The sequence below is a fragment of the Aptenodytes patagonicus genome, chromosome 1 (genome assembly GCF_965638725.1).
Source record: "Aptenodytes patagonicus chromosome 1, bAptPat1.pri.cur, whole genome shotgun sequence".
NCBI lineage: Eukaryota > Metazoa > Chordata > Aves > Sphenisciformes > Spheniscidae > Aptenodytes > Aptenodytes patagonicus.
In genome coordinates, this window is record NC_134949.1 from 126,281,864 (window position 1) to 126,425,018 (window position 143,155).

Here is a 143,155-nt window from a genome sequence, read left to right on the forward strand (position 1 = left end):
GCAGAATTTCTTTTAAGCTAGCCAAAAAGTAAAACAGAGAAGATAATTTTCAGCATTTAAAAGGAAGTAGCCCTCTCTCCTTTTTTTGTAATTTATGATAATAGCTTAAAATCAATGTACTTTAGTATAGCTGCTGTCCTACTAATTCACTGGCTGTAAATCTTCTGATTTTTCTGATTGTCTTCTGGCCCCCTGTCATGGTTTAACCCCAGCCTGCAACTAAGCACCACCCAGCCACTCGCTCACTCCCCCCACAGAGGGATGAGGGAGAGAATCGGAAGAGTAAAAGTGAGAAAACTTGTGGGTTGAGATAAAGACAGTTTAATGGGCAAAGCAAAAGCCGCGCACACAAGCAAAGCAAAACAAGGAATTCATTCACTCCTTCCCATGGGCAGGCAGCTGTTCAGCCATCTCCAGGAAAGCAGGGCTCCATCACGCGTAACGGTTACTTGGGAAAACAAACGCCATCACTCCGAACGTCCCCCCCTTCCTCCTTCTTCCCCCAGCTTTATATACTGAGCATGATGTCACATGGTGTGGAATATCCCTTTGGTCAGTTGGGGTCAGCTGTCCCAGCCGTGTCCCCTCCCAACTGCTTGTGCACCCCCAGCCTACTTGCTGGTGGGGCGGTGTGAGAAGCAGAAAAGGCCTTGACTCTGTGTAAGCGCTGCTCAGCAACAACTGAAACATCCCTGTATTATCAACACTGTTTTCAGCACAAATCCAAAACATAGCCCCATACGAGCTACTGTGAAGAAAATTAACTCTACCCCAGCCAAAACCAGCACACCCCCTCATTTCCCGCCCCCCCCCCCCAAAGAAAGTTCCTAAAAGCTGAAGACCTCTACATCCAAAATTCAGCCTTCTAACAAAAGATATGTTTTTCTTGGTGACCATTCACAGACCTGTTTTAGAGTAGTTTGTAATGCTTTAGAAATTAACTCTAGGTTGAAAATACTTGCATTAGTGTTAGGAGGAAAATTAGAGCCAAAACTTAATCTGTGTCAGTAGTCCCTGAATTTGTCTGTGTGCAAAGAACTCCTTTGTGCATTTGACTGTATTTCCTAGACCTCTTTCACTTCCCACTTGGAAATACTTAACTGCTTGGTCTTCCTCAGTGGTCCTGTACATTTTCCTTTTTCTGTGTCCTTGTGAAATACAGGGGTGGAGGGGAAGACCCCAAGGAGCTGTGAGAGTTAATGCCACTCCTTAAGCAGATGATGGCCCCTTCCTTGAAGGCCTGGCCGTTTTTTGTCCTACCACCAACTGTAGTGGACCCTTACTGTCTGTTGGCTCTTCTTGCTGACTGATACACTTCTGCTTTTTCCAGTTGAGCAACTCGGCCTGCTCTGGCTTTACAGCCATGTGTACTTAGGCAAAATACTTGAATAAACTGCATTGTTTGTAACCATCCTCTCATCACATCCCTCTTTGAAGAGGGAAATTTTCACAGAGCCATGTTAAACCTGCAAAGAGAATGTTTATTCCTGTGTCGTTAGAGAGGAATTATGTAGTTAAAAGTTTACATGGCCGTATTTGCAACATAGCTGTCCTTTGGAAAATTCTGGGGGAAAAAATGGACTTAAGCAAGTCACATTGAAGTGCTACTGAAAAGACAACTGACAAGTTCTTGATAGCACCAAGGCATGGATTACTGTGGTATGTCCTGGGAAAAATTGCTTTGCTAGCCAATACTCTGTGTGTGCATAAACTATACAAGGTTGAGTGTTTAAATAAGATTTATCTGAAACAGGCAGTTCACTTTTTTTTTTAATTGAAAATTTTATATGGAGATGCAGAAATCTTTTAAGACTTTAACACTACATCAACTGTTATTTGACAGTTCTTTAGGAAGCATGGAAAGGATTTCACCTTTAAGGAAATTATTCCATCTTGTAGAGGCACTCGTTCACCTGATTTTTTTTTTTTTTTTACTTGATGAGGTGTAACATTGACTGAAAGGAAAATGGGATCAAAACTTTGAAAAAAGGGATACAGTCTTTTTAATTCAGTCTTCAGGTGATGTTAGGATGTCTATCCCACTTACTGTCAAGCCTCATTACTGAGTTTTCCAAAAATTGATATTTTGTACTTTCAGGTCTTGCCATTTTCAGATAAACGCTATGTAAAAATCAAATTTTCTGCTGCTTAAAATAAATGATTAATTATTTCAACCTATTCAGTGTGTCTTTTTAAATCCTGTTAAGATGAACTTCCAAACTGATAAATTATACCCATCCAAATTCTTCCTAGTACTTTGGGACTTTCAATTCTAACTTCTGGCTTTAGCTCTGACAAGAAGGCAGAACTGCACTTGATCTCATCTGAACCTTGAGGGAAAGGGAGGAGGCAGGCAAGTTTAGCTCCCAGGTGATTTTTCCTGCTTACACCCAAATAACTGAGACGTTCTTGCTTCAACTTTTCGTCAGTTCATTTCCGTATCGGACAGAAATCCAGCACAGAAAACATTAACTTGAGAAGATGAAGCTTCTGATCATCTGGAATGGATTCAAGTAACATTTTGGACTGTTGCTGTCTACTGCCCTAAACTACAAAACAAGAAGGAATACACATTGAATGTCCCTGTCCCTAAGACAGCCAGCCACCCTGGGAGTGTTTGTTTCTTACCTCGGGAGAGCCCGGAGGGTGGTTACTGTGCTCTGTGTTTTGTTCCCCGGGAGGTGGCGCACATGGTTTGTTTTTCAAATAGAAGAGTTTTGAGCCCTTTCGCAGCAAATTCTGTTGTCTTGCTTGAATTCTAGTAAAAGTACTCACAATTTTTCTCTTTTTTAAATATCCTACCTAAAAAGGTCCTTAACTTGGGGTCTCCTGATCATTTGGTAATATCCCTCTTCCCTCCCCCTAAAAGCATCTTTTAAAAAGTCCATTCTTTTTAAGCCCTGAGCTTTTATCTTTAAAGGTATGCATGTTGATAAACTTCGGGGATTGGTCAAGCCAGACAGATCACCAACTGTTTAGTATGGTAGTTTTATTTCACACTTTGGAAAGCTAGCTGGTTTTGCTTATTGCTGTCCTGATATTCAGTAAAGCCTACCTATTATTACACAGCTCTGCTCACAGAGGTACTGTACAAGTTTTCAGTTTTTTTCTTGTGCTTAAACTTCTCCTATGCTTCTGAAATTGCACCTTCAGAGTGCAATTCAGAGCACCCTCTGTGCTTCAGGCTTATTGAATCCAAAACTGTAAAACTCACACTTCTCTCGCTCATCTTTTCCCATTAAAGCTGGTCCATCTAAACAAAACACCTTTTAAGTTTGTGTATGAAACACAAAAGTAAGAATTTATTGCAAGAATACAGCTTTTTTGGTAACCACAGTGCAGTATAGACAAATACCTGAAGGTTTGCAATTCAAGTGCTCGATGCAATTTTTCAGGACAACGTGTAATTCTGATGGCCACTTAAACTGTAAACATTAACTATTCTTCCCTTTCTGCACCAAAACAAATTCTTTTTAAAAATCAATGGTTTGGATTTTTTGTTTTCCTTCTAGAGGCTTACAAGTAACGTCTGCCTATACATTGACTCATCATTTGTTTTTCTAGGAAATTCAATAGCTTTTCCTAAGAAATACAGGTTATTGTAAAGACTACAAGAATCTATGCTGCCAGTGTATACATAAATATTAGCATATTGGATTTTTATAGTCGTTAGCCAGATAAAACTACTTTTTATGAGTAAACAAGGTATTGTGTTATTCAGCTTATTTATTTCCATGCACCCAGCACTGTTCTGAAGTACTATGCATGAGAATACTACTTACTTTTCCTTTGGTTGAGTTTCTTTTAATTGTAACCTTAACATTAACTTCAGCTTTCTATATTCTTACTCTGTGAGGTTTTTTTATCGTTGTACATCTTGGACATTCTCTAAGCTGGTGTTTTATACTGATTTTTAACTGCTGATGTATTTTTACATAGCTTTCTAGTTTGCTCATATATTGCCTTTCATTGACTAACTTGTACCACCTTTTTCCCACACCGTCCTGGAATATCAACCCACTGTGGCTGCCCATGTCTGTTGCCATCCTGGCCCATCTTCCCCCTCTCTAGAAGACAGGTCTGAAAGAAATCCAGCTCTCTCACTGTGTGTGCAGACTGGGCTTCAAAAGTGGATTTACTGTGTTTTTTTCTCTTTTAGAACTCCAGCATCACCTTCAGGTGACCTGAGCCCATCACAGCGGTGTCAGCCCAGGTCCCTGTTGAGTAACCTGGTGTTGGCAGAATGGATCAGGGAAGAGCTCCAGGACATACCACAGGATGTCATCTCATCAAGATACAAGTGCTTTGGGATTGCTGATAGCAGGGACCTTGTCAATCCAGCTCCTTCTGGTAAATCTCTACTTGATTGAGTGGGCTTACGGAATTGTTTACATCCAGACTTGGCTGTAGGCCATGTGGGATTGCACAGAACTGTGCTAATAGGGACCTGTAGGCCTAATGACGGTTGCTGACAGCAGCGTTTCAAGAAAATAGACAACAGAGATCCTGTAGGATTGTGCAAAGCCATATCAAAGTATCCAGCATTTAATAGAAGGATTTTCCTCTCCCTCTCATTTTGCCCTTCTCCCTGCCCTTGCCTTCTCTTCTGAAAAGTTTGGGCCGCTATGTATTAAAGGTGACTAGATTTGGGCCCATTATGTATTGGAATCATAGAATCATAGAATCATTGAGGTTGGAAAAGACCTCTAAGATCATCGAGTCCAACCGTCGACCCAACACCAACACCCACTAAACCATGTCCCTAAGTGCCTAATCTACTCGTCTTTTAAATACCTCCAGGGATGGGGACTCAACCACTTCCCTGGGCAGCCTGTTCCAATGTTTCACCACTCTTTCAGTAAAGAAATTTTTCCTTACATCCAATCTAAACCTCCCCTGGCACAACTTGAGGCCATTTCCTCTCGTCCTATCACTAGTTACTTGGGAGAAGAGACCAACACCCACCTCACTACAACCTCCTTTCAGGTAGTTGTAGAGAGCAATGAGGTCTCCCCTCAGCCTCCTTCTCTCCAGGCTAAACAGTCCCAGTTCCCTCAGCCGCTCCTCATAAGACTTGTTCTCCAGACCCCTCACCAGCCTCGTTGCCCTTCTCTGGACACGCTCCAGCACCTCAACATCCTTCTTGTAGTGAGGGGCCCAAAACTGAACACAGTATTCGAGGTGCAGCCTCACCAGTGCCGAGTACAGGGGCACCATCACTTCCCTACTCCTGCTGGCCACACTATTTCTGATACAGGCCAGGATGCCATTGGCCTTCTTGGTCCCCTGGGCACGCTGCCGGCTCATGTTCAGCCGGCTGTCGACCAACACCCCCAGGTCCTTTTCCACCAGGCAGCTTTCCAGCCACTCTTCCCCAAGCCTGTAGCGCTGCATGGGGTTGTTGTGGCCGAAGTGCAGGACCCGGCACTTGGCCTTGTTGAATCTCATACAGTTGGCCTGGGCCCATCGATCCAGCCTGTCCAGGTCCCTCTGCAGACCCTTCCTACCCTCAAGCAGATCAACACTCCTGCCCAACTTGGTGTCATCTGCAAACTTACTGAGGGTGCACTCGATCCCCTCATCCAGATCATCGATAAAGATATCAAACAAGACCGGCCCCAAAACTGAGCCCTGGGGAACACCGCTCGTGACCGGCCGCCAACTGGATGTAATTCCATTCACCACAACTCTCTGGGCCCAGCCGTCCAGCCAGTTTTTGACCCAGCGCAGAGTACACCTGTCTAAGCTGTGAGCCGCCAGCTTCTCTAGGAGAATGCTGTGGGAGACGGTGTCAAAGGCCTTAATGAAGTCCAGGTAGACCACATCCACAGCCTTTCCCTCATCCACTAGGCAGGTCACCTGGTCATAGAAGGAGATCAGGTTGTATTAAGCTATTGCTGCTAATACCGAGGAAACTTTGCCAGTCAACGTCTTCTAACTGGATGAAGTGCAATTGAAAATATATTTTCCTTGTGTATCTCTGGATTAACAAGCATAAAAAACCCACACAAATATGCCCCACCTTTGTGTTGTTTAACAGGCCAGCAACGTCCTGGGAGCTAGACTCACTAGCTTTACAAGTTTTCTTTCTAGCTTATCAGCTGCAAGTAATCATTGCTTGCTTTTTGCCTTTTTTTATATGATCCATTTTTGCATATCTGGGGAAAGGTGTTAAGATTTTAATATAACCACAAAAGAAGTATCTAAAAGCTGTCATCTTGTTCTAAGTATTTGCTCCTGGGTTTCATAAAGCCATTCAAGGTATACCAGGGAAAAAAAAAAGTCATTGTATTAAAATATACATTTAAATCCCTATTTCTCCACATTACTCTTCCTGCTACCACAATTCAGGATGCTGGGGTTCTACCTGAATTATGGGCACAGGCACACGGTGAATCATGGCTGACTTACGGCAGCTTAAAGAACTGCTCTTCCACATTGCCACCCCTATTGTCCACGTGTATGTTCTTATCTGTCCCAAGTCTTCGGTAAAATTAGTTAATTTAAACATGAGCTGCATATTTTATGTAGGCGGTCTAGTTTTTCTAGTAGCCCTTGAAGTCCTTGTGACCTCTGCAAGCAAAGATTAGGTACAATATTCTTTCTCTGCCTTACAAACTCTGCCTCCATTTTAAATCATTAAATTCTTTTAACTCAGCCTGGCAGGATTAAAAATACATTGTTGGCCATTTGTGGATGAGCAGAAAACATGTAAGTTAAATAGCTACGAGGACTGGAATGACACTTTTGCGAATTTGTTAGCCAAGTAGGGTGGATGCAGAAAATACCTCTCCAGGTACAACGGCTCAAAGGGCAAGCAGGAACTTGCTCTGTTGTAATTTTACAGTGTTAGCAAATGCCCATAAACTTTCGCTAAGGACTGTGGCTTTTGTGATGGTAAGACAAGACTAACACATAAGCACTGCATACATACATTCACCTGTTCCGTTTAGTGTCTGCAAGAGTCGTTTGTTCCCTGAGTAGATTTCCTGTGCTGCTTACCACCAAAGGGTCTTACAGCCTCACAAGCATCGAGAGTGAAGATTAATGTTCTGAAAGTTTTTTTCTAGCCTTTCAAATTACAGAATGAATGGTTACAGAATAAGGACAGAAATGATACTTCGAAAGTGTTCTGCATCCCACATCTTCGATTAATTACTAAAGAAAGAACAGTATCATGTTTCTTCTGCAGACACCAAAGTGAGATACCTGAAGTAAAACATTTTAAAGTTTCCAAGTCCTTTGGTATTTAAAACCCCCTCAGCTAGAGACCACTGGATCCCTGGGCTTTGGCAGGCAAGCAAACCAATTACTGTGTTGCCTGGTTTTGTAGCAAATCCCTGGGTGTAGGTCAACGTAGTTTAGGCAGTAATGACAACTAAGTAACCTGCTACATTTTTCTTGTGGGTAAAAGCAGGTAAATTGGTAGTTATCCAATAGACACCGATCACTAATGATGGGGTGTTTTCTCAGTAAGGTGTTGAGGTGGTGACAAAGCTCCTAGGGGCTTAAAAGTTTTATCTGTGGAGTCTGTGACCCACCAATGCTCATACAATAAATTTATTTCTAAATTAAATTATTCTGAGTCCTAGTTAGTTTTCCTTGCTTTAATAAAAGTAGCAGAATTTTTCATTTGGCTACCACAAACTGTAGCATTTTGGGTTTAAAGACACATTATTTTTACTTTAAAGGCTGGAAATGCACTCTTCAATAGTTTCAATCATTTATTAGCAGAGACATCATTTTCTGATGTGCCATCTTGCAGGATAACAGTTTCTGCAGAAATAATTGCATATTTGGAAAAGTAACCCAAGTGTTGTCCTTAACTTTCTCTTGCCCACTCATAACTCCTTTTCCTTTTTGTCCTATGCTTTTCATTTCTTAAGTTTATTTGTCCCGTGCTGCCACTTTAATTATTCACACACCTAGGTTTTATTGGATGTTGCTTTTCATTTGCAAGATCCAGTACATTTGAAAATAACCAGCAGCAATTACTCCCTCAGGTTTTACCTGCCATTTATAGGATACTATAATATCACACTCACAGACGAGGACAAGAAACACCTCTTCTCCAGGGACTGGAAACATCTATAGCTTTCATGGGTGTCCTGGGAGGAAGGCAAAAGCCCAGTCTGGCTGCAGTCCTGTATGTGCCCTCCTGCAGGATTTTATTCATCTGTTTGCTGAAGTAAAAATAATTTCTGTGCATTATTAGAGGCAGAGGGAATGAAGAAGCTTAAGGGAAACTAAATCAGAGAGTTTTAAGGGCAAATACTAATTCACAGTGTAGTTTGAGCAAGTTTCAAAATGAAATCACTAGCTTCCTTGTTTGGGTTTTGCCCAACTCAGAGGTCTTCAGCTCAGTTTCCTGAACATGTTTGAGTGGCTACTTCAGTCCTTAGAAGTTGTCTTTGATGTGAGCTGTGATTTCCTCAGTTCAGGGTCAGGGCTGACTGGTGCTGGTGGGGCTCAGCGCCCACACAGGCCTGTAAACGCCCACCAACCACAGCATATTGAAAACTGGAAAAGAGAAAAGCAAGCCCAATGTGTGGGGCTCCATTGCTTTTATCTCGCCTCATCGGCTACAGACCAGAAAGCGTGCATTGCCAGCACTGTGCTGTGGTTTCGCGCCCTTTACATCTGGCCTGGGAGGTTGGTGAGCGGGAGAGAAGCGGGTATGCTGCCCCGCATCACAAGCACAAGCAGTGCCAGGTTTTTGAGTGAGGACAAAGGGACCTGGGGACTGACCAAGCTACCCCACCAGGAAGGAAACGTCCGGGCGAGGGTGCGCGTTGCTCTGCTCGCAGCACCGTCAGGGCCCACCGCAAGAAAAGGTAAACCAAGGGCTCGGCCCGGTGGGCTGGTGCCCGTGGTAGGGCTTGTGTCATCCCGGTGCTGTGGCGGTGGGTGGAGGAAAGAGGAGGGGGCCCCAGTGGGGCCCTGCCCCATGGCCTCAACAGCTGAAACACCAGGCTGACCCTGATCATCGCCAGCAACAAGCCTGCCCTTGCTTGCCATTTGCTTTCTGGGTTGGGTTCAGCAGACTTAAAAATAACTGGTTCATTTTGAGATTTGGAGGGAAACAGCTTTTTGAAGGGGCTGCCAGATGGTGTGTGAGCCTTCCTTTCGATCCCGCCGGCCAGCTGGTTTCTTTCTGTGGAAAATAACTTTTAGCACTATCTCTTATGTCTTGGTTTTTAGGTGGCGTCTATGGTTGCGTTTCCTTGGTTCAAAAGGGGGTTAGTTTGGCAGATGAATCCTCCTTCCCCTAATCCTACATGCCCTCTCCTCCCCCAGAGCAGCCACAGCCGTTACAAGCGCCAGGCTCTTCACCGGCTTTACCAAGGAGAGCGAACGTGAGGCCTCGATGCCGCCCAGTCCTCTCGGACACCACCGAAGGGCAAAGCGGCCGGGAAGGCGAGAGGGGCGTCGCGCCTCCCCGGCCGCACCCCGCGCCGTGGCTGTGGCCGTCCCCCGACCCCTGGCTCCGCTCCCCTGAGGTGCCCCGAGGTTCCCGCACCTCGCCCGCCGAGGTGGCGGCTGCCGCCGCCGCCGCCTCCTCCGGTGGCCCTCCGTGGCCTCCCCGTCAGAGGAAATCGCCCAGGGCAGCGGGGTGCGGGGCTCGGCCGGCGGTGCCGTGCCGTGCCGTGCCGTGCCGTGCCGTCGGCGGCGCCGGGGCGGTGCGGCGCTGACAGGTGGCCGCTCCCCTTCCCGCGCCGTCCCGGTGGCTGCAGGACGAGGCGGGGGGGTCGGCCCTGCCCGTCCCGAGAGAAGGAGAGGGGGGACGACGAGGAGGAGGAGGAGGAGGAGGAGGAGGGGCGGGCAGCCCGCCGCCGTCCTGAGTAATGGAGCTGAAACGGCAACGTGAGTAGCAGCCCCGCGGCGAAGGGGGCTCGCCCCGCCGAGTGAGGAGGGAGGCGCGGAGGGCGCCGGTGCTGCCGCCCGGTGCTCCCGGCGAGGCAGCCGTCGCCTCGCTCCCGCCTTGCGCCCTCCTCAGGTGGGTGTCCCGGAGCCGCTCCCCGGCCGGCAGGGCGAGCCGAGGCCCCTCTCGCCGCGGGGAAGGGGCGGGAGGGCTGTTCCCGACGGCGTCCCCTGAGGCGAGCGGGGGCCGAGCCCTCGGCCCGGGGCGGAGGGGCCGGTGTCTGGCCTGGCGGCTGGGCCCCTGGCCAACATCTGAAAATGGCTGGACACCCAGCTTTTTAGGTTGGAGTAATTTAAGCTCGAGTTTTAAACCGATTCTTCTTTTTTTTTCCCCCCTGTTAAAGTCCTGCTGCGTACGGGTGGGTGTGTATTAGCGTGGTGTGGCAGCGTGGGGACTTTTAAGTCAGCTAAGCACAAAAAAAAGAAAAAGATTGTGCTTATATTTAGTGCTTTAGTTGCTGCCAAGGGGCATGCGAGCACCTGAGGGAGAAAGGAAATCCGGAGTTGCTGTAAGATGGGATGCTAATCGTCGTCTTTTCCTTGCGCTTCGCTGTTAATCGTCGTCTTTTCCTTGTGCTTTGCTGTCTTACACGCCCTGCCACACCGCCATTCGGGCTGTCCGCACGGTTTCTTCCTCCCTGCTCCTCTCTGCCCTTTTACCTGTCTGGCACCGTGAGTATCGCTGAGTATCTCAGACTGAGTACCTCTCTCTGGCAGAAACGGAGTGAGGGAGGTTTGTGCCACCTCTCTGAACGCAGCAAGCCCCTCTGCGGCATGCCGTCCCCATACTGCTCCTCGGTGCTGAGCCAAGTAGTGGGCTGAGGAGCCCTCAGCCTCTAAAATCAGCAAAAGCACAGTCTGGCTGTCGTGAATGTAGACCGAGCTTTGCATTTTGTAACTCCTGACTGCTGTGGATAGCAAATCTTAAGCTCTCTTAACTATCCGAAGTTTGTCTGAGCTTATGGCTTAGCTGCTATCATGTAGAGTTTTATGCATGTCTATGCAGGTACGCAAAAAAAGAGTATACACATGCAGGATACGTAACCTCAGTAGATCTAAGAGATCCAGGTGGACCCAGCAGATATCCTCAATGCGGTCCCCCAGTGCTTTCTGAATCCAAGAAAGCAAACCCAGAAGTTGGTTGACAGTGGAAACATTTTCTGACAATTTTGAGAACTAAGTACAAACTGTGCAGGAGAGTTGGTAAATGTATTCCTTAAACCTTGAAAGGCATATTTTAGAACCTTTTAAGAAGCTTGTGGTTTACGTAAAATATGGTATATAATAACAGAAGTTAGACATTCAGTACTTTCTCTTCTACTTAGGTAAAATGCTGTGCTTTTGAGCCTATTTTGCAATAGAGTTGCTCCATAGTTTTGATGAAAAACAGTGCAAAATCATTGTAAAGATAAACCTGCTAAGCCAACAACGGAAAAAGCAAAACAAAACCTGACTGATGGTCTCATAGATCTTTACAATGCATCCCCCACCCCCTGAAAAAATAATCACTGAGATCTTTAAATAAACTTGTAGTTTTTACTTAATTCTTCCTGGGTTTTGTCTTTGAAACTTGTGACTTGGTCTCCTTTACAAATTAAGTCTATTTTGTGTATAAATTGGATTTTTTTTTTAATATTCAAAAAGAGAAAAAGTGAGTAAGTTTCATTCTACATGGTTCCTGCAGCTTCCTTCTTTGTGCGTGTGAACTTTGTCAGTGTTCATGTTCACATTCACTGTATGAATTAAATGTTGGAGTAATTTTCAGTATTATTTTAGTGCAGGTTTGCACCACTATTAGTGGCAGAATGAGACAGATTTCTCTTAGACTGAGGTAATAATTGGGAAATTTGTTGTATCTCTGAAGATTCATTATATTACTTTCTCAATCTTAATCCTTTGATGAAAATATAGTAAGTTTCTCACAGTATCTTCCTTACAGTCACACAAATGCACAAACTTATGACTCCTAAATACAATGACACAGAGCATTTTAAGAGCTCAGATCAGTACCTTAAAGGGGTTTACTGTCCTCTCTTTTTTTTACCCCCCCCCCCTTTGTTCTGATGCAGGAAATGAGAAACTGGGATTATTTACAGAAGAACCCTCAATGTTCATAATGATCTGCATTCTTCCTCACTAAGGTTCAGGGGCTGGAGTACAGCTGTGCTTCAGTTGTTAAGGATGACTGGGTCAGAGAAGGCCACTTGGTACTTCTGTTGCTATTATAAAGAAGGGGGAGTTCAGGTGATAGTACTGTTCGGTGTTAGCTTTACCAATCTGCATTTTCTGCAGTGTTTTGTTAGGCTTTTTGTTTGTAAAGCTAGGTGGAATGCAGGAATAACTACATGGACAAATAAGGGATAGGGAGTAGCTAGAGAGATAAAATATTTACAGGAAAAAAGATCTGGTCTTTATGGTGGATTATAAACAGAACCTGAGTCAATAAAGTCTACGCTTAAGAAAAAAAGTCAAACTTCCTTCTGGCATGAATGGCAGAGCCTCCAGAATGTGCTAGTTGGGCTAGTGTGTCCATTCTGCAGTAAAAGATGCAGACCAGTTGGGCAGAATTCACGGGAGAGCGGTAGAACCTGCAAAACGGGACTTGAGGAGAACAAGTGAACTATTTGGCCTTATTCTAGAGAAGGGGTAGGGCAGAAATCTTAACATTTATAAAAGGCGGTTCCAAGAAGGAAAGAAATATCTTCTTGAGTGTAAACTGTTATAAGGAAGATTTAGGCTAGATAATACACAATATTTTCTAGCAGGTTGGCAAAGTGAACATACTGGATATTTTTGGACATTGTTTCTGTTGAACTTGGTTTTCAGGACTATGAAACAAAAAATTTTCTTTCACACTTTAACTGGCCATTATGTTCAAGGACATGTTTCTTTACAGATTCAGGAAGTATCTCGTGACATCAGAACATCAGTGTTTCACAGTTGCAGTGTGATATTTCCTTGTTTAGCATCATAAATTAGGTGGTGCATTTCTTCTAGATCAGGGATGCATGTTAGCATTTCTGATGAGGAGGAAGAGGAGATATCCAAAATGGAATTGATTTATATTTCTTCATAGTCAGGAAATTTGTGAATCATGTTGTTTTTGTAGTGTGTAGATGCGCTGGTAATGCAGTCCATGGAAACTGTGATACAACTGAGAGAAGGTGAAATGGTCACTCTAGTCATGTTTGAGTGCAGTCAGAGCTCATTGTGTGAATGAGATTGTTTTGGCCTTCTTCAGTTATTTCTACCCAGCGTGTCAAAAGGGTGGGTGGAGGGAGTTCCGTGTACGGTCAGCATTTTAAACCATTCCTGTAGTGTCTGCCTATCACAGAAAATCAATAGTAACTGCATACTACCTGTATAGTCATGTGTAGTATCTGATACTTACTTTTCAGAGTCAAAATCCTACTAGGATTAAGTTGAACTTTGTGTTTCTTTGGGGTATTGTGGGTGTGGATTGAGGGGAGTCTTGGGGGGGAGTCTTCTGCTTGAAGATCAAGTTTTAGAAACGAAGGGGGTTGTCAGAGATGGGAGTGGAACAAATACTCTATTGCCACATCTCTGAAGGCTGTGGTTAACACAGTATATCAGAAATAAAATAGCCAGTTTGTGCAGCAATGCCAGAGAAAATACAAGATTTTGTGTGTTGCTATGAAAACATCTTTATGTCTCTGTGGTTTTCTTTCTTTTTTTTTTTTTTTCTTTTTCCTTGGCAGATCTTGTGAAATTAGGAGGGCTCCTGTTGACATGGTTGGCTGCTTGGTACTTGGGATGCTTATTTGCTGCTTTTATGCCCAAAAAAGCAATTACAACATCTATTGCTAATCTTCAAGGCATTGGAAGGAAACCAGTGTTGAGGGGTGTGTAGGTGTATTTCTTTTTTTTTCCTTATACTATATCTAATGTTGTTTATTCACATGGTAAATGACAAATGGCTTGTGGGCTAATAAATGATTTGATATGTGCTATTGTAAGAATGAAGTTGGCTGTGTAAAGTTAATTAAGTAGTGCAAGTCTGAAATATTTCTTAGACGCTATCTTTGAAGAAACACAATGTCAGCCTATATTTGCCAGTGTGCAAATATAATTAATTGAATAGTAATGTAAGAACACCTTATTTGTTTTCTGGCATGTAAGCACAAAGCTGCAGCTGCAGCTTTGGTTCTATCACGTGTATTTTACAGTTATGGTAAACTGTTGAATCACAAACCAAACTTTGTGATTAAATTCTCATTGTTTCCTTCCTCTAATCTTAATGTGTACGTTTTTCTCATTCTACGACTATGTTATCCTGTGAAAAAGGCTTAAAATGAGAATGATAAATGTTAACTTCAAGCTATTGGTAGGAATCCTTCATCCCTCTAGCCCTTGTTTCCTGTTATATGAAATAGCACAAAATAATTACTCTAGATTCAAATCAGCTGATACTACATGGGGCATTTTTCCCTAGATATGCTTGCTCTTGGTCCCAGCAGCTGTTTGAAAGTCAATGATAACTTAAAGCCCAGGCAAATCTGTGATAATTTTGCCATGATACTGGAAAACTGGCAGGATTGGCTTTTGTGTATATATGTTTGAGCTTAGCTTGTTGACAGTAAGTGATCCTTTCCATGTAGAAATTGTTTATGCAGCATCCAAGAAAACATTTTCTCATCTTTGTTGTTGTAGCCCCTGTCCCAAAAAGGCAGAAGTGTGATCACTGGTCTCCCTGCTCACCTGGGAACTACGCCTATCGGATTCTTAGCGGTGGTGGCAAAGTAAAGCTGGCTAAAATTTGTTTTGAGGATGACCTGTGAGTACCAGTCTAACTTTAAATCTAAGCAAGTGCTTTGTAGTGTAAAGAAGGGTGCTTCATTTTGGTTCACTAGCAGCAAGTAAACTCCTACCGGGGGGTTCCTATTCTGGTGATAAACTTCAGAATATATCTGACAGTATTTAACTCTTCCCCCCCCCCCCCCCCCCCTTCCTTTTTTTTTTTTTTTAAATACCTAATCTCAGGTTATTTTCTTCATTCCTCTACATAAGCTGCATTCAACTGTTAGTTTCAAGTATGATTTTTAATTTTCATGGTGCGGGATAGCCAGTTTACAGTATGTTGAATGGTCAACACCTTCTAAAAGTCAAGTTCTTTCATGGCTTTTCAAACTGGACAGGTAGAGTGACTTCAAAACCTTGCAATGATCTTTTGTGTAGATATAATCCACAGAGAATACTGCCACAAAACCACATTTTATCTTGCTTTTTTTCTACTGTATCTTTCTGGCTGCATTTGTACGAAGTACTTTCTTGATCTGGCTCATTTTAAAAGACTCATTGTGTGTCGTTGAAGGAAACTGACTGATAAAATGTGCAAGATTTTTAAGCCATAGCTCTTGTTTACTACAAAGTCTTTAATTAAATAACTGAAGAAAACATGAACGTCAGAAAGTGACGTAGCACTGGTAAATATAACTTTGGATCAGAGCTTCTGGATGGATGCATTCTACTGATACTGTATTTATTTCGATTCCAGGCTTATAAGCGAAGAGAAGGGTAATGTTGGAAGAGGTATAAACATTGCCGTTGTGAATTGTAAGTAAAAGAAAATATGTTAGAGAGAGACATACCTTTGTACTGCAATAATTTACAAAGGTTCTTGGGGGGGTGGGGGGTTTTTTGCTTGGTTTGTGTTTTTTTTACTAGCTAGTATGGAAGGAAAGGGAAAGGCAAAAATTGCAAACTTGATTCATGTTAAGTGTAAGAAAAACAAATCTGTGTTTGAGAGAAATAGTCTTCCGGATAAACAAAAGAAACATGTTGATAATCAGTATAAGAAAATAGAAAATGTGTACATAGAAGCGGTATATGTGTACTTTATTAGATAAAAGAACTGCTTCTTATGTAACATAGCAAAAATATCCGTGATCTCCAGCATTAAGACTCAACTTTCAGGTTCAGTCCTCGATAAAAGGTATCTACTGCTCCACTGATAAGGGGCAAGCAGTAACTGAGAACTGCAGTTCTGCCCCAAGGTACAACCAAGGTACAAATTCCTTTTCCAGACTTGGTCAGTGGACCAAAAGACAAACTCAAAGCTTGATTAATACTAAACTGTCATTATATGTCTTTGCTTATAGTAGGAGCTATTGGAAAGCAGAAGGTGCAGTTTATTCTAGATCTGGAGGCACCATTTTAATTTAGATGAATGGGAATGGTGGTGAAGTGCAGTGTATTCAATAATGGATCCTGAGAAAAATGAATGCCTAAATGTTGTGGGGGAGGGAAAGAAAGGGAGTTCAGATGCACAGTCAAGTTGGCTTTGATCACAAAACACTTATGTTCCAGTTTTTTTGTCTCAGTATTGCTAAGCAAGATCTTGACCTTGTCTAAACTTGCATGATTTTATTGAAGTCACTGGGTTAAATTACCATAGACAAGAATCTGTTCCAATTTTTTTTTTTTCCCAGTGCAGGTTTTTTTACTGCATTTTTTTTTCCAATAAGGAATCATAAAAACTTTACTGGTTATAATAGGCAAACAGTTAAAAATGAGTTTTCAGCATACAGTGGTAGAGTAAGAGAGCAAATACTCATCTTGAATGCATAAGCGAGATTATAGCAAATAGGAGTAGGGAACTAGCATTGTCTTTGCATCTGAAGTTAGTGAGGAAAAAGAAGTGATATATCAAATTTTACACATTTTTAAACGGCCATTTCCTTCATCACACATATAGTCATTTTAGCTACACTTTCATCTCCATCTGCAGGTAAATCTGTCCATTATCTCGAACCACTTTGTAGTGAGACGTATTTTCTACATGTCCTCTAATTAGATCAGTCAAGCTAATGACTGTGCTCAATAAGTATCCTATGGCATCACACTTGTATTTTATTTCATAATGATAACTCTTTCTTCTCTGAAAGAATATGGTCCTTTGTAAGAAGGAAGATAGAACTATTAAGCCCAAGCTAACAACACAGAGGGAGAGAGAAAGAATTTTGTGGACTTCTGCTGTCCTCACTACAGCCTTTTCCATTTTTTTGTGACCTTGGCTCAGAAGAAGCCTAGTTCTAGAATGCTGTTGTACCACTGGTGGATTTTTGCCACCTTTTTCCCTCATCAGCGTGATAAACCTGCCATTTAGAGTCCTATGTTCAAAAGAATTTGCCTTCATGATTTTATCGTATATGGATCAGATAAGCCAGAAAGGAATCAGAAACTGCTGGATCTTCTCACTAGAGACGACCTGATGCACTCTAAATGGAAAAGACCCCCTCATGTAGCAGGGATCCAACCAGGGTCTTGGATAACGAAAATCGATTAACTCGGCATGAATTTAGAACTTTGAAAAGTATTTCCAATTGTACATGTCTTGCTTAAACAAAGATAGCCATCTAAACAGCAGCATAATTTATGATGAATATTGACCGGAATGTTTTGGAATTACTAATTGCTTGCATGCCCAGTTTCTGATACGGTAATGATGGGTGTTGAGTTTCAATCCACTGAGATTCAAATGGCATGAAAGCTTGCACATCTGAAACACTGCACGGAATAGTATTAAGCTCATTCAAATAGCCTTAGGCTTAACCAATTTTCCTATTTATGGTTGTGAGCTAGTATAGTATATATAGATATAAAAACATGGAAGCACACAGTAAACTGAATTCCTTCTCAAAATAAAAAGTAATAAAAATGTTTTAGTCACATTTGATGATTCAGAGACTACATGAAACAAAATATTCTCCCCAAATCTTAAACGTTATTCCATATTCCTTCCAATTTAAAAACTTAAACAAAAGAAAACTCAGAAGCCCAATAATAGACAAAATTAGAGATGCCTAGCTTTAGCTGAAAACGCTGTATATGCTGATTGAATTTGATCATTTTTGCTCATACTTACACAACTTTTTTTTTTTAATTACAGATAAAACAGGAAAAGTTACATCGGCAAAATATTTTGACATGTGGGAAGGAGGTAGGGAAAAGAGTGCAATAGAGCTTCTGTTAGTATTTCAGCATTAAGAAAGAACTTATATCTATATAATTATCCTGCTCTTTCATACTGCTATGATTGTCTTATCGACAGGGATTGGCTAGAAACAAACAGCTGTTGTCTTCACAAAATATGCTCTGGCCAGATCTGATGACAAAGTTTGCCTGAAAAGCTGAATTTCTCCTGTTAGTTGAGATAGTTAATTGTCTTTTTTTTTTTTTTTTTATTTTATGGCCTTTTTTTTTTTTTTTTTAATTGTCAAATTGCCATTTTTTAATTGTCTCTTTTTTTTTTCCCCCCATTATTTCAGTCTGGTAGGAATAGCACTTAACCAGGTACCACACCCAGATACTTCACTCAGCAGAATTCCTTTTCCTGACATATTTTGTTCTATTTTAGTTGTAAAATCATCATAGGAAATATGCTAGTCTGTCTTGAACATCTTTCCATGTAGCTAGAAAGATGATCTACTTTAAGAATAGCTTTTAACACGTTTTCCAAACTTTGAACGAAAACAGTTTCCTTACCTATTAGTAAGGAGAAACAGAATGCTATGAGGCACTGGAAGCTGATTCTCTGACCACTTAAGAATGCTGGTGGCTTTACGTGCATGAATAGAAATCACATTGAGACTAATCATGAGGCTACAATTTTAGATATGGTATGTAGACTGTAATGTCTCCAGGGTGCCTGTTACATTTTTCTGTATGGAAAACAAGTGTCTTGTGTATGTTTAGCAATTGCAAAACCAGTAAAAATAGCTTAGTGCTGCAAATACACTGCCACTTAATGAAAGTGGGTGTACAACAGGGTGTGTAACTCAGCTCTGAAGTTAGCATGATAGTAGGAAGCTCACAGAATAGCAATGGCTTCTTCTGGGCTATTCCGTGCTTTGCTTGTATGTATAATATTATGTGAGGTAAACATGACAAACCATCTATATCTTACCCTGGGCGAAAACGGCTTTTGTAGAAGCTCAGAAGTATCTTTGTTTACTACCAGGAAATGCAGATCAGTCCATGCTCTCCTAGTCTTCAGTGAGAACTAGCAGCTTTTTGCACCTTTCAAGATTAGGCCCTCTGCCTGTAAACAGAAAAATTGCCTAGTTAGGTCTCATTTTGAATAGACAAGGCCAAAAAGTGAAAACAAGTTGAAAGTAGGTGGAATGTGGTATGTGTGTAATGAATAATCAGTTGCGTAATTGATTCAACAGAGCACTCGGGAGAGATGGTGACTTTCATTAAAAATGCACCAGAAGGGTCCCTCCTTTTGATGGTGACTCATGATGATGGAAGCACCTGGTAAGCAAGTTATTCATGACAGGCTGAGGAACAGAGCAATTAATAGCTTGGAAATCACTATTGCATAATGGTGTAAAGGAATGGTAAATTTCACTCTATAGTGAGGGTTGTTCTCTCATTTCCTGCCTAAAAGGTTTTGATTCCATGTCCATTCAGTGCTTGCCCGTATCAGGTATGTTGATGCTTCCAAAGATGGGTAGATAGTGTTACATTTGTTTAAAAGCACCAGTGGTCCTCATAAAGGACATTGCTGTTACCTCTGGGTCACAACCTTCTATTAAGAAGGTATCCACACTTCCAATTATAATGTATCTAGTTTGCATTCCTTCCTACATCTTAACCTGATTCTTCAAGTGCTTTCAAATCTTCGGGTTGTTTTAGTTGAATTCATGATATGATAATTATACAGGGAAAGACTTAATCATTCGGTTGATAAGCATTTGATGCCCTTGTCCTTATTTAAGAAGGGTTGAAACATCAAATAGTATTTGAGATACACTTTTCTTCCTGCTATGCTGTTGCAAACAGGTTGTATTAACATCAGGAATGTAGAGAGGAGGAAGAAAAAGAATTTTGCCCTGTGAGTTTAATGGCATGCTACTAAGACAGCTCTCAGGATTTTTTTAAACTTCTCATCGTTGCTTCTGCTCACCTACTAATGTAAAGCATGAATCAGCTGTGTTCTTTTTCAGCATTTTTCCCATCCTGAATTTTTAACACTTTTTCTCACTAAATTTTCCTAGGTTGAAAAATGACGCCAAAAAACTAATAGAAGAGCTGGGAAGTAAAGAAGTATGGAACATGAAGTTCAGGTCAAGCTGGGCTTTTATAGCTGCCAAAGGCTTCAAGCTGCCAGATAATATCCAAAAAGAAAAGGTCAGGTTCATTTTATTTTCACTTTGTATTTGTCTGTATATCAGGTATAGCCTTCAGGTGCAGATTTCTTGAGTTAGCTATAATAACTGTAGTCTGTTCAGTAAGCCTCAGTCGTACAAAGCAAGTTCTCTAAGGTGTCATCATTCTTTGCTTTGGATCTGGGCCACGTACAGTACTGACTTCTACCGCACCAGCACTAAGTCATCTGTAGACAAATTTCAGAAGTGACCAGCAATTCTGGAGAGTCTCAGTTTTGAAATGTCCAACCTGATATGCTGTACAGAGACTTACATTTTCTTCTGGAAGGACAAATTCTAAGGACTTCCTAAAAATAAAGACTGTTTTTATATGAAAATTGAGCTGTCTGAAATTGGCCGTGCAAATGCAGCAATGCTTGCATCACAAAACTTTTCTGAATAACTTGCCCTCAGGCTTCAGGAGGACTAAAGATACCATTTTTGTATCAGATTTCTGTTTGCATCTGTGACCTTGTATTTGCTTTCTGTAAGCCCAGTAGTGCTCATCTGTTTGACAGAGAGGCAGACAGAAATGAGAAAAAACAATAAAGAGGTCAGTTCCCTTGGTGACACTGACTCCCTCCAAAGGCATGTGAAACTTCCATAGGTGTTTTTTTTCCCCAGAATATTGTTGCAATCTTCTTCACATTACAGAGCTTCTGCAGGAAAAAGGCATTCAATTTAGTGTATATTATGACAGTCATCTGGGAAATAAATAAAGCACTGTGTAAGAGAGAAACTGGTGGAATCTTCACCCATTATGCTGAGCAAGATGTGCAACGTGCTACTTAGCTTCCCAGTCCTACCCCATTACCCCTTCTGTTGTATGAGGTTTGACAAACTAGTTTGTAAATGGAGAACCAAATACTGTTTTTTTGTTTGTTTTAACAGATAAACCACTCTGGCAAGAGCAACAGATATGGTGGCTGGCCAGCTGAAATCCAAATAGAAGGCTGTATCCCAAGAAACCTGATCTGAACAAATGCATACCTCATTAATAAAGATGATTCTATATTTTTATATCTATGACTCCAGTAAATTGCCTCCAGAACCCGATAAGCATCTGAACACTAATTGTAAAATAAGTCATATGCACAGTTTTTAACCTTTCTTTCCTCTGTGAGGTTTTACTCTAATCTGAAAACAAATAGGTATTTTGACGACAAGTGGAAATAAAATACTCTGGTTTGGAATTACAATGTTCAGGAAGTCAGTCATAAAATACCAGGCTTTTTGAAAGTGAGTGTACGTTGTCATTAGTAATTTTAGGGTTTTGGTTTTGTTTGTTTATTTGTGTATGTGTTTTCTTTTGGTTCCCTTTAAAGACTAATATGCAAATATAACTTAGTCTAAATTGTAATATAAAATCACTGGAAATAAAGCAAATTATTTTGATGTTAGTTAATTAGTAATGTCATTTCTTTTCAGAAAAAGTACGGAAATAGCAGTTACATTTGTTGAACTGGTCTTAGTGATGTTGACAACATGGAATAGCAATGTTAACATGTAAAGATCAAGTTACTTCAATTATTTTACCAAATTTAAGCCGCAAATCTACAAGGTTTGTTTTAATTATTTTTTTCTTCCTGTAAGTTTAACTTACTTAAAAAACTGTAGTGACTTCATGCAAGGTTAAGTGTTATTCATGCTAACTGTAGAATCAAACACGATTGTAAGGAAACTGCAGAAGCCATTTATTCAATTTCCCTTTTTCTGAAGCACATCAAGTACGTCTAGACCTTTCTTAACTGGTGTTTGTCCCCCGGTTGTTCAGAAGCCTCCCATATGGCAGATTCCACAGCTTAAGTTGCTTCCTGTAGCATTTCACTGTTATTCTAGTTATTCCCCAAACGTATGGAATTAACCTAAAAGGACTGAGCCAATTACATGGAGAATAACTCATCACCATTCTTTTTATGCCAGTCTATCGTGTATCTGAAGACTGTCCTCATCAACTCTCTCATCCCTAGACTGAACCTACATGGTACATTTTAATCTTTCTTTAAATTTTTGTCGACGTTAAAGTGTTCATTTAGCAGCAACTCTCTTAACGTGCTGTGTTTCAAATGGGTCACAGCACTCTGCTGTGAGCATCCCGCACGCTAGACTTCGGGCAGGAGAAAATCAGAAGTGGTGACCTGAGAGGGTGGCTGCCAACAGCCAGATTCAGTCTGCTCTTGCTCTCCGTGTTGCCTGGTTGAAGCCCTCTCGGTGGTGCTCCAAATCTCTACCCTTGTCGCAGCTGCCACTACCTACTTGTGGTCACTGCTGTGCTCCCAGCAGCTTTCTGGTATCGCGTCCCCCACCAGTCCCCAAAGCTACATTGCCTGCTACCAGTTTGCAAACTGCTCCATAGCCCAGGGACGCTGCCAATGAAAGCAATTAAATTAGTTAGACTCAATTTGACTTTGGCAGACTCACAATGGTTGCTCCTTGTCACCTTGCTACTGATGAGGTGGTTACAAATTGAGTATGTAAATAGCTGTTTCAATATTTTTCCACATTGTCCTGGTTTCGGCAGGGATAGAGTTAATTTCCTTCCTAGTAGCTGGTACAGTGCTGTGTTTTGGATTTAGGAGGAGAACAATGTTGATAACACACCCATGTTTTAGTTGTTGCTGAGCAGTGCTTACACTACTCAAGGACTTTCCAGCTTCCCATGCTCTGCTGACTGAGAAGGCTGGAGGTGCACAAGAAGCCGGGAGGGGGCACAGCCAGGACAGCTGACCCAAACTGGCCCAAAGGACATTCCATACCATGTGACATCATGCTCTGTACATAAACTGGGGAAAGCTGGCCGGGGGGGCCGCTGCTCGGGGACTGGCTGGGCATCGGTCGGCGGGTGGTGAGCAATTGCACTGTGCATCACTTGCTTTGTGTATTATTATTATTACATTATTATTATTATATTTATTATTATTTTATTTCAATTATTAAACTGTTTTTATCTCAACCCACGAGTTTTTCTCACTTGTGCTCTTCCAATTCTCTCCCCCATCCCACCAGGGGGGTGCGGGGGAGGAGTGAGCAAGCGGCTGTGTGGTATTCGGTTGCCGACTGAGGTTAAACCACAACACACATCTAAGTGATTCTTTTGTTCTTTTTGCTTGTTCATCCTGCAAGTTGTGTAGGCCAGGGGCCTCGTTTTGGTATTTCACACATCTAATAGTAAATGCATGTGAACTGTTGTAACACATGCTGAACTTGGCCTCATTCTTGAAACCTAGGGATTTGGATGGAAGACCCAAGGCTTGCTAGCAGTTGCAGTTCACAGTTAAGAAAACTTCTCTGCATCTGCTGCTGTTCCTTACACATGTGTTTTAGCAAGAGAGGAGAGCTATCATAGGTGCCTAGCTTCCGTGTGAGCCTGTGGTGGGACAAAGCTTCTGTGAAGATACTTCAGTGCTTACTCCTTGGGAGGTTTAAAGCAGTGGGTTCCAGGTGCCTTGTATGTGCTTCCTAGGGATGTTATAGCACTGCAGCGAAATCAAACTTCTCCTGTGCTTCAGATGAAGTGACCTAACCGACTGTACGTTAGCGTTCCTGTCATCCAGATCAATGCTAAGATGTATGGCTTGTGTATGTTTATTTTCTTAAGTGTACAGCTTCATGTCACCAATAATTTATTCAGGCAGTGTTCATGTTACTGGCAGAACATTTATTCCTTTACATTGTAATCACCCTTTGCTACGTGCCTGAATTATAAAAATAACATAATTACAGTACTAACGGTTGGCAGTCCTCAGAGTGGCAAGCTCTGAGGCAGTCCTCGAACTCTGTGCAGTCTGACAGTCATTGCCTTCTACTCCAGGCTCCAATTAACCTTATGTCAATTACAATTAAATTTTATATCAGTTTCTGTTTAGCAGTTACCATGAAGTGTGCAAGTACCCCAAGTACTCCATTCTCTGCAAATACTCCATTCTTTACATTCTTTACATTTGCTCTGTTCTTCACACTCTGCAAGTACTCCCTTCTTTACAAATGGTCAACCGTAAAAGGTGCATACTCATAATCTGAACCACAGATCAGACCACTGAGAACCTTTCACAGCACAAGCCCCTGCAAAATGTTCTTTTAACTCCATCGTGTTTTCACTTTTTCAGATGCAGTTGAGTCGTCTAGACAAGTGTTAATAATCTGCAGCGTTGAGTAGCTATCATCAGCTTTGTTTTTCTTTGCTCATGCCACAGTCTTTAAATATGGTAGTCAGAGGAGCCTCAAGTACTTTGATAACTCTCTCATCTGAAGAAATCATGGCAAAGTGGTCACTTGAGCAAAAAAGGCACTACTTTTTCAATCACTTTTCAGAATAGAAGCAATCTTACAGAGAGTTGGTTTGAAAGTGGGACTTTGCACACACAGCTTGAGCACTTTTAAATGAACTGCCTTCTAAGGAGGAGTGAAAAGCTTTTCCATGGACCTGTAATTCTGAAAAATTAATCTGGGGAAATGCTGAATAGCTTTGGACTTTAAAATAATCAAAAGACCAGCAAGTTAAACACTTAATTTTATTTGGGGGTGAGGCCATGGGGTGTAGGATCCCTAATGCAGATCTCCTTCCTTACCTTCTCTGTCATGTGCTCTACACTACAGGCAAACTCGAGTGGTGGAGGTCAGTGCTGTCGATGCCAGGTGACACTGTCAACCACAAGCAGCAGGTAAGAAACAATTTGCTGTGCTCTCCTGGGCCGGGTAGGTGCTGTGGTCTTCACCGTGCCTCGTGAAATACTTCTGGGTGGTTAGTACAGCGTGCGGGATCACCACCACAAAATGAGGTTAACACCTGCAGAGCAATTCGTCTTTTTCTAAACCCTAGCAAGTAAATCCACTGGGAAAACATGAGCTTTAGGCCGTAGCATTACTTAGGGCCTGGGTTCGTGTATTTAAAAGCAAAATGGCACAGCAGGTGACAGCAGTGTCTTTCCAGAGCCTCTGCATCTGTTTGTAGGAGTACCCGACCTCCCTGCGGTTACCTGTCCTGGACAGACACTGGAAGCCACAGACACAGGTGGAGGTCACCCTGCCTTTCACTTGCGGCTGGGAGGGAAGCCAGCAGCTTTGCCTCTAACGCACCAGACTCCTTTCCTGTGCTTTGCCGGTGGCAGGCTCCCATTTCAAATATCCCCACCAGCACCAGCCTGCTGGTTGGCATTCCTCACAAGAAGTGTTCGAGTACGTCCCTCGTATCCCCTGACCATTTAGGTAGAGGTTTTAGATAGAAGTAATTAGAAAAAGTAGCTTTTGTTCCCTCTTTTCCCTCTAGCATGAATGTGACACAACCAGTCCCGTAAAGAACGAAGTACCTGGACAGAAGCCCTTTTTTATCTGTCCGTTTAAGAGAATGAAAAGCATTTCAGGGTCTTGACATGTCTCTTAAAAATCCCTGGATCCCTGACAGCCCAATTTGATGGCAGCAGTAGGAAATATTAATCAAATAATAGGTAACATTTTCAGTTTCTCAGTGGTAACTGTTTCTTTAGGTTCTTTGTGTAGTGTTGTCTACCTCAAAATGGGAAGTTTCCACTGTATTTAAAAGAAAAATACAAGAAAGGAAAAGTTCTTCAGTGAAAGATGCCCTTTCGCAGGCAAGCTGGGCTTAAAGCAAAACTCCCACTGACTGCAGTCCACTCAGAAGAGCAAAGGGAAGTTAGTGCTTTTACTTACACATAATGCCTGGTGGGAAGTAATATACGAGTGTCATATCTCTGATCTCGCCTTAGCTGCAAGTGAAATGCTGAGCGATAACTAGAATTCAGGGGATTAAGATGGGTGGTTTTAATAACGTTTGAGCGACAGCAACTCCTCATTTCCTGGGACTCTGAAGTTTTGATTTCACTTCTCTGCTGGTTTTTTTGTGGTTTTTTTTTTCTTTCCGGGACGATTTTCAGCAGCATAGAAAATGCAGATTCTCCCCATCCAAGTACAAACTTTACACTAGCAGCTCCAACATGACTTCTTCCCTCTTCCAAAGACAAGAGCATAGAGACAGATGCTTTAGGCTGGCCCAGTCTCCACTGCGGGTCTCATTAAAAATTTTGAAATACTTTTTTAATAGTTATTTTTCAGCCAAAAGCAATATGCATTTCAACCTTGTACTTCTGATATAAATCTTGTGTGGTTATGCTTTATATAGCTGCTTTCTATCTCCTGGGCATTCTCTACCAGAGTTCTCAGGAATGAGACTGAACTTCTACTTTCTCCCCCAGACCAGGAGGTCTATGACAACCTGGACTTGGAAAAGAGGAATGTGGTCATGAAGTAAGACTTTGCAAAGGGTTATTAGTGCTTTGAGGTCACATCTGACTATACGTTCCAGTTTTGCTCCCATCCTGGTCCTCTGAATGGCATTGTGCTACCTGATCAGATTTTTAGTGCCTGCAAGGACTAGAAGTGGAAGAATTAGACCTCGTGTATCTCTGGATTTTGCAGCCAGAACAGAAAACACCATGTACAGCTAGTTTCTGATTTTCCTTCTGATAACTTACAGGACAGAACTGGAGCCCAGGAGCAAAGCTCTGCTTTCTGTGAGACTTATGTCCATCACGGTGATCCACATCTCTGGATACTTAGTTACTCGCTGAAGTCTCTACTTGCCATGCTGCCACTCACCAGCTAAGCAAGCATTCCTTGCAGCAGATGAACAGGAGCTCAACAGTCCCAAATCAGCAGTCTTTTTACTGCTGATTGTTGAAAATCCCCATTGTAACAAGAATGGAAGAGATTTCTGTACAACGTGAGGTATTCCTGCCCACTGCAGGCACAAGGCAGTTTGAACTGATTTGGTCCTTCCACAAGAAACCTTCAGCCCTAAGGGGAAGTCACTTCTGCAGTGAATTATTGCCTGCTCTGCTGTGGACTCAGTAATTTCCTTGAGAGGGAAATCTAGAAACACAATCAATAGCTTTCAAGTAAAAGGAAAGGGACATATATGGTATTCTACAATTCACAAATTAATTTCCACTTAGCAACTTTTCAAGCCATTGGGTGGAGATAAAAAAGCATAGTTAACAAAGATAAAACTACTGCTCTCCATTTAGTTTCAGCTCTAAGCTAGCCGATTTGGGTAGGTCACAGAAACCAGCCGTAGCAATACGGAGCTCGACAGACTAACATAGGCAATGCTGAGCCTCACGCTGCTCCAGCTCGACTGCTGCCAAAGTTGGTTTCAAGCCAGTCCCTGAACTTTCTCATCTGCTAGTGGCTTTCTGGTGTTGTAGCACAGCAAAGCTCCCAGCAATAGCACTTACACAGCACCATGCAGTTAGCTCTGCAGTTTACTGAAGAACTTGAGCCTTAGTCAGTCCTGGAGAACACAAAAAATTACAGGCTTTTCCCTCATTTATTTTACTAGTTCTTGGTAAGCATTGTCCTGGCAGTAAATAATCTCTTCTAGTTTGAATTGTTCATTACTCCATCTGAAAAAGCATTTAAGCATAGAGAAGCACTGCTGCCCCAGCTGGTACAGGTGTTAGCCCTGACTATCATCTGCTCCAGGAAATGGTATAGTGATGTAAAAGGTAAGATTTATCTAGAAACTCTGAGATCTGAATTGTGCTATTTACTAAAGGCTATGGCATTTTATTTTATGTCTTCAGCTTTCCTGATTTTTCCTACAGCTCTTCACATGCTTCACTGTGCTCTGATTAACACAGTAATTAATTTTTTCCAGGTTACTTGCAAATAGTCGAGGTTTTAATAAAAAGTGCTGAGAATCCCACCGTTTATAACCACTACCACCACCAGCTGTACCCTCTGCTGAGCGTGCCTGGCTCCGTAGCAGAGGTGGCAAACAGGAACATGTTCCTCAGCCAACTCACTAATGGTCAGTTAAAAAAAAACCCAAACAAACAAACAAAACCCAACCTGCAGACCTGGAGCTGGACAGAACTGGTTTTGGGGGGAGCAAAGAGAGCAAGGAAATAATATCTAATGTGTAAATGGCACTGTATATAGTAAATTCAGATGTAACCTGGAGCTGCAGACCAATGAAGGAAGAGAAAGGCGTAAATATGTGTTAGCAAACATACATATGTGACCCTAAGTGGGAGGAGGAAGCGGGGGAGGGGGGGGAAAGAAAGGAAAAAGAGAGGAAGAAAAAACAACGACATGAACATTGTATTCCTCCCTGTGAAGGACTCGGGTGCTGACAGCTCACTGTAGTATCCCACCACCACCAGCATGAAACCACTAACCTTAGGACCCAGAGAAGCAGTGGAGGAGTGAGCTAAGAAGTGTGTGCTACAATTTTTATTGTGTTATTGCTATTATTGTGACTTTTTCTGTATATAAGCACACTACCTGCATTATTGTTCTTTGTTTCTCTGTAATAATTAGATCATGTAATAATGATTCTTGAGTTAGTCTGTTAAGATTTCCATTATACCAACAATCAATTGATGGCTTTACTTTATATGTATATATATATAAAAATAAGGTGTGCTTCCTTTTTGCCCATAAACAAAAGTTTGAACGTAAGAGTGCTCCAGCTCCTGCTTGCAGTGCACTTTCTCCCTGGTGACCTGGAGTGGAAATTTGTGCCTCTTCTACTACCAGCTAAGAGCTGCAAGAGACAACTTCTCAGACCCTTTTATCATGTCTCCCTTTCCACTTCCCGACTGAGGTATTCCTCCCTCCTGCTCTTTGAGTGAACCAAGCCTCTTGCCTGCAACAAAATCTTGCCTGTTCTCCAGGTAAGCTATAGGAGCAGAACATGAGAATGTACAAAATGGCCCTACAGGTTATTTGCCTTCCTTCAAAGCTGGAGCCATATAAACTGGTTTTTTACAGACTCAGAAGCACTCTATTTTATACAGGGTGTCTTGTCTGTATAAAGTTACTCTCAGGATCATGGGTGTATATGCATGCCCTGAGTATGCATCTTCTCCATGTTCAGATGGGGACATTACCCACTGATTTATTTAGAGATATGACTTGGCAAGTGCCATTGAGAGGCTGTTTGGGAATCCCTTCATTCCTCACCCTCCTCACAACCCTCTCCTTTCCTGGAGAAAATAATGACAACGAGGTTATGAGAGTAATTTTGGCAGCCCAGATGCCATCATTTTCAGTTTCCTATCTATAGCAGTCTAGACCCTTCCTCATTCCTCCCCCAAATATATAATATGGAGGGATGGTCTGTAACCCTCTTTGTCCAAGTTCTTTTGTTTTGCAAGGATAGCCAGCAACGCCAGGGGATTTTCAACATTTTCCAATGTGTGAATCATTTAGGAATAGCAAATGGGCTTACAGGGTCTCGCATACAACTAAACCTCACTGATCTACCCCATATTTGGATGAAAGAATGAGCTAATTGCCCTAGGGTTTTTCCAAGCAGCAATGTGGAAGCAATGTTGAGGAAAATGAACTCCATTGACCAGGAGACAGAGAAGTGCTAGGAGGAAAAGAAAGCAGGCTGCTGCTGAAATGGGCAGGCCTTGTGGCTTGGCCCATGTTTGCCCAGAGCTCAGCTTGGGTGTAAACTGCCACCCTCTGTCAGGGGAGCCAGGCTCCCCGCTCGCTCTGTCACACACACGCACGTGAATTCGGGACCCTCTCCGTGATCAGAGGCTTTCATCTGATGATGGCAGCATCCCTGGGATACTATAAGCAAGAAAGCAATCTCTCCTGCTCCTTCTTTCAACAGTAAGGGAGGGAAAGGGAATGAGAAAAGTTTGAGAGGTTAAATGGAGCCAAGAAAGAAAAAGCACAGAGCAAGCCCTCAAATAAGAGCCTTGTGGGGCTACAAAACCCAAGCCTGTGTTCAGAAGAAAATCCTTTCACACAATCCTAATCAAAGACTCCTTGTTCCTAGAATAACAGCCCTGTCTACAGAATTAAGTTGTTTGCCTCCACTCAGAGATGATGGCACACAGTGGTCTTTCTCCATGCTAACCTCACAGCCCTCATTTGCTCGGCTCTCCACTGTTCTCCGGGGAACAAATTGCGGCTCTGCAGGGACTGCCCCTCGTGCACAGCAAATCTCTTCAAAGACCAGGACACTTTAACTTTTACTCCTATAAATATGTCAGCTTCTCAGCTGGAGCTCTTTTTGGCGCTCTCTGGGTTCAGCATCTTGCGGCTGGTCTCCCACAGCTGATCTCACAGTCCCTGGCATCTGGGAGGCAGGGGACCTGATTTCAGTGGTTATTCACACTTGGCTAAGTACACTTCCCACTAGCAGCCATTAAATCCTGGTCTAGGGACAGGAGACCCAATACTCAGTGTATCTACAGGGGTATTTATTCAGACGAGCTAGAAACTAAAATTAGAACGGAAAATAACCTCTCATTTTGTCGCTGTAGCTGATGTGTTCAAAGCAAAACAAAAGCAACCCCCTTCTGCAGAAAGAATGCAAAGCAAATGTTCGCTTCCCCTTCGGAGGCCACTGCTGTGTGACTCCTCACGAGTCTGTCTTTTATAACCGAAGACACCACCCGTAATTGCTCTGCAGTTGCCCAGTATTAAAGATCAAGGAATCTAACATTTATTGTGGTAAGTGCTTTCTCCTGACACGGAGGATTTTCTGATCAGGCTTTTAATCCCCTTCACTTCAAATGCACAGTGCTCTTTACCACCGTATATGTGCATGTGCAAGTACATTATAGTTAGACCTGTTTTACGAACCAGTAGCTCAATTTGACAGACAGGGTTGGGGGGCAAAGCTACCCACAGGCTGGCACAGCTGAGAACCGTACTCGGGTTCGCCTGTCCCTGGGATTGCAGATACTGCCCTCATTCCCCTCCAGCTCGCTCAGGCCGTGTCTGGCTCCCTCAGCATGGACCAGCAGAGGTGGGGCAAAATACTCCCTGCCGAGGCCTCACCATACGCAGCTCCTCAGGGAGGAGGAGGTTGCTTCGGATGACATTTTGTTTGCTCTCAGGGACTGTACACCTGAGAGTGACTGAGGTGCATTAGATGCACTCCTGGCGCACACCTGCTGGCGTGCTCTCACCCATCTCGTCCATCTGTTTGGATGCACTGAGTCTCCCCTGTGACGTGAGGCAAAATGCCACAGCTGGGGACAACCCCAAGATTTGCTTCAAAAGCAAGTCAAAAGTCATGGAGCTGAGGCAAAATGCACCGTTGGACAAAACAGTGCTGCCTCTGCATGCCTCGGTACTGCAGGAGACTTGGGGTGGAAAGCTGATAAAGTGAACCCTTCCTGCAGTCTCTGGGAAAAGCAATACAGACAGGGCTTTTAGGGTCGAGCTTTTGCCCAACAACCATCTCCAGTCTGTGCAATTGCTGGCAAAGCCAGGCCCTTTTCTGCTCTGAGGGCTCTCAAGCTGTTGACGAGTTCAATGCAGGGCCAGGTCTTTTTCTCTCATTCACCGCCCAAGGTAACTTCTGCCTTCTGATATTAAAAAGAAAAATAATCCCCTATTGGTAAAAACAGGAACTTAACTGCTGCTTTTGGTAGGTAGTCTCCCTATGTGCAAGACTACCACCACAGTGCACAGTGTTGGCTGAGGAGGAGTTGTTTGGCAAACAGCTATTACAGCCCAATACAACATTTGTAATTCTGTACGAGGAGAGCATCACTTGCGTTGGCACTTGCTCTCAGGGACACTCCAGTATATCATATAGGAGAAGATCAGGATATTCAATGTACAGTGCAAATACATGATGGCTCAGATGTGTGGAAGCAGCAGATGCCTCCAGCTGGGGCAGAAAAGGATTAGACTGCAGGGCTTTTTCTGAGGGCCACTTCTCTGGGCACTGCGCATGTTTGATCTAAAATTAGGGCTAATTTATTAATCTTTCGAGTGTGTTGACAGGCTCGCTGTCACAGGAGAAGAAGGGACCTCTTGCAGGTGTCATACCTATGCTGAATGAGGAGTTCCTCCTGAGTGGTGGTTGTTAGTTACTCTTTGAGGTAGCTTTTTATATCAAGTACACAAGCTATACTGTTCTCTAGTCATCACAAGAGGGTTGCAAAGGCTCAGCTGGGCATGTGTGGTGATTTCAATGGCTGAAAAGTCCTGTAGACTCAAAGCTTCTTCCGCACAAATAAACAAGTGATGATTTTTAGAGACACGTGAAGTGTCTGGACCTCAAAATTTACCAGGACTCCACACATCCCTGTTCACTTCATCGACTACAGTGCTGGCCTGAGGGTGTGTCTGCACATACCCAGCAACTGCTTTACAGTGATCTCTTCTGCTTTACTGACAGTCCCACCTCTGACAGCTCATGTGTACAAACTGTGAAGGCTTTTTCATCCCTCTTCTCTAGGGTCCTGGGGTCCTGTTTCATGTCATTTCAGAGAAATGGGCCAGGAGCACAGAAAGCTCAGGTCCCACTGGACTTCCCTGTTGCAAAACCCATGTCCACGTACAGCTCCCATTGAAGCTGCTGAGAACCCCCTCTGGAGGAGGGGCTGAGGGCTGGTGAGACTTTGATGCAGAATAACCTTGTTCTGGGAGAGTGCACTTCCCCAAACACCTGGGGTACTTCAACAAGGAAGTGAAAGAAAATTTCCCTGCTGCTGCCCACAGCTCTCCCACTCTGATCAAAGTGTAACATTCCCCTGAGATGGGAGCCCAGCCCAGCACCACACTGCGTGCCACACTCCTCCCATCCCTTAGCTAACAATCCCGTGGATAAAAAAGGGAGGTTTTATTTTGTTGTTGTTCTCTTAACACTTTTATTGGACTGTACTAAAAACAAGGGCTCAAGGGTTTTCTATGATATAATTTCCCACAGTTATTCTTGCAGAGCACCTTGTCGGGGATGCAACACATCCCTTAGCTGTCGGGGCTGGCTCTAGCTCCATTAGGGATCCAGTAAAATTAAGGAAAGGGAGGCTTCCTCACCCTGCTCAGCAGAACGTAAGAGACTCCTTGTTCATGCATATAGTGCTACAACAGTCATTTTCTAATGCTGCTGAAACTGATGTGTAATATCCCAGGGATTTCCACAGAGGAATTTGCATTTAGAGATTTACAAGGTAAGGTATTGTTTCACGCGTATATAATTTAGCCACAAAACAACAGTGAAACATATATACACCAGTCAGGGATGACATCATTTCTTACAGAAAGGCTGTTTCTGAAGTACTGAACATGTGTAAGACACAACTGATGCAATTCAGACATGAAACTGCAGATTTCCTTACGCAATTGTCCCTGTGTTTATTCCCAAGATGTGGTGAAAGCATTCTCCTTCTTTCCCAGTCCATTGCTTGGTGTCTGCACCTCTGTTTTGCTGGAGCGAAGCTCAAACAGCTTGAGCTACAAACATATTTCATAGCGAAGAGACACCATTGATTTAGTTCATAACCTGTTTTGCTAGTATGCCATGGAAGGGGAAACTCAAATTGTAACTGCTCATCAGTGGTCATTCATGACAATGGAATGATCTGGCATGGAGGACAAGAAGAGGTTACCCTGGCTGGAAGCAGGGATGCCAGAGACAGGACTGCTCCCTGTAAGGGAGCGAAACTTTCCCTAGGTGATGAGATAAGAAATGCTGCAGCATTGTCTTGTAGTAATGGTGCACTGGGAGAGCTCAGGGAACACCTTTGGGCAGCAGAGCTGGTGCTGGGGGATGGACCATGGAGCTGAGGCGCTCCGTACTGATGCTCACACGATGGGTACAGGTGCAAGTGTGTATAAGGAATCGGCCCATGCCACATCTTTGCATAGTCCTTGTAGAACCGCTTATGGCGGTAGGACTCTGCCCAATACATTGTTCATTGAATCTTTTTGTATTTAAGCACAAACGTGTTTAATTCACCTCAAGGGGTACAATAAAAATTCCCCAACACTATTCTGCCAGATCATCTCCTACCATTTAGTTTCCTGTTGAAAGTGCTAATTTACATGAACTGAGGAGCTCATCTCAGTAATTTCTAATGTAACAAGATTAAAGGAACAGAAGTGGAGTAAGCACATGCAAAGCTAGTTCCACCTAAACAGCTCATGGGCCATCATAAACACCACATGCACTATTTTACACTTCAGACTCCCCCCTCCCCCAAATTGTAACTAAAGCGCTGAACAGCTGTGAGGAACTGTCAGGATCCGTTCGCTCCTGGCAACTGTTTAGATACCATCTTCATAATGATCATTAAGAGATTTCAATATCCCTCAAACAAATAGGTTTAATACTCTAGATAACACAGTTTCAACTCTTAGCCACACTGCCTTACATAAATTGAGAAAATGGTCCCCCTCTGCAGGCATTTACATAACCTAAAATAAGTTTCTATATGCTTGATATTAATTCCAAAGATTTGGAAGGTACACCATCCGGTCATTGCTCACGTCACCCAGTGGGGAATGACAGAGTTTTCTACTCTAGGCTGACACTGCTCGGACTAGGGATGCATTGGACACTAAACCCCAAAAACAGACCCTTCTCCCTTGACAGCACACATCTCTGCTGTGCTAAAGTCACCATTGCTGTGGATGCACAGCCAACTCATCTGCAACTACCAGAACTAGGCACTTGCAGCAGCAGAACTACAGGCAGCTACGCAGTTTTAAAGGAGTGTCGTGGTTTAACCTCAGTCGGCAACCGAGTACCACACAGCCGCTCGCTCACTCCCCCCTGCACCCCCCAGTGGGATGGGGGAGAGAATTGGAAGAGTAGAAGTGAGAAAAACTTGTGGGTTGAGATAAAAACAGTTTAATAATTGGAATAAAATAATAATAACTATAATAATAATAACAATGTAGTAGTAGTAGTAGTAGTAGTAGTAGTAGTAATAATAATAATAATAATAATAATAATAATCAAAAATGTCCCTTGGGCCAGTTTGGGTCAGCTGTCCTGGCCGTGCCCCCTCCCGGCTTCTTGTGCACCTCCAGCCTTCTCAGTTGGCAGAGCATGGGAAGCTGGAAAGTCCTTGACTAGTGTAAGCACTACTTAGCAACAACTAAAACATGGGTGTGTTATCAACATTGTTCTCCTCCTAAATCCAAAACACAGCGCTGTACCAGCTACTAGGAAGGAAATTAACTCTATCCCTGCCGAAACCAGGACAAGGAGCTACTGAGCGGGCTTGTGGGATGAAAGTGCTCACTTTCCTACCAGCTGTGTCCTACACTGAAACAACGCCCCAGTCAACTTCTCTTTTACATATAAAAATGCCATTACTACTTGCTCCACCCGGCTTCTGCATGATTGGAGCTCAAGAGACAGCTGAAGAGGAGAGACTTAAAATGAGCGCCCTTCCCTTGCCAATTTATGTTTATCCTCCTGAGTCAAACAATTTTTAAGCAGCTTAAGGGTTTGGTTTTCCTTTTCATTTTACACCAGTTTGGATATTTTTCTTCATTTTTTCGTCTTTCCCCTTATTTTTTTGTAGCTTCTATTTGTTTGGATTATTTCATTTATTTTGGCAGGATGTTTTGTTGTGTGTAGTTTTTTGGGGCGTTCTTTTTCCTAGTAGTTGTTTGTGGGATTTGTTTCATTACTGCTGGCTTCGGTTTTGTTCTGGCTTGTTTGTGGGACTTTTATTTATTTATTTATTTTGTCAGGGATTGCTTTTGTAGGGATTTTTGGCTTGGTTTTTTTCCTGGTTCTAATGAACACTGTGACTGCTGTTTGGTCGGACCCACAGACTAGGGTAAGGCAGTTTGAAACCCACCAGAACCACCAGGAACTGAAAGTGGCTGATGGAGGTAGCAGTCAAAACCAGAGGAAGTGAGAAATAAGGGCTGATCCTGTATCAGACTTGCAAAGCCCCTGACTGCACAAAACAAGGTGATTTTGCTTAACAGCTTACAGCCTATAAAAACACAAAAAATGAGGGCAGGAGAGCAAAGACAGCAGAAGAGGGAGCATCCTCACCCGGTAACGTTGAGAAAACAGCGCAAGGACCTGAGAAACAGCTCGAGACCTCGACTGCCCTGAAGCGGTGCATAACACCGATAAATCACACTGTGTGTCACTTTGCTTCCTTGTTGCCCACGTTCAGCAACCGCAGCCGTGCCCCGCAGCCTCTGACAGCAAAGGCTCAGCCCCAGGGAGCGGTGGCACGGCTTGCCACCCTGGCTGGGGCTGGAAAGTCTCGTCGCGAGGTGGGAAAAAAAAACTTCCTCTCTTTGTGGAGGGAGCCCTCACCCGCTTGCTTTTTGCATGAAGGGATGAGGAGGCTGGAAGGGTCCCCCGGCTGGCGTGGGGCCAACATCCCCGGCAGGCAGCCCCGGAGGGAGCGAGGCACAGCAGCTTGCCTGGTCTCCGCTCGACCCGGCTATTTTTGCCCCACGTGTGAGTGAACTGACTCGGTGAGCTGACTTTTGGGGGGGGGGAAAGGGGGGTTGTTGCTCACAGGCAGTATTTCCAAGTACCTCTGCCATTTGCCCCTGTCGCGGCGCAGTGCAGCCAAGCAAGGAGGCGGGCAGCTGTGCTCGTGAGGAGTTTCGTTTCTGCCCTCCGATGAACAACAGGAGGAAAGCGGGCTGGTGCATAAGGAAATTAAAAAAAAAAAAACATTGCATATTATTTCTAGAGCTATGATGAAGTCAGTACCTTTTCATGTCAGAATTGGTTTCATTTCTTCTGATTCTTGTCACAGTGTGTAGGTGGAGCCTCTAAATAAAAAAGCACCAGAAGTTGGAAAAAAGTTACTGCTTCTCCTTGCTACTGGACACTACACAGGTAGAAGTTTCTCTTTTCCTTCTTCTGAAAATAATCATGCAATTTTTGACTGTTATCTTCATTCCTTTTAATAGGTGCATGTGAGAAGGCTGCATGAGAGCCTAAAGTGTGATGAAACAAGGTTGCCAGGAGTAGGATTTGTTGTTTTCTGGGGTGGGGAAAAAGAAAAGACATTAGTATTATTTCCTCTTTAAAGGGAGATGACTGAGAGATGGCATTTACATTGGAACACAGTTTTTAAAGTATGTACTGTGGGGGGGCCATGTTCAGCAACATGGTCTAGCTGGCAGTATTCATGTGTAGCATCATAAGCTTTGCATTGCTTCATTTTTTTCTGAGAAGACAGCTAGAATTAATAAACGTACAACCCAGAGACTGTAGTTTACCCAAATAGCCTGAAGTCTCAGGATGCGTCAGGCAGAAGTCCGTGCGCTCCTCTGGCTGAACACAAGAGTGAATAAATGCAAGAGCTGTGTGGGTTCAGCACCACAGCTTTGCGCTTCGGGTTTGATAGTGGATTTTGTTATTGCCCCTCGAGATGCAAAGCCAGGATTGTTAGAGGAAAAATGAGGCAACTCTTCAGGACCGTCAGCAGGTCGGTGCTTCGTGCAGATGTGTAGCGCAGCACTTCGTGCTGTGCCGGGGGAGGTTTCCGACACACAGGCAGGCAAACATCTACAGGTAAGGTTCAAGGAAACCAATATTATCCCGATGACAGAGGCAGGGGCAGGTCTGGCGAGAGGGGTGTTATCAGACTTTCAGTATCAGCACGTCATCCAGGTGTCACATTTCGCATGTGGATTCTGGCCAGTTTTAGAAAGGCACTTAAAAATTACAGCTCTTTTTTTCCCCCTCTCCTTCTTTCTTTCTTTCATCTGATGTTGTCAAGGCTCAGTACACAAAGAAATCACTATGCCTGCATGGCACAGTGAAGGGTTGCACCAACCTATCTAACCTTTTCCAGGTCCAGGTGGAGAATAGCCGGCTAGCCCCAGAAATCCATGCATGCTGATTTACTCTGCTGCTTACTGTAGGTATCTTTGTTAGCCTGTGTATCTGTGTGCACACGCTGTGGTCTGCACTGTAGACCTAGCTAAAAAGCCTTCTAGGTATGTGGTAAGATATAGCCCTTGCACTAAAATATTTCAAAGTTGTCACTTTTTTTGTCAGACTCCTTAAGTCTCAGTTTCCCACATGTCACAAGTTTATCTTGCAAGATCTTTCTTTTTCTTTTCATTTTGTTTTTCCTGGTGGCCTTACTACACTATTTTTGCATTTCATCCTATTCATTATAAGGATGGCTAAAGCTTGCTGTAGAACCTCTTTCTGAAGGAAACACATCCATGTTTAGGAAGTCATATGCTAGAACCAGTACATGAATAACTCTGAACACGGCCAAATGAATATAAATAATAATGTAAAAGGGACGGAAAATCGTTCCTGGGTAATATTTACATTAAATTAAAAATTTACAGAAAGTGTTCATTCCACTAAATTGGAAGGCAGGTAGAGAATGGGAGAGGCAATAAAAGGGATTACTGTTAGAAACATTATCGGTAAATCATTTCCTGAAGCAACAGAAAATCACAAAAGAACCTGGTGGCCAGTGAATGGGGAATATGTGTTTGTTGCAGATAAAGCACTGAGTCCTCATTCAAGGAAGAAAAATCTTATAATTCATTAACAGAAAGAGAAAAAAGTTCATACTGAAATATTAAAGAAAGGAGATGTGTGGAGAAAGATGAGGGAACTGTAAAATGAGTACCTATAAAGAAACTAAAGTAGCTTAGTCATCTTTTATTGCTGGTCAAAGTTCAGAAGTTTCCCCATAGTCATTTATTTTTTATTTTGATAAAAGGAGACAGGAATATCTATTTAAAAAAATCATATTGCTTTATTAAAAAGGAAGAGTGAATAGCAAGTGTGGAATTAATCTTTTTTTTTTCTAACTTGCTTTACACATTGAAAGTATAACTTATGTTGTGTCTGATCATCCTGTTTTGACCTCTGCCTAAATTAGAAAACCTGTAAACTTAATTCAACCAAAAAATTAAAAGAACAGGAAGTTATTTCAAGCAAAAATGTATTTCTCCTAATTCATTTTCCCAAGTGTTTGAGTTAAACAGATCTTGTTTTTGGCAGGGGAGGAGGTTAAAAAAAATCTAGCTTTGAAAAAATACTGTTGGGGGTTTTTTCTTTAAATCATTCTCTCTGGAAATCACTTTCCCTGGAAAACGCCACATCAAAAGCCTCCAGTTTCTTCAGTCACCCATAGGAAATACCTCAACAAAACTTTTACATAAAGAAAAGCTGAACAAGAAAATAAAAAGTCTCCTAGTTTTCCCTTCTCTAACATCATGTCAAGCAAAGTCTACTTTTTAGAAAGGGTTTTAAACTATAGAGGGGGGAAATGAGATACTGAGCTTCTAAAATAGGTGTAAGACTTGCCTCTGTCAAGTGTTTCCACCCCAAGAGAGGTGAGTTGGCCGCATAGCAGACTATGGCTTGGTGTGTCCTACTCTCATTGCCGGTGGCCCACCCATGTAGACTCTCCTTGTGCAGCCACACAGCCCTGTACTCCTGACCCCAAGTGACTGGTTAAGCATTCGCACACACTCTCCAACCATGCCCAGCAGCTGCCATACTGACTGAGTTTCTCAAAACACCTTTCAGCAAAATATTTCATTGAGGAAAACTGGCTTTTTGCAAAAACTGATGTAATTCCCCCCCTGCCCCCCCAAAAAATACTCTTGTTTGCTCTGTGGCAACTTCTTTTTTTGAAAACACGAAGAAAGCGTAAAAGAGGTAGGGAGAAGTGTTTCAAGTCTATCCTCTGGAGAGCAATTTTAGTGATTTGAAAAAAGCTGTGGCACTTGATATCTACTGAGGGTTTGAATCAGTAAATAAAAGTGGTGTTTGATTTTCTCCGCTATGATCACAGTTGCAAGCTGGAGTCACTCAGTGCCCCATGTTTGATTTCAGAAGCTGTACGAAACAGTGGTTGGACCAGACAGTAATCACTATTTAGTGAAGCACTTATAGACAATCTACTTGGTAGACCAAAAAATCAACCGACCATGGATAAGAAGAATGTAGCCTCCACTAAAAGACCCAACCTTGCCCTGGAGAACAATGGGTTTGCATCACCTTCCTTACAACCATCTTCAGAAGCTTTTGCAGTACCTCTCCCACCAGACTTAGAAGATGAAGGACTTCCAATGTTGGAGAACATTGAGAGAAAGCCTAACTATGAGCAGAAGGAGTTGAAGAAACAGTATTACGGAGAACAGGACAAGGTAAGGCAGATACCAGAAGAGGGCATAGATCTTCCCCACTGTTACTCCTGTGTTTCACTTTGTGCTCCAAAATGAATTCCCTTGCCTCTTTGGGCAATCTGCACTTGTTAGGTCTAAGCAGAAGAGTACTTTTGGGATCAGGGCCAAGCAGTCATTTGTGCAGCTAGGAAGATAGGTACCTGCAATTAATCTGCAGGCATAAAAAATGCAGGTGTAAAAAAGGGGATGGCAGCAGCCTAGCAGCAACGTGTATCTGTTTCATTGGCAACAATTAGCAAATGTTGAACAGAAATCCTAAAATCTGAGATATTTTTTAGGCTCTGCTACCTTCAACAGAAATACAAAGAAAGGTTAATAATAAGCTGTGTTGAATATTTGACACTGAAAATGGATTGTTTTTAAGTCTGTGTCATAGTTAATGAAGTTCCTTGAGAACGGTTAGGACTTACTAGCTAGTAGACATCATAATGAAGATAGTGGGGAGGGGTTACCACCAATAAGATTTTAAAATACCTGCCTCCAGTAATGTGTGCTGCCTTTCTCATCTTGAAAGAAAAGTCTGCTCTGTTTGATACATCTGACTGATAGACATATTTTCAGAGGTGGCTTTCTTAGACAAAGGTGATGGTGGGAAACTTCAATTTTTCTTTTCAAAAAATCAGGTATGAATGTGCCTGGCACATTAGGGTCTGTAAAATATTGGTGTTCACAAAATTGCATTTCTAAATGCAGCAGTCAGACTGGAATGTGGAGAGAGGAACAGGGAGAAGAGACCAAGATGATCTTTATACACTTTAGCTGGGCTTATTTAACAGCAGGTGGACCAGTTTTGTAAAGGGCTGGAAATTATTCGGTTTGTTCTCATGAAAATGAAGAGCCTGTGTTAGTATCTGGCACATGTATCAAAAACAAAAAATGACAATAATCAGTCATGTAAAACAAATCACTCATATTCATCCTTTACCCTAGCCTAAAATGAGGCAAAGAAAGAAGAGCCATGATGATCTAAAAGATTTTAGCCACCTGTTAAGGACGCTACAGCAGAACACTTTTGGTGTCTGCGCACAAACTAAATCTTCAAGCTTCAAAACAAAGATTTAATAAGGTATTTTATACTAAATTCTCTTATTACTGGGACTAGTCTTCATATGCATACACATACTTCAGTACATCTGTAGATGAGTGGAAGAAAATGGCAGTTATTAAACAAAATAAATTAACAAAGCACACTTAGTAACAAGGTCTCCTTTTACTCTTTACCTTCTCAGGATAGCTTACAAAGTTTGGTATGTTTACTAAGGATGGTCACTGAGCCAACCTCAACTGATTTTGTTGTATTTACAGACACCTATTTTTAATATGGAGGTGCAAGGATGCACAGTGGTATGAAGCGCAGCTTGATGCCAGTACATAAGGTTTAGTAGAGAATGATGAGCTGGGAAAGATGCCTAAAAGGGTTTTTTTGTGGAAACAACTTATTTTAAAATTACAGAAAATTCATTGTAAGTTTAACTCCAGCAGGCAGCAGAACATACCTTGTACAACCAATATGAGGAAAAGATCCGACCCTGCATTGATCTCATCGACAGCCTAAGAGGTCTTGGAATAGAAAAAGACCTGTCTTTGCCCGCAATCGCAGTGATCGGAGACCAGAGCTCTGGGAAAAGCTCTGTCCTAGAAGCCCTGTCTGGTGTTGCTCTTCCTAGGGGCAATGGTAAGAATTCACCTTCTCAGGTTTTCACCTGAATTTCACTTTGATGAGGTGGAAGGGATTTTTTTCTTTTTTTATTTTTTTGGTCCAGGATTGGGTAACTCCATGACTGAGACTATATCTAAATTGTGAAGCTCCAGGGGCCTTCTCAGCTCTGGTTTCCAGTAGAAGAAATGGATGTGCAGGGTAACTCCAACAAGGCACATGTTCTGGGTGCTCAAGAGACCAGGAGTAAGAAGAATATAGCGTCGCGTACTTGCCCCAAACTGTGGACAGACTGAAAGGTAGCATCAGCTGACTCTGTGCATTTCCCAGCAAAGAGTAGTGCAGCAGAGTATCAGTTTCACATGGAAGACTAGTTTTGAAATTTGCTTTTTGGATTGGTTTGGGTTTTTTTAACAAGATTTTCTTACAGATACCTTTTTTTGGCAAAAAATGTACAAAGGTCTTTACTTACAAACATGTGCCTTGGATGTTATTTAAGTCAGAGAAGATTGTTGGAAGACTTTGCAGCTCAAGAAGATTCAATTTCCAGCTCTGTGTGTGTGTGTGTGTGTGTCTGTACACGCATATATAAGTTCTGCAAGTATAGGTTCTGCAAGTTCTGTATAAGTTGAGAATACCATCTAGTCTTTCAGAATGGACTTGAAGATAAGGTTTTCATAGAATGTAGGTGCAGCACTGAAACAGGTCACCCAGAGAGGTGCGAATCTCCATCCTTGGAGGTTTGCAAGACGAGATGTGGCTGGACAGAGCTATGGCTGACCTCAGCTAGTGCCGGTGACAGTCCTACTCTGAGTGGGAAGTCAGACAAGAGCCCTTTGGCAATGTCTCTTGGAACATTTCTGTGTCTCTGTGCAAGTATTAGGCAACCCTGTGTACACCACACAGTCCATGGCTGTGTATCATACATAACAACTGCTAAGAGAGTTACCTCTGTCTTTGGAACTGCTGCAGGTATTGTTACTCGATGTCCCTTGGAACTTAAACTGAAAAGAATACCTGCCACCCAGGAATGGAGAGGGAAAATTTGTTACCGCCACATCAGCACAGAGCTCCAGAATGCCTCTGAGGTGGAGAAAGCAATAAGAGAAGGTCAGTTGTAATGTGTTCCCCTCTGATATGGCTTGCTCAATCTCCTCTGAATCCTTTCTCTCCTTTTCTTAGGCTGAGCAGCAGTCCCCAGACTAGCAGTGATTATAGCCACAAGTAACACCAAGAGCTGAATTCAGAGCAGAAGAAGGTGGGGTAGCATAATATAACTCTCTCAAGACAGTTGTACTACTTACTACTTCAGTGGTGAAGATGATCCATGATGTCCGATAAAAGCTCAGGCTGTGTCCTCAGCTGGATGCTGTCTGCCTGGTTTCGGGAGGTTGTCTGTCAAATTGTAAACATGCAAAGCCCTAAATGCTTCCTGTCATCAGTCAAAAGCTCAGAGAATGCTTGAGTGTCTGTGGCTGGAAATCTTATGATTTTGGAGAATATTGCGAGAAGGCAGAGTGGAAGGCATATAGAGCTTCTGCCAGCTAGTGTGACCACAGCCTCAATCATTGCCCTTCCCATGTCACAGCTTTACTGTTATGGTATTTCATGCTGTATAAGGAAAAATTTTTCTTACTGTCCTGGTTTCGGCAGGGATAGAGTTAATTTCCTTCCTAGTAGCTGGTACAGTGCTGTGGTTTTGATTTAGTCTGAGAATAATGTTGATAACACACCCATGTTTTAGTTGTGGCTGAGCAGTGCTTACACTAGTCAAGGACTTTTCAGCTTCCCATGCTTTACCGACTGAGAAGGCTGGAGGTGCACAAGAAGCTGGGAGGGGGCACAGCCAGGACAGCTGACCCAAACTGGCCAAAGGGACATTGCATACCATGTGACGTCATGCTCAGTACATAAACTGGGGGAAGCTGGCTGGGGGGGGGGGCTGCTGCTTGGGGCCTGGCTGGGCATTGGTCAGCAGGTGGTGAGCAATTGCATTGTGCATCACTTATTTTGTATATTCTTTTATCATTAGTATTATTATTTTTATTATTTTTCCTTCCTTTTCTGTCCTATTAAACTGCCTTTATCTCAATCCATGAATTTTACTTTTTTTTCCCGTTTCTCTTCCCCATCCCACTGCGGGGTGGGGAGTGAGCAAACGGCAGCGTGGTGTTTAGCTGCCTTCCGGGTTAAACAGCAACACTTACCCAAAGGGCAGTAAGTACTTGCCCTAAATGTGAAAGTTGGATTGTCCTTATTTCCTTGACTAGCACAGCTCTGCAACATTGTTATTTGTCCTAATGTTTTTTCATTAGCTTTTCAATATATTATTTGGATATTTTTAATATATCCTTCCAAAACCGGCAAGGCAAGTGGTATGAATTGATTAAGCTAATTACAGAGCTGAAAATCTCTCATGAGAATGACTATGGGGTTTCCTTGCTCCTCTATTCTGTTCACAGTTCAAGCATTATTGCCTTATAAGATCTGAGACAAATTACTTGATCTCTCAACCTCTCTATCAAAATGAGAAGAATATAGAATAACACCTATTTACCTTTCAAGACAGCCAAGGATTAATTAATGCCTACAAAGTGTCTTGATGTTGAGGAAGCATTTCTACAACTGACCAATATTTTATCTGATCACTTTCGTTGTGGTTTATTTACATATATTTTGTCTGCATATATGAGAGTTCATAAGTATATGCTCTGTAAAATATTACAGTTCACATTCCAAAAGGACTCCATGTATCCATGTATTGCATAATAATTTCCTTAGATTTTTGCATAAATGGATTTACCTGCGTGGCTGGATCTGAAAAAAGCCAAGTCTAAAAGAGCCTTAGGTGGTAGTAGGTACTTTTCGAAGTTATTGTCTTCAGCTTCACTTTGATGCATTGTTTGACGTTTGTATTCATTGTCTTGCTCTTTTCTCCTTGCAGCCCAGGACGTTGTGGCTGGTACTAGAGGTGCCATTAGTGGAGAACTAATTTCCCTAGAAATTCAGTCCCCGGATGTCCCAGATCTGACACTAATTGATCTTCCTGGAATTGCCAGAGTGGCTGTGGGGAATCAGCCAAAAGACATTGGGGAACAGGTAAAACTCAGTCTCATAATGCCAAGCTGTGCACAGGGTCACTTCTGTAACCTTCCTCATATGCGAGCCTTTGCTGTAGGACACTGGAGTTATTATGCTGGGCTTCTAAGCCAGCAAGAGAGCTACGCTAACAAACAAACAGGCCTATTTTTCCGGCAAGGAATTGCCAATAGGAACAGTGAGGTCAAGGATCTCCTGTCTGCCCTGTCGTGCAGGAGGGAGCTGCCCACACTAGCCATGAAGGAGCCACCTCAGGTACCTTGACACAGCCTACTCATCGCAGCACAGAATAACCTGGCCATATGGACCCTGAACACAGTGCTGCCCCCGTGTCCCTTCGCTAGACTGCAGTCTGGAAGACAGATACATCCCAAAATGAGTTGTCTCTTACCAGCTCTGTGGATGTATTGGCAAAGGTGAATAGATCTGAGTTCTTGTAAGCTCTTCTGGAGCAAGGCAGCAAATTGGCCCTCTCACAGGTTTGTTGCTCTGTCATTCCTTACTTACAGAGCACATCAGAATCAGACCTGTCCTGGTTTTTCTCATCCCTTAAGGGATCCCAGCAGACCCTTTTTGAAGTAAACAGAATATGCGTTAAAGTGGAGGGGATCTCTACTCTTCCTCTGGCTGCTTTTAGAAGAAATGCTGGGGAATGCAAATAAAACTCTAGTTGGACAAGGCCAGCTGTGAGGGTGATGTGCAGGAGATGGGTGCATTGTTTCCCCTAAAATACCTTTAAATAGGAACTTGGAATAAGAGTAGCCCAAACTAAACTAGATATATCAACAAAAATGAGACAAGATTGGACTGTCTGGGCTTTACTCTCTGGGAGAAGAGTAATTTCATTTCACAATTAGATAGTAATCTTTCTATTGTATTCAGAAGAAAGCAGCAGGTGTGACATGATCCACACATTTCCATCGTCCCCAGCTGCCTGCATGCTTCAGAGATGGAGGCTATAGCATTGTAGCATGTCAGAAATTGGGATGGATGGGAAGTAGAAAAGAGAGGCACCTTTACCACAACTCAGAAAAAAGAGTTAACTTACTTCAGTATAGGCACACTAGAGCTGTGTGAACCTTTTGTAATACAACACAAAGCATGAGAAATTCTTTTAGTTTGGCATTGAAGCATAGAAACAACGCCAACCAGATGTCATGTGTGACTTGTTTTTTTTTTTTTCACAAATACTCCACTGAAGACATTTGCTCTCCTTTCAGGGATACAAATTTGAGATTTATCGGCATAATCTAGCTTGCTTTCTTTCCATAAGTGTGTACCTAGACATCAGAACTTGTTTTTCTTACATGTGATTATTTATGAGATATCTTTAATATTTCCATAATGAACGACTATATGCATGAGAAGTTAAACTTCACATAGCTTTCAGGACAGGCATAACAACAGTCTGGTCTCATTCTTGCTAGATGTTTGGATTAATCTTGACGTAGGAAAAGAGGCTCCATTCTTCTGCTGACCCATTTCCATGCCATCCTCTAGCATGTAATACTATCCTCAGTATATGTGACATTTGATGTCATCACACAGTGGCTCATATTGCTAGAAATGCTCACATCCTACATGCAAGCATCTGATTTCACTGAACGTCATTACTGCTGCTGTCTTGCATTGCAGATCAAAATGCTACTTAAAAAAATTATTGGCTGCAAAGAGACACTCAATTTGGTAGTGGTGCCATGTAATGTGGATATTGCAACAACAGAAGCACTGAAAATGGCTCAAGAGGTGGACCCCCATGGAGAAAGGACACTAGGTGAGGCAATTTTTAAGCTACAAGTTGAAGAGAAGTGCAAATATTTTTTTCCCATGAAGGTCTGATGTTCTCTATTCCACGCCAGATCTGTGAAATTAGCTACTAGAAGAAGGAAAAAAAAGAAAACAGCCTAAATAAACTATTTACAAAGCTTGAGATGATCCAGTAGCTCTAAGAATCCTTCAGTTTTGAGTCTTGCTGGCATTCATGTTATGAATAATTGGAAATTGAAAAATCTCAGCGTTAATGGCGGGAAAGCTTTGCTGCTGCCTGTTAAAAAAGGTTTGCAAGGCAAAAGGTGTGGTGGGAGGCCAACTGTAGAGCAAGTTTTACAGTGCAAAGCCCAGGAGCTGAGAGCTTTCTAGGAAAAAGAAAACAAAACAAAGAGAAGTTGCTTTATAACACATGGTACAGACCGTTCCCACTCTGGTGGCAGGGTGTCCTACTGCACCTCTCCCACCTTTAACTTCTGCACTCGACTAACTTTCTCTTTGGGTAACTTCACAGGGATCCTCACGAAACCTGACCTGGTGGACAGAGGAACGGAAGAGTCTATCATTAACATAATACGAAACATGGTCATCCCCCTCAAAAAAGGTTACATGATCGTGAAGTGTCGTGGGCAGCAGGACATCCATAACAATCTGGCCTTGGCCAGTGCAATCCAGCAGGAGAGAAAATTCTTCGAGACTCATAAACATTTCAGGTACTTATCACAGAAAGGACCTAATCGAAAACATATTAAAGTCACTTCAAAGCTTCCTGTTGACTTGCTGAGATTTAAATTAGGGTTACAAACAGGTATTAATTATACTTGCTATTTCTCATTGCTCATGTAGTGTTGCATTCCAGTAAGCCAGAAGGATTTTATATGTCAAATAAACTTTTAAAATGTATTTTGGATGCAAGTTCAATATATATCTCTCCTTAACTCTGGGAGAAGTGCGATGAACTTCAGAAGTTCAGAATAGTCCCAAAGAATTCAAGTTAAGCGCACTTCAAGTCAAGCACTGAAGTATTTCTATTCACTGGAAAACATGGTGAAACTCAGCATGACAAAGGATACTGCTTGTGCTGAGGGCACAGGTTTCCCAAGAAGATGACTCGGCAGCAAATCAACCATAATATAGAGAATGGCAGGTGAAAAGGGTTTTGAATCGGTGTACTTCACACATGCAGAAATAATACTGCAGCACATTAATCTGCTGTTAGAATTTGCTATTTTCAGATTCTTCTCTGTTTCCCTTTGCTTAGCCAGTAGCAGTAGCTGTCAAACAACTCTTGCATAAAAGCCACGGTGCCCAGAGAGTCCTGGGCAGCTGCCGCATCTGTACTAGCACTCCCCAGAGGACCCTTTCCTTACTCAATTTGTGTAGTAGAACTAGTGAAAACAGAGCAGAGCATCAGTGCTGCCTCCTTGCCTTGCACACGCAGTCTATCCAAAACCACCTTTTCCTCTTTTTTGCAGCATTCTTATGGAAGAAGGAAGGGCCACTATCCCTCATCTGGCAGAGAAGCTCACAAATGAACTTGTGAGACATATTATTGTAAGTAACAGAGGTGCCATACTAAGCTGTTTGTATCAGTTACAATCTAATAAGTTCAGCCCTTCAGCCTTGGATTGCAATTGATTGCAATTGGATTGCATCTTTATATGCATAGATAATACTTAATTATCCTTCAATCCGACCATCTGAGAACAAATTGAACTGAGAGTTAGCGGTAAAGAAACCCAGGCTCTGTCCTCAGATTTGCCTTTAAGCTGAAGATTGACAATAGGCAAATCATTTCATCTACTTGTGACTCATAACTCCTGCCTTTTCAATGGCAGCCATATTTCTTCTTGTTTGTGAAGAGTGTTGATTGGCTGGGTGACAAGTTACTGCTATGAGCTTGCTAAAACACAATAATTTCTATTTAACTGAAAATGTCTTCAAAATCTCAAGTAAGATCTAATTGTTTTATTATATTACTATACTAATATAAGTATATATTACACAAATCTGTAAGTAATATATCTTATTCCATTAAGGGGAAATGCTAAAATACAGGGAACCTCTAAATTCAGTCCTGAAGGAGAAAAAAAAAATGTATTTATATAACCTTACATAAAATAAGCAACTAAACAGCCATGTTCAATCAGGTATTTATCAAGAATGGAGGGGTCAGTACATTCCTTGCATCACCACCTCCCTGGTGCAACCTGTGGGGACATAATGTTTGGCTCACTGTAGGTGAAATGTTGCCCTAGACTACAGCTACTCTGCCCGCCTCGCAGTGAGGTCCAGCCTGATTTCTCAGGTATATCCTAGCCCCCTGCCTTCTCCCATATTTGCACTTCCATGCTATCCCACTATCACGCGTGGGATGCAAGGACAGTGAGCTCTTGGACTCCTAGGAGCAGCAAAGATCATGGGCAGGTATAGGTCACTCTTAGAGGGATTTTGTTTTCCTTCCAAGACCAGACATGTTCAACCTACCTAAACATCCTTCTTTACTGTCTACCCCCCAGAAAACTTTGCCAACACTAGAGAACCAAATACGTGAGGTGCTCCAAAAAACGTTACAGGATCTACAAAAGTATAGCAGAGGCACACCCAGAACAGAGTCTGAGAAGCTGATTTTCCTCACAGATGTAAGTATCAATATTGGTTTGGTCACAGAACAGAGCAAGGAGGTAAATGTGGGAGAAAAAGAAACCACCTAAAGTTATCAAACCGTCAGCATGGACCACCAGGAAGCTTGTGGTATCTGTCACTGAAGTGTTTTAAGAGTAACATAGACAAACCTCTGACAGAAATACATCATTCCCACAAAAATAATGGATAACAGGAGCTTGTAGCCCCTTTTAGCAATTTTTTTCCTGTGATTATGTGATAAGAGAACTGAACAACAACTCAGTTGATTAGTCAAAATCAAGCATCTCAGAGAGGGAAAACTTACACTCCTGCCTGCCTGACATTTTGAAGGGTTTCCATTGTTTTCAGCACTCATAAGATCAAATGCATTCCTGATATCAAAATATGGTGTGCAAGTCCATCTAAGTGTCTCGTCTTGGGGAGCTAATCCCTCACAGTAAGCTTTCAGCAGGCCAGCAGAGGTGCTTATGAAGGCTCACCAGCCTTCAAAGACTTCATACAAGTCTGGTCAATTAGAATTTAGTAAATGGTTGTAGGAGTCCACAGGAAAACAAAAAACCAAACCAAACAAAAACAAAAGAGTATCAAGTTCGTTTTCCTCTAGCTGCGCTGATTTTGAAAAAAAAAAAACCAGGAGCTAAGAGCATAAAAGATGTAAGGGAGGGATGTTTTCAATGAACCATGTTCCTGCTTTAAGATCAAATGACTGCAGATTGACTTAACATATGCAAGTTAGTCTGAAGAAATGAAACTTTACTATATTGCTTGCTTGTTCTTTAATTCATTACAGTTGATCAAATTCTTTAATCAAGACATCTCTCAGACAATGCGTGGAGAGGAACAGTTGTTTGGAAATGAAATCAGACTGTTTACAAAAATCCGCAGAGAGTTTCAAACATGGGAAGTGATCCTCCTAGAGTGTGCTGCAAAGGGTAAGCACAGAAAACCATCACTTGCAGCTGACCTGAGATTCCATTCCCTTGCTTTTAAATGAAGACACAGCATCATCAACAGGTTGTTTTCAAGAAAGTGATAAACAAGAAGCTAGGAGCATTGATCTGTTGTAGTGTTAGGCAAGTTATGCTTTGGTCCTTGGGGACAAAGACCCAGCTTGCGTTAAATGCTGTCATTACAGAGAGATCAGTGGAGGTCTCTCTTCTCCCTGCAAAGCGGTAAAATCAAGACTGTGGACCCTGGCACAGAACCGGTTGGTGATTCTCTGAACCATTCTTCTAAATAATAGCAACAAAACCAACACCAACGCTAATTAATAATAATAATAAGCTATTATTATTATTATTATTATTATTATTATTATTATTATTATTATTATTATTAATGTTTTGGAATTTTGGTCTTTTTTGTTCTACTTATCTTTGGTTTAAGGTGTGGAGAAAGCAATTCTGAGTCTGAAATAACCACAACCTTGTAAAGAGTACCCCTTTCTGTGCATCACTCACCTTGCTAATTGCTTAACTGAACTCAGTTCTAAACTGAGGTGTAGGGTGATACAAGCAGGCTGAACTCTGCTGTACACTCAACATCTTTTGCAGCATCTTTTTCACATCTTTCAAAGACCCCGTCATTTGCTCTTAGAGATGAAATAGCATCAGCTGCCAGTCAAGCAGTAGCTCTTGAAACAAGTTCTTTTAGTCTTTGATATACATCTATGTCAACATCACTAGTGACTCTGAGATGATAGGTACAAATAGGCTGCAAAGGTGCTGTCAGCCAGAGACAAATATATGTATATATATGCATATATGTGAAGAGAGACAGACAGACATTGGTGTATGTCAATGTCTCTTATGTCCCATCCGTGAAGTACCAAGCCAATCCATGATTTTATGGAGAGGAATAAAAGAGTAAGACAATGAAGGCATGAAGAAATAGATGTAAAAAGGGCAGAAAGCACTAACAGATGCATGCAGCTTCTTCAGAGGACAAAGAGCAACTGAGTTGCAGAAGATACGCAAGGCATCACATGGCAGCTGAACCACAGTAGGGAATCCTCTGGGCATGTTCAGGTTATCCCTGTTGATTTAAACTAATACATCCAACTTCACAATAGGATCAGGGTAGCAGCACACAGCAGCTCTTACAACAGCACAGCTCTTGCTGATAATATGCTGCCCCAACATCATGTGTACATATGCTCAGGTGAAGTATTCACACGTGCAGCAGAGTAAGTTCACTTACATTGTGTAGATGAGGCGCTTGTGTAGATGTAGACTTGTATAGATGAGGCGCTTGGGGACATGGTTTAGTGGTCATGGTGGTGTTGGGTTGATGGTTGGACTCGATGATCTTAGAGGTCTTTTCCAATCTTAATGATTTTATGATTCTATGATTCTATACATAGCTTGAAAACTAGAGGTAGCTTTAGCGAGCCCTTCCTCAATGAAAAGCATTGTTATCAGCCACTGCTAGGATTTCTGAAGGTACATTATTGCATGTCAGATGATTCTGTTTAACTTCAGCTTTCTTATGATGAATGAAATTATTAAAAATAGCAGATACTTTGGATACTTGAAGCCTTGAACTTTCTGTTGCGAAGCTGATAGATGTTCTTGTGGCTGTGTTACAGCTTTGTACTACCTTAACTATACAGGTACATTTGCAGACTCTGAACCAGATACTCCACACCTACTTCTGTCTTTTCTTTTTCTTTTTCTTTTTTTTTTGTTATTATCCAACCATGGACTCATATACCTGAATGTTAGAATTGAATGCATCCATGGCTTGACTTCTACTTCCACATGTGCACTTGATCCATGACTCACAAATTTGACCCCAAAACAGGGCAATCTCAAAACCTTTCAAAACACTTAGAAACACATCTTTGCCTGAGTATGTAAACCAATTCAAAGGGATATACTTCATTTAAGATGGCAAATTTGTATAATGACAACAAAGAAATATTGACTGTGATAGCTTAAATAAAACTAGCTAGTCAACAGTAGATTCCCTGGAATAAGACTGTTTAGTGAGTTTGGGGTTTTTTGTTCTGAGTTTTTTAAAACTCAGAAGTGACTGGTAATGCCCACTTCTGTGAGGGTAGCAATTCCAAGAAGAACCAGTATTTTTGAGCCCCATCATAATTTCTGGATTGCTTTCTGTCAGTTAGATGCTCAACCCAGTGTGTGAGATGGCTTATTCACTGAGCGATAATGTGTGTTAGCTCAGTTCTGTGGTAACAGTATTGCTTGAAAGATCATCTCAGCAGTTGTTCTTCTCAAGAGCATGTCAAAGAGGATAAATAGACTTCCTTCTTAAAACTGAAATTTATAGATTGAGTGATTTAGTAGTAAAGCAATGTTATTTTAATATTACAGTTAAAAAAACTGTACCCAGTAAAGCATGGAAATATGAAGACCAGTATCGTGGACGGGAGTTCCCAGGCTTTAGCAATTACAGGACATTTGAGGACATTATAAAAGAGCAAATCATAGAACTGGAGGAGCCAGCGGTTGTGATACTGCACAACGTGATCGGTACGTCTCGCAGGCCACATGAGGCTGTCACGTGGGAGACACTGGTGTGTCTGACAATGTTTTTCCCAGGATAAGCCGATATTCTCACTGCTGGAGCAAGAGATCCAGCCAGGATACTTCAGAGTGGGGAAGTGAATCTGATTCAACCTGGGGGCTTGCTTCTTCTCTAGAGCCTCCAATTTCTACACGCGGTCTCCAGCATTAATACTTTTCCCAGTGGCTGGTGGAAGGGAGTTAGAAAGTAACTATAATAAATAACACAGTAAAGAAATAATATAGTAGAAGTACCTGGTGCCAGCGGAGCAGCTTGGTATTCCCAAGCCCGGGGAGTGGCGTTCACGAATCTGAACTGGGAACCCAGCTTCTTTGCCAATTCTTTGCATGACGTTGTATGTATTATACAGTGACTGCTGGGGCTGGGGGAAAGGGTACGTAGTTCATCCAGTAAAAAGCACCCAAGGAAAAAGTATGTCATGATCCTCTCTCTCCTACGTTTGCCTTAGAAGGCAGCTACAGCGTCTGTGCCAGACTCGGTGCTCTGTATTATATGCGCTAGCCCCTCTTCCTGGGGAGGCCACTCAGGGGGTGAGATGCAGATGTGCTTACATGGCCAAGTGATGGCACATCTGGTCAGACACAGCTGTAAGCACAGAAATTGCTTTATCAAAGAAATCTCAGTGATATTCAATCTCTCAGGTGTTAAGTGGTTACAGGAGGTCTTTAATGGCTCACACTCTTAGACCTATAAATCTAAATTCCTACTGGTTTGTATTGGCGTAGTGCATCAGTACAGCTGCGGAGCTGTTTCTGGATGAATACAGAAAATGAGTAGTTTTCCCAAGTGTCATATTAACAATAGCTTAAAAACCTCGCTTGCTTACCTGACTTTATTTTGTCTGTCTGTTCTTCCCTTAGGACTGGTTGAAGAGAAATTTATGGAACTCACTAAAAGGCATTTTGCTAATTTTCACAATCTAAACAGAGCTGCTAAGGTGAGACACCACCTATAACCTGAGATAAGACAAGAGCAAGACAGAATGGCATTTGTAAATACAGCCATGCTTACGGTACCTATCCCATTGCATTACCCTTATGCAAGCATGGAATTTCTTGCAGTCCTATGGTTTTTATAAAATAAGGAAGAGCTTGAAAACGATCGCATGTTTATAATGGCACTAATGAAAGTGCATTTTGCCTTTCGGTACAACTTTGACAAGATCTAAAACATACATTCCTCATTCATTCTGGTCACATTCTTGATGCGTAGAACACAATGCAAAGAAAACCTGGTATGGCTGCCTTGAAGAGTTTATAATTAATTTCAAATTTAAGTCCTGCAATGATTTGTAAGCGTGTGGGCAGCCTCAGAGCGCTAAACAGTGCTTTTCCCTCTCTGAAAGGCAAGCCAGGGCGTTAGCCAGTGCAGGAATCTTATCTTTAATAAAAGGGAGCAGCAGCAGGCAAGCCAAAAATCATTCAACTATGACAGAGTTAGATGACTCTTCACAATTTGGGGGATTGCATGTTTTGGGGTGGAGTTAAATTATATGGATGTCACTGAAGACCTTTTCTCAGAAAGAGCTTTGAGGAAGAGATGAGAAGCAGTGCTGGACAGCCAGAAAGCAGAGTCCACTCACAGGGTACTGCTGAAAAAAAAAGGAGACTCAAAGGCAAATGTGAGTGAAACAGATGGTTTGCTATTTGGCTTGGATGGCCAAACCCTACTGAGCTCCCAGGCCAACCAGACAGCAAGCAAATAAGCTATTTCAGCCAAACACAGAGGTGTGTAGGGAGGGTCTTTAGGCATAACACGGTGTGAGGGATGAAGAGGGAGGAAGTTCTGGTAGACACTGAAGATAAGAAAAAAAATGGGATGCTTTCTTAGGGGTGCTAGGAAAGCATTTTAAGGGAATTTGAGACTGCCTTCTCTGCCCCCCCAGACTTTTAGGTAGAAGTATCAAAAAGGCCGGAAAGCATCAGATGACTGCAATAGAGGTGCCAGACAGGGAGGTGTTAGACCGGGTTGGTTTGCTGACAACAGATAGGAGACCAAGGTTTTTGAGAAGGGCAGGAGGGGCAATGGAGTTCACATCAGTGCCTGCTGTCACTGCCTACTGCAAAAGGGAGAGGCAAACAAAATGCATGCAAAAACCGAGGACAGGCTGTAGGCTGAACTCATGGCTGGCCATTGCTGCTTGTTCCCGTCACCCTTGTATTTTCCTTTGGGGTCCAAGCACCAGGTTTTGACTGATACCACTCGTGTTTGAGGGGACAAAACTGCCACGTTTTCCTGCTCTTTCACAACAGAGGAACCAGAATCTAAAGCATTACTCCATGTTCCCAAGAGCCGGTCTGGGATTAGACAGTGCTTGCAGCAAGGACTGTTGAACACTGTGCCCACCTTGCCATTCCCTGGGGATGCTGCTAAGCACCGGCACCTTTGCAAAGGAAGCAAATGTCTGAGAACTTGTTGTTCTTTTCTTTCTTAGACCAGAATTGAAGACATCAGACAGAAACAAGTAGCGGAGGCTGAAAGACATATCTGGACCCAGTTTAAAATGGAGAGAATTGTATACTGCCAGGATGACCTTTACATTAGCGATTTAAACTCTGTTAAGGCAGAAAACACTATCAAAGTTGGCAATGGGAAAGAGTTGCAGGTTGGATCTGTTTCGAGTCAAGAGCCCTCCTTTGTCCAGGACATGGTTTCTCACACGAAGGCCTATTTCAATGTGAGTTTACAGACTATGATACAGCAGTTCTTCTGCACCCTGAATGCTATAGCATATAGCCCTCGTCCAGATCTCACTGTAGTCATTATGAGTCTTTCATGCAATACTACTACTATGCAGGGAATAGTAGCCAGAGGGTATAAGTGTCTCATCCAGGTACACGCACAGCTTCTGTACGAATAAATAGGAGCTTCTGACCAGTGATGAAAATGCCAGGACAGAGCTGGTCTGACGGGCTGTGTCAGCACAGTCGCTGGGGAGAAGTAGTTGCGCACTGCAGGGTATGGTGATTAGAAAAGCCTGCAGGTTGTTAAAATGACAGCTGGCTCCTAAACCACTCGTTAGCTACCCCACAGCCTGGCATGGCTCCCTGCTGCGGCTGTCCCTCGCTCGGAGAATATGCCATCAGCAAGTGAGTCCTCTTCTCACCTTCCTCCAGCCTTTCACAGAGAAGGGGGTGACTCCCTGCTGCCTACACAGCCCCACACCAGTACAATGCTCTCTTGCTGGCTCTCCTATGGGGGCAAGTGTCAGGGGGAGGAAAGGACAGTCACTTACCTGCATGGAGGAGAGGATAGGATGGGGAAGAGCCCTTGGCCCTGTAATTAGAAGTTATTGATATTCATTTGATGGCAAGGCCCCCTCTCCAGCAAAGGAAGCGATGGTCCTAGGATTGCTTTCCCCACTGCAAGTTCGTCTCATGGTTTTCAAATAATACTAGTTTCCACAAGCTTAACAACATTATGTACAGCACTTCGGCATTTGGCATGGCATCTGAGAGCTCAGGTCAGCTCAGCTTAGCCTCAAGCCCCTCTGCATATTCCTGCTGCCAGCAGAAAGTCATGTCAGTGGCTTGCAGTCAGATTCTAAATTAATGCGGCAGGAGGAGTGGTAATAAAACGTTAAGTTAAAATGGATTCGGCTATCTGTAGAGATCAGAGTGCGTATGCTGTATTGCAGATAGCTCCACAGAATTTAAGTCTCTGAAGACAAATGTGACGTTTTAACAAAGGATCATATTAAAGAAAGACAGCAAAGAGAACACGCAGTATCAGGATTTGCTCTTGATCTTTGTTTCGTAAAACTCCCTCAGAAAGCAACAAGTTCAATATTAATAATGCAGTAAAGTAGGTAGCAGCTCACCTTGAATTTCAATAGCAAGGTTTTGACAAATTCCTGTGATTAAATGTTCAGGCTGCTCAGGCTGATGGAGAGAAAACCATCGGCTTTCAGAGAACAAGAGACAAAGGCAGAACTGCATGAGCTCTTCCCTCCTGCCTTGCTATACTCTCTGCTATAACACAAAAGTCCTAGATGCTAGTTATACATTTTTGTAAATGCCCTAAGCACCATTTTCAACCATAATAAATGCCAGGGCATCATATCTCCATGGGACTTATGCAATGCCAAATACACTTTGAATGAGATGGAAGCTCTTAAGTGTCCATGGCCTTTGAAAATGGCATGCATGAATCTGTGTCACCTATGGCAGGACTGTCAAGATTCTGGGTAGAGTTTGGCTCCAGAAAAACAATCATATTTAAAGCACCTAGGCTCCCTCCTGCCACGGTCAGTAGTGCCTAGAGAATACGTAGGCTCAGTAAGTGCTTTAGCTGACTCAGCCGAATTGCTTGCTATTGACTAGATCTTTGCAAACTAGGAAGAAAAACTAAACATCTAGTCTGAGGTATTTTTCAGCTTGAGCTCAACCCCATCCCTGTACATGAAAGATTTGCAGCCACTAAGGTCCAGAGGTATCTAAAGTCAGAAACACCTTAGACTTCTCTGGAAACGGGCTGCCTAAACCCTATAGGACCTACAAATCGAATGTGCCTCTACCTGGTCTTCCCACTGCCATTTTCAAGTCAGGTGCCACAAAAAGGAAGGCGGCACCTCTCTCAATTGCAGACAGTCACTCAGGCATAAGTGCTCACCTGGCACCAGGAGGGCTGGAGTCAGCTCCCTCCCAGCACTGGAGAGGTTTTGAACCTCCCATCACCCAAGAGAGAGCACCAGCTAAGCCCCCAAGCCCTGCGGTTGTCTCTGGGGAAAGACAGGGAAAGGGGAAAGGGCCCCACAAGCTCTTCTAGGTCAATCTGTTTCAATTTGCATAAATAACTAGACCAGACAGTTTGTCAGGTTAAGCAGAAAATTATCTCATTGAGATATCAATAGATGTAATGTAGGCACAGTCTAGTTTCACTATTGCTGAGGACATTTTTCTTTAAGGCGAAAGCTTACTCCAAAGCTGTCTTACACTTAAAAGGACAACCACGTCAGAAATACCACCTAAATACAGGAATTTACCACCTTTGGGAAAAATCACTGTTTGATTTCCTGTACCATAACGGATTGGTAGTGTTCAGAGAAGACAGGTTTGACGACAGAAATTGTTCACAAGTACTATTCGTCAGGTGTGTCCTTGTATAACTCTTACCAATGATAGCTGGCAGAGCTAAGCAGGGAACAGCTTGCCTTGGGTTTAGTTTGCTGAGGAGAAAAAGCAATAGCTGACATTCCCGTAACTCTTAATTTTTAGCTCTTTAGGCACAAAAGAGACTAATGGCAAACATTTTTTGGTTCCTAGAAGCACTCACTTCTTGAACAGTAACTCAATATATTTTAAAAACCTGCTGTCACTGCTTACCAGGTTACCTATAGCGCCTTCCTTTTTTAGTTCTTTTTGGGAAACAAGTCTTCTGCCTTTTTTTCCCCTTCTTGCAGGGAGCAAGTAAACGCCTTTCCAATCAGATACCTCTGATCATCCTGTCTTCTGCCCTTCATGACTTCGGGGATAAGTTACAGACCACAATGTTGCAACTTTTGCAAGAAAAAGACAAATTAAGCCATCTTCTTCAGGAGAACAGCGAAGCTGCTAAACATAGGAGCTACCTCAGTCAACGAGTTAATCGTCTCACCAAAGCCTGCCAGTACCTGAGAGACTTCGCCTCGCTGTAGGTGTCTTTGTTTTTCAGAAGTATTTTTCTACTCTTGTTTTCTATCATTGAAGAACTTTGTAAACCCCCCTAAAAATGTAACGTTAGCACAGACCTTTAACACTCATTTCTAGTGTTCAGTTCTGCTTGATTTTCCATAACCAGTTATATGCAAACACCTACCCTTATGTAAAGTGCTCCACTGGGGGAGTTGTGATTAAATAAATGTTATCCCGTTTTTAAGCATTTGCTTCATGAACTCTGTACAAGCATTGAAATAGTTATTAAAAAGCTAGAGCTCTGAGGGTTGTGTTTCATTGTGGTTTTTTTTTTTTAAATAAGGATGAGGGCTTTCAGCTGTATAACTCACAAACTGTAGAAATCAAATTATCTAATTTTCCTAGGTGAAGCTTACTGCACAACCCTAGCAATCTCCCGCTTCCCTTTGTGTTTTTGCCTTGCTGGGGTTGTCTTTCCTGCCATCACCTGAAAGATGACTCTGCAAGGTGTCACCACTGTTAAGTCCCAGCCCAGTAGGTAGAGAGGGTGCACATGGTGGGCATGAAACAGTTCCAGCCTAGAGGGAAAAGAAACTTAACTTCATCTGATCAGTACATCCACAGGATGCGGTTCGCTCTGTTTCTCCTTTTTCAGTTCTCTGATTTGTAGAGAAAGGCTAAGTGGCTCTTTCTTTTGGATGCCTGGAGCATTGCCTGAAATTTGGGGACTGACGGGCAATTCAATAGATGGCAGGATTTGGGTGTCCAAAAGGGATTAAACCACCCAGGATGTTAAACATTAGAAGGGCGTCTCAGCATGTGGCTTGCTGCCTTTCTCCTTCCCCTCCCCAGGGCAAGGAGAACCTTTCCAAAAGCTCTTTCATTTCATGGAAGCCAGTGCAAAATATAATACTGCACGCTGTATTCATGACATCTTTCATATGGAGGACTTACTCTAACGGGCAAAGCTGTGCTTTGTGTAGCAAGAGTAAAGTCTGCATTCAGCTAAAAAAAAAAAAAGTCCTTGTACCAGCGTGCCACGTAGTAATTTCCAAGACGCTTAGAAGAGAAGCCTTCTCTTCAGGCTGGAAATGATAGAAGGTGTTTGACCCTCTGACATGAAACTGCAGCAGCAGATGGCTGACTTCTGTGACACAGCATTCACCGCCCCTGCTGTGGGCAGGGACATCTTCAACTAAATCAGGTTGCTCAGAGCCCCATCCAACCTGACCTGGAATGTTTCCAGGGATGGGGCATCCACCGCCTCTCTGGGCAACATGTGCCAGTGCTTCACCACCCTCAGCATAAAAAATTTCTTCCTCATATCTAGTCTATATCTACCCCCCTTTAGTTTAAAGCCATTCCCCCTTGTCCTGTCGCAACAGGCCCTGCTAAAAAGTTTGTCCCCATCTTTCTTACAAGCCCCCTTTAAGTACTGATAGGCTGCAATAAGGTCTCCCCAAAGCCTTCTCTTCTCCAGGCTGAACAACCCCAACTCTCTCAGCCTTTCCTCATAGGAGAGGTGTTCCATCCCCCTGATTGTTTTCATGGCCCTCTTCTGGACCCGCTCCAACAGGTCCATGCCTTTCTTCTGCTGAGGGCTCCAGAGCTGGACACAGTACTCCAGGTGGGGTCTCACCAGAGCAGAGTAGAGGGGCAGAATCACCTCCCTCGATCCGCTGGCCACGCTTCTTTTGATGCAGCCCAGGATACGGTTGGCCTTCTGTGCTGCGAGCACACATTGCTGGCTCATGTCCAGCTTTTCATCCACCAGTACCCCCAAGTCCTTCTCAGCAGGGCTGCTCTCAATCCCTTCATCCCCCAGCCTGTATTGATACCGGGGCTTGCCCCGACCCAGGTGCAGGACCTTGCACTTGGCCTTGTTAAACCTCATGAGGTTCACACGGGCCCACTTCTCGAGCCTGTCCAGGTCCCTCTGGATGGCATCCCGTCCCTCTGGCGTGTCAACCGCACCACTCAGCTTGGTGTCATCTGCAAACTTGCTGAGGGTGCGCTCGATCCCACTATGTCACTGATGAAGATATTAAACAGTACCAGTCCCAATACGGACCCCTGCGGGACACCACTCGTCACCAATCTCCATCTGGACATTGAGCTGTTGACCACTACCCTCTGGATGCGACCACCTAACCAATTCCTCACCCACCGGACAGTCCACCCATCAAATCCATACCTCTCCAGTTTAGAGAGAAGGATGTTGTGGGGGACCATGTCAAAGGCCTTACAGAGGTCCAGAGAGACGACATCTGTAGCCCTTCCCGTGTCCACTGACGTAGTCACTCCATCATAGAAGGCCACTAGGTTGGTCAGGCAGGACTTGCCCTTGGTGAAGCCATGCTGGCTGTTCTTAACCCTGTTTAGCACTACAGCCAGTTTTCCACATTTCAGTATACTGTTTTGCTACTATTGACTTGCAGTGCTGCAGGTCAGAAGGCATAAAAAAGCCTGATACCATAACAACTTTATTTATTTAATTTCTATTTTGAAAGTACTTTAAACTTGACTACTTCATGGTATCCCCCAAGGCGCGCTTGATGTTTATGTGCTATTGAAAACACCCTGTCTCACACCTAGAGAAGAGAGGCAGGTACACATTGCTTCAGGCAGCATGAGAAATAATAACAAAATAGGGTGCGACTCCCTTGACCCACTGCCTTTAGGCTAAACTTCCTTATTTAATTCAATTTCAGAAGTCAAAGTGATTTCATCAGACCCAGCCACTAAAGACATCCAACATTCCTGGACATCCAGCTCTCTTTCCCTGGCTTTGTTTAAGGACCTGAAATATTGGAAATAAAACAATCTCTTGGATCACCCTCTTGTGTTGTTTTTCTTTTGCTTTGTTTTTTTGGCTTGTTTTGGGTTTTGTTTTTTTTTTTTTTTTACATCCGGTTCTCAAAGCGCTTCAGACACTGAATCCAGCAACTGCTTCCAAAAAAATCCAAGCAAACAGATATAAACCACTACTAAGGAAAACTATTTGTAAAAAAAAAAAAATATTTATTTGGTGCAGTCTTTACATGCAAGATAATTGCATTTCAAACAAGACTAGTAGAGTCATTTCATTCAAAAGATTTATCCTTCTTAACAAAAGTGACTTGGTATGGCTTTTTGATCCTCTGTACTATGATTATAAATTCTTTTCAAAATCCTAGTTGAGGTGGCACTCTGATATTAATTACATTTTGCTAAAAACATACATGCATATACATAAAGGAGAGCTCTAAGGAATTAAAAGCCGAATTTAATAAATGAGGTAGTTCATCTGGTTACGCAGAAACGCAGATTTGTGTCTCCTTGTACAAAACATCCAGCCTCTGTATATGTGTCTGCAGTCAGAGGTCTGTCGCTTGCAACACAGCCTTACTGAAAAACTTTGCCCTTTGCATTTCACAGCCAGGAGAGTTCAACAGTCAACCTTGTTGTGCTGCAGCCAGGGACCTCGCCATCGGGACACCTAACTCACCGCTTCCTGCTACAGCTCTGGAGCATCCCTCTCCATAGCCTACATCAAGAGTGACAGCAGGTCTTGCCCTTTTTGGGTTCAGAGCAGCTTAAGGCAGAACAGCACTTTTACTTATCGAGACAGTCAGACTGGTCTCCCTTCGAACAATCTGACTTGGATGACTGTTGTGTTGAGATCCTGAGGATTTTTAACTACCTGAATATACAGTATTTTTTTTCTATGCCTCTACCGTAGTGCATGAAAACTTCCCTTCATATGTACCAAAAAACATTCATTTCTTTTTAAATTGCCAACCAGCAGCTCAGAGATTCAACGTTCACATTACTTAACATTTAATTTAAAACACTACTAAACCGTCTCAGCATCCTGCTACGAAAATCTTAAATTAAATTGTGATTAAAACTGCCATTATAATCCTGTACCTGATTATCAAGCGAAAGTTACTCAACTAAAGAGACATTTCAGCAAGCAGACGACAGAACGACTTTCTGCCACGCACCACAAGAAGAAAGGTGCTCATTGTGATATCCTTCACTGATTAAGATCAGTCACTGTAGCCAGCACAGAACCGAGTGTGCAATCCTTCATGTTATTTTTAAAAAGAAAATTCAAAGAGGAAAAAAAAAATCATTTGCAAAGTGAATAAATATCCCAGGCACCCATGGCTTCATTTATCCTTGTTCTCAGAAACATCGATCATCAAGAAGGACAGACAGCATTGTCATCTGTTTGCCTGTTTGAAACAGAAAGAAAACAAAAAACAAAGGTTCAAGTTCTGCTGACAGACTATCTTACCAATTACTTGGATGCTTCTCAACAGAATACCTTCATTAGCAGACAAGTCACATTTATTTATTTTTATAAATAAAATCAAGTTTCAGGATTTGGGACATTTACAATTATTGAGAACACCCAAATATTTTACCTGCATATTTTTGTAAATCCAATCTGTAAACACAGTCATATTCCCATATACTCCAGGTCTATTGGGACTAGCACAGCCAGTTCCCCAGCTGGTATCTCCAACCAGCCACCACACGGAGTTTTTGTTAGTTACTAGCGGACCTCCGCTGTCACCCTGCACAAAATACAAGCATATTATTAGTGACCTGGCCACCAGGAAAGACACAATCCATTTCACTTCAGGAATACAGGTTAAGTTTCACAAAAAGCTAACCACCATTTCAAGGTAGTCACTAAAACAAAATGCGATGGCAATTACAGTATTAAAAGATGACTGCTTGTAATAGGGATGAAAATCGTTTGCCCAAAGCACTAAACGAGATTGGCATTATTGACTTTCTTGTTTGCAAGCATAATGCTAAACTATCGCCGTGATTATGAAGACCATTCATTCACTTTCAAGTACCAGATAACAAAACATCCTTGAAGCATTAAAAAGGACTGCCTCACCCTCTTTGGGTATTTAGTGAGAACTCGGCACTGGCAGCCATTCAGAAGATGAAACAAAAGCTCTCCCTTTTAAAGGGATGCACCACAAAAGGAAACAGAAGCCCAACCAAAATGTTACTCTGTTTTGGTTTTTTGCGTAGGATCTGTTTGCAATTAATAGATGATTAAAAAAGCCTACTAGTAAGACCACAAAAATAATCAGATCATTATTAGGTGTTAATTAGGAATAATTACCTGACAGGAATCAATTCCTCCTCTTAGATATCCAGCACAGATCATAGTAGGCAAAATCATGCCATTATAGATATAGACAGAATTACATGTAGAACGTTCTATTAAGGACACCATAACATAATTCAAGTTATTTGATGTTTTACCTAAAATTGAAACATGCACAAAAACACAGATACAAAGGCAAAATTAGAACAAGCATCATATATCGTTGCTATTACAAATCCCAGCAGCTAGCACTGTTCAAGATGAAATAAACTTACTAGAAACATCGGGATGGACACTTAAGATGTATGGTCCATCGCACAGAGACAACTGTGACATTAAAACTCCCTTCCAAGAGGTCAGTGAGTTACCCTGCTTTGCTGTCAGTGCAAGTAAAGAGAACATGGCACCTACCTGCCTACTCCAGCCCCAAATCAACTGTGTTATCTACAGGGCTATTAAAAGCACATGAAGTCTGCAAGAGGCGAAGAGGACCTCCCCAAAGTTTCATGGTCCAGCGCAAGCTGCCAGCAATTCCCATATTCAGGGTCCAGCTTCCCCAGCACCCCCCTCCCCGCCCAGTACCTTCTCATACTGAAAGAAACCTTTCCTCCCTTTCCTTTTCACTTCTTACAAATTTACTTGCATCATGCTATTTTAGCTTGAGGTGGTGGAAAGGACAGGACAGGCTCCTGCCCTTTCCCATGTCCACAGGGGACTGCCTTGGCATACAGCTACCCTTATTACAGGAGAGATGGCCCTGCTAGCAGGGGCACAGAATTGTTTCCTGTGTGAGTATTTCTGGCCCCTGGTACTGATTTGAGGCTCCTTTGCAGTCTGCTGAATGCAACACATCACAACTTGCTTTGAGACAAGAATGCCCTGTGTAAATATTAGGGGCTGTAAAATGCGTGAAAAAATAGCGTATCAACAAATCTGGCTAAAACTGCCCAATCAGCCCATGCAATGGTTATTTGTACACCGAAGAGGACTGGTTTATGTAGAAGACCAAAATATTCCAGAACCACTCTTTACCTCCTTGGTACTCTGCTCCCCACCCAGATATCCAGCACTGCTGATTAGGCTGGAACATCATTCCTGGATTAGGCAGACAAACCGGCCGTATGGTATCTACAAAACAAACACAGTAACATCTGTAATCCCAGATGTCCAGACATAATTCAAAATAAATGCATATGAAATATCTCAGCATGACCACCACTTAAATACATACACACCATGCATTTTCTCTGTACTTTACCTTCCTTGCAGATAAGCAATACTGTGCGATGCAGGAGCAGCAGAAAGCTTACCAGCTGCCCTTTCCCAGATGGCTACCTAATCTTCACCTCAAAGTGAGGAACAAGCACAGTTAATGGTTCTAGCTCAATTCATCAGGCTAACTAGAACAATTAACACCAGCTCTTCTGATCAATAGAGGACAAAGAGGAAGAAAAACTTCTGACAGCTACCTCTCTGCATCCTCTTTGCGAAACCCTGCTGAAAATAATCACAACGCAAGCAGGATTCAATGCCTATATACAAGAAGCATGAAACAAAAACCTGGTAAACAGACAACCTCCCTGCTCTCAGCAGCAGAGGAGCCCTCCAGATTACTTTTAGTAGCTTTAGAGTGATGCACTGAAATATAAAGGACCTGTACACAAAAAGCACTTCAAGTTTAAATAATGGTTTGTCCTCTATTTTTTACTGCTTGCTTACAAACAACCTACATCTACTTTTAAGGAACTTCTTGTAACGCTTGGTTTTGGGGTTGGTTTTCCCAATAGTTATTTCATGTAACTTGGTTTAGGGTTTAATCAGCTGCTCCACCACTACATCCTGAGTCTGCACATATAGGAGTGGCAATACTTAAGCACCATACAGCATTCTGGGGTAAAAGAGATAAGATTATTGAGATGATCCCAAACTCCCTTACCACGTAATCCTACTTAGAAAATCAGAGGGTGTGCCCCCTGCCTCCACCTCCACCCTGTCTCTGTCCCTAAGGAGTCTCTACCCACACTTTGTGTTCTTCCCGCAAGTATCTACCAGGATTTCTTGATGAACTCCAGAAGTTTTAAAAGATGTGCTCATTGCCATTAGATTTTTGCCTTAAGAAGAGCAGAATAGAATACATACCAGTAAAACTCAGCGGTGTCTCTAACTTCATAAGAGCAACGTCATTGTCTTTAGAATCTGTATCATAATCCGGATGGGAAATTATCTGTTGCACTCTGTATCCATTTCTTAAGAGCATCTCATTCTGATTCAGAATCCCAGCGTAAACCCTCCAACTGTACGGGTCAGAAAATCGTCTACAGAAAAAAGAAAGGTTAGAAGGTTTGCTTCTCTGGCAACGACTCACAGATTATGACCTTCAAAAAATTGTCTTCAGAAACAGTAGTCAAATGCATGTGCGACCAAGAATGCACATGCATTTGACTACCATTTCTGAAGAACAAGGTAAACAAATTGCAAGACATCTAACTTTGGGAAAGCTTGACTCTAATCTCATAAATATACCAAAAAAATCTTTGAAATGGGTTAAGTATCACTGTCTATCCCCTTAGTCACTCAGCACAGTAAATTATAGTCTGAGACTGCAACACTGAAGTCTATTGATTTCCATGGCTGAGGGATCAAGCAGTTATTTCTGAGGTCTCACATGTCAGTGGTATCACTCGCATGTACTACCCAAAGCACGCAAGGGCAGCAGAAGCCAGAATTAGTAAAAACATGATCTAGTGAAGGAATTTCACTATCTTGAAAATGCCAAGTGGGGTTTTTTTTGTTTGTTTTTGGGTTTTGGTGGGGTTTTTTAAATGTTAAGCATTCTCGCTAGATGTAATTTAAGTAGTCTCTTGTGCTCCAGCACAGTTTACAAATGCCCAATGGAAAAAACTTTCTGCAAGTGTTAAAACTCCCTCCATGAGAACTGCCAAGGCAGTAGTGCTTGCAAGTCATGCCCCCTCCAAAAATAAAAGTCAAGACTGAAAACCAGTTTTGTGCCAGCTACAGCTTGGTTGCCATTCCTAAAGCTTTTGCATACTACAGAGCTCAAATCAGGAAAACAAAGGAGGGATAAGGTCATCACAAAAAAATAAATACATTCCTTTCTCAAGGTTAAGGACAAAGTTATTTTTCCTTGGCGTAGCCTCAAACCATGATTCAGCCAACCAGCCGTTAAAATGTTTTTGCTTAGTGGGTTTTCCCTCCAACAGAAGCGACCACCTTTTAAACATATTCTGCCACTATACACAAGGTACCACAGCACCCTCAACTCTCCTTTATAGGTTAAAAATGTACAAAGCACCAGTTATTTTTCTTGTTGATGCCTACGTAAAGAGCTGCTTGGATAGGTATAAATCTACATTTAATACTGACTTCGGCTTTACTACCCTGTGGCATGAAGATATGAGGAAATAAATGGCACAGGCATCTTTAAATTGATCATATCTACAGTTGTGCGATATTTGAGAGTTTGGGATTTTTATTTGAGAGTTTCAGATTTTTTTTTTTCTTTTTTCCCTTTTCTTTGTTTTTCCTCACAGAGTAATTCAACATCTTCATGAAAACATTGTACTTTCTGGCATTAAGTTTGGTGCCTTGAGTTTACCTCTTAAGTTGGGTGGGTAGCTATGCCCAACACCACTGCCCAATTTAAGTTCCACCTTTAACAAGTGAAATAAGATTTTCTTCCTGAAGAAAGCAGACAGATGATCTGCAGCCAGCCTCCTCCAGAACAAATTTTCCCTTAATACTTGAAAACCATACTGCTACACAGATAAAATACTGTACCTAGCAAGTGCCTTCAAGGCAGGGAGGAGGGGAGGAATGGTATTTAATTCAGTTTTAAAGCAGAAAGTTGGGATACTTAAGTAAATTTATGCCTTTCAGCCTGAAGCAAGAAAAATCGCCGTTCGAGAGATGAACGAACGAGCCGGTCACTCCGGCGCCCATGCAGGCATGGCAGTCTACAGGCTTAGAAACTCACCCTTCCACGCAGTGTGCCGCCGTCACTATCCACTGGCGGGTGATGATGGAGCCCCCACAGACGTGGGTGCCCTGCACGTGGAGGCTGACCTGCCACGGCCACTGCCCCAGCGCTGCCCCGCTGCCACCCACGATTCTGTTCATAATGTTCACGCTTTTAGTGGACAGGCCGCAGTCTAAGGAGTCAGTTACACACACACAGGCATTAGTTAAAGAGCGAGCTGGTCTGGAAGATGGCTTCTGCAGCTCAGGCTTCGCTAGCAGAGGGGAGCACAGACCATTTCCGACCTCTGCACTGCTGGCGTTCGATACGCCGCAGCTTGGGCCCCTGCCCTGGACACCAAGATCCCGAGTCTCCCATAGCCTAGACCCCGTTTCACATTGCAAACGTCAAGCTGAGTATTTGGTAGCTGCTGCCCTCGGTTCACCACAAACCATAAACCAGTGGTTCATTACACCTTTGAGTGTGGTATTCAAGCATCTCTGGCAAGCCACACAGACACACACCTTTGTGTTGTGCAACAAAACAGACAACAGCCAGGAGTCACCTCATGACAGCCATCACTGCCAGGAATGCACTGCCCACCCGATGGCCGCGTGTTGGAGAGCAGATGCGCCACAGACAGCCCACCACAGCTGCTGGGCAAGGGCTACAGAGCTTCACCACAGGCAAGTCATTTAAAGGAACCGGTGGCAGCAAAGACAAAAGCAACTGGGGATCCAACATCCTCCTTGTCTCCTCTCCCACCCTGCTCCTTAAACTGCACCATTTGAAACTTGGGAACCAGAGTTAAATCATCGTCCGCTCAAAAGATGGTAATTATTTATGCAGATTCAAAAGGATTTCCCAGCCAGAGCATTTCAAAGCATGAACAAGCAGAAGTTTGAGAAACACGGTCACTTACCTATGCAGCGCAAAGAAACCACATTTCCTGATGCACAGGAATCACTGCAATAGAAATAAAAAAAACAAACAGGATTTTAGGCACACAGTGAAGCAAACGGTGAGCAAAGTTCACCCTCCAGCTGCTTCCTACCCTTTCCAGCTACATGCCCTGCCTTCACCCTCATCTTCCTGCTGAGGGTTGCCTCCTTTCTTCACTCTCTCCATCTACCCTACCAGCAACCATCTGGCCTCCACCATTTCTTGCATTCGCCAAAACTGTCATGTGGAAGACTGCAGTCACCAGTACAAAAGGTTTGTAAGCCTATTGAGGAGCAAGATGAAGAACAGCATGAGAAAAAGTTGAGCTGATTTATGAAGTAGTTGTAGAAGAACCTAAACAAGGGAGCCACGGGAACTTTGCAGGCATGGCAGTCTACAGGTTTAGAAACTAGACATTTCAGAGTTGTTTAATGAGAATAAAAGTGATATTTTCCACAGTGAAAGATCCATTTTGCATGCTGTGTGTTCATGTGACTGAAAAAAAAAGCTGCTGTGAATGTCTTACAGCTGGTAGCTATTGTCACCGTACAGAAACTCCTGTTGATGGTCAAAGAGCCTTAGAAAAGTATCTTTGACATGGCAATCTTCTAGACAACATGGAGGGAACAGGATGGGACATCTTTGCTTTTAAAAGAGGAGAGGAAGGATGGAAAAATGACAGCTGTGTTTTTAAATAGAAGGGAGAGCAGTTGCTGCAATCAGATTAAAAACAAAGTCTCTTTCCCTCTAACAATCCCCATTGAAAAATGTGTTTGCATTATGCTATGGGCAGAAGCTACATCTCTTACAGCAGCTAAAAAGACCGCTGATAAAAGGAAAGAATTTTGTATTAAACAAAGATACCTGCTATACAGCTTTTTGTACAAGTCTACATTCCCAGCACTTGTGTTCAGCTTCATGTAGCTTTTAAAGCTGACTTCAGTTGCTACTCCTCGACTGTAGTAATAGGTATCTCTGCAAAACAGAAAGTCTATTATGAAACCCAGTAGTTTCAGTTTTCAAACAAGCAATAAACTGTGCAAGCTAGAGCTTCTGACGTGAACACCACTAAAAATATGATTTTTTTTTTTAATTAAATGCCAGTGTTGTAGTACAGTGCCAAAGACTCAGGTTCTTTAAACATTTGTCAAGTTCTGTTTCCCATCAAACAGTTACTAGATTAAAATAGTATTTTTATCTAATATGCATACACGGTAGGAATCTTCAGCCTCATGAAACAGGGCAAGATGAAGAGATGCCTTTGCTGGTACATTTACACAGCATAGCAGAGTTCAGGTCCAGTAAGTCGTGACAGCCACGTTTCTGTGGGACGACACGGGTAGCACGTGCTGCTGTTCTGCCAGGCTTTCTAGCTGAGGACCAGCTCTGTGTAGTTGCTGCTGGGCTGTCTTACTGGACTTGAAACTACTGGGGTCATTGCCGGTTCAGAGGCCTTAATTCAGAGCACCACGACGCAGCGTGGGCACAGACAAGTTCTGCCTGCCTGGGCAATAAATTCACTCCATTACTCCACACATATCAGAAGACAGCATTTGCCAACTGTATCAGAGAGAGGCAACATCAAGTATTTCAACCGCAGAAGAATTTAGGCTACGGCGTTACATGGGGAGAACGTGGGCAGCAATATGGGCCACGAATGTTTATGGCAATCTTCCACGTGAGCTGGTGTTACTTGTGTCCTCAGAAGACCAAGGCTTTCCAGTAATACTGGTGATGACAGGTTAAGTCAGACTGGATGTTATTGAGCAATTATAATGATCTGCTACTAACTGAAGTGAGCTCTGGAGTGAATGTATTAGATACAAGTGACCCCACTGAGTAACCACTGCATGCGTGCCAGACCCCGTTACTTGGAGCAACGTTTCATTTTGATTCTGTAACAGCTACCATCGTTAAAATCAGACCCACCTGGGTTCACAAGAACTAGATCACCAACTGCTTTTTGTTTCAGATACACATTCTTAAAAACGGCAAGATGGAAATTTTAACCTTTCTGTGTATGTGCAAACACTGACGAAGGTTAGACTTACACACTGTAGCCCATGTCTTTACATGCAATCTTCCCATAATCGTCATTCCAGTCATCTTGACAAACAGGATACCAGGATTTGCTGACAGGTGAATAAACTTCCAGGATAAAGTTTGGTCCAAAAAGTCTAACTGCCAGAAACAGAAGAAAGGGGAAAAAAAAAAAAGAAACCAAGAACACCACATGCTATATTACTGCTCTTTCTCTACTTAAAAGTATTGGTACCCATAATATTTGCTTGTATGTATGAATTGGTGTTAATTTAATGCTGCCTTCTACTCAAATTCTGAGTAAATATCAAGTAGATAGAAATATCGCAATGACTTAATTCTTTTGTGTAAGGCAATTTAAGAACTACCAGTTTAAAAATGCAAGTGTACAATATAGTGTTCATCTTTTCATTTCAGCTTTTATGCTCAAAATTCTCTTTCACTTTCTCCCACTGTGAAAGATTGCAATAGCCAGTCTTTTCTTATCTTTCGTCTACACAATCATACATTTCTTAATATATTGTATATTGTGTATAAACAACATACAATCTATTCTACTACATTTATATGTTATATCTTAATACACCGAATTTCTTCAGACAAGTGCTTGTAGAGCAAGAATGTAACAAGGAGCAATTAGTTCTGACATTACATGCCCCATTATGTATTTATTTGCACAAGAATTTAATATAAAATAGTTTAAGCAAAAGAACAGATTGAACAAGCTTCTCCAAAAACCCATTATTCAACCAAATGGAGAGGAACAGCTTTAGAGCATATGCCAGTAAATGCTAACCCTGCATGAGGCATGTGCAGAATAAAAGTTCCCAGAGAGATAGTAAGAGCACAGCCAGAATTTTCCAGAGTGGCACTGGCACAGCACAGGTGTTAGAAACAAGATGCCACACCTTTGGAACGGACGTTTCCACCTTCAGCTCTGCACTAAAGCTTCCCTTGGCATCTTTTCAGTTGGAAGCACTGACCAGACCAGGCTTTCGTACACAAAGGAGTTATGAAGTAGTTGAAGCGTTATTGGGAGAACAAGGAATGCAAAATATGTGGAAAAAGACGAGCCTGACTGAAGACCACCAGATTTGCATTGTCACTTGAAGTTCTACTAAGAAGTCAGCGATGACTATTCATTCCAGAGACAATGTTACATTGTTTTGCACAAACCCCATTCAAATTAAAAGGTAATATATTAAAAATTGATTCAAAGTTAAGCCACCTCAAACCCCTGAGTCAGTCATTTTGTTTCAGCTTTTCAATCGGACTGGAAACAAACTGAATATCTAGACACAGGTTTCAAAGTGCTCAAACATCCTAAACCACTGTTGTGGTTTAACCTGGCAGGCAGCTGAACACCACACAGCCGTTCACTCACCCCCCCTCCCCACAGTGGGATGGGGGAGAGAATCGGAGAGAGAAAAAAAAAAAAAAAAATTTCATGGGTTGAGATAAAGACACTTTAATAGGACAGAAAAGGAAGGCAAAATAATAAAAATAATAATGATAAAAGAATATACAAAGCAAGTGATGCACAATGCAATTGCTCACCACCCGCCAACTGATGCCCAGCCAGTTCCCGAGCAGCAGTCACCGCCCCCTGGCCAACTCCCCCCAGTTTATGTACTGAGCATGACGTCACATGGTATGGAATGTCCCAGGGGCTGTCCTGGCTGTGCCCCCTCCCGGCTTCTCACTGACAGGGCACGAGGAGCTGAAAAGTCCTTGGCTAGTGTAAGCACTGCTCAGCAACAACTAAAACATGGGTGTGTTATCAACATTGTTCTCCTCCTAAATCCAAAACACAGCGCTGTACCAGCTACTAGGAAGAAAATTAACTCTATCCCAGCCGAAATCAGGACAAGCATTTTAGAGATACAACTTAGGCTAAAATGGCCCTATTGTAACTTAGGCAAGATTTGGACAAGGCAATTTGCTCAAAACCTCTTGCAGTTGGCTGAAGGTCCCCCCCCCTTGACTGCCGGCACTCACCACACCGGGTTTCATCCTCCCCGTCAGGGCAGTGGCTCACTCCATCACACCACTGCGAGAGCGGCATGCACACTCCTGAAGATCCACACTCTATTAAGGAGTCGAGACAACGATTCTCTACTGCGGGGAGAGAGCAACACAGCCGTTAGGCTGAATATCAGCTTAGCCTCAGGTGACTACTGCCAACTCTCATCTTAAGGACTGTTCCACTTTGATAGAGCAAAACATCAGAAAGAGCTCAAACTCAGAGATGGGAGGAGACCTAGCCTGACACAACAGAAGATGTATTGCTCTGTCCTTTACATAGCTTGTGAGATTACATCACTGATGCAACTGACTGGATTTTGTCCCCTGCCCCCCCTGAATAAGCAAGCACCATTAAGTTGTCTGAAAGGAGTCAGTTTTACACTGACAAAGCATAACACTTATAAACAGAAAAGGAGGAAGAAAGCGATTACTCCAACTGCATCCTTTTGCTTTCGCTGCCATTTAAAACAAGATTACATTCACCCTGTATAAATCAAAGTGAGTAAAAAAAAAACCAAACCCTAAGAACACAAAGTGTCATCCTAATAGTTTTAAATGAACTCCCTTCTCTCTTCCTTTCTTTTCTTGCACAGAACAGAAAGGAGAGGCTCCTAAAAACATAGCAAATTGTTTTTTAGTTTCCTTTGAAAAGTGGCCTTCATTGAAAGGGAAATTAAGATAGCACAGGACAAACTTCACCTAAGCCGAACAGAATTGCTCTAGCCCAGCTTCAGAGCTCGGTCACCCCAGTTGGGGACGACTTCCAAGGCAAACGTATCATCTGTGGTATGGCTTACAGTGGTGAGACAGGCTGGGCTCACACATTAACACACTTTCAAAGCAAAAGCCTCACAGAAACAAATAAACGGACGTGAATTACTTCTGCTCCAAGAGAGATCCCATTTTACTAAAATAAAACATATCTTGACCATTTACACTCTCGCAGTTAAGGTATACAAATTTACTTCAATCTTCTTCCTTCACTTGAAATTAAGCGAAGTTCAAATTTGGAACAGAGTTCCATTTCAGAGAGGATGCTCAGCAGTGACTTCCCTAATGAAATGCACTGCAGAATGTGTTGGCCATGCAAAGTCACCTGCCAGCTATCCCCCAGTGCAAAGACCCTTGTAAGAGGTCAAACTGCTCTTCACTAACAGCTACGGTGCTGTACAGTTGTACTGCACCAGCTTTTGCCAAATAGATTGGAGCTTTCCAGAGAGGCCACCTGAATAAGCCGCTCCAGAAGAGTCAAAAAGCTGATGACATCACTTAATGCCAAAAACACTTACTTGATGAAGGGAAAGGAAAGTGACAGCAGCATTGTTCATTAAAAAAAACCAAACCAGAACAAAACAAAAAACCAAACCCACACAAACAAAACGGAGCCATTAGAAAGCAATATTAGTTCGTCTCTCAGGAGATAGGTAACAAAGACTTTCCTGTCCTTAATTCAGCATAAAATGGAAAATAAGAATGTATATTTTTAATTTTAAAAGTTTAATACAACTTTGCTTTCAGAACCAAAAAAAAAAAATTTCTTACCAAAATACCAGATGAAGAAAGCAGCAACTGCACAACAAATGACTAGTAAAATGGATAATACAATGACTATGGTTTTCTTCACACCTGAGATGAAAGCAAGGAGAAAAAGAGAAGTTAGGTTCACAAATAAGCTAATTTCCAGCCACCAGCACCATCTATTTCCTTGACATTAAAAACAGGCATTTTTTGCCAGACAGACTTTTCTCCATTTCACCACCCTTCCTCCAAATTGCCCAGGTTCCTGTCCAGTTACACTGGCATCCCAGCCAGCTATTACTTCTTCATGCACGGGAAGGTGGCTTCTTCGATACAGGAGTTGGAAGGGAAGATCCCTTTTATTTGTTATCTTACTTTGGAAGACCTGAAGTCTAAAATTAGAAGAAATCCCGACAAAACTTACTTAATGCACATGTTCTCCCAGATGAACGTGCTACTGGCCTACTCGACTGATGGGTAGCAACCCTTGGGACACAGCTTGGCACTGATGGAGCATTTGTTGAGAAGTACTGTGGATACGGGTTAGCATCTACTGGCTGCCTGGCAGAATAGACATTTTCTGGCTGAAAGCCATGATTTTCATAGTATGGCGGTGGACCCTAAATGATAATGTTGAGGGGAAGGAAACAGGAGAAAATGAAAAACAGCAGGCAAGACTGAAATTAGGACAAAATAAGTTTCAAATGCCATTTACATTCAGAGCCCTACTAAGTAATTCTGCCAATGCAGAAATATACCATGCATGCATACACATACCAGTGACTCCAATTTACATGGAGAAAGAGATTCAAAGTACATGCCTAATACCTCACACTTTGAATAATAAAAATAACAGAGAGTGAGACTGGAAGGCATATGAAGAGCTCAGTTTCCTGATCCGAAGTAACTCAACCTAAGAAGAATTCTTGAGCCCAGCCCTCCAGCTGGCCGCACAAGCCATCGCACTGGAACATCTGACAGGGTAGAAATAAGCAGCAAGGACAGTTTTAGGCAGTACTGTCATTGAAAGAAATGCTGATGAGTAACAGCCTTTGTGTGTGCAGTTGTCTGGTTCTAGCATAAATGCTTACTGCCCCGTTTTGTCCTATGACAACACCAGGTATACCAAGCAATTTCTGAAACGCACTGGCCTACAGCAGGTTGTGGAATATTTATCGTGGAAGAGCTTTAAGAACTAGTTAGAAGCCATTCCAATCTATCCCTCCAAAATAACCTTTAGAAGTGTAAATCTCTCCCAGGAGTATTTGAGCACTTGAAACGCTACTTAATTCAAGCCTCTTACACCTGCCTCACAGTATATCTTTCCCTTTTTGCAGAAAATAAAACACAACAAATACTCCACATTTTAAAAGACTTGTTAACCAGGACATCACTCAATAGGCTGTTACTTGTAAAGAAATAAAACCTCATTAAAAAAAAAAAAAAAAATCAGAGGGGAATATTTTGTTTACTTACTACAGTAGAGGTCATCTTTCCTTTGTCAGCAGTACCAAAACAATTCAAGTGTTTGGAAGTAAAGCGTGAACCTAGATATATATTAAAAAAAAAAACAACAACCACAAAAAAAAAAAAAAAACAAAACAGAAAACAATCACAACCAGAAGCTTTGTCCACCTTTCTTGTCGTTTTTTTCTTTGGAAAAATGCCAAATCTGGGAGGAAAAAAAAATATGGACGTATTTCAAGAGCGGATACAAATTAAGGTGCAGCATGAAATCGTATCTCAATAGCCTCTCAATACAACCTTGAGGATTATATAGTGGCAACTATTCATTAACACGAGCGCCACACAAACCGAGAAGATTAAGTTAGTGCTCACTCTGCTGACAGAATGAGAGTTAAAGAATATCCTGGCAGCAACCCACATGGTGTCAGTACCAAGTTCAGGTCCTCCTGCCTCTCTCAACACTTACTCATGTATCGCTCTGAGGTTTATGACACAGAAACAAGAACATGAACAAAGTATCGGGAAATACAAATTCAACCAGCTCATTTGATAACGCCACAGCTAGCAGCCCCACAAACCACATCTTTCTCACTCTTCCGCGTTGCACACAGTTGTGTGTTGTAGCCACCCCACCAAAAACAGGGAGAGAAGCACGGCAGGGAAACAATATGCCACACCAATACGAAAGTTTTTCAAATAGAGTGAAAGAGAGGAGCTACATCCAATGTTTCAAGCATACAGCAGTTTATTTTAAAGTTAAACATTAACATTAAGTAAAACCACAGATTAGCAAAGACACAAGAAACACAAAATGTTTGCTGCCGCAGTTCTAAAATAGGCAGTTATACACCTCCACAAGCAATCATTTTAATAAATAATTTAATCTATTGAGTCCTCTCATAAAGTTACTCTACATGAAAAAAAGCCTAGGAAGTGCCTCAGTCACGCACTGAGAAATACCCTTCTGCAGCTTGCAGAGCAGTACCCTGCACGCAGGCACACTGCCATGACCCCTGTGGAAAGCCATGACTATAAAGAGCAGCTGCAGTACGACACAGCATAATTCAGCCCGCAGTATAAGGTTATGTTTTAGAACCTGTACCAAGGTGTCATCTCACCCAAAACTGAACTGCAAATGTCACTGAAGCAGATTTCAACGGCAGCTTGGCGCCTTGAGCGTGCCAATACTTTGTGACAGTTTAGGAAGGCTGATTCTGGTATTTGCTTATTAGCACCATCAGAAAAAAAGTAAATAATAATGCACTGTTAAACGCTTAATTGCATGGCAGACAGGTGAAAAACAAGTCTTACTCCTACTTACAGTAAGTCCATCAGATTGGTGACTCAGGATTCAGGACTTCTGCTTTATGTCGCATCCATTCTTACCCAGCTCTTCACAGCAGAGTCGGAAAGTGTGGCTCTAACCAGACTTAGAAGACAAGTAACAAGTTGCAGGAAGATATTTTTGTTCCTTCTTCTCTGAAAAGGAGGGGGGGGGAAAAAAAGCATTAGGAAGTTTAGTGACAGCAGACAGAAGAATACTAGGTGGTGATTCTGAGGTAAGCCAACAGGTACTACGACCAAAGAAAAACCCAAATATTTTTTACATTACCATTTGAAAGGGTTTGCAAATTGGCAGATGACAGTCTTCCTCACTCTTTTGGGGTTTGTTTGTTTTTAAATGAACTGAGGAGAAAAATATCTCTGCTTAACTGGCTTTCAACCATCACTCCCAATTTAGTTCTTGTTAATCTATTTCCCATCCAGTTTCTGATTAATAACAGTTTCCCATTATCACACCACAAAACACAGCGAAGTCATAGGTACATACAGATTTCCATGGTATTAGACATACACATTTGCCAGTGTATTAAAAACAGATTAAACCAAAACCACTGGGCTCCTGTTAGTTTGCAAACGTTTAAGGCAAAAATCGATGTGTAGCAACCAATAATGATATAATCTAGTTTTCTTAACTAGAACGCCATCACTGACACACTTCAAAATGTTTTACAAATACATCATCAGGGTACTGCAACAACTTCACAGATAAGGAAGCTGGGTCATGGAGAAACAAACTGACCTGTCAAACACTCCCCATCCCAACAACTACAGAGCTAGAAGAGACTGGTCTGTCTTATCTCAGTCCAACACTTTGGCCTCTAACTCACCTCACACATCAGACAGATTGAAATAGATCCCACATGAAAGTATCATAAACCCACTCTGGTGCAGAAGAGTTTAGTGGGAACGCACAGCTATCCTTCCCTCCCACTGCCAGTCATTCCTCCTGATGTCTGCCGAGCTATAATGGCACTTGACTGGGTACGTCTGAAGAAACAAGCCTCAAGAGTCCTTTAAAGTGAGCTGCTGGAGTTAAAGTGTACAGAGATCCCCAGGCAAGGAAACAGGGATGGAGCTCACCCCTGCAGCAGGCTTAAAGACGTAAGAGACAGGGCCCAGGGAGCCAGAGCCTTGCAGGTCAGCTTGCTAACACCTTCTAGCTTTGGAAAAAGTATACCCAAATAATGAAAGGGACCTGTCACTCATATGCAGTCAAGCCCCTGAATTTCAAAAACTACAGTTTACTCCAGTATGGATGGAGCAGAACCAGCATTTAGACCTCCAGCAACACAGAAGGTCCAAAATCAAGTGTGCTTTTGTTTCATAACTCTGAAAGTAAAGAAAAGACGCTACTGTTTCTAATGATAGGCGACAGTAAGAGCATAAAACGTATAGCCATCACTGACATAGTAGACTGATGAATACAGTGAAACGTACTGCCTCACAGCTCACAGCTATTACTTGAAATATTTTAGCGTCTTCTCACATATGCCTTAGGAGTGTTATAATTAAAGTTCTGTCATGGGTCATTAAGATTAAAAAAATACATCATTTTTTCCAATAAAAGTTGTCAGAATGAAAAAAAAACCCCAAAACCAAACAACCAACAATAAAAAAAAAATTGAAAATATTAGATTAATTCAAAACAAATTCAATCCAATAGCTTTTTTAGTTTTTCTATGGATTTCTGCAAATCAATTCTTTATGTTTAAGCAAAAGTTGCAGTAGAGTTGGTCTGTACTTCATTTGATAACATACTACTTAATTGAATATAGACTTCCTAGACTATTAGTCCTCCAGAGGCTTGTCCTCCTCCCTGCCACAGTGACAGCCGCTCTGTCCCCTGGACAGGAAAAGCACCAAGCACACAGTCGTGCTGCTCAGGTGTAAGTGGTCCTCACCGCCACATCCTCCTAAGCCCCTCACCTCGCTACCGCTGGGCAAAGGTGAGCCTCCGCTTTTGCCTCCTTACAGCGGCATCAGGTCACGACTCCTTTATACTGTGCGTGTCCTTCGCTAGCCAGGAGCCAACATCCCCAACAGAAAGAACAAAAGGCAAAGAAACCCTAAAGATTTAACCATGATTTTGTTAGTGAAACCAGACTTGCTGGCTTTCACCCTAGTTCTCCATGCAAGAAATAGTAATGGTACTTCCTTAGTACACACCATGTCGTAACCGCTAATTAAGAGCAGTACCATGCTTTGGAGGCATAGAGTTCCACAAGTACCGCTAGCTATATTAGTTTCCACAAGCTTTTACATAGGGATCACTGTATGTTGTTTCCATGCCTAGATGCCTGAGTCAATAGGACGGAGGAATTACCTTCCGATACCCTAATGCAACACTGTGAATTCAACTCAGCCAATGAAGCCAGAGTTATATTGGCAACAGTATACTTCCTGCATTTATGTATTACTTCAATATATATTTTGTGCTATTTCCTGAAATAGAAACATCATTAGCTGTTTGCTAAGCTCGATGATAGCTATCAACAATTGAAAAAACAACCACCAAAAAAACCAAACTGGTTCTTCACGGTTAGACCTACGTAAAAGCAGTCACATGCAAATAAGGAAGAAGGGAGAGGACAGAACAGTTAAAAGCCAAATGCATGAAGTCAAGTTCAGCTTCTAAAAGGAGGAAGCATAAAAGCATCCAAACACTCTACATGAACACTGACTAACACAGTGTCACATCCAAAAGATTAGCAGTTCCCTTTATCCAGATAAAGAAATACAGCACATGCAAATGAACAAACTGGCAAAACTCATTCAGATAGCAAAGGAGTAATTCCAGTGCAAGCTCAACCTTCAAAAAGGGCAAGCCAACAAATTATGGCTTCTGTTGATGACGCTAGAAAGGAAGTATGCTTTTATTTTTTTTATTCCCAACCATTTTATGACCACCTAGAAGTTTCGATAGCGTAACCTTAGACACAATATAACCATGATACAAAGGTGGGGAGGAACGGGAGGAGGGGCAATTAAAAAAAATAAGAAGAGAGAAAACAAGAAAAGAGGTGATTCCAGATTCATTGACGTGATCTTTTCAACACACTGGGCGATTCCTGCCTCTGCTACCTGGACAAGAGAAAAGACACATGGTCAAGGTTTCTGTTTAACAAGCAGCACTAAAATTATCATGACTTGCAAATGAAGTATAGAAAGGTTAAAAAAAAAAATAGTTATGTATGAAAGAGGAAAGGAACTAAGTAAGAATTTTCATCTCATTTCATTAACAAGATTTCCTTGATACTTCTTCAGGAAGTAGCACTGAATATTTTTATTGCGATGATTTAAAAAAGTGAATGTAATTCACTCCATGGGCTAAAATTTATCCTCTGGAAGGGGTCAAAGACAAGCCGACAAGCAACTGAATGTCTCAAAGTCATCAAAATCAGATTCTTCCAATGTCCTGGCCTTTCGGCTAACCTTCTCAATAGAGGTAAGCTCTACTTGGCGTGCCTATGCAGTAACGATACACATCCTGCAGAGAACTATACAAGACTATGTAAATGTTTACATGAAAGGTTGCCACAAATAGAGCCTCAGCATTCTTAGATCTCCTAAGAAATAGCTATAGTCTATCTATAGCTAGATTAGCTCGTAAAATACCATTAAACTGCAGAACTACTTGCCAACAAGTGTCAAAAAACAGTGCCTCTTGATAAGCACTACCAGCAGCCCAAATAAAGTCCACAACAGCAAGTTCCCAAGGCCAGCAAACCAAGATTAATACTACTTCCACATGCAAAAAAAGGCATTAAAAAGCTCTGAGCGTAGCAGTCTCATTTTAAAGTTATAGGATGCTGTATTCATATTACAAATGATCATCTATTTATCTTCTCTGAAAACAGATGTTACCATGAAACTCAGCCTATCACAAGTACATCACATGCCTTTGTTAGGATCGGTAGGGTGGGAAAGGAGGCTGAAAAGCTGTTGCCTAGCTGAGTGGATGACAAGTGGCAGAAGACCCTACAAAAAAAGCTGTTTCTGAAACAGAAAGGGCCAAGGGCCCAGAAGAACCAGATTTGCTGGCATGGTAGGAAATGGACCTATTGGTCAGGCAACAACTGCAGAGGCAGCCATTGCCCACAGCACCCACCACCTCACATGCAGAGATCACGGTGTTGCTAGAGATGCAGCAAAAGCCAGCCTGGCACTTGGATGCTTTCTTCCCCTACACTACATCCTCAGTTCTGCCTCTGCCCTTCTCCTTCCATGGCAGAAGCAAATAACTTCATCTTCTGACAGTAAAATTCAAGTCTCTGTCTACAGCTCTGAAAGTCCCTGGCAAGGAAAAAAAAGCTCTCAAGAATATTTGTTTACCTCATTCAAGCTGCGAATGAATATTGTATGAATATGGTACCAGCAGGTACCCACTCCACAGAAAAATAAAAACTAGCAGCGTTAACAAATCAGTCTTATTTAGATATTTGTCCAGGTCAGCTGTTTTCAAGCTGCGAACTACAGATCCTGAGGAGCTGTAAACGACTTCCAAGGGGTCTATGGCAGATAAGAAAGAAAAGCAAGCCTGCTGGCAGGAGGTTTGAATTCACTCCACAGGGAGGCCCGTATTGCCAGAGACAGGTTTAGGGATCCACGCATCAAAGACATGGGAGAAGTACTGATGTAGTAGCATGGACACAGCTGAGCTACCGTCGCAGTACTGGAACTACTCAGTGTGGACCAACCCATGACTGACACAGGAGGAAGAGCCCCTATCTCCAGGAGCAGCAACTCCAAGAGAAATGTTTTGACCAGCATCCTAGAATGCTGTTTTGCTTTGTTTTTCCATCAACATCCAGGAACATAGTTTCAACTTATTTCCATTTTCAGGCTAGACTACCATGATAGATTTGTTCTAGCCTGACTTTTCTATGTACCAGTATAATTTTTAACAGTTTAAGAATGAAAAAAAGGAAAAAAGACGTGTTAACTCCTACTTTGACATCAAATTTTATCTTAGTCCACCTGTCTTTTGGCTTTACATTTACGTTGATACACATAGGTAACAGCCACAACTGCAATTGTTTCCCAGTTTCATTGATCTATGCCACACCCAACGTCCATCTCTTCCCCCACCTAACACTGCCTTAGTTGATGCAAATCATCCTTCAGAGGTAAAGCTGCTTCCTTTGGCTCCTTCTAAAGCGCTGAAGGCATTAGTGTCACTTTACTCAGGGCAAACAGGGATACTGAGGACAAAGACACAATGTGAGAATGGTCTCTTAAATTCACTGACACCCACCCACCCAGAAACCCGAGGTCCAGGTAGGCCATGGTCATCAGTAAAGCCACCTGAGGAGAGGTGCGGAGTGGGGTCGATTTCATCATTCAAAGTTTTGGCCCAGAAGTTTCAATGATATGGCTCCTGTGGGAAGGCACTCTACCAACAAAATTACTCTTCCAAAATTACTTGACAAGTTGGGACAACTGTAACCAGAAATTAGTGCTTTTGCAAGAAACTAAAGCAACGGTGACATTAATACACAATGAGGAGGCCCCAGAACTAGATGCTGTTCTAGTTTATTCTCCGCATGAGCGACGACTCACTCCGTGACCTTGAAAAAGCTGCCTAAGCTCATAGTGCCTCGTCTCCCTTCGTCACAACGGCAAGAAATGGACAGCCTCCACCTTGAGAAGTACGAGGTGGGACAGTGTCGGCGTGCGCAGAGCGCTCCGCACCTTTCCTCCTGTACCTCGTCGGATGGCGTTATTCACTTCACAACACCCATTCACCTCTTCTGCGCTACTTCAGCTCCCGTCTTGCCTTACCCACCGGTCGGCGGGGAAGCGCAACTTTTTCGCGCTGCACCTACCAGTAGAGAAATCGGCTGCGGGAAGGGGGCAACCGGGTAAAGCAGAGGGAAACACCGCTGAAAGGGGCGAGCTTACGTGCCCCCTCGATTTTATCAGCCGGCGCCTCCTTTTCTTGCTCTCGGGAGACGCCGCCGCCGCTGCCCCCAGCCCCGGGAGCGCCCGCGGGGCTCACCGCGCCGCGCACCGCGCCGACCCCCGCCCCGGCGGGGCCCCGGCCCCCCTACCCCCGCGGGACGGGGATTTTCAGATGCCTCCGGGGTCCCCCCCCCCAAAGCAAAGCCGAAGTTCCTTAATTAAAAGCCAAAAACCGCAAGCGCAACTCGGAGCGGCCGGGACGGGCCCCCCCCGGGGGGACGGCGCCCCCCGGCCCGCGGGAGCCGCCCGGCCCCGGAGGTGGCTCCGCTCGCCTCGGGGAAGAGCCCGTGCGGGGCGAAGGGGCCGCGGCCGGCCCGGGCCGAGCGGTGGGGAGCGCCGCGCTCACCTGGGGCTGCCCTGTCCGGAGCGGAGCCGGGACGGAACGCGGCGCACCGAGCCGGGAGCAGCCGCTGCGGCCGGGGAGGAGTTACCCGGAGGGGAGAGCAGCGGGGAAGGGGCAGGTGCCGCCAGGTGGATGCGTCGCCCGGCCCCTTCCTCCCGCCGCCGCCGCCGGGGAGGAGGGCGCTGCCCGCAGCCCGCCTCGCTCACCCCACGGCAGCAGGGAGACGCCGCGGGTCTGGCCCGGGGGCGGGGGGACGGCGCCCACCAGCCCTTCGGGGGCGGCCGGGCTGTGCTGTGCCGCCGCCGGCGGCGGGGGGCACGGGCGGCCCTTCCTGCCCGGTGGGGGCCGGCAGCCGCCCCTAGCCAGACCGCACCGGAGCGGGGCTCCCCTTTCCCTCTTCCCCCAGCCCTCCTCCTCCCCCTCCCCCCACGGACGTTTGCAGAACAAACAAGCCGGAGGGAAGCAAAGGCGGCCCCGGGAAGGGCCCGCAGCCCCCCGGGGCCGCGGCACCCCGAGGGGCGCGGCGGTGCCTCCCGGTGTAAGGCCCCCCTCCCGGGGGCGGAGGTGCCGCGACTCCTCCCGGCGGACCCGTCCCAGGTTTTGCTTTTGCTGCTCTAGCCTAAGCGTGCTGTAGTGAGGGGCCCGGGCTTTTTTTTGAATTTACACACCGGTCTTTCTTAGCCGGCGTTTCAGAGTGTTGTAGGCAAATAAGAAGCCACAATGCTTCCCTGAACAGGGCAGGTCAGGAGCTGGTAAAGATTGCTCATAAAATACCCAGCCCGGGGAAATGACTTCCTTTTTTTTTTTTGCCTTTTAGGGCCATTTAATAAAGGGTCGCTCTGAAAAATTACTGCAATCTCAATTGTCACATTACTTATAACGCTCTAGTGACTTGTGGTAACTCTCCTGTAAAGCAAATCTACAAATGAGTCAAGTTTTTCTCTGCCAAAGCTGAGCTCCACTGCAAACAAAACCCCACTTATACCCCAAAACCTCAGAGTACAACTGGAAAAGTGCATAAAATTGTTTGAAGAAATTCAAACTCACTTTTAATAACAGCTCCAAATTAGCTACAATATTGCTGCATGCTACGCTTAACATCTCTCTATGGAGTCTACAGGTGAGGCAAAGTACACAAGTTTGGCATGATAAGCATTTGGGGTTTGTTTATATTTTCAAATGCATAACAAGGAATTACATCAAGTGCACCAAGAAGCCAAGTTCATACCTTCAGTATTTTTCCAGCTCTACATATTTATTCGAAGAGAACTATGTATCTTCAGACCCCTTAGTACAAAAACATAAGGAGCATTGGCTGAAACATCTTTAAACTTCAGCTAAGGCTTTTCAGCTGAACCTTTTTGTAGGGCTATTTCTGGTCATGGTCTCCCAAAAGGAGTCAGTGAGATTCAGTAATTTTCCAGTGTGGATTCAGTTGCAGGAATTGGACGTCAAGTTTCACCTGAAGTAAAACATAAAATCATCCCAAGCCACAACCAAAATGCACTGCATTGTCACCTTCTGTGGCTTTCTAACATGTCCACCTGTGTGGCATGTCCTTGTCTTTAATCTACAGTAACCCTGTCAGTGGCCTTCAGAGCTTAGAGATATTTTAGGTTTGAAGCAGGGTAGATACATAAGGTTTTCCTGTTAAGTTTCCTTTCCAAGACGGAGGGAAATGGCCCTGCAAATTGTCACTTAGCATCATGGCCACAAGGAGAGATGATGACATGATCATCAAGGAGAGGTCCCTCAAGATCTGTTCTGCTCTACAAGAGAACCTGAACATTTCTCTGCTTTGGAAATTCACAACTTTTTTTCTTTGAAAGTCATTTGGAGGCTATGTATTCCTGTACTGATGATGTCTTGTTCCTCTCTCAAGACAAAGCTCACTTAGTTATTAGGATACCTAACAATTTATGTTTCAAAAAGGTGTTTCTTTTGAGCTTCAGAATATCCTGGACCTCACTTCGGATTTGTCCAGATGTCTTGCACAATGGCCACAGATAAGGAGAAAGGGAGATGTAAAATATATAGGCTGGTTCCTCTGTAAGTTGATGTTGTCTATATGTAGCCGCTTCTAAGGTATTACATCAATTCAGGTGCTATAAACAAAATTGGGCAGAAGGACACGGTAACAGGTAACAAATATGCTGTGCCGAGGAGCGGTGTGCTTTTCCACCAGAGAAGTTTTAAACTCTTTACCAGGACCCACGTTGCTTTGTGCACTACAAAACAGTACCAGACCTGCCGGGGGCGGGGGGGGGATTCAGTGCAGCTCCATTAAAATGCATGGCGCTCTGCTTAGTTACAGACTTGAAGATCTGGGCATAAGCCAGCAGCTCGTTGATTGCCCCTGTTAACACCTTTTCTTCTCAGAGAGGGCTCAGCTGGGCACTGAACAGTGCATTCCCACCCTCTTTCCCCCAGTTCTTCCCTCCCTTCCTTCAGGTTGGTATCTGGCTCGCTAAAGGGTTGGCCTTTCAGACCTCTAACGTGGTAAAAGCTTTCTTTTTTTTTTTTTACTGGGTTAATATTCCCCAAGGTTAACTAAGCTTGCTAACAAAGGTCAAAGGGACAGGAGAGCTGGAGCAGCCGAGGCGGCGGAGGCGGGGAGGGGGACACTGCCTCCTCTTGGCAGCAGAAGCTGTCAGGTTTGTTCAGCTTGTCTTTTCTAGTTGAGGACTGAGCTCGTGGCCCTGTAATCTCTTCAAAAATAGTTGTATGTATGTATTACTGTGTTTTAATTATGCAAGCTGGCTTTTGCAGAGGAGGGTGCTGAGTATTCATTTTATTAACGGATTATAAGCAACCATTAAAGGAGAGATCAGGGCAGGGTTTGGTTTTTCAGAGCGGCTGCATGCTTTGGAAGGGGGCGGGCGAGTCCTCTGCTGGAGAGGGACTTTCTCTTGCTGAGGAGCCCAGAGTTCACTGCCCAGAATTCCGGGTGTCTGACCCAGCCTAACGCTGCTCATCTCAGCACTCACTCCAAACACCTTTCTCTCACTTAAATATTAATAGTTAAATGTTCGGTTAACCACTTCCTCCTCCATATTTATGCGCGTGCGGGGCAGGGGAAGGATGTTTGGATGTTTTCTTTCATTTTTTACAGGCATAAAAGCTAACGTTTCTATAGACCGGTGCTAAGCATCTGAATTTCTACATGTAAAATAAACTGATCTTTTTAACTGTCTGGCACCACCTACCATTGCACATCCTACCACACGATACCTTTGGCTTCCTGTGACTCTATTCTTTAAGGTAGCTCTGCCCACCCATTAACCGTAACTCGCTTTGTTTCTGCGGCACTTTGTGTGTTCATTTCCTACTCTGTTAATACCCGACATGTCATTTGCACCATTGTCTTTCATACTTATGAATTTTTGCCTGTGTTTCTAGCGTCTAATCAAAAATCCAGGGGAGTGGGAGATAAGGTCTCTCTAAAGCCAAACTGCAGAGTACTTACTCAAAGCATGTCAGGATGAGCTTGCCCTTGCCGCATTGGGACTACAGCACAAGACGTCCTTTTACCACACCAATAGAACTAGAATTAGAGGTATCTCCAGGGAAATTCCATGCTGAAGCCCACAACTGAAAAAAAAAAAAAATCAGATGAGGAACTGGCTCACCCAACTCAACACCTCCTTTGTTTTCACAACCCAGCTTTAAGCACCAGGTATCTCGTTATGCCCTACTGCGGTGGAGTCCTCTATGCATTTTTTTTTCATCGGTAACATGAGAGAGAGCTCTGTGGTTGACACTTTACCACAGATGCTACAGTTATGCACTCACCCATAAAACTACATCAAACTTGGGAACTTAATTAGTCATTCAATAACTAAACTTAAACTAAATGTATGTTGACTTTGGAAGGATATTTGCATCTGCTGGTATTACCGAGAATACACACATAAATTTTCCTGCTGCAGGTATATTTGAAAATCAAAATAAATGGGCAGACATCTTCAAAAAACATCTTTTTTTCTAACCGTTGAATGCCTGTGAAACAGGAGGTGGTCCTCTGTTAGGATATTAACTAAATATGCTGAAAAAACACAACTCCTTAAACCAATTACCCTGTTATCTGGGAACCAGGAGAGGGTCTCACGCGCCTGCGGATTAGAAAGGTGCGTCCCCGTGAACATTCTCACTTCCTTCCCAGACTTTCAGAAACTTTTTTAGGAGTTTCAAGCCCTACACAGATGGAAAAAACAGAAAGCTGCCCCGGCTCTTCTTGGTTCTCAATTTTTTTTTCTCTTTCCTCCCGGTTTAGCTTTCTAGTATAGAGACAAAGAAAGTCTGAGTTATGAAATTCTTTGCTCTCTCCCGGAGGGAAGAAACTGTCAGGAATAAAAAGTGACCTTAACTTTCCTTTATGTGCATGTTGTTTCAATGGGTTTCTTGTCTGTCATTGTAAAACAAGAGAGAATAAAAATTCAAATACTGCTCTTTGTTGGATTTTTCCAGGTGTACCATATAAATACAGCTGCATTTTCCTACATTGGAATAGAATTTGACCTACAAATTTTACCTGCTATCCACATTAAAATAGTGCTACTCTTGTGGCACAGAAATTGAATGATAACTTTAATTTATTGTATGATTTTTTTCCTGATACTTGGGACTTTTTTTTCACTGATCTGGTTGTTAACTTTGTCTTCCACTTGTAACACAAAGCAGCCATAAATCCAAACTACTCAGCCAGTTAAACCAAGTTTATAGTTACTCTTGTGCCAGCAAACAGGCCTGAAGCAACTACAATGCATCAGTGAATATGGGTTTCGATGCAAACTGATCTCACTGTTCTTATAAAAAGAAATTACATAAATACATTTTGACTTGCATTTTAAAATATTTTATTTAATACGAATTTGCAAAAGGAAAATTACTCAATTCTTATGCAATTGGCTTTAAACAATTAGTGACAGAACTGTGTTTCAGTAGAAATTAGAATCAAATATATTTAGTTTTGCTGATGCAGACAGAAAAACACTGATTGGGAAAATAAAAAGAAACAAACCACAATAGTTCTTAAATTAAGAGGGTTTTTTTCTAGTTAGAAACCAAAAGTGATGTTTTGGATCCAAATGTAATCTTGGACAAAATTAACATTGATTTAGTGGAGCCAGATCTTCTCAACTGATAATTTAATTATAATTTGTTTTTAAAACGTTGAATGCTACTCATGATATATTATATCAACAAATGACTTATTTTTTATAGATCCAGGAAGACCACTGATTTTCATTTCTTTGGTAATAATTCTGTGCTACAGAATTAAAAAAAAAAGGAACAAGACCTTTTGAACAGCTGAATTTTCTGAATACCTGCATGAGATAACCAGAGATAAATCGTATCCAGAAAGAATTGCTTTTTGTTTGTCTGAATAATAAAGAGTTGGGGTTTTTTTCACTTTCAATCCTAGTTCAGCTCCAGATTTGCTGTATAATTTCAGCGAACTTGTTTCTGTCTGTCTCCATTTCCTGCTCTGTAAAAGGAAATTAATGGTACACATTATCAGGAGGAGTATAGCTATTTTACATTTAACCAAATATTTGTAAAAGTGCTTGGAGACTTGTTGATTAACCTGTTATAAAAGGGTAACAATAAAGTGTCCTCTTTATATTTACCTACAGCTAGGCAAGCTTTTATGGTCTGTTCCTGCATCAGGTATAAGCACTTGATTTTTATCAACACTTGGACATTGTTTTAATTCCGTGATAAACTGTGCAGATGAAGTCAGAAAACTGTAAATCACCGATTGGTCGCAAACAAAATACTGATCCAGTTCACTGGATCCGGCATGCTATAAGCAAGTGAAAATGCAGTTCAGTTTCACCTGTTTATATTCTTCAGCAAGCCAGCAATTAACTCAGGAAAAAATATGTTTAATTGCAATTACGAGAAAGTGCTCTTTGCATATGCAAATGCAAGATTTCCGTTTCTGTTATTGTACTTCTGAACAAATACTCCTAATGAGGGGACTTTTGCAGTTCCTTGACATTCAGGAAGCTGTGCTTTCCATGGAAGCACCTAGATGTGTTGTTGTTTATTGAAAATAACTTTTCACAGGATAACTTTATGGTTGCGAGTAAGGCAAGATTTTACAGTTCAACTCCAATACGTTCAGTTATTTTTCTTGACTTTTTTTAAATTTTAACTGCAGCGGCTCAATGAAGCCCTATTTGCAATACGAATATATTTTGGAGTGGAGAAAAAATGGTGATTTCTGAAATTATTTCTGAATCGCACTTACCACTATTCCACATCTCAGTATAAAAATTACTAACCTGTAGTAGAACATCACACACTCGGCACTCTTACTGCTTCCTGCATTTTCCTCGTTAATGACTAAAATATGATTGCATTTCTTCGTCTTACTTCATCGTTCTTAATTTAGGTCTGACTCTCTTCATTGGTTTATTCTGGTTCAGTGGCTACATTAATTCCTTAAGAAAGAACTGTGTTTGCTTGCCTGCTGCCTGTGTAAAGAAGTCTCGTGTTTGAAGGCACAAATAAAACAAAGCCAAAACGCTTCTTATCTTTAGAGAAGGCAGCACAAGAAAACAGATCCTTTCTGTTGAGAATAATGAGAACTGTGGCATTACTATTTTCCTCTAAGAGGTGAAAGATTGATGCTTTAATTCTACCTTTACTTAATTGCCAACACTTTGGCATTAAGCATGCAAATTTTTGAAGAGGAAATTCCTATGCTAGTTTAACTGCTTGTTTACCAAACCTTTTCTTACTAGTTCTATAACTCCTTAGGGATCAAATCCCAACCACATTGAAACACGTCCAAGCTTCATATGAAGCTAGAAGAAGCTAGCTGGATATATTTGTTTTCTCTGGGATTGCTTGGACATAGGTCATCAGACTCCTGTAACGACCACCTGGTGAGTAATTTTTGGAAGGTAATTTGAACCCATCCTGAGAAAGGAGTACAGGCTGGCTAATACAAGTTTCTGCTGGTGATGGACTTCTTTTCCTAAATACTTCTGGGGTAACAACAGCAACAGTCCACATAAAACAAATACCAGCTAGGGCTGGCATCTTCACTCTGTTTTGCTTAAAACTCTTCAAAGTACAGGTACAATGAAAACATTTAGACAACATTGGATGTACACTGTAGAAAATGGCCTTGGGAAATGAGTATTTCCATAAATATCCAAAGCTGACAAAGCTTATGCTTTAGATCTTAACACTCTACCACTATTACTAATTGGCCAAATGGGGCTTATAGAGTTTCTTTGCAAAATACCAATTATCTTGCTGTCTGTCTGCACAGGTTTTGAAGAAAAAAACAGAATAGATAGCATAGATGGAAGTCAGGTAACAGAAGTAGATCAGCTGATAGTAATTTTAACATGTGTCTGTACTCGGGGGGGGGTTTCCCACCTCTAGCGTCATCAGAGACACATAAATGCTAGAACTGAAATAATAACATATAAAAAAATCACAGTAGGTACACCATATTATTTTGGAAAGCTATACAAGCTGCAGGAACTGGTAAATATTTGAGGTACTTGGAAACCTAACTTTCCTGCCCTGCTTTTTTTTTAAAGTATTAAGTAAGTAACTTTACAATAATTTACTAATCAAAATTCAGGTTGCTTTGGAGTTGTTTGCACACAGCTATAGCTATTTGAAAGTTTAGTTGCTTCCCACCAATCCATATTTTTCTGTAACATTTTTGTATTGAAAATTTTAACAGTAAGCAGTTGTTTTGCTTTATAGTAACTCCTTATGTAGTTTTACTAAACAAGATTTCAGACTGCATATTCTTATTATGCACAGAGAAGTTATGGAGGAGCCAGAGGCAGCCTGGCTCTGTCAGCCTCAAAGGGGCAGACAGTTGGAACAGGCTTTTCACACTAGGAGTGCACCGACTTCAGAAGAAACGGGATGTAGAAACAGCCCTCATCTGACAAACATTTAATGGAGTATTGCATAAAACAGTCTGCCACAAGATGACTTGAAAGACTTGTTTCGGTAAAGCTGTGTGGGAAACAAACAGAAAGACAGCTATTTTGTGTCACACGATAGATTTTTTCTGGTTTTTTTCATGTGGGTTAGAGAGTCTAAAGCAAGCATGTGCCCTTTTGTGCTTCAGAAACTAGTGCATGTCTTACCTATTCTGCTAAACATGTCAAGGTTGCAGGGGACACCTTTGTATAGGTTTTCCTCAGACACTTTCGTCTGAGGTGTGAGATGCTAGGACAACATGTACCACTGGTGCCTGCACACATTTTTGTTCTTTGGGTTTTTTAGTGTCATGCATCCCTTAGGAGGAACTAGAAGAACTCAGATCTAACGCAGCATTTCACACACCACAGTAGACCAAATCCTGTTCATGCCCCACCACCAATTGCCTCTGTTATTCAAGTTGAAATAACACATGCATAAATATTTATCCCTAAAATATACTGTACTGTAAGTAGTGTTCCCTTACGCCTAACTGAATTTACAGGAGGCATGCCTAGGCTTTCCTGTGGAAGCCCATGGCGGAGGAGCAGACCACATCGTTGGCCGTTCTCTTTTCGAAGACTGAGGCAGAAGAGAAAAAGGTTTCACCTATTTGTAGGCCTCCAGGCTTGACCAGTAGGTATCAGTGGGGCCACGGGCTGTCCTGTGTCCTGCAGCTAACCTGAGCATCAAGCCTCATGGCCAGCAGCTCTTTCAAGCCACTGAGAAACACTGGCCTGACGAGCTATTTATAGCTTGTGGATTAAGAGCTTCCCTGGACAACAAGAGGGTTAAAAAGTGGGCTACAAAGGGGTTTTTTTAAGAAAAGACAGGAATTTCTACATGCTTTGGAACCTTCAGGGCCACGCAAGCAGGTGAACTGAAAAGGGGGTCACATATAAATTGAGAAGTGACGGCCTTGGGAAAAGTATTGATATATTGTAGCAGTCAGTGAGTGCAAGCTACGGCTCTTGGTTCACCCAAGGATCTGACTTGGTTTGCTGTTGGAGACTGCCTTCCTGCCCTCCCCTTCCCTTCTTTCTCTGCCCATCCTGGTAGGTTTCTTTAAAAAAAGAGGCTTCCCTATTCATGCCTTCTGTTTGTTAGCTGCTGCTTTCTTCCTTCCCTTTTTCTTAACAAAATCTACCATGAGAACTGAGGCTTTGATAGCTTGCTGTTTTATTATTTTATTTCCCCCCTCCTATAAGGGTGAGACCTAGTCTGTCTTCAAATGACTCGAGGCTTTTGCTGAGGTAGATGCTGTCAAGGTGTGTATATAGAAACATCACGGCTCACCAAAATGTTAAAGTCTATAAATAAAAAAATAAAATTAAAAAAACTGCAATTAAAAAAATCCTTAAATCAATTCTGAAAATTTATTTCTGTGAAAGCTACAATAAAACCAGGATTTCACCCCTAATATGTAAAGTGACATAGCCCTTCATGGTTTGTATATCATAGAAGGTGCTGTATCTGGCATACCTCTACCTGTTCTGCTCAGCTCCATCAATGTAAACTACAATTCACTTCATTTTTTTCCTTCAGGTTGTTCTTCCCACCCTGCAAGGTGATTGTAGAGGAGCTGCTTTTTAACCTCACTTGTGTGAGATGGAGCTTGCTTGACAGAGTATTGTTGTTACATGGACCCAAGCAACAAATAAGCGTACAGGTGTCCCCCTTAGCAGCTTTCTCTTCCTTCTTACACTGTTGAAGTGAGCAGTCCGGGGGCTCAGTCCGAGGTTGAGATGTGCTGGCAGGAGTTGCCTAGATGTGGACATGAGCTACTTGCTGACCTGAACATCTGCCTCACTTCCACGTGTGCCTGGCTGTGTGATCCACATCCATCTTTTGCTTTTCCAGCAAAACCAACATAGATGACCTGTCCAGTTTCTTCCTCTATTGCCCCAGCTCCTTCTCTTCCTGCCATGTTTTCATGATCTTAAATTTGCAAGACCATCACGTTGCTCCATTCAGTCCTTTCTAAAAATGTACTTCCATAACAAAAACCCACCTATTAACACAAGAGAAAGGGGAAACCTCCCTGAGTGTGTTGTCACAAAGAGAGAGGGTTTCAGAACCCTCTTCACTTGCATTTTGTTGTGAACTTCTGCCAAGTCCACTTTTATCACTATATAAAAACATTTTAATATTAAATCTTAGATTGTTCGTATGATCAGCTATATAACTACAATGAGCACTCAGCTTCTCATAGACTGCGCTGAAATGACAAAAATTAATACACTGAAAATAAATAGCAATAGCCAGCTCCTTCGAAGTCCAGTTTGTGTCTTCATCGTACCCTAAGTAAGGTACCCCATTTTTAAAGGAATACAATATACCTTCATCCTTATCAACAAAGGCTGACCTTACATAGCTCAATGTGGGCAAGCGTGCATAGCTTATAACTGACTGTTTCCTCCTGCAGTTAATCTGGTGGAACGTCTTGTTTAAGATTGCAAAGGCGCATTTTTGCCCTTGATTGCAACACAGGTGAAGTACAGTTAATACCTGCAATGTGGCCCCGATTATCAGCTTTAAGAACTGAAATTTCTAAGAGCAAACAGAGGCTCTGAGCCGAGGGCCCCTTGCTGGGGGTGCTGCCCCTGAGGCACACTCCACTTGGACAACCCTTGCTGCAGCAAGAGCCACTTCTCTGGTGTGTGGGGAATGCAGAGGGCAATAAAATGAGCCTGGAGAGACCTCAGCTTTCTAACCTCAGGCATTTTTTCACAGTATAGATAAGGTCCCAGACATTCCTCTGACTGGAGCTGGGAGACCTTCCGGGCATGGTGGGATCGCACCGGCACTGCACTGCTCCAGGTTATGTTAAGCTTCAGATAGGTGGCGTACAGAAGATGGGTGGCCATTGTTTTTCATATCACGAACAAGTGCAAAAATCCACAGGTGCTCAAACCAAAATCACTGTTGAAGACACAATGAATGACTGTTAAAAGGTTTGATTCAAAGTGGAGCTGGGCATTTAAGGGTTTAGATTAATGATCTGGGGGGAGACAGCTTAATTAAAGCCATAACAAAAAATTCAGGCTATTTACAAGATTTAAGTATTCTTCAGAAAAGTGTTTTGACTCAACTGCTACAAGGAAGAACATAATTTGCAAAATTAAGAACTTCAGTTTCCTTTATCTTTTCCCACCTCCCCTTTGTTTTCTGGCCAAAATGCTTAAGATGATTGATTCAGCTCTCAGAAATGGGACTTTCAGAAAGTCAAATCTTCCTCCTTTAATCCAAAACCCAATCAGGTAATTGGGAAATGTAATGTTTTTAATAGAATTTAGATAATTTCTAAATACTGAAATAAACACCATGGGATTTTCTCCATTTTTTCTCCCTAAAATTTATTTCTTGGTTGGTTGATTTATCAGTACCAAGATTCACGTAAGGTGAAAGAGGTTTTTAAAAATTACTCAAAGGGAGTAGAAACTGAAAAGCTATTAAAAAAAACAGTTAAGTGAAGTCAATTGTTTTTGCTGACTATGAAAAAATGCTGTAGAGAGGACAAAAAACTTGCATGTTTGACTCCAAGATAGATAGATAGATAGATAGATAGATAGATAGATAAGTAGACACATAGACAGATCCATGTTTCTGAAGAAAAAACCTGTGTGGGTTTAGTGCAAAAATTATTGGTATTCTAGTTGTTCAATACTACCTAGCGAAAGAGCTTTCCTGCATAAAGGTGAAAAAAATATACATAATTGTACTGTATATCTTGTACTGTATACCTTGTACAGTATACCTTGTTAAAACTGGTATTCTGCTGAAGAAAATTGAAAGGATGAAAGTATGTGGGTTTGCCTCCACCTAACTCCTGATAGTAAATAGAAATTAATGACCATAATGACAGCAAAAGGTGTGAATTTTCTTATTCATTATTCAGTTTTACTTTCATTGTTATATATACTATTTATGGTTATTTGAAAATGGAACTGTATGCATAGACAACAGTGCATATTACCATTCCTATTGTTGTAGATCCTTCGGTTGGCCATAAGTCCTTAAATTATCAAGCAATAGTTTTTATAAGATTAGTACATTTACATTTCAAATGCATATGCATGCTATTGCATGAGTAAACAATGAATCACAAGCGTCAGAATAATAAAAACTGTAGGCAATACTAGAAGGAGAGTTTGCTTTAGTTTATGGGTGCGTGAGAGAACAGTGAAATGGGGTTTTGGAAGGAGGAGGTCTAATTTGGACTTCCTGCTTCCCCCAAAACCTGCATTTAGTAACATGATCAGAAACTTACTAGGATTATAAGGCCAAAATTGCAAACCTTGATAAACATGAGTAACTATGCTGACTAATCTTGCTGATTCCCTGGTCCTTTCTGCACCAGGCATTGCTCTCCTGCTTATGTGATGACAGGACAGGCTCCTTGGACTAGGTTCCTCCCTTCCAGAGGTACTGAAATTATAAAGGCCCACTGAGTCTCAGTGGAGATGGAGATGGTTTGGCTCACCTAAAAACCAGATTCTGAGTAGCCACCCACTGGTGGTTTTTTTCCCGGGAAACTTAGCCAAATCACCTCATTAACTCCAAGTAAGGGAGAATAAATGGTAAAGCCACATGGTATTCTTTTTGGTTTAAAAGACAGAATGAGGAAAATCTCATTTGTTAGCTTGATGCATTATATACCTGAAAATACAGACCTCTGTGCCTCGTCCCAAGAGCCTTTACTATATAGTAAGACGCAGCTGGTAAAGACTTATCATATTGGATGGCGTCACAAGCTTTTAAAAATATCTATTTATTAATACTTATGTATGCTGTTAAATGTAGTAAGTTCATATTGTTGGAAACTAGATGAAATGAACCCCAGGTGTAACCAATTAAAGGCAATGCAATTATACAAGGATTTAGTTGGAGCATACATTTTTTCAGTCCCCCACAATTACACTGATTCAACATAGACTCAAGGGAACACATGGATGTTACTTTAAAAAAAATCAATGAATTTTAAATTTGGAGGTAGTGTCAGCACAAATCAGGGGAGAGGTGATATTAGGAGGCTTAGAGAAATCGAAGACATGAGCTAAAAATCATAGAATGAAATTAAGATGGGAGGTAATCAGAAATGGAACAGAAAAAAATCAGAAAACTTACTTCTAAAGGAACTTAGGATGAAAAGGGTCTATTGACTGTATGAATTTGCAGTGGGATGCCTGTGTAAAATGGTCTAAAGCTCTAACTATTGGCATAGTGGTCCCAATTCAAGGACATACCAGAAACAAAAAGGGAGTACACAGAAGGAGAAAGCAGGGATGGGCTACCTGGAAGGTGTACAGAGGCATTGCCTGAGCATGCAGGGATGGGGTTAGGGAAACCAAAGCTCAGCTGGAGGTGAATCTAGCAAAGGATGTGAAGGACAACAAGAGAGGTTTCTGTAAGTACATTTGCAGCAAAATGAAGGCTAAGAAAAATGTGGGCCTGCTCTTCGTTGAGACTGGGGACCTCATGCCTAAGTATAAAAAACGCTGAGGTGCTCAATGCCTTTTTTGCCTTGTTTATCACTGGTCAGGTTTGCCCTCTGGCCTCTGAGGTGTCTGAGCCTCCTAGCAGAGCCTGTGGGAGTGAAACCATACTCAGAGTAGAGGGAGACAGAGTTAGTGAGTGCTTGGGCTAATTAGCCATAGACAAGTCCATGGGACCAGATGGGAGGCATCTAGGGAGCTAGGGAAGCTGGTCTATGTCACTGCAAGGCCACTCTCCATCATTGGTCATAGGTTCCTGATGACTGGAAAAAGGCAAATGTCACACCCATCCTCAAGAAGGGCAAGAAGGAGGATCTGGGGAGCTAGAGGCTGGTCAGCCCCAGCTCAGTCCCTGGGGAGGTCATACAGCAAATCCTCTTACAAGCCATTTCCAAACACAGGAAGGACAAAAAGTTGATTGGGAACAGCCAACATGGATTTACCAAGGGCAAATTGTGCCCTTCCAGCCTGAACGCTTTCTATGATGATCTGACTGGCTCTGTGGATGAAGGGAGAGAAGTAGGCATCATATTCCTAGACTCCAGCAAGGCCTTTGACACTGTTTTCTTCAATATCTTTATTGCCAAACTAGTGAGATATGGACTGGATAAGTGAATGATAAGGTGGGTGAAAAATTGGAAGCACTGCTGGGCTCAGAGGGTTGTTTGTAATCTGTCAGTAGTACAAAGTCCAACTGTTGACCTGTTACCAGCTGTGTGCCTCAGGGATCAATACTAGGACCAGTAGTGTTTTATGCCTTTATTAATGACCAAGGCAATGGGACAGAGGGCACTGCAAGTTTCCACTGGGGGAGCAGTTGATACACTGGAGGGCAGGGCTGCTATTCTGAGGGACCTTGGCAACGGTGTAGCTAGCAAGTCCAGGGAGGCGATCCTTCCCCTCTGCTCAGCACTAGTGAGGCCACATCTTCAGTGCTGTGCCCAGTTTGGGGCTCCCAGTACAAGAAAGATACGGACTTACAGGAGCGAGTCCAGCACAGGGCCACCAAAATGGTCAGGGGGCTGGAGCACAGGACAAACAAGAAGAGGCGGAGGGAGCTGGGACTGTTCAGCCTGGAGAAGAGACAGCTCAAGGGGAATTTATCACTGTCTGGACCTAGCTAATAGGAGGTTGCAGAGAGGAAGGAGCCAGGCTCTTCTTAGAAGTGCAGGGTGACAGGACAAGAGGCAATGGGCACAGGCTGAAACAGGGGAAACTGATTAAATACTAGGAAAAAAAGAAGTATCACCATGAGGCTGGTCAGGCCGGGGCCCAGAGAGGTTGTGAGATTCCCATCCTTGGAGATACTGAAAAATCAGTTGCACAAGCCCTGAGCAGCCTGAGGTAACCGGCCGTCCTATAAGCAGCAGGTAATACTCAATGACCTCCCTTCCAACCTCAATTATTCTGTGATCCTAATGATTCTTCCTATATTCTGGGATGTCCAAATATTGTCTCACTTTTTGTCATTAACGTAGCCCAGTGAGCACAAATTTGAAACAATTCTAAGACAAGAGAAAAGAGTACCAAAGGCCTGGACAGGAGTTATTTGCATAGCTTGGTGCAAGGACATATCTGTGGAGTGTAATAAGAGGAGGAAAACCTAACCTGAGTTTCAGGGAGAATATCAGGTCTATTTCTCCGTGTTTCCTTTATTTATTATTTTTTTAGGTTCCAAGCAGATCTTGTTTTAGCATACGGTCCCTCCAGAGCTTTTCTTTCTGTTCAGTTTTCTGTCCAAATTAATTTAATGAAGCAGGCTATGCACCTAGCAGCCTGTTTCTGGCACAAAGTTAAACAAAAACCTAATTATAGTATAATTAATTTGCATATTATCTTAGACATGCAATACAGTCATTTTGTTTGAAGTTTGATGTTAGAGCACATAATTTCACAATCAGTCATAAGGAAGGGAATATGTTTTTCACATCTGCCTGGTTGCCTGAGGAATTACGGTAACATGATAAAGGACATTAACAGTTAAATATAAAGCTGAGGTGAAGGTGCTATTTGGTGCCTCACAAAATAAATGAGTCAAAACTCTGAATAGTAACATCTCCGTTGGGCTGTTTTGCTACTAGAGTGCTATTATTTTATAATCTTATAATTAGTAATTGCACAATTCTGTTCCTCTCTAGCATGTAGCCAGTTGACTGTGCCTATCACGTGCTGGGTTTTGGGACTCTCAGGTGTTCAAGTTACACAGAACAAATTTAACATACAACAAGCTTTTTAGGCAAAGGGCTCGTGGAAATCATTAGTAGGAGGAGATAATGTATTCAAATGGACTGTACAAGTATAAGTGGAAAACATGGGATTGTATATTTGGAGACATCCCTAGGAACAGGTGCGTGTGCCGAGGTACTCCTTCATAGGGGTGTAAGGTATGGCCTGAGCTTTCTCCTCTCCTTACCATTTGTCATCATTTTAACAGGAAACCAGGAAGGAAGGTAGGTACAACTGAAGTCTTCTGGACTCTGCAGGAGTCTAAAGGAAAGAAACACTGGGCATGATGGTAAAGATGTCCCTAAGGAAGGTCACTGATATGAGCATAGGCACCCTTCATACCTGTGGAGTAATCACCATCCCGGCACAGGGAAGATCCGCATTCAAGTTATGGCCACAAATCAGATGGGAGGTGGATTGAAGTCTTCTTCCCTGTCCATGTCCCAGCTAGCGTTTCCCAACCTGCAGCCCATCTCACTGACTGGGGGTACCTGCTTTCTGGATCTGATTATCTGCAAGAGTGCGGTCTGGCCCAGGGAGCACGTGCTGGGGTGCGCGAGACTGGCAGGGGACAGCCCCTGGGCACCTCTGCAGTTCGGCATGACTGAGGGCTCCAGGTCACACAGCCAAGAGGTACAGAGGGATAAATGGCAGCTGATGGGGGCCTGGAGGGGCTTCAGCGGTATTAAAAATTTGGATTTGAGTACTTTGGCTCTACAAGACTTGACCTCATTTTTTCTTGGCTTCCTTCTCTCAGCTATTAAATGGGAGCAGACAGTAGTTGCCTGCCCAGTTTTGTGAGGATAAGTGCAATAAATACAGCATCCAGACACCAAGATGGGGAAGGTAGATCATCTTTTATACAAATAAAGAACAGCTAGGTCTTCTAGCAAAAGAAGGGAAAGATAGGGAGTGAAGAAATTTGGCTTCACTTGGCCTAACAACGTGCGTGTTACACAAACCTGTGCTGTGGTGTTTGTATGGCACCAACATGGCCAATCTGCCAACAAGCAGTTATTGATCAACAGGACGTATGTCGGCACCTCTCATCCAGAAATGCTGTACAGGCAGTGCTCTCTCTCAAGAAGATGGGATAACCATCAAGCGTTGCTTTCCTCCGTATTTTAATCTAAATCAATGTGTGGGAGAATGGGTAAAATAGCTTAGCGATATCTTGTTATAATTTATCACATGCATTTGTACTGCTGGCATCGGCCTTTTTGAATCTGCTCCATTTTTCTCCCTTTCCTTCTGTGTTGCTCAATTTTCCGGTCACAACTGGGAAAACAAGTAGCACGGTTAATAATCTCTGAAGCATATGCGTAAAACATGTTATCTTAAACTGCAGGTTAGCTATAAAAATAGCTGCAAATATTAACTGTAAATATATAATAACATAGGAATATTAGAAAAAAAACAGCTATACAATTTTCAACTTGCCATTCTTTTTCTCAGTTCTGCCCAGCTGTGCGTGGAGCCATATCCATGCACTTTGGAGACATAACCATGTTGGGGCCCATGTTTTCCTTCTTTCTGTGACTCTGGAGAGCTCCTATAGCCAATGGAGGCACCTGGATTCTACCCTTAGCTAATGGTTAATGGAATTAAATTCTAGCTGAGGTGATAAATCCTGCTTCCTGTTTCAACCTACACAGCCTCTTCCCTCCCCCTTCTCCACCTTCCCAGTAACACTAGTCAGAGAAGAGGGTTAACTGGGGGTTTACATTTCTCCACCTTCTCCCCTGCCTTCACACTGTACCCCTTTGCATCTGCATTGGAGATTGCTCCAGAATTGAACAAAAGGAAGGGTCTTGAGCAAAAAGAATGGGGGTGGTATGTGTATAAATAAAAACACATCAGCTCAGTGGTGTTTCTGTTGCTGGTTTTGTGCTTTTTCTGGCCCAGTGCTGGCTTAGTTTGCCTGGCATTGTCAGGGAATAGCATTGGATTTTCGGAAAGAGAATCCCACCCTTCAACTCAGCAAATCTGAGATCTTCTGCATGACAAATCAGTCTACTTTCCTTCTGTGACTGGGGAACAGGCTTTGTGGAGAGAAGGTAGACAGAGATAGATAGATAGACAGACAGAATGACAGGGGTAGGACATGATTCCAGATACAGATGCCTAAATTTAGGTTCCTGGAGTGTAGATGACTTCATGTGAGCTAAGCTTCTACATTAGGATAAGATGAATTGCCCTCCCAATACTGCTCATTGTATAGTGGAGTCTTAGTCAATAACGTGAGCTTAAGACACCTGCATTTGGGGTCGATTCCCCCCTTTTGGCATTCTGTCCTAACCTGAGTAAGGCTTTTGAAATCAGTTTTGAATGCTACAGTTTTCTTATTTTCTTCTTTTTTAAGGGTAATATCCTGCTTTAGGGTAACAGACAGGGATACAGCATTGCTTTATTGTGACAATTTCATTTCAAATTTGCATTATTGTTAACCATTTCTTTGATTACATTTCTGTAGGTAAGTCAGTAAAATATTTAAATCTTGATAAATCTACTGCAGCAGAGTGGGAGTGAAAACTGGTTTGGACAGCTGTGCCCCAAGAGCAGTTTTCAGTGGTTCACTGTCAAAACGGTGGCAAATTCTGTAGAAAAGACTTCTAGGTCTGCAGGAGGTCAAAAGCTGAGCATCAGTCAGCAATGCCATGCTTTTGTGAAAAAAATAAACACAGTCTGGAAGTATAAATGAGAGCATTGCCTGCAAATGGGGGAAGGAATCCTTCCTCCCTGCTTTATTGTTGATGGGGCTGAAGCTTTGCATTCAACATCTCAGGAACTGATCGAGCACATTTAAAGAAAGCCCAGAGGAGAGTGGTGGGAAAGATCAGTAGCAAAACCTCCCTCCCAGGACTTCCAAGGAAATACCATAGTATTGTTCAGCTTAAAGCAGATGAAGTCGAGGAGGAGTGTAAATTCTGCATGTGCATAGAAGCTGGAAGGTGTAGTAGTTTCAACATCACTTTAGGATTTTGCATCCAAACTAGGTTCATTTTTATTTCTTTGATGTACATACCCTGGAGACAATCTGCAGACCAAACAGTATTCAATCAATAATTGTTCTTCTGAAAGGACACATACGGCCTAAATGTTTATAAACCCCAAATGATGTCACCATGCAGATGAATGACAGCAGAACAATGGCGAGGGCTGCACTCCTCTGAGCTATGGAGTTGTTCCCTAGCAACTGCAGAGGCCCTGGACAGCCTTTGGAGCCACTGCCAGTGCAAACCGGCCACTACCTGACAAACGATTGAGAAATTATCTCAATACGATATTTCACACAGGAGATATTGTTAATCGATTGTCTATTTGTAATTTACAGATACCATTTTCTGCTCCAGGTAGAGGAACTCCACTTAGTGACAGAGCTCCGGGAGGAGGTGAGTAGGTTGAGGAGTGTCAGGGAGAGCGCGAGAGAGAGAGACTACTGGAATCACACCCTACCTTCCCGGAGACAGGCCCAACAGGCAGACAGGACTCATGATACGGAGGATTCCCTATCCTCTCTCCGCCTGGCTGAACACAGTGACTTAAAGGATAGGGGGCAATGGCAACAAGTTCCTGCCCGGCGCAGCAGGCGCGTCTCCTCTGTGACTACCCCACCTTCCCAGGTGCCCTTGCATAATGGCTCTGCAAGTCGAACTGAACAATAACGAGGACAATGGTTCATCTAGCTCGGAGGTGTCACTGAGGTTAAGTCAGCCTATGCCCTGCATCGAAACTGCTTCCATTAAGAAAAAAAGACGGGTCATTGTCATAGGAGACTCTCTCCTGAGGGGAACAGAAGGCCCAATATGCAGACTGGACTCACTTCTTAGGGAAGTCTGCTGCCTCCCTGGGGCCCGGGTTAAAGATGCGAAGAGAAAGCTTCCTACCCTGGTACGGCCCTCAGATTATTATTCATTATTGATTTTTCGGGTAGGCAACGATGAAGTTGCAACAAGAAGTCCAAGGGAAATCAAGAGAGACTTCAGGGCCTTGGGACAACCGGTTAAGGGGTCAGGAGCACAAGCAGTGTTCTCCTCTGTCCTTCCAGTTGCAGGGAATGATGGGGGAAGAAACAGGAGGAGCCAGCAGATCAATACCTGGCTCCGAGCCTGGTGTCACCGGCAGAATTTGGGGGGTTTTGATCATGGGTGGGTCTACACGACACCAGGTCTGCTGGCGACAGACGGGGTACACCTGTCTCAAAGGGGGAAAAGGATCTTTACGCAGGACTTAGCAGGGCTCATTGAAAGAGCTTTAAACTGGATTTGAAGGGGGAAGGGGATAAAACCAGGCTCGCGAGAGATAAGCCTGGGGGCGGCATGCCAACGTTTGAGGGACAGTGTGCTAGCGAGGTCCTTCAGTCTGCCATCTCAGTGGAGGTAGGGGATGGAGATCCACGTAGCAGCAAAGACACAAGGGTTATTGATGTGTTAGAAACCATGGAAGCACCTGAGAACGATCACATAGGAATTAGGGTTTCTCCCCCAAAAATGGTGGTGGGATCAATAGCCCAACTGAAGTGCATCTACACCAATGCATGCAGCGTGGGCAACAAACAGGAGGAGCTGGAAGCCATTGTGCAGCTGGAAAACTATGATACAGTTGCAATCATGGAAACATGGTGGGATGACTCGCACAACTGGAGTGTTGCAATGGATGGCTATGAACTCTTCAGAAGGGATAGGCAAGGAAGGAGAGCGGAGGGGTAGCCCTGTAACTTAGGGAATGTTTTGACTGTCTAGAGCTTGACGATGGTGATGAAAGGGTCGAGTGTTTATGGGTAAGAATCAGGGGAAAGGCCAACAATGCAGATATCGTGGTGGGAGTCTGTTATAGACCACCCAACCAGGATGAAGAGTTGGATGAAATATTCTATAAGCAGCTGGGAGAAGTCTCACGATTGCTAGCCCTTGTTCTTGTGGGGAACTTCCAACTTACCAGATATCTGCTGGAAATATAATCGAGCAGAGAGGAAACAGTCTAGGAGGTTCCTGGAGTGTGTGGAAGATGATAACTTCCTGACACAGCTGGTGAGTGGCCCAACTAGGGAAGGCACCAGGCTGGACCTGTTGCTTGCGAACAGAGAAGGAATTGTGTGTGATGTGATGGTTGGAGGCCGTCTTGGGCATAGCGATCATGAAATGATAGTTTTTGATTCTCAGAGAAGTAAGGAGGGGGGTCAGCAGAACTGCTACCTTGGACTTCCGGAGGGCAGACTGTGGCCTGTTTAGGAGCCTGGCTGACAGAGTCCCTTGGGAGGCAGTCCTGAAGGGCAAAGGAGTCCAGGAAGGCTGGACATTCTTCAAGAAGAAAATCTTAAAGGCACAGGAGCAGGCCGTCCCCATGTGCCAAAAGATGAGCCACCGGGGAAGAAGACCAGCCCAGCTGAACAGAGAGCTTTGGCTGGAACTCAGGAAAAAAAGGAGTTTATGACCTTTGGAAGAAGGGGCAGGCCACTCAGGAGGACTACAAGGATGTCGTGAAGTTATGCAGGGAGAAAATTAGAAGGGCCAAAGCCCAACTAGAACTTAATCTGGCTACTGCCGTAAAAGACAATAAAAAAATATTTCTAGAAATACATTAGCCACAAAAGGAGGGCTAAGGAGAGTCTCCATCCTTTATTGGATGCAGGCGGAAACATAGTGACAAAGGATGAGGAAAAGGCTGAGGTACTTAATGCTGCCTTTGCCTCAGTCTTTAATAGTAAGACCAGTTGTTCTCTGGGTACCCAGCCCCCTGCGCTGGAAGACAGGGACGGGGAGCAGAATGAAGCCCCCATAATCCAAGGGGAAAAGGTTAGCGACCTGCTCCACCACTCAGACAGACACAAATCTATGGGGCCGGATGGGATCCAGCCAAGGGTACCGAGGGGGCTGGTGGAAGTGCTCACCAAGCCACTTCCCATCATTTATCAGCAGTCCTGGCTAACCGGGGAGGTCCCAGTTGACTGGAAGTTAGCAAATGTGATGCCCACCTACAAGAAGGGCCGGAAGGAGGATCTGGGGAATTACAGGCCTGTCAGTCTGACCTCAGTGCCAGGGAAGGTTATGGAGCAGATCATCTTGAGTGCCATCACGCGGCACATACAGGACAACCAGGTGATCAAGCCCAGTCAGCATGGGTTTATGAAAGGCATGTCCTGCTTGACTAACCTGATCTCCTTCTATGACAAGGTAACCTGCTTAGTGGGTGAGGGAAAGGCTCAAGGTGGATGTTGTCTACCTAGACTTTAGACCATTTCCCACGGCATTCTCCTGGAGAAACTGGCTGCTCGTGGCTTGGATGGACGTACTCTTTGCTGGGTAAAAAACTGGCTGGTTGGCCGGGCCCAAAGAGTGGTGGTGAATGGAGTTAAATCCAGTTGGCGGCCGGTCACAAGTGGTGTTCCCCAGGGCTCAGTACTGGGGCCAGTTCTGTTTAATACCTTTATCAATGATCTGGACGAGGAGATCGAGTGCACCCTCAGTAAATTTGCAGACGACACCAAGTTGGGCGGGAGTGTTGATCTGCTTGAAGGCAGGAAGGCTCTGCAGAGGGATCTGGACAGGCTGGATTGATGGGCTGAGGCAATTGTATGAGATTCAACAAGGCCAAGTGCCGAGTCCTGCACTTGGGTCACAAGAACCCCATGCAATGCTACAGGCTTGGGGAAGAGTGGCTGGAAAGCTGCCTGGCGGAAAAGGACCTGGGGGTGTTGGTCGACAGCCGGCTGAACATGAGCCGGCAGTGTGCCCAGGCGGCCAAGAAGGCCAATGGCATCCTGGCCTGTATCAGAAATAGTGTGGCCAGCAGGACTACAGAAGTGATCGTCCCCCTGTACTCAGCACTGGTGAGGCCGCACCTCGAATACTGTGTTCAGTTTTAGGCCCCTCACTACAAGAAGGATGTTGAGGTGCTGGAGCGTGTCCAGAGAAGGGCAATGAAGCTGGTGAGGGGTCTGGAGAACAAGTCTTATGAGGAGCGGCTGAGGGAACTGGGGTTGTTTAGCCTGGAGAGAAGGAGGCTGAGGGGAGACCTTATCGCTCTCTACAACTACCTGACAGGAGGTTGTAGAGAAGTGGATGTAGGTCTCTTCTCCCAAGTAACAAGTGATAGGAGGAGAGGAAATGGCCTCAAGTTGCATGAGGGGAGGTTTAGATTGGACATGAGGAAAAATTTCTTCACCGAAAGGGTTGTCAAGCATTGGAACAGGCTGCCCAGGGAAGTGGTTGAGTCCCCATCCCTGGAGGTATTTAAAAGACGTGTAGATGTGGTGCTTAGGGACATGGTTTAGTGGTGGACTTGGCAGTGCTAGGTTAACGGTTGGACTTGATGATCTTAAAGGTCTTTTCCAACCTAAACAATTCTATGATTCTGTTAAGTAAAAATTCCTCTGATTAAAAACTACATTGTTATTTCATTTTGCATTTGTGTTAGTATTAATCATATACATTTTATATGTTAAGGTATTTGAATTCCAGGAGGATAGCATTTGGTAGCTGCTATTGTGTAAGAAAAAGCATGCTGAGATGAAGTTTGACATTAAGATAAACTTATCAAAGAACTGCTAAAAACTCAAGCATCGATTGCTTCCCTGGCTTGGGACTGAATTTTGAAGCACGGGGTTAGGCATAGAGGCAAAAGGGAGAAAGGGGGAGAGTAAGGGCTTTATCTGAGAGGTCCAGCTATTTATTAAATCAGCTAATCATGACATTCCAGCCCAATTAATAACCATTGGTTCAAGGAACACCATGGACTAAGCCACACTGATGCTCAGTGCTCCCACCAGATGACAGAAAGCCATGCTCTGCCCTTTCTGTGTGTCTGACTGCAACAGAGAGCAGATCACCTCATCTTCTGCAACGCTGCTCCCCACTCAGCCACTGAGTTATTCTGTGAGCCTGGGCATGTCTCTTTACCATTTTGTAAAACAAAGTTAATAAGATTTTCCTGTCCTACAGTTAATTACACTGTAGGGGGTTGTGAAATGCTCTGTGGGCACGTCTGGAAGTAGAAGGGCCTATCTCCAATGTAGTTCCTAAGTTTCAACACCCATCTCCATATAGAATTGCCTAATCATCTGCTTCCCTGAAAACCTGTGACTGATCAAGATGTTTGGCAGTGATTTCACCCAATTACTGAAATGAGCATCAGGTCCTCTGTACTCATGTATGTGGAGATTGTGATTAGGGACCCCTCTCCCGCTTCTGGTAAAGCCTGACCTTTAGCCTCAGCTTATACACTCCAGATCATCCATGCAATCCTTCCTCAGCCATGGCCTCTGCTAATCCAACTTGTAGTCATACAGGTTTGGGTTAGAAGGGACCTTAAAGATCATCTAGTTCCAACCCCCCTGCCATAGACCAGGTTGCTCAAAGCCCTATCCAACCTGGCCTTGAACACTTGCAGGGATGGGGCATCCACAACTTCTCTGGGCAACCTGTTCCAGTGCCTCACCACCCTCACAGTGAAGAAAGAATAGTCCGTTGCAGAAATGCTAGGTGAGTTTGATCATTCTCCTTAGTTTGTATTCCAGTTACCCATTGCTTTTGAGGGGAATTCTTAGGGTTTTTTAGTTCTTTATCTGTAGAATAAGCCACTTGAGAACTAGACTGGCAGAATTAATGATCCTCAGCCTGAATTAACCTGGGAAAGAAGAATGTTCCTTCTGCAATTAGCCACGATGTTTATGTTACCACCAGTGGGAATTCCATGGCTGCTTCTCAGTGTACTGCACTGAAAATGAATTCTAAGTCATAAATGGGCTTTTTCAAAAACAAATGCTCCTGAATATGCACATGATTACTTCTACCTCAGCAAAGACTACTTTCAGTTAGACGAGGGGACTTTCCACTGACCTACTCCCTGTCCTCCCCAGGTAAGCTCATTAAATATTTGTTACGTTTACCATATGCTAGAGATTGGCGTCTACCTCTATACTGAGGCAGGAATTGTCATCTTTGTCACTTGCCTATTCAAGGAAAGAAATTATCGCTCTATGTTAGGTCCAAGGATTTGTGGCAACCAATTTGGGAGAAGTAAGGGAAAGGGACTAGAGAGTAAAATAAAAGTATGATGTACACACAAAGTAACTCTAATGTGCAGCAGGGGCCAAATCAATCCTATTTCAAATTTCAGGATCAAAAAGAAGTGCACAAATCTTGGGCTGCAGGAACATGTTGCTTTGGCAGAGAAGTTGTGCTTGAGAAATTCTTCCTGTCCTTGACTGCTCACTCCCCGGCCACAGCATTTGCTGCCTCCTCTGCAGAAATGTCAGTGTGGCCCTGCTGTAAACTGGTTCTCGGAGATGATTTGGCATGTGTCTTCTCTTTTTCCCTTCCCCCTTCCCTTTTTTCTGAGCTTATTTCTTTCCAGCCTAGATCATTTCAGAATGCAAACCTGAGACATAAGTAGTTGTACTGGGAGGATGAGCAGTGAAGGGTGGCACTGTGAACGAACATGTTTTCTAACACTGCCCTCATCTGACTAAAATCTAGTTATCTGATGTCTTAAACTGTGGAGTACCCTTCACCTCAGAATTAAATAACTCTTGCCCCATGTATTTCAATTCCACAAGTATCACAGAGCAAGTAGGAGAGGATGGGGATTGGAGACTGAGGGACTTGAAACAACGGAGATGGTAGAGGCAGATAGAGGGGCAAGTAACAAGTTTTGTCTGAAAGACAGGAGAAATTTTCAAGGGGAGCAAAGTTGTGTGTAATGTGGTCATGTGGAGGAGCAGCAGGTGAATTAAAAAGGAGATGCTTTAAAGGAGACAGAAACCGGAAAAGGATTTGTACACATAACAGGGTGGCTGTGAAGCAATGCAGAGAAGAAGGAAGGACAGAAGGAGAGACTGAAATGGCTCCATCTCAAGTAGGTCTGGAACAGAGGAATTAAGCCATTGCCCACAGCAGGGCTGTAACTTCTCAAACAAGGGGGCTATTTGACCTATCAGTACTGAAAGGTTACAGACCAAATACTTTATCAAGCATAACTGACCCCAGTCATTAGCTAGACAAAAAAACCCCCAAACATCTGTAACTGACACTTTTATGGACCATTATGAAGCCTGGTTAGTTGCAGTCTGCTATTCTGGGATCATCACCTCTCATTGTCTCTCTAACTTTGGACAATGTTTCAGCTCATCTGGAAGAAATCATAGCCCTCCTACTTTAAAAGATTTGCCTGGAAGCAGCAGGGCAGGTTGTGGCACCACCTTACATCAGTTGCTTGCCACAGAAAATCCCCAGCTGCTCCTTTGTCTTTTTGTGCCAGCTAAGTCCCGTTAATTGTTGTATCAAGAGACACCGTGCACTGGAGCAGTGGGTATGGAGGGGATGCACATTGCATCTCCACATGCTAATTTGGACAACCCTGAAAGCTGTTTTGACTTGTTCCCCTACTGCAAAAGGCCCATCCTGGTGACTGTAGAAGAACAAAATTGCTATGCAGCAACAACCCCTGTACAAGCTTGTGACTTGCCCTAAAACACAGCTGAAAACACCTTCTTCTGCAAAGCCAGACCTTTATAGCTCAGTCCTGCGAGAACGTTCCCTGCAGCTGTGATTTTTAAAGGCTTCCCAGGTGTTTTGCATCTCCCCTTTCAATGCTTGCAGAATCCATGTAGGGTGGGGGGTGAGCAGGTTTCAGAGAGTTTCTCTTTTGCTGTTTTTGATTGTGCACATAGCTGTTTTACAAAAGGCAACGTGCCTTTTGGGCCGAGATATGTGATTACTGCAACTTCCCTCTGTCAGCAGTAGGTCTCATCTTGGAGGACTAGTCCATGAGATAGCAGGTAAGAATGAAAGCAGCCGATGGTTATTCTTTTTCTTGTTTGCTTAGTCTTGCTTTTTGTCTTTTCACCATAAACCTGCCTGTGGACACCTTCCTTTCAAAACAAAATGGTGGATGAAAGGGTTGAGTTTTGCTTTAGTAAAGGGAAATTACTTGTTTTCAGTGATCTGGCTGATGATTTTGCCTGCCTGTTGGTAGCTGCAGGAAGGGGGAAGCTGCAGCTGAAAGAAAGCAGGTGGACTTTGCGCGCTCCGCCTCCCTGCTCTGGTGTGGAGCACTAGTTAACACAATGTGAGAGACATAGGTGCAAAAAATTGGTGAACTCGCCAACTAGGGTAAATCGAAGGGAAATACTACACAGAAGTGCTTTGTGCGGATATACTTGAGGTTCAAACTCTGACCAGCTATTTTGGCATTACTTGATTCACAAGGGCGAAGCTCTGGTGGGGAGCCTGGTAGGGTTCCTGTAGGCCTGCTCCAAAGCATGGCTGTCTGTGACCCTCGGTGGATGTATTACAAATCTGTTTCCAAGGAATACTTTTACTTTGAATCCTTAGTGTGGGGCAGAAGGGAGGAGCCTCCTCGCTACCTTGTAGCAGTTCGCTAATGCCGTCCGCCTATGTCGATTTTTAAGAGGGGTGAGGTGGGGGTACCCCCACCCCCGGGCATCACCCTGCGAACTATCAGCTACCCCTCGGGGGTACCTTTCCCGAGGAGCCGCCGCCTCTCGCTCGGCCGCCGGCTCACCCTGGCGGGCGGCCCGGCCCGGGGAGGGTGGGCGCGGCCGGCAGAGGGCGCCGCCGGCCTGACGATGGGTCTTGCGGCGGGTGGGGCGGGAGCAGGGCCCGCGCCTGGCGCCGTTGCTGTCCCGTTGGCGCCCCGCGGCGCCGGGGGAGCCGAGCGGTACCTCGGCGTGAGGGGCCGGGGCCCCGCCCGCCCCCCGGCGGGGCAGGGTGCGGAACTGAGTCATCAAAGCGCTCGGGCGTTTAAAAAGGAAAAAAAAAAAAAAAAAAAAGGAGGGCAGGAAAAAACGAACACACACCCCCCCAGCAACAACTACACTTCCTGTTTGTATTTCTGGCTTCGTTAATAAGTGGCCTTGTTGCCTTGAGATCGGCCTGGCTCTCCGTGGCCCCTCACGACGAGCCCGGCCCTGTGCGGACGAGGGCGAGGCGACTTGGGCGGGAAAGCGGGGGCGCCGCTCCCTTCCCTGTATCAGAAATCGTGTGGCCAGCAGGAGTAGGGAAGTGATTGTCCCCCTGTACTCGGCACTGGTGAGGCCGCACCTCGAATACTGTGTTCAGTTTTGGGCCCCTCACTACAAGAAGGATGTTGAGGTGCTGGAGCGTGTCCAGAGAAGGGCAACGAGGCTGGTGAGGGGTCTGGAGAACAAGTCTTATGAGGAGCGGCTGAGGGAACTGGGGTTGTTTAGCCTGGAGAAGAGGAGGCTGAGGGGAGACCTTATCGCTCTCTACAACTACCTGACAGGAGGTTGTAGCGAGGTGGGTGTCAGTCTCTTCTCCCAAGTAACTAGTGATAGGAGGAGAGGAAATGGCCTCAAGTTGCATGAGGGGAGGTTTAGATTGGATGTAAGGAAAAATTTCTTTACTGAAAGAGTGGTTAAACATTGGAACAGGCTGCCCAGGGAAGTGGTTGAGTCCCCATCCCTGGAGGTATTTAGAAGATGTGTAGATGAGGCGCTTAGGGACATGGTTTAGTGGGTATGGTGGTGTTGGGTTGATGGTTGGACTCGATGATCTTAGAGGTCTTTTCCAACCCTAATGATTCTATGATTCCCTGAGAAAGCGGCCGCTCCGTGAGGGCCTCCGGGCGGCCTGATGGGCAGGGAAGGGTGAGCTCTGCCTTCCCCTTCGGGGGCTGTCGTACGTGGCCTCCCTTGGTGGGCCCTTCCCCCAAAGGGGTCTGGTCGAGGCACAGGGACTCCTGCCCTTGGGGACCCGCTGCTGGAGGCACCGCGCTTTCTGCTGCAGCCAGCTCTGCGCAGCCCGTGGGGGAAAGGATAGGGTGCAGTGGAAACTGGAGGGCCCCCGAGTAACTACGACAAAAGCATCGTTGCCTGCCATTATTCCATATAGAGGAAATTCCTACCTCCTTTGGGCTTTTTTTTTTTTTTTTTTTTTTTTCCTCCTTGGGTGGTACATGTGAGTTCTTGGTCTGGATCCTGAGCTTTAAGAAAAGCGCCTTTGCCCTTGCGTAGACTTCAGGGCCGTTTACGGGCTTTCCAGAGCCCATCCTGTGCAGAGTGCGAGGGAGATGTAAAAAGCACTAGCTTCCATCCCAGGGGCTCCAGTCCTGCTGGGTTGGGGTAGCCCTGTTTGGGCCACTGGAGCAAATAGTGGTCCAGGCTCTGGATGCAAAGCATTTTTCTTTCACTTTTTCACTTTACATTGCATAGATTGGAGAAGATTAAAAAAAAGTTGCAACAGGGATCATGGGAATGTGGATGTTGCATGCTTTCCATGTCCCTTTGTCATTAAGTGTCTGGCATTCACACATTAGTACGTGACTGCTTAACAGGGAAATGGAATATTGAAACCACCCCATCCCCAATAAATGCAACACCAAGGTTGTAACTGTACCTTATTCAGGGAGCTCTTGGATGAGAATTCCCTTGACTGAGTCTTATTTTGAGAGCCTGATTCTGATGTGATCAGCTTTGTGTTTGCTGCTTTGGAAATTATTATGCATTGAAATAGTGAATGGCATTGCTACAGAGCTGAAGGGGTTCAGGTCTTAGGGTAGTTTGCAAATGCGCCTCTTCAGTGGATCTTATTATATAAATACATAAATAAAATTCCAAACTCCTTAGTGGCCACTATGTCTAGACCAGTGTGTGAACTTACTCCCTCCACCTAGTCCTGTTTGTCCACTTTCTTGCCTGGAATATTGTTGCCCGAATTCGAGGCTGTGAACTTTGGGTCCTCTGTGGAAGGGCATGTCTTTCTGGTGCTTGTTTAGATGGTGCCTTGTATAATGGTGTCCTCTCATGAAGGTTCATAGTGCTCTTGTAGGGTTGCAATAAACTCTTTGAAAGAGTCCATCAGGTGTGGTAATCTGAGCGATGCCTTTGTGTGAGAGCTTATACGGCTGTAACAGAGCAAAGACACATGCAAGAAATCGATGATACTTAAGCATTTTGCTAGTGAAGACAACTAGCTGTCCTGTAGGAACAGGAAAGCTATTGTGGACCTGAATCTGCCTGTCTTCCTCTGGTGCCAGTGTTCCACAAAGCATGCATTTTGTATCTTTAATGCTATTTAGCTTAGCAAAAGGTACAGCCTGGGACCGGTCAGAGAACATAATTAAAGAACGCTCAGCTTCCATCCCTCATATGAAGGTAGTGTATTCATATTTCAGCTATTTAAGTCAGCCTCCAGTGTTCGTAAAGTGTCTGATGTTCTCTTAGTGCTGTGTAAACAATAGCAAAACCAAAGCAGAATTAATTTTCAATTAATCTGAGACATTCATAACAGGGATTAGAACAATAAACAAGTTTTATAATCGTCCTTCCTCCTTGTGTATGAGATTATTTGACCTCTTTAGACTAATCAGATTTTATTTGTCAAATTAACTGTAAAATTCAGTATTAGTAATCCCAGACAGTCAAAACTTACTTAAGCTTCATCCCCTCCTATTCTGTTCCCTCCAGGTGAGGGAAAAATTATTTTATTTAAAAAGAAGAAAAGTTTGGAATATGAACGGTCTTGATCTCATTTTAAGAAAGTTTGGTTTTCTGTGTCTCATTCTACATTTTAACCTTTAGAATATAATTTTTTCATGTTCAAGCTTTTTCTTAGCATTTCGGAGGTCTGGAAACTTTTATTTTTAAATGAAACCTGAGATTCCTGCATAATTGCTTGCCTTTGGGAGTTCAGATTTTAATTAAAAAAACAACAACGTGGCATAGTTGTGATAAAATCATAAGAACTGGCAACGCATTTAAATTTCGAAGCCAGGTAGGGAAGCATTGCAAAGGAGAAAACAGCCTGACTGTTAGGAGACTTTCCTGATGATGAAACCCTGTGGGATTATGGCTGGCTGGCTGCAGTGCCCGGAGGACGCAGAGGAAAGATTATAGGTCACCTGTACCCACTGCAAGCGCAGGAAAATGCGAACCTCCAACCACCAAGACTGCCTTGTATTCATGGTCTTTACTAGGCTAGTCCTCTCCCCTTCCCAGCTCCTTATAAGTTGATAATCTTTCTTTATGATACACATCTGAAGTGCGTGCACTTTTCTGGGCAAGAGTAGTGCCGGCACAAACTCTTCCCTGTGCCAAACAGATGCTTAGGGAGAATCCACAAGGCTTGGGGCAAAAGTTGAGACCATGACTGTGTGTTTATCGGTCTGTATTGTTTAAATGATGATTCATTACTTGCTCAGAACAAGGAACTGGGCAAGGCTTGCTCCCTTTCCCTGAAGGACCCTAGTGCCTAACACCAAGAGTGGTGGAAAAGTCCTAATCTTCAAAGAGAGAGATAGTAAAATTTCTTCTCTCAGAGGTGTTTTAGATAGCACTGAACAAAGTGTTGGAGAGCTATTGACTACACTAAATCTGAAAAGGAGATAACCCAGCAGATCTCTGGTTTTGCATTGTAGTGTAATTATAGGTGAGCTTCACTGTCACAGAGCTGACCGTGTTCCCAGGTGCTGGGAAGAAAATTGGCGATATCTTACTGCTGTGACCCTTGTTTCAGCACAGAAGCACACATCTCATGAACAGGCATGTCTAGTCAGAGAAACAGCATTGTGCTTAGTGTTTGCGGTATTCAGCAGCGTTGAGAGGTATTAATTCATGCTCCGATGAGCTCGTCTTACCTCCGCTTTTTGTATCAAAGTTCTGAATTTCATAGCTTGTTATTCTGGATGGATGGCCAGAGAGTGTCATTCTCCTAGCATGAACTGCACGCTCAGTTAACGTAACACGAATCTCTCAGAACTGAAGAACTGGGGTAATGATGGAGCCTGTATCCCGCTCTTATCAGTACCTGATAATGGAAGTTCATTTAGTAAGACAGCACCGAACACAGCGTGGGCAGAAAGGAAATCATCTGATTCAGAAAGGCTGACCTAGCACCCAAGTGAATGGAAAATGCGTCATCCTTCAACTCCCCAAAGGAGCAGTGTCTTTATCTTGCGCTTGCCTTGTAGTCAGGGACGTGACCCTGCTTTGTAGCCATAGGGCTTCAGTGTGCAAGCTATCGTGGTGGCTCATCCTGTTGCTTCATTCTCTTCCTCATACTGCTGTGTTCAGTAAGTATGTATGCTCTTGTATCCCCCCTATACTCAGCACTTAAAATGAAGGCAATTTGATTTCACACAATAAAAAACTAACAGTACTGTCTTGTACCAGCACATTATCCTGCACATTGGGGTGAATTCACCCAGAGAGACTAAATAGTGGTCCAGTTACCAATTTCCCGTGGTTTTTCATACTAGGAAGAGATCTGAAATTAACCTGGCTTTTCCATTGTGAATTCTGTCATTAGACTATATTAGAGCTGCTTTTCCATTCATCTTCGCCCCTGCCCCCCGGGTGCTCTGACCTATTTCAGGCTGGTGCTTGCTTCTTTGGGGAGCAGCTGGCTTTGTGTTACCATTGGAGAAATGGCCCTCTCCCGTCAATCCGCTCTTCAACTAAAGTATGTTTCAGAAGTATGTTTAGATTTGATTGGGAGGGGTGGGAAGAGGTTCTCCTGTCTCTGTTTGCCTCTCTTCTACTTTGAAGCCATCAAACATCTTCATTGCCTGGCTTCATATGCCTTTCAAACATGGGAACCAGCAGAGAGAATATGATGAAACAGGTATTTAAGGCAATTAAGGGGCAGGCTGGAGCACAGGCCAAGTTATCAATCATTGCATGATCTACCTGGAGAGGTGAAAGAACAGTGTGGGTACTCGGCACATATCTGTCAGGTACTGAAGAGGGGCTGTCTGGGGATTTTTTTTTTCTTTTTAACTAAATCTGCAATGAAGCAGGTAAAGTTGTTAGTTTACCTGCTCATGTCTTATGGTTTCAGATAGTGCTCTAAATCAATACTCTGGAGGAGCTGAGAACAGGAAATTACTTTTCCAGAGCTCTGATCTAATAAAAACTCAGTTCCAGGACTAAAGCAGAAGATGGACTGAGAATCCCAAAATGACACCTAGCATTTAATTTTGGCTTTTTTAAAAACATCTCACATAGCTGCAGTAATCCAAAACAAAATACTCTAGTCATTACAAATGGGTAAAAATGAAAAGTTCTGCCTGCCCCCAGTTTAAATTATTGGTTGCCGTCCCGCAGTTTGGAGCTCTGCTGGTAGTTTGAGGCCCTGGAGCCCTTCTAACCAGTAATGCTGATGAGCTTGCTAGTGCTGATTGACTCTACTGTTGGGTTTAGGTCCATGAAACACTTTCAAAATACAGCAGTGACCTGTCAACCTCAGACTCTGAGAAACACCAGTCTAAGTAAAGAATGTGGAACGGGAAAGAAACTGAAGTAGTGTGTGGTGGCATGACCAAGCTTAGAAAATATTTGGAGAAAATACACTGGGATATTTTTCCGTAGCATCAGTAACTGAATTTAAAAAAAAAAAAAAGTTGTCTTTTTTTTTTTAAGAGGATTTAATGGTAATAATGGTTTTTAATAAATCGTTCTCTGATAGATTTTTTTTTTTTTGTGGTGTTGCTATTTAAGCAAAACCCCACTAGGTGTCCTCAGTCTGTAACGTGACCTGAGAAGTTACAATTTCTCATAGGAGAGTTGAAGTCTGAGGTGTGGGAAACAAAGCCGGAGCAGCCTGTTGCGGTTTGGAAGGCTGTGGGCTTCCTCCTCCTCCTCTACATGCCTGCAAAACAGCACTGAAAGTCGGTTCTGGTCCTGAGAGCATACCTGTGTCAGTAGCAAAGCATGCATCAGTGTTTCCGTGCTACAATGAGATGCTTTTAAATGTAAGAAAGTAAATGTGTTCTTCTGAATATGTCTTGACATACACTGTAGATGTGTTGTCTACTTGCAAGCGCATGGATCACTGTGCCCATCTTAAGTACCAGATTAAAGAATAGCTTCGAAGATTCTCATGTTCGTTTGGAGCATAAGTAGGTCTGTTATAATCAATGAACTTGAGCAATGAAAGAACCTCAGTGTTTATCAGTATTAGTTTGAAAATATCCAAACGTGTGCGTGCAACCAAATTTTACCTGAACTTGCAAACCTCTTGAGTCAATGAAGGTCATCTGGAAACCAGAAGGCTTTCTTCTGAGTCTTTTGGTACATTTTTTGCTGTAGGGTTAGGAATACCCCAAGCACTGCTTTCCTGCTACTGTCTCACATCTCCCTCTTAGCTCTGCTGGAGATGGTGGGAAGGGTGGAGAACACTCCAAGTGCATCTCTGCTTCGCGGAACCTATTTCATCCTGTTCATTGCTTTTTGGGATGTGTTGATAGCAGAAGTTCAAAATCTCTGTAGAAAGCAAAGATGTTTGAAGTCTTTCAGGCAGAAAATTAGCATGTTGACAAGGACTGTGGTTCAGAGTGTCTGAAACCCAAATTTAGCCTTGCTAAATAAAAAAAACCCCTAAAAATCCCACTAGCTGTTTTCTGTGTAGCTCCAGCGGGCTTGTGCTAGTGTTCCTAATGAGTTTTGTAAATAATCTTTAAAAGTAATCAAAATCTGGACCAAAGCTCTGTGAGGGGCATGGTGACGTTATGACAGAGCTTGGAATTGCACATCTGTGCTCAGTGCTGTTTCCGATCTACTACACATCAGTGCCAAAGGTTGTTGGATTGTAGGTTTTAAGGGGGGGGGGGAGGAGGCAAAACTATTAGAAGGCAATCGAGGCACAAAACCAAGCACCTTTACGTTTCTATCCCAGTGCTGTATTTGTTTTTAATATTGAATACGGCTTCTGAAACACAACAGAAAACAATCTTTGAATGTTTAGTAATCTTTTTAATAAGTCTGAACACTAGCTCTCCATGGGACCTTACATGTTGCTGTTTCAAAATATTGAAACCATTCTGTACTTCTAGAAGAAAATTGTTTTTAATGAACAGAGACTGTGGTTTAAAATATACATTAGCAAAAAGCAGATTATTAAGTGAGTTAAACACTCATGAGACTTGCAAATTGACAACTTTGGAGGAGAAATTTCTCCATATAGCCATGGGGCAAATAAAGCAAGGGCAGAAGAAATACAGGCCCTGACAAAAGTGCTGTAACATTGGCCCCAGGTCAGCCCGTTTCCGGCTTGGTTGAATGCTCAGCCTCTCTTCCTGAAGGCTGAAGCAGTTGCTCTTTCTCCTTGTTTCAAGTCCTTCAGGGCACAACTGTTGCCCTGTAACCTCCTCTGGGTAATTTTTTCCCCTCTTCCTAATGCTGATGATCTTAATACAACTCTGGAATAACCAGTGGCTCCGGCGCCTTCGTGCTTATCTTGCTTTGAAATGTAAGGTTGAACCTCCGCTGAGTAGTCACATGAATTCACTGAAGGAAACCAGCCATTTCGTGGGGGCATCGAAGGGGGGAACTTGACCCTTTCAGCAAGGCAGACCTCCTGTCCTAAAAGGCAGGAGTCGACATGACTCACTGCAGGTTTTGAGTGGCATGTTTCCTGATCAAACATTTCTTCCCGTGTATTTCTCATCTCATTCTGATCTTAGTCATAAAGTTTTATGAGTGCTTTTCTTCCTGGCCTTTTTACCCTAGCTCAACACTGTTAAGCAGCCCTTTGTTCCTTTTAGTCATCCACCCACAGCTTTCCCAGTTTTATTAGTGCCAAAATGAATGTTCCTACTTCTCTAGGCTATTCAGCGCACATTGATTCACCCAACTTCTAATCAGCCTTTTCTTATTCCCAGTGTGGGACTGGGAATTAGCTGAAGTTTAAATAGAATCCTGAAGATTAGGATGTCTGCAGAAGCAGATCCCCTTTTGTATGGCAGAGATGATAAGCTTTAGGTTTCTAAATGCTCCAACAATCTTTCCGGCGTGATTAGCACTCCAGGGAGTGTTCCTGTTATCCAGAAAGGCTTTAATTGTGCCCTTGGGGTATTGTGAGGTGGGAGGGGAGACTACCTGTGTTAGGGAAAGATAAATCATTTATCACATTTCTGGATGTTTTGAAAGTCCCCAGCAAACATCAGGTTGGAGCAGAAAGCTCAGCAGTGATTCCTCCTGGGAGGCAGGCAGCCCTGCGGTGGCTCGCAGCTGATTGCACTGGCAGGGGAAGTTGGCACATTACCTACCTCTGAAACATGTGCTCTGTCCAAGGCACTTGCTCTTTGGGAAGAAAAGGCAGCTTTTTAGGAAGACAAGGTGTGCTGTGGCTGCTCTCCCTCAACTGCAGCGCTGGTGGTTTGCGGGGGGTCTCAGCATGGAGACTTCTCTTTGGCCTCATGGGCAGTGGGTTTATTTGTAGCTCCTTTATAGGAATAACTAGCTCTAAGGTCAGGTCTCTCTTTTGTCTCTCCCTGTAGAAGAATCCCTGCTGTCAAGAAGAAGCTTGCATAGAGGGAGCAAGGATATAATTTTTCTCTGGTCTTTAATTAGTGGGGTTTTTTTAATGGTTTCTTCACAAGCTAGCCCTTTAGGTTGCTACTATTTCTGACTTGTCTGACTCTGCTGTCTCCTCTCTCTCCCTCCCTCCCCCCGTGCCCTGGCCGCCTTATTTCCATTTTCCTGTCTCTTGTTGCATTTCCCTCCCTGCAGAGTTTCATACCTCTTTGTGATCTTCACACCTACCACAGTCTTTGCTTAACCTACAGAAAAGATCAACTGTTGAAGAACTAATGTTGACATTGAACTGTCATCGCTGTTATTTTGCTATGCTGAGGTTGCTGTGAGATGGCCAAGAGAGGTCTAGCTGCTGAGTCATTGTTTGGAGACCTCTGCAAGCTTGGGCGTGTGTGACTATCTTTGGTTGGTTCTTTTCTTGGCAGGCCTTGCCTGTAACAAACAAGGGCTAGAGTATTGTCCATTGAAAAACAACAAAAAACCAAAGCAACCCTCTAACACACATTTAGCATCTGGATTTCTATGCAGAGCAAACTAGGCTTACAAACCATATGCTCCGCTGCCTTCCTGCAGAGGCATGTCCCAAGTTTTGTGGAGCTTCTCTTCTGCTGTTGTGAAGAGCAGGCTGGATCTACAGTCAGGAGTAGGACTGAGACTGATATTTAGATGTCCAGCCAAGTCTTAATATCCACAGAAAGGTTCTACATTTCTGTAAAGTTTGGGACTGCTTGCATACCAGCTGGGTTCTAGAGCAAAAAAAGTCCAGTCACAGGTTTAGTTATGCAAAGTGGGGAACATGAGCAAGAAGCTGAATTACGTTTATTTTGAGGATATTTCTAATACAGCATTAAACTAACTTATTAAGCAAATGGTGCACTTGAGTCAACTCCCACCAGAGTGAGCAGCAAGATCAGGTTCCACAAAGATGAACATGATGCTTAAATAATACTAGAAGTTCTATGTGACCATTGGGCTTCTCATACAAAGAAAGAGCAGAGTAGACCAGGTGTGTATTAAGCAAGCAGAAGAAGAGGTGACTGCCCACAGGCCAAACCCTGGTTGCTCTCCCTTGCCCTCCCCCTCCACACCCCAATAGTCAGGTTATCCTCTGCCTGGCTACTTGCCATGGGGTGGGTGGAGGGAGGAAGGAAGGAGAGGAGGAGCTTCCACTTTTGGTAGCAACAAGTTACTGAGCCTTGACATGAACTCCTACCTTGGAGCAGGGCAGGGAGCACAAGGGGCAGAGCATGGGCAGAGCAGAGGCAGCAGTCACCCTGCTGGTGGTGGTGGGGATGGAGCTGAGGTAAAAGCTGGGGCATGGCCCTGGGCTGCACAGCAAGATCTGGGAGGAGATGCTGGTCTTTGGCCTGGTGGAGCAGGTGACAGCCCTCCAGTCTGTGCTCAGAAAAAGTCTATGACAAGCCTGTTTGCGGGGAGGAGGAGAGAAAGAGAGACTTGGGAGGGCAGCAGTGTGGAGAGCAAAGAGGAAAATTAAGGAAGTGAAGGTCAATTAAAAACTTATTTATTAATTAATTTTCTTGAGTTAATGGGACAATAGAAATGATCTTCACAAACACTGACAATTCAGATTTTTAACTTGAAAGAATTTGAAATAGTCTGTGTTTTCTTCTTGAGGCTTTCTTACTTTGGTTTCAGAGTATGATTTGAAATACCTTCATTAAAGAAATCATCTTCCAAGTACCAGGTTTCTTGGTGGGGAGAACAGGACAATTAGTTCAAAATCACTTTTTTTTTTTTGGGCGGGGGGAGTGTACACATATAAAAGTCTGTCAGGAAGAACCTTCAGTAACTTGCATGAAATACGTAGATTTTAAAATGGTATCTTTCAACACAGGAATCTAATTAATAGGCACAGCTTACTTTACTTCATGTAAGAAGAAAATCCTCTCTAAGGCTGTTATGCCAGCTGTGTGCTGGAGCTGAGAGTTCAGGTATTTGTAGGCAAGTCGCTAATGGTGTGCTGAAAGAAATGACCTCTTTTTTCTCACAACCAAGGATGGCTTCATAATGAATGTCTGTCCCGATGCCATAAGGTAGAACCTGATATAGACCGATTTGCATCGTAATGATGATATATTATTGATACAAGGAGAAGTATTTCACCCAGTTACAGCACAGACCTCTCCCATAATATCTTCTTGTGCAAGTGCATTGAAATCTCTGTTGACATTGAGTGTGTCCGGCTGTGTCATTATGTTTCCAAACAAGCCACTCCTTCTCCCCATTGTTTCCTAAACCTCTCTCCAGAGAAATTATTTACTTCAGTGCTAACCCACAGTGAGGAAAAAAATGTGTAAATATATAAAAAGTAAGCCCAAGAAATCTGTAGTAGGGCACTTTTCAACTAGTAAAGGAAGGAAATGCTTTTGTGGGGTGTGGTTTTAGGAGACCATTTCATTATATTCTACTAAATTTTTTTTCTTCATGCTGAAATTTCTTCAGGAGATGAGACTCACACTAAGCAGATCCATCAACTGACAAGTGTCTCAGCTTAATTTCAAGAATGAATTGCCCTCAAAAGACTTTTATTGCCACATCTGTTTTTCTGCCCTAAACATTAATGCTTTTGGATGGTAACTTGTCTGTTGACACGTTGTCTTCCTGCTTCCCAGACAAAGTACTCATCCGCGTTAAAATACTTGGGATTTTTCAGGGGAGGGGAGACTTACTTTTTTTTATCATGGTGTTTGATTATCAGTGGTACTGGATTGTATAAAAGCATGAAACAAAGGGAGCCTTTCACATAAGCACAAGTTTATTGTCAGCATAGGAACGTCTTGAAAAAAGTACAGGCATCAATGCTTAAGGAAGGTGACTATTCTGTATCTCTACAGACGTGAACAGATAAGTAGGTATTTACAGGTGAATAAAACTTGGAATTCCTGTCTATTGAGAGGTTTATATGTTTTTATGCTGAATATAAAACTGTTTTAAAAAAATTTGGTCGAGAAATGCTTCAGATTAGAGCCTGTCAGTTGCTGCTATTGGATTGTCAGGTGTCCAGTTGGAACTGAAATTAGGGCATGTCATGTCCTTTCTTCTTTTAGGATCAAGCTTCTGTGTTGAAAAACATCTCCATTGAGGAAATACTGTATGGCTTGGATGGGTAGAATATATATCACAAAAATCTAACTGTTCAGCTCAGCAGAAAACACTAAGGGCATGGTATACCTGAATTTCTGTACTGTGTGACTGATCTTAGAAAGGTGGTGTTAAGCTGCCCAGAAAAACCTGAAACTGTGCAAAGTAAAAAATTTAAAGTCTGAGGTCAGAGTAACTTTTCATCCAAAAATATTTTGGGCAGGAAACTCAAGCTTGTGTGTTTTTTATTACGCATGAAAATGGCAGAGACTTTTTTGTGGAACTGTGCACGTACACTTGTTGCCTCCTGTATGTCGTCTGTAAAGCAAACAATGACAAAATCCAAGTGAGTAATTCCCCCCCCCCCCCAAGAGTTTATGTATGCAGGGATTTATATACCCTGTTGCAATGTGGCTGAGTTACCCTGCATGGTAACTTCAGAAATAGATTCAGTGTGAACTTCCTTGCCAGTTAAGGGAAGTTATGTACATCTACATATTTATTCAGTAAAATGCCAGATTACAGAGCAAGTTCTATGAGACCAATGCTGATGCTAAAAAATATGTGTGATGAGACTTGGAGGGGTGTTAGTCACCCCGCACTCGAGCTGGATAGGAAATTTGGCCACTGTTCAAAATTATCAGGAGTCTTAAGTTCAACTCATTTGGTCAGTTTTGAAGTCTGAGTTCCTCCATGTTTTGGAAAGGAACCCCTCAGGCGTTATACGCCAGTCCGCTTTTGAGTGCTTACATCTCCATTTGCTTCTTCATTTGAACACACTGCTAATTGTGCCAGTTAAACAGTAAAACGAGGTTAAAAAACACATTCGGAGCAGAAATGCCCATGGTGGTTTAAGGGCAAACTGGCTTTTGGCAGCAGAAGTCTGCCTTTTGTGGCAGAGAGATCATACACCTGTGCTTTGGCTGTTTTGGTGCCAAGTGATTGCCCGTAACGGGGTCTGAGCTAGTTTGTGAGCTCAGCCCTGGCAAGGTCGAGGTGCTGGCACGCGGTTTGTTTTACAGCCTTGCTGGTGGCTGGCCATGCAGTGCAAAGGCCTGGGTTACAAACAGCTTAATAGGTAGCAGCATCCTAAATTGCTGCTATTAAACTTGGCATTGCATGCTTGACCCATGCCCTTAAAAGCTTTTCTGGAACAGCTCTCCTTTAAGCCGGTAACGAGACCTTTGCAATTTCCGAGCTTGTTTTAGTAAACTGATCTTATCTGAAGTTCAAAATAGATTTTAAAGGTGCCAAATGCTTGCAGTGTATCTCCTATAACAACACGCTTGTCACAACAGGTGGAGGTTTCAGACTGAACAGCGCATTGGGCTCGGCCACACTTCGCGCTCCTGCCAGCTTCAGTGAGGCTGTGGGAGGGATTTGAACCCTCCCATTGTAAAGAGCGATGTGACTTTTCGAGCTGTTTGGAGTATGCGTTGCACTCTGGTCTCTGGTTTGATCTGTTGCTGTCACTATGTTTCATAAAGACAATATTTAGTTTGACACACACGGTGTTCTGCTTTTTTGTATCTTACTATTAAATTCCTGACTGAAAGCACGTTGCTGCATAATTACGCACAGGCATCTTCCTTTGGGTTTAGAAATAAAATTGCACGTGCCTGCAAGGGGAATCTCTTCTTCTGTCTATTCAAAGAAATAAGAGCCATCTTGTAAAACTTGCAGTGTACTCTTGTTCTTTCAGCCTCAACCAGAATGGGTTCTGCAATAACGTTTGGTGACAGATGTTTATGGGGGTGATGGGGTTTTATTTTTCATCTTCAGAAATGATGTTTCAGTAATGCTGAAACACTTTACAGCACTTGGAGGGTGTTATATAATAACTTAAGTGTGTGCTCAGAGGAGTAGGAGAACTTTGACCAGGAAATCAGGCTGGGGAGAACAGTCATCACAGGTCAAGCCTGCGTCAGGGTGTGTGGCTGCTTGCGGTGGGGAGGAGGTCAGGCAGCCTCCGAGTCTTGGAGCAGAGCCGGATTGGAGACACTGCTGCTTTGGGATTTCTTCCCAAATGTGGTGGTGGTGGAGAAGCATTAAACCACAAACAGGATGAAGCATCTGTCAATCTGTAGGCAGTGCTGGGGAGGATTGTCCTGAGAGCTGAACAGAGAGGTGCTTAGTGACCTGTGCTCTAGGTGGTAAAAGTCTGTGGGCAGAGCCAAAATCAGAGTGAGCAGATGGTGTTCACGTGCTTTCCTTGTCCCACAAACCCCAGCTGTCCCCACAGCCTTCAGCAAAGACAGCACAGGATGACATCTTTGCACTCAGTTGGCATAGTCGCAGCACCTTACAGGACAGGCGGTGGTGGATAAAGTCCAGCCATGCTCAATGGTGCCTGTGCCTGGTGGAAAAGCTCCTGTCCATACTGTAGTTCAAAGCCAAGTCAGGCTTTCCCTGCTACCATCCCTGAAGCATGCCCAAAGTCCACAGTGAGCTTGTACTTGTGCACCTTGTAGCTATGCTCAGGTTGCAGCATGGAACTAGGCCCCCCCAGGTGTTTTCTAGGTGCATCATAGACGCTATGAAATACAGGAGGGGGTAGAAGAAAATAGGCTTGTCTAGCACTGTTTTGTCAAAATACAACCAGGACAAGTGCAAACTAATTAGAAATCCAGACAACTCCCATATAAAACGCAATGGTGTGTCATGTGTGTGCCAACACGCAAAGTCATTACTCAGTTGTTGTTCAGGCAAAATTTCCCCTGAGTAAGGTCAGAGTAATCACCTCAGGATCTGGCCCTCCTGTGTTCCTTTCCAGTTGCCATAGTGCTTTTCATGTGATGAGCACAAAGTACTTTCTGATCTCGGCTGGGTGCGTGTCTCGCACTCACGGCTTTGCTGAGTCAAGGCAAGGCTTGGCACGGCACCCGGACATCACCCATCCTCTCCGAGAGGAGACAAAACCTCGTGGACTTCTGCATGTTGTCCTCCTGCAAGCCCCTCCATCCCTGCGCTGTGTTACTGAAATTGCCACAGCTATTAGGCAACGCTGCGTGGAGGTTGCTGCCTATTGGAGTGATCACGGTCGATTCGTCCTCATTATTCCTTCATTTCATCTTCCCCTGCCTTTCCATACTAGTGGGCAGGCTAACTGGAAGCAACTGGGGCTGTGCCCTTCACCCACTCTTCCCCAAAAGCCCTGCTGGGGCCCACCTGGCATCGGGGCGCTTGCTGCCAGCCCTGCTGTAGCCACGTGCTGCCTCAGCCCCCGGCCTCGTGTTGCAGTTTCCTGGAGGCAGGTGCATGTCTTGCGCCATTTGTACAGGTTTGGGGCTCGTATGCACCTGGCGCTCCTCCTGTGCTCCCTTAAGATCAGTAATGGTAGAGCCGTGGTATTTTTGGATGCTTTTCTTTGTGTGGAGAGATGCTTCTTTAGTACCCAGACCTGCCCTTTCCAGCTCAAGGCTTCTCATCTGCCTCTGATCTGCAGGCTGTGAACCCAAGGGGGTGCAGGGTGGGCATAAGCCATTTTCTGGCCCCTCTTCTGAGAAGAGATGCCCTTTGGAAAAGAGTGTGGGCTGTGTGGGGACGTAATGTCTTGTCCACCAGGACTTATTCACAGACAGGATAGTTCCCACTTTGACTTGATTTTCTTGTGCTTAATAATGGTTTTCTCTTTACATGCCCCTGGCTTGATGGAGATGTACCTTTTGACATTCCTTCCAAAGCATTGCTGTTACGCAAACGTCTCCGTTTATGCTTATGTGGGTATTATGTATGGCTGCTGGGAAGGAAAAGGCCTGTCCTTTAGAAGAGCCTTATTAAGGGAAACCAGTTATTAACAAGTATATATGGAAAGGGTGGGGTTCCTCATTACTCCACTCATTTCAGCATCTCCTATCTGCCTCAGGAGTGCATCATGGTGATATCAGCCTTTATTAATATAAAACTCAGTGTTACGCACCCAAGATTACACCACAGGTAGCTAATTCAGTGGGTCTCTGACACTGCAGCCTATCTGATTAAAGTGGTAGTGGAGAGATCAATGACAGCAAATTAAGCTGTCAGTGTCAAGGAGCTTTTGGTGTTATGGTGTAAACTTCAAATGATATTCAAGGATTAAAACCTGGGAGACTGTGATCTAATTAGTTGAAGTTTATCCTGTGAGTGGTTGGGACGTAATGACTTGGAGATGTGGAGATGAAAACGCCCAATGGCCAATTTTCTCTGTGGGAAAGTGAGAAATTAATTGGTTCTGGTGTGTGCTACATGACTTTTCTGTGTGCTTTTTTGATGGGTTCTGTCCAGTCTAAGGAATATGCCACTGTGGGAAGATGTATTAAATTTAACTCTTTTCCAAGCAAGTATGAGTTATAGAGATTTCCCCCTCTCCTTGAGGAAAAGTATCTTTATCTGGTTCCTGCCTTTATTACAGGAGTTACCACAAAACAATAAGGGGAAGCATATTTTTAGTGGTGGAGCTGCTAAGAAATTAGTACTTCTGTTCTGAAGTCCAGTGTTGACATTTCAATCCTGTGTGGGAACAAAAAGTCCGCATTTCTTGCAAAACAAAACTCAGTTATTCCTAATGAAAATTCTCCAGAAACCTTTCATTTTGATAGTATGGACATCTTATACTTTACTGTTGTACAGGTAAACATATTTTAATAGCAAGAACATAGCAAATAATAAAAAAATAACCCTATCAAAAAAATTTTCTCATTCCATTTTGTTAATCTGAAAAATTGTTTGGACTCTTCCTTTCTTGAAAACACTTATATCAAACCATTTCTGCAAAACATCTTGCTTCTGTTAAAACGTGGGGTTTTTTTTTCTTCTTTTAATAGAAAACTCTTCCCTCAGATATCTTGATCAGTTTTATTTAGCATATGAGTGTCTAGTGTTTCAGATCCTGAGAGGTGCAGGGTGGCTTCGGATGAATTTTAAGGGACTTGGCACTCCTCAGCATGAGTCCCACAATATTTACCGAGCGATGAGACAAGCAGGTGTAATTATACTGGCCTTTATTGTTTTCTCATAGCTGTCTTGCTGATAAGCTGTCCTTGGTGAGAACTGCTCATGCACATTTGATGACAAACTGGTGTGTTTGCGTGTGTGCATGCGTGCATGTGTGCATGCAGAGACATCAGGACTGCCTGCTGGTACCGCTCCCACCCAGCCTCGGAGTGAGGGGGCACTTGGAGCTCTTGCTGTCAGTATTAAGGTTTTTTTGAGCTGCTGTTGGTATTGTGGATTTCTGATGCGATTCAGTCGTGGCTCAGGACTCCTCTTCCCCCCTAATCCTCCTCCCTCCCCCATACTTGGCTCTGTGAAATGAGGTCCCTCAAAGCTGACACTTGCTTCAGAGAGCTTGGCACCCAAGCTGGCCCTGTTCTGCAAAACTTTGAAATAAACCACCTTCTCCAAGTGCTATTATGCTCTGTCCTCATGACAGCTGCTGTCTGTCTTTCCTTTGTCTTCCTCTAAACCCAGGCTGTGTATGCGTAGAGGAGCCCAGTCGTTCTGCTCTGTCAGCGGGCTCACAGCATGCTCTTTGCCGGGCTGCAGTTGATGGCAAGAAGGTTTTTATCATCTGCCAGTCAGTGGATGCAGCACAGCCCTCCACTGAACATCTGTAGGGAACAGGATAATATGGAGGGTTGTGTTCAACCAAGACATAAACAGACAAGCGAAGTCAAGGCGTCTTTTTAGGCAAAAGGTGAGCTGAAAAAAAAATGTATATCTGAACAACAGTGAGAAAGTGATATAAGGGATGAAAAATGTCCCAGATCTAGATTATTTCCTATATGTCAATATTTAACTGTAAAATTTTATGGAGGGGATATCTTGGGATTGATACTTGTGTTTCAAATAGTGCCTTTAACCTACTTACGTGACAAGCTTATTACTCGGTGTCTAGAACTTCTGATGATAAGTAAACGATGCTGTTCCCAAGTGAACTGTATGGGAAATATGCAGGTTATTAGCTAACTCATTTTTCAGCTTGGGAGACACTGGAGTGAAAGCTGAGCATGAACTTGCTACTGTAAGCGTCAAGCATTGGAAATGTTCAACATTGCTCACAGGCTGTTAAGTCAGCTTCCTGTTCCCCAGTACTCTTCTATTCTTACTTGTCCTGGTTTCGGCTGGGAGAGAGTTAATGTCCTTCCTAGTAGCTGGTACAGTGCTGTGTTTTGGATTTAGGAGGAGAACAATGTTGATAACACACCCATGTTTTAGTTGTTGCTGAGCAGTGCTTACACTAGTCAAGGACTTTCCAGCTTCCCATGCTCTGCCGACTGAGAAGGCTGGAGGTGCACAAGAAGCCGGGAGGGGGCACGGCCAGGACAGCTGACCCAAACTGGTCAAGGGATATTCCATGCCACGTGACGTCATGCTCAGTACATAAACTGGGGAAAGCTGGCCAGGGGGGGCCGCTGCTCGGGGACTGGCTGGGCATCGGTCGGCGGGTGGTGAGCAATAGCATTGTGCATCATTGGCATTGTATATTATTATTATTATTTTATTTCAATTATTAAACTGTTTTTATCTCAACCCACGAGTTTTCTCACTTTTACCCTTCTGATTCTCTCCCCCATCCCACCGGAGGTGGGAGAGTGAGCAAGTAGCTGTGTGGTGCTCAGTTGCCGGCTGAGGTTAAACCACAATGTTACTTTGTCAGGTTTTCTCTCTTAAGGGATATATTTTCCAGTCTTCTCACCTCTTATTTCTCTTTACATCAGCACTGCACCTCCTATTGCACTTCCCTATACCTTTAAAACACTGCCTACATCTCTTGTGGCCAGGAAATTCACCATTCTCCTCCACATCATCGCTGGGGAAGAAGAGCAAAAGTATTGAGGAAGATGTGAGGAGTTGGGGTTTACGTTTTTTGCAGTGAGTTTGGGGCGGTTATTTTATGGGCAAAACTTTTAATTTGCTCAGAATTTACATTCATGTCAATATGCATTTCATGAAAATGAAATCCTCATTCCTGTCTAACTTTTAATTGGCACTTTTAATATATCCTATTTTGTGTATTGGCAAAGACAAACATTTTCTCTTTAATGCTTCCTCCCACTTTTTGACTCTTTTTCCTTTCACTCTGTTCATTTCCAACATCTGATCAGACAATTTGTTTACTTAAGGTTTTTCAAGATAAAAATATGATTTGGCATATGTATCAAAACATGCTATTCAAATGAATAAAAATAAGGAATATTGAGATTTTTGTTTTAGAATTCCTCAAATCTATCTATATTAATTTTCACAACAAAAGCTTCATGAATTATTTTGGAGACATTTCATGTAATGGAAACTCTTTCAGGCTTCCCTTCTTGTTTTTTTTTTTCCTTAACCAGAAATTCATGTTCTTTAAGAGCTGTTTGCCCAGTGCCATTTTTATACTCCTACCATTATCTCCCATGCATACCTTTTACTTTAAGTATTTAATTGATGCTGGAGACTGCGCCATGTTTAAAAACAATTACATTAATTCCTATATTTTTCACATAATGCGGTGTGTGTCTGCTGCAGTCTACAAAGGCTTAATATGTCTAAATACTGTATGTGGGTGCAGTAAAGATTAAGCTGGGCTGAGTATGGAAAGTGCAGAAACTGAAGTGGAGGGGAAAGTCTTTTGTTCAACTAGAATGGGGTGAGAAACCTTTTCCTTACCTGGGGCCACAGAGGGCTCTCGGGTACCATATCAGTGGCTCTTGCAGAGCACACACCAGGCTGTATTTCCTTATTGCCCGGTCCCCGTACAGTGCCCACAGACCTGTGATATGAACACAGCTACAGCCAGTGGGCTGCGTGCCCTTTCTTGCCCAGCACCTCCCACCCCACAGCACCAGGTTTCTTCAGCTTGCTAAGCCTGAAGTTGTCGGGGCATGCCGTAACCCCCGCGTGGCACTGAGCTGCCCCAAGCCAGGCGCTGACCTTTGCGGAGTTGGGAAGCGGGAGTCCCAGAGCATCCTTTGGGACAAAGGGGTAGAAATGGAGGCTGGAAAAAGATCAATAGAAGGGATGGGGAACAGACGTTGGACTTCACAGGGCACCAGGCTGTGCCAGGGAAGTTGTCATCGGGGTGGAGGTTTCCCACCTCTGTGCTAGAGAGTCAGCTTTCAGAATCAACCTAGCAAGAAACAGTTCAGCTCTGGCCCTGTACGGTGGGAGTTGTGCATGCACAAGTATATTCCCTGGTGAAAAACAGCAGCTGTGGTTGCAATAGAGGGAAAAGCTCATCAGTTTGGGGAGGCTAATGGCAGGAAAGGAGGGAGATGGTACACTGGTGTGTGCACAGGCAATGTGTTGCAAAATGATAGTTGTGTCATCATCACATCAGAGGGGATGTGACCCAGAGAAGATGATACAAAATATGAAGGAATACATGGACTTGGAGGAGCCCGTGTTCGCTGGCAGGACAGCAGCTAGCCAAGCCATGTGGATGTAGCAGGGAGAATTTGTTGCCTTAAGCCTCATTCTGGGGAGGCAGATTGGGTAAAATGCAGATCCAGGATTTAATTTCTAATTTCTCCTGGAGGAGAAGATTCAGAGCTAATCTGGTTCTTTTTTCCCCCCTCTTGGCACCCTAGAAAGGAAAAGTAACCAGCCAAGGTTAAAGTGTCTGACACCAGTCCTGATGCAATGGCAATATGGGGTAAAATAACAAGTTGCAAACCCTGCCTGGGAGCATGGAAGATTGCTGGAGCCGTGCTGAGGGACACAAACTGCCGCCGGTGCCCGAGCCGTGGCTTCCCAGGCAGCAGTCGCACCCTTTTAGCCTGTGGTGTGGGCATTACCTTTGGTGTTACTGGCTCAGCAGTGAGAAGTGCTGAGCCAGTTGCCATCTATTTAGGTAGGGTTCCCAGCCTGTCTCCCAAGGAAATCAGAGTTGCATAAGGGCACAAGTTGGAAGTCTTGCTGGGGTGCGGGGGAAGTGGAAGTTTTAATGGTAGAAGCGTATGCAAGGGAAGATCCTGTGGGAGAAGAGAGGGTGAGAGCCCGGTTTCTCTCTGCCAGTTGGGGAGCAGACCATCGACCTGCTAATTTTTTTTTTAACTTTCGATCTGCTCACGGTCTTTAACCTGATGTAAATTCCTGTTCTCTGTCCGTACCTCCATCCTCTCCCATCCAGTGGGTCCCTGTGCCATCACTAACAGCTGCTGAAAATGTCGGACCTGGTCTTCAAAACTAGATGCTTCCCATTGGGTTCGATTTGTTCTAGAGACTTGCGTACAAACATGTCCTATACACGCACCTGGATTGGGTGGTGGGTGGCTGCGAAGAAACTGTCTCACTAAGTTCCTTACAAGCACTCATGCGATCATGCACACAAACCCTCCAATTATAAAAGGGAAAACCAAGGTAATATGATAGGAGGGTCTGTAACAGACCCCTACGGTACGGGAAGGGATGGATGTGATTTTTTTTTTTTTTTTTTTTAAAGGCGGCTATCATGCCTGTCTGAGGTGTGGGACGTTGCAGTAAACAGATATCTCACTCTCCCAAAGGTCTGTTGGACAAGCAGTTGGGCAGCCAGGTTCCTCCAACACAGTAGAAACAACTCATCTCAGAAATGGGAGGCAGCTAATAATGGACTGGCTATTTCAGTGTCTGTCCTGGTTAATAGAAACCGATTTAAGAATCCAAAGGTGGGAGTTAATTGAGTGATCATAAAATAAGCCAGGTCACTACGATAAGAATCATGGATTTCGGGAAAGGTATGGAGCTATATGTTATCTGGGACAAAAGTCTAAAGGGTAAAGGATAGCTGGCAATAAGATACTGTACCCAAAACATGCTAGTAGACTTTCTTGATGTAGCAGCCAGCTGGAAAGCTTTGTCTGAAATGCCCTGCATTCCCTGGAGAGGAGCTCGGTATAGACGGGCGCGCTCCCACTTCAGGATGTGGCACAAACGCAAGCGTAGGGAATAGCTCCTTGGCAGCAGTGAACCAGAAGGATCCGGTTGTGAACAGAACACAAAGGATGTCCAGTTGCAATGCAAATTTGGCCTTCAGCAAGACTGGCCAAAGTCTAAACAGGCTTGTGCTCCTCTATGGGCTCTCTGGGTTTCTTTGTGTTTTGGGATTCCAGCACATTGTATCTCAAGTGTTTCACGTCCGCAGGAATGTGAAAAGCGTTAAAATCAAGATTAGGATGATTGATATAGTGCTGTTTGTTTGCTAACCTGGTTACAAAAAGTATTCTGCTTTGTAGTGTGCTCTGAATTATAAATGAAAGTAGTCTGATGTCTGAGTATGCTCTGAAACGTATATAGTGTAGCCAAATGTTCATAGTGCCCTGAACAGTGCTGACGTGTTGGCCTTTGTGCAGTCTGGGAACGCAAGGGAGTACTCACTTTTGCTATAATAATAATTATAATGAAAAATAAGATATTTTAAAGAAATCTCATGTAATTGGCAAAGTCCTCCGATTCAGCTACACTTCTGTTGTTCTGTAGCCCTTTTACACCCCAAGTACGTTCTGTTAGCTAATGCTAGTGGTTCCTCTAACTGTTACAAAGCTAGATCATGAAGAGAAATATGCGCCGTGTCCAGCTTTTCCTGTTCAGGGAGTAATTTTTTCCATGATGTCTAATCTTATTCTTTTGCTGAACTGTCAGTAAAGCCAGACCACTTTGGCTTGGCATTTTGCCCACATCCACCTACATATTTTTCTTAACAGCAAACAAACTAATTAAATGCCTTTATCTTATGAGGCATTCCTTTCTCTCAGGTAGTTACTGATTAAAAAAATAAATAAAACTTCTCACTATTTTGAGAAAACAAGGGGTGAGTCAGTGTGTTCACAGCCTGGTTTATTATTAAACAAGAAGCCAGGATCAAAAAATGAGCAGGGTGGAAAAAAACGTTAGTGCCATCGTATTATGTTTGTGGCCAGTGAAAAGAGTCTGTTCTTACTCCAGTGAGCCTTTCCAATATCTAGTAAAATTCATGAGCGTTACATTTGCACATGAAGGTGGACAGGGGTACATAAACAAGGCAGAGGTACCTCTCGTGAAAGATTACTGCAATAAAATGTGAATTTATAAACCGTAGTTCGTATTGCTTCATATTAGGCATGTGCTTCAATAGCCTTTCCAATAATGCTAACCTGAAGCAGAAAGGCAATTATTCAAAGAGGCGACAGACGTTCTCCAAATCTAATGGATAGCAATAACCTTACTAATTGAAGCGTTGTCTTCTTTTTAACTTAATTCATTTTATAAGTGTACCTTTTTTTTTTAATTGGAAATGGAAACATTCAGAGAGATCATCTAAGCCAACATCTGCTATTGGGGGAGTGGGGGGGAATAACAGCATGTGTACTCTGGAAGTTATAGCTCCCAAGCAATTTCCCTGATGATTTGTTCCCTTTGTGTGATATATCTTGTCTAGTGGTTGTCAGGACACATCTGGGCTGCAGAATAGCATGGGGTAAAAAGGGAGCAGGAGCAAGGGGCAAAAAGCCTGCCTGGGTGGTGCCATGGGAGTGGGGGGGGCTTGTGCCTAGGTGGCTCCACATGCTAGGGCTGAGGAGCAAAGGTGCTGCTAGCTAGCTGGGTGAAGGCAGGTGGCTCTGCTGGTGTTAACCTGAACTACCTCCCATGGACCTCCTGGGCCTGAGTAAAAAGGTTGTTCATTCCGCGCCGCTGCCTGAGCGCTGACCACAGCACCCTGATCAACCCAAGGCACCAGCCAGGCACCGAGTGCTGAATATATCAGTAAGCTCCTGCCAGGGCAGCATCCACTGTAATGCTCTAAGCTGAAGAGAAAACAACAATAAAGAGGTCTTCAGTCCCTGTTGTCTTTCCCTAATACTAAGCCCAGTTCTAGGCTTGCCCATGTTTGCCTGGAGAGCAATCTGTGCCCCGAGACAAACCAGGAGACGCTTGCTGCTATTACCAGCAGCCCTCATTCTACCTTGGGAGGTGTTGCAAAATGTGTAAATCAGCTTAGCTCTTCATCCCTTGGTTTTCTTAATACGGACTTCAACTCCAGCCTTTGAAGCAGGCTTTACTCACAACAGACCTATTAAATTATTTGCTTCTGCTATTGTATATCCAGGAGATCCACAGATGCCCCACAGTTACATAGAAGCCATCCAGACTGACACCAGTATTTATGCAAATCTGCAGGATTTATCATTTGGCATAGAGTTTGGGCCAAAGTGCCAACCCTATATTTAAAAACTGCCGTGCCATGGAGTAGCATCCCAGCAAACTCCCTGCCCCAGAAAAAAGCAGGATCTATTGGCTTCCAGTGGCACCATCTCTAATCCTAGCCTCCAAGCGCCGAATGATTCAGAAGCAGACTGAGATCTTCAATGCATTGTTTTGATCCCTAATCCTGCCCAATCCTCCTCCTTTGATATGTAATCTGCTGGCACCTGTGGTGAGTGGCTGCTGTTTGCCAAAGGGTGGTTAGGAGACACGAGATGCTGGAGCTGCTGAGGTATGTTAGCGTTGGGCAGGGTAGAGCCAGCATGGCCTGAAAAAGGAGATTTGCTGCTGGAGCTGGGAAGGCCCCACGGGTGGAGCTGATGGCGAGTTTGGCCAGATAGTGCTCACTGAGATGGTGAGAAGGGCTAGATAACCCCGACAGCGTGACACCAACTCCCATCCTACCTTCCCACTGGGCCAATTCCAGCAGGAAAACAGGCTTTTCCAACCCAAGCATTAAGTGTGTGCCCTTAGACACATATGTAGGAGTCCCTGTCTCATCCCAAAATAGTCCAAGTCATTTGCTCCTTTTAATGCCAGCCCTCCTCCTCAAACCCTGCTGTTCCTAATCCTGGCCTTCATCTGAGCACAGGACCTCCAGGAGCTCATCCTTCTGCAAAACGATTAAGCCCTTGAGGACGCTGCACAGACTCTCATCCCGGGCCCTTGGATTTCCTTCATGGTAAAACAGGAAGCTCCTCAGCTCCTGTTGAATGAAGGCCTGGCCCTGCCCTAAGCTTTCTGGGGCATTTCCACTGCCTTTGGGCTTTGATTACTGCTGGTGCCACGTGGGTGGGGGTTTGCGGCTCCTGTGTTTGAAGGACCACATGGAAAGGGAAGGGTCTAAAGAGCTGCATGGGTCAATATGTGCATGTGCCTGCAAGGCTAAACAAGCAAAAGTGAGAGTGGTATCCTGAGGGAAAACATTGATCTTTGATTTGTTCAGGTGTGTTTTGAAAAAACAAGGCAGAAGGCATGATCGTTAGGGTTTGGCTTAGCATGAGCTGAAGATCTCTTGGGCTTTGTGTGCTGTTCTGCTGGGTCCTGCTACATGTTTAAAAGTAGGATGGCTACCATGTGGGTGAAAGAGTCCTCATTCATTTTGTACCAACTCAAGGTCTGTAAGCGAGGATATCAAGCCTATGGTTAGGGCTCACGCCAACTCACAAAGAGCTGTAATCTCTGTTTGGTTCTTGTAGTCCTGTAAAACCCAGGTAAGAGCATCACCTGGGGCAAAAGGGTCACGATTCATTTAAGTTCAGCTCAGCATCACTGGACTGGATTCTTAAGAGCAGAAGCTGAAAAGTTTGATATAATATAAGCATCTGCAAAGCCTGCCTGGCTAAGATAAGGGCTGCATCGTGTGGAGGCAAATTGGCTTTGATTTGCTCAGAAGTGGGATGAGATTTTTCTGTAAGGCTAAAATGAGAGCCAGGGCCTCCTGACGTTAATTCAGTGTTGATTATTCTAGGCCAGATTCAACTCATTGAACAGGTATTATGGTTTGCACCTAGTGTACAGGCAACTACAGTGTAAAAGTGGAAGGGGTTGTGGCCTAGGCAGGGGTAGGACAGGTGTTAAGTCTCAGAGAAGTGGAAGTTATTCTCATTGTGAAGAGAAATGAGTGGCAAGCTTGGCTGATCACTGAATGTGAGGCTGGTGCCAGGAACGCTGGATGGATTATCTTTGCCTGGGACAAATGGAAATGGTTGGGTATTACTGGGAAGACTGGGAGTTATTTGTCCCTACTACTATCATTGGCCTGCATTCACCTTCTAGGCAACATTGGTCAGGTTATTTCTTTTGATCCTGTGGTTCGTAACCTTAACTCTGGCCTTAGCAGAATAGCCCGATGCAAAGCCCATGCTGATAATCCCTGCTGGCACACTGCCTTGTCCTCCACCTTTAGGCTGCGTTTGATTCAGTTCTGAACTTCCTCAGACCCACCTATAGCAAATGATCATCTGACCTACCCCTCCAGCTGTGAGCTTCCCTACACCCAGGAGTCCTCAGCTAAATTCAGAATTATCTACAGCCCTTCAGAAACTTGCCTCCATGCCTGTGTACCTCAGGTCATCTTCTGTCAGGGCAGCTCTAAGCCACAACCCTAACACAGGAGACCACTTCAGTGAAGCACTCCTAGCTCAAGGGTCGATGACCCAATTACCCCTAGAGACAGCAGCACTTACTGTCGGTCTTTTAGTCCTTGCTTTTAACACAGTGGTAGACCCAGCTCTTTAGTTCCTTCTGTCCTTCTCCATAAGCGTAACCCTAACCGTAGTGTTAGCCCAATAGCCTGGTCAACTCAACATAAACTATTAGACAATTAGCTTTGACAGCAATCTCTCGCAAATAGCACTCACCCTAGGAGGACCCATCAGATGAGATACTTGGCTCTGCTACCGCCGCGGTCCTTCTCATTCCTCAAGAGACTGTACAACACACAGTCATGAGCCCAGTTCTCCAGCTTCTGTACCAAACCTCCCTCAAGCCCAGTGATAGCCTGAGGCATGTCACAGGAGCTTCTTATCATTGGCCTTTCCTGGGGCTCTTTTAACAACAACGTGTAGGCAGCCTTGGTGTGGGATTTGGCTCTCCTTGCTTTGGCCAGCCCAGTTCCCCAGGGTTCACCTGGGCAGTCTGCTCTCCCTCTCTGATCAGTGCAGGGCACTCAGCTCACCCAGAGACACAGCTTGGTGTCTGAGGAAGGTAGGATGAATAAATACACTGGGTTTTCCTCTTTTTCTCTCCACTGACTGCTGAGGGAGCTTTTGCACACTTGCGGCCTATTAGAGGCCTAAAGTTGGGTGTGCTGCATCCCACCTGGCTGTGAAAATTCATATTTAATGAATAACCTAAACAACTGTGATTGAGTGATGCTGACTAGCCCTATTCCACCTGCTTTATTAGTCTCTGACTTGGCCACGTATTTCCAGCACTTGCAAATGTGTTCTTTTGGTTCTTTGTTGGTGCTCTCAGTAATTAATTAGTAAGCACGTTACCCGCTGTGGTCTGCATACAGCCCCCTGCACTGTGATTTGGGATGTGCAGGAGGGGAGCCCACGCGGCTGTGCCCGCCTGGTCCCGCTGCAGGAGGGCTTGGTGATGATGACAGCTGGTGCCATGGATTTCAGTTTCAAGGAGCTGGGATGCTGTGCTCAGGCAGTCAGCTGAGCCCTTCCCCAGGGCACCTGCCACTTCTGGAAAAAATGCCTGAGACCGTGCATCCATGTTCATCTAGCACGTGCTGAGCAGGAAGGGATGGTAAGAGAAGATTATGGAGAGATGCAGCAGTCAGAGGAAAATGAAACAAACCCACAAACTCTTTTTTTTTTTTTTTTTTTTTTTTTTTAGGAGCTGTCAGAAAAAACACCTGGTGGAGAGCTGATTTCAGCTGCAGTGCTGTTACCTGATACCAGCTTGATATCATGGTGCCATCTTGGGTGGGGTCTTTGCAGAGAACAACTTTGTTACAAGAATATTAAAGCTGTAATAGCTGGCTCAAACAATGCAGGTAAAGGGAAATAAAAGAGGAGGATAAGAAAGTAATTGTCATAATTAGGCAGGAGGAGAAAACTGAATAGGCTGTGTTGGGGGGGAGCAGAGGCAACAAAGTGCTGCTGGGCTACCTGCTGCAGGTGTTGAGATCTAATGGCAAAGACTCAAAAAAAAAAATTTAAGAGTTGTGTAATTAATACCCTATGAATAATGCAAATAGATGCCCTCACAGGTAGTTGAATAACTGATTTTGTTACAGGGATGCTGCATAATTCCACAATGTGCTTTTCTTTCCCAGCTGCCTTCTTGATCCTGCCGCCCCCCCTTCCCTCCCCCCCCCCCCCGTTTCTGTTTCAGGACTTGTTGGCTTTCTTTTCATTGAATCAGTAAGTTTCCCATGCCTCACCCCATTTCACTGCTGCTAGAGCGAGATCCTTAATAACCTGGCCCAGCCACGGCAGGAGGAAGTGAAGGAAGGATCTCTGGGGACCTTCATCATAGGTGGCAGAGAAGAAAAGGAGAAAGTCCCTGCAGAGGAGGGAGGGAGGGAAAAAACCTGCAGACTGGGCCGGGTTACAGGTAGGCCAAGTTACAGAGGTTGTCGGCAGCTGTACTCCTGCAAAACGCTGGAACAGCTTCTCCAGAGGAGCAGACACCCGCTGCCTCCAACCTCTGGAGCACACAGTACAGCCCTGCAGGATAGAGAGGGGAGGAAAAACCTGCACCAGGGGCTGAAACACATGGCCCATCCTTTGTCTTCATTCCTGCCCCTCCCCCCCCCGCCCTCGTGAGTCATTGAGGCTTCACCCTTCAACTCTGGATGTGTTCAATCACTGACGACTCAAAGGGCAGGACCCAGAAGAGGAGCAGGAGGTGAAGATGGCAGGCTTAAGCACCCTTCCAGTGGCAGCTGGCACACCTAAGGAAGAGAAGGGCAGGCTGGGCTGTTGGCGTGTGCGGTGGCTGTAGGCACACCTACACACCCAGGAGGTACGGCCGGGTCACCCTGCAGTGACAGCACCCCTGGCACCTGCGGCTTTCAGGGACAAGCAAATGTAACATCTAGGAGCTGTCTTTAAGGTCTGCTGGGTTAAGTTTGCAGTCAAGAATGAGGTCAAAGTAAGACGGGACGGATATGTTTGCAGCTTAATGGCCTTTTTATGACAAGGGAACAGCATGTAATGTAACATAGACACAAAGTAGGCACTAGCTTGAAGCAACCGTTTCCTGGAGAGCCTTGTAACTTATTTGCATATATGTTAGAAAAATATCTCAGCTGGATATGAGCATTTCCAGTGAGGAACAAGGACAGCTTCCTGGCCCAGGTTCTTTTAATGGCTTGAATAAAAGATGGGATGTCAAATAGGACTGAATTTAATCTGTAGTTAAAGGATTATTTCTTGGCTCCTCAACAATTACATATTCAGTGGAAACCTGGTGATCTTAAGTATGTCACAATATAATATTAATAACCTCATTACATATCAACTGTGTTACAACTCAGATCTGCAGCCAAACTGCTGGCAACAGAGGGGTGTTTGTACTGACATCTTAACTTCACTGCTGTTGGCCAAATGCCTTTTGGGCAAAATAAGAGGATCGGGCTGGTTGTTCAGAAAGGTCATTAAGGAGTTAAAAGCACTTGCGGGGCAGGGGGGAGCAAACCCAAAAACTGAGGCTGGCTCTGGGCTTCTGGCAGGTTTCTCCAGCAGCAGCAATGACTTTCCTCCTCTGGCTCACCCACCTCCCATCCTCCTGTGGGAAGCAGCAGAGCTGCCCCCAAAGCCCCAGCATCTTGCAAGAGCTGACCTGAGCCTCTCCCCCAGACAGGCCTCTCCGGAAATCAGACTTTCCAGGGAGCCGAGGTGCAGGGGCTCGCTCCCCCTGCGGGCAGCCCTGCCAGGGGGCATCGGCAGCAGCACCCTGCTGCAGCCCAGCGCCTTGCCCGGGAGCACGTCTTCTCCCTGGCTGGGTCTGCTCCTGTCAGAGGAGCTTCAATATCTGATCGAGGAAGATAATGAAAGCCACTTGGGAGACCTTCAAGGAAGCCATAATCCTCTGGCACTTCGATGGGACACAGCCGCCACTCGCTGCATGGCTGGTGAGGAGCGGCCGGAGCTTGGCAAGGAGCCCTCGGCACCCACCGGCATCGGGAGGGGCAAGGGGACATTTTTAGCAGAGATAAATAAATCTAGCTTTGCTGGGGGTCGTGGTCCGCTTGGCTGGAAACTTTTGCCCCTTGCATCTTGGTCTCTGGTGAATTTTGTTAATCTGGAACATATTTAGGGCCTAGAGCAAACCTGGGAAAGCAAACGGTGCTTGGGAAAACAGGAGAAGGGCAGGAAAAGGCTTGATATGTTGCTGCTTGTAAAAGCAATCTAGCACTGTGGCTGACCACTGACTCTGTGTATGTATGCGTATGTCTGCAATGTATGTAATAAATAAATAAATGTATGTAAATACCTTCTCTATGGGCCAAAGACTGACCTGTAGTGTAAACTTGAGGCTGTCGCTGCATCAGCAGAGAAAGTTATTAAAAAGTGTGTTGAAGGCGGCAGCTGGGGGACAGGGGTAGGAATAAACCACTGCAAAGATGTAAGGTCAAAAGTAGGTTACTGCCAGCTCCTCCAGTTTTTGGTGATGGTGGGGCTCTGTGCAGGAGCAGCAGCAGCAGCCGCACATACGATTTTGGACCCAAGTCCTTGCTGCTGGGTTTGGATTTGGGTTGTTAGGATGGGATGGGGTCGGAGCTGTTGTCGATAAGTAGCGTTGTAGAGGAAACTGTAAGAGTTTGTATCCTGCATCTCATGTGACTGCTAGAGAGAAGGTAAATACGACTTGCTCTGCCACAGCAGGAGGTAGAAGCAGAACCCAAAGGCAGCATGTCTTTAGACTGATCAAATAAATGCTTCCAAGGGTTTTCACATATACACACATATATATGTATGTGTGTGTATATTTGTAAAAATATAAAAAATACATGTATATAAATATTTTTTTAAATGGTAACTGTTAAGAACAGTGTAGGATTCTGGAAATATTTAAATATTTGTTATAGGTAATGTGGACACTGTGGTAAGTGACTAGGATGTGGAAGGCATTTTCCCTATGAACATTTTATTTCCTAACTGCTTAGAGCAGGATTATGTTTTGATTCTTCCTTAGGCTTTTAACATGGGAAACTCTGAGGCAAAACACTGAATTTGGGGAATGCTGGTCTGATCCACCTTGTGTTTACTGGATTGGTAATACCTGAGTGGGAACAACCATACAAGTGTTCGTGGCTCCGCAAGTGGATGTTAATTCCTCTTTCTTTTGCAGCCGGGATTTGATTTCTTTCTGACAGTAGCAGTGTCTCATGGGAGTGGATTACAGGGTTGCGGCAGTGCTGTGATGTGTTTGACTTGAACCTTTGGCAGCCTCGAGGGATACACCCTGACGCAGCTTTTAGCCATCCAGATGCTCTGATAGACCACAGTGAGCTGGGATGGAGTAGCTTAAGGGGAGAGCTGCAAACTGCTGTGGTACCAAGTGGTCGGTGGGATTAGGTTAGCAAAGCATTGCACAAGCAGCAGTGCGTTACTGCCGTCTCCTTTCTCATTTTTGTAGTCCATTTCTGAATGCAAAGAATTACGACCACGTCTGTACGTGGCTTGGGCTGGGGTGAGTTTGGTGGATGTAGTGGTCTGAGAGCTCCCTGCCTTGAAAAGTGGCTAATTTTCACCATGAAAATAAGAAACGAATACTGCGTTTGTGAATGTGAGTGCGCAGACGCATGCCCGCGTGTGCAGGCAGAGAGCAGGCACGTGTGCGCCTGTGAGCCTGCGTGTGCAGGTAGGCAAATGCGTGTGCCTGTGTAGGTAGGTACACATGCACAGCCACCCGACCATCCCTGTGATCAAAGTGAAGAAAGAGCCACATTAAAAAGCTGAAATAGCTTGAGATCCCGTCCTTATTGCCTCTGGTCTCCTACCTCGCCCAGCCTCACCCTGTCCCACGTCCCTGTTAATTGCTCGCAAACAGCAGCAGGGATGCAGCAGCAGCCGAGGTTGCTGCACGCTCACCGCGGGGCTGATGGGCAAGTCGGGTCCTTCTCCGGGAAACCGTACCGCCTTGTTGTGACACTCGCGCCAACCTGTGATGCCGGCTGCTTCGAAGCAGTCTAGCAAAGGGCAGAGGGAGAGGGGCCGAGGGGACAAACTGGTGGCACGCACGAGGGACCCTCGCGGCACACCTCAGGGTACAGTTCTGGGAATTTTACGTGGAAACAACCTGCCGCTAAGCCCTGTGGGGCTTATGAGTGCCTTAGAGCATGCACAGGGCTGTCAGCTAGAGGGAGGCAGCAGGGTGCTGCAGTGCATCCCCCCAGCCCGGCCCCTCCGCAGGGCAGGAGGGAGCGGAGGAGGTGGCATCTGAAGGAGTGGTCCCAGACGCCTGCAGGCGTCAAGCACAACGCTGGCCAATTCCCTTAGGTCGGCGTCCCTCTTGTTTTAATGGGAGTCAGATGCATAAAATCCCTTGGAGATGGGTTGCCGTTGATTAAGGGAATGACAGCCTCCCCCGGAGCAGCTTTTCCTGGCCCCGCTCCAGCCTGGAGAGACTCTCAGGGGGCTGGCACAGCCCCACCACCCCCAAAACAGCATGGAGCAAAACAGTCCCTTTCTGAGGGTGAGCTTGGCTAGCTGTGCTGCCACCAGGGAGCTGCACCCTCTGCCCTGCCCCAAGCCAGCCCTGCTTCACCCCGGCGGGGGGCAAATCAGATGCCCCCCCCTCAGGCACACGTCTCCACCGGTAGGGAGAAGCCGGTGTGTTCCTCTGCATTTGTTGGCCTTATAGTTTATTTTTTCTTTTAATTCCTCCAGGAATGAGGCAACTAATTGACAGTCGAGGGAAGCTCAGAGGGACAAAGGAGAGGATCAGGGAGGCCTCAGCTTCCCCACTGGCACAAGCTGGTTATAAGCCATGATGACTACCCAGCCATTTTGCTTCACTGGGTGCGCTGACAGCACAGTTAATTACCACTGCCTTCACCGTCGGGCTTTACCCTGACTTAAGGCTGGAGCAGCTGTTTTGGTTACTAATGGGGAGAAACGAATGGAGAAAGTCCAGTGGCGTCTGCAACGCCGCCTCCCTGCCAAAAAGCCGGCTGGAAAACCTCAGCCAGCCTCATCTGGGCAGGAGCCTCCCGTGATGGAAAGGCAGGCGGCGGTGAGCCGGAGCCACCTGTAGAGCAGTGCGTGCCGGCACACGCCATGCGAGCTGTCGGGGTTCACTTGCCACCCAGGGCA

General features: G+C 43.7%; 3 protein-coding genes across 9 annotated transcripts; 2 read left to right on the forward strand and 1 right to left on the reverse strand.

Annotated features, from left to right (window-relative positions):
- The first annotated feature begins 9,798 nt into the window (after positions 1-9,798).
- On the forward strand, positions 9,799-21,486 carry FAM3B (FAM3 metabolism regulating signaling molecule B). Its single transcript, XM_076328874.1, has 8 exons — positions 9,799-9,864; positions 13,641-13,784; positions 14,593-14,716; positions 15,437-15,495; positions 17,831-17,881; positions 19,113-19,200; positions 19,944-20,076; positions 20,985-21,486. The coding sequence occupies exons 1-8, from the start codon at positions 9,846-9,848 to the stop codon at positions 21,069-21,071; spliced, it is 705 nt and encodes a 234-aa protein (XP_076184989.1). The 5' UTR covers positions 9,799-9,845; the 3' UTR covers positions 21,072-21,486.
- Positions 21,487-36,251: 14,765 nt separating this feature from the next.
- On the forward strand, positions 36,252-58,669 carry LOC143168141 (interferon-induced GTP-binding protein Mx-like). Of its 3 annotated transcripts, none has more exons than XM_076354293.1 (15): positions 36,252-36,315; positions 36,623-36,705; positions 39,688-40,001; positions 41,520-41,715; positions 42,670-42,807; positions 44,642-44,796; positions 46,432-46,570; positions 47,078-47,276; positions 48,039-48,117; positions 49,083-49,205; positions 50,000-50,141; positions 52,545-52,703; positions 53,619-53,695; positions 55,193-55,435; positions 58,160-58,669. In XM_076354293.1, exons 3-15 carry the CDS (start codon positions 39,783-39,785, stop codon positions 58,391-58,393), a joined length of 2,103 nt encoding a protein of 700 aa, XP_076210408.1. In that variant the 5' UTR covers positions 36,252-36,315; positions 36,623-36,705; positions 39,688-39,782; the 3' UTR covers positions 58,394-58,669. The 3 variants fall into 3 exon arrangements, with proteins under 3 accessions (XP_076210408.1, XP_076210398.1, XP_076210418.1); XM_076354283.1 differs by having other exon boundaries at positions 36,302-36,332; XM_076354303.1 differs by having other exon boundaries at positions 36,302-36,332; positions 41,523-41,715.
- Positions 58,670-61,385: 2,716 nt separating this feature from the next.
- On the reverse strand, positions 61,386-89,436 carry TMPRSS2 (transmembrane serine protease 2). 5 transcript variants are annotated; one of them, XM_076354326.1, is made up of 16 exons: positions 89,396-89,436; positions 86,572-86,696; positions 76,779-76,936; positions 75,467-75,537; positions 74,415-74,610; positions 74,015-74,098; positions 72,446-72,565; positions 70,459-70,588; positions 69,272-69,382; positions 68,388-68,431; positions 67,484-67,658; positions 65,629-65,804; positions 64,522-64,617; positions 63,505-63,647; positions 62,783-62,935; positions 61,386-62,590 (listed from the first exon to the last, which is right to left on the reverse strand). In XM_076354326.1, the coding sequence occupies exons 4-16, from the start codon at positions 75,479-75,481 to the stop codon at positions 62,579-62,581; spliced, it is 1,455 nt and encodes a 484-aa protein (XP_076210441.1). In that variant the 5' UTR covers positions 75,482-75,537; positions 76,779-76,936; positions 86,572-86,696; positions 89,396-89,436; the 3' UTR covers positions 61,386-62,578. The 5 variants fall into 5 exon arrangements, with proteins under 5 accessions (XP_076210441.1, XP_076210450.1, XP_076210467.1 ...); XM_076354335.1 differs by lacking the exon at positions 89,396-89,436 and adding an exon at positions 86,801-86,830; XM_076354352.1 differs by lacking the exons at positions 86,572-86,696; positions 89,396-89,436 and adding an exon at positions 83,109-83,300 and having other exon boundaries at positions 76,779-76,931.
- Positions 89,437-143,155: the final 53,719 nt, after the last annotated feature.

Excerpts from the sequence above, each read along its gene's own strand:
- FAM3B (XM_076328874.1), top strand. Across the intron at positions 13,785-14,592 it reads AAGGAAACCAGTGTTGAGGG|CCCCTGTCCCAAAAAGGCAG; the intron begins GTGTGTAGGTGT and ends TTGTTGTTGTAG. Across the intron at positions 14,717-15,436 it reads ATTTGTTTTGAGGATGACCT|GCTTATAAGCGAAGAGAAGG; the intron begins GTGAGTACCAGT and ends TTTCGATTCCAG.
- LOC143168141 (XM_076354293.1), top strand. The coding sequence starts at position 39,783 with ATGGATAAGAAGAATGTAGCCTCCACTAAAAGACCCAACCTTGCCCTG. Across the intron at positions 41,716-42,669 it reads TGCTCTTCCTAGGGGCAATG|GTATTGTTACTCGATGTCCC; the intron begins GTAAGAATTCAC and ends GAACTGCTGCAG. Across the intron at positions 46,571-47,077 it reads CCATGGAGAAAGGACACTAG|GGATCCTCACGAAACCTGAC; the intron begins GTGAGGCAATTT and ends GTAACTTCACAG.
- TMPRSS2 (XM_076354326.1), bottom strand. Across the intron at positions 70,589-72,445 it reads GGAGGATGAAACCCGGTGTG|TTAGACTTTTTGGACCAAAC; the intron begins GTGAGTGCCGGC and ends TGTTTCTGGCAG. Across the intron at positions 69,383-70,458 it reads AAAGACATGGGCTACAGTGT|AGATACCTATTACTACAGTC; the intron begins GTAAGTCTAACC and ends TCTGTTTTGCAG.